Raw genomic sequence first — 110000 nt, 5'->3', positions numbered from 1 at the left:
TGTGTACCGTGGGTGTTATACACCCTGGTCCCTGTGTACCGTGGGTGCTATACACCCTGGTCCCTGTGTACCGTGGGTGTTATACACCCTGGTCCCTGTGTACCGTGGGTGTTATACACCCTGGTCCCTGTGTACCGTGGGTGCTATACACCCTGGTCCCTGTGTACCGTGGGTGCTATACACCCTGGTCCCTGTGTACCCTGGGTGCTATACACCCTGGTCCCTGTGTACCGTGGGTGCTATACACCCTGGTCCCTGTGTACCCTGGGTGCTATACACCCTGGTCCCTGTGTACCGTGGGTGCTATACACCCTGGTCCCTGTGTACCCTGGGTGCTATACACCCTGGTCCCTGTGTACCCTGGGTGCTATACACCCTGGCCGGCTCCTCTTCACTCCGCTACACATACACCAAGTTTAATCTTATTACTGCTCCCTGGTGAAGTTAGTGTGAGGGCGGGTAGTGTGTGTGTAGGCGGGAGCTGGGGGGCACTAGGGTGATTACTGACCCCTTCACCCTGCCTCACCCTACCTCTTCCTGGCCCTGAGAGAGATGCTGAGATTGAGGGGAGTGACCGGGCAGACCAGGAGCAGTATACCCCGAACCTCCTTAATGGTGGATACTAATAATTCCCTTCAGATAAAGTATTCGAATGCTTTTAGCGTCTTGGAGGGGGTTATGCCCCCCTTCCCCCCTCCTAACACCCTCCCCTGCAACCCCCCTCTTTCTCCCTCCCCCCCTCACGAGACTTTGTGAGGGGGGGGGGGCAGAAGCACCTCATATCCCTCACAATCATTTCCTTCTGGTCTCTTGCTAGCGGGCCGTCTTGTATCTTATTGTTTCGGGGTTCGACTCCTCGTTGGTCTAAGTGGTTGGGCACCGCTCCTTCACCCCGTCCTCATGTCCCTGCTCCTGGTCCTCATATCCCAGCTCCTGGTCCTCATAGCCCAGTGCCTTGTCCTCATATCCCAGTGCCTTGTCCTTATATCCCAGCTCCTTGTCCTCATATCCCAGCTCCTTGTCCTCATATCCAAGTGACTTGTCCTTTTATCCCAGCTCCTGGTCCTCATATCCCAGCTCCTGGTCCTCATATCCCAGTGCCTTGTCCTCATATCCTAGTTCCTTGTCCTCATATCCCAGTGACTTGTCCTTTTATCCCAGCTCCTGGTCCTCATATCCCAGCTCCTTGTCCTCATATCCCAGCTCCTTGTCCTCATATCCCAGCTCCTGGTCCTCATATCCCTTACAAGTGCTAAGTAGTCACACTGGCTTAAAATCAATAAAGAAAGTGTTAAGTCAAACTTAAATCTTTCTCTTCATAATTACCTCACTACCAACCAACCTATTGGCCCCCCCATCCCTCACACTATCCCTCATGCAAAGCCTATCCCTCATAGCTTTCCCTTCCTTTTGTATCTTTCATCACAGCTCCATCCCACATTACACCCTCATAACCGCCTCATCGCTCTTCACAACACCCTCATAACCCCACTCCTCACAACTCCTCACAACTCCCTGCCTCATAATCTATGAGACACACCGCTTCTTTATGAGTTCCCGATCGAGGCTCCCCACCACCCTGGGGTCATAGAGATTTCTTCACGAATCTTTTCCTCCCCTCAAAATCCTGGGATTAAAAACCAAATATGTAATCCTGGTGGAGCCAGAACGAGCCATTGCCGCCATTTTGTCCGTCGTCGCCATATTGAGCCTCGGTGCAGACCGCGGGGTCATAACAATCTGGTTGTTTGTATGGTGACCAAACCTCGTCTTTTCGGTCCGTCCTGGACCCATTTTCGCTCGGTGCCTTGGGTGTGTTAACCACCTTTCACCCGTCCTCTTTCTGGCGCCTAAAACTTTAACCACAATCACCTTGTATAATACGTTCCTCAACCTTCCTGTATTATACATGTAACAGCCACCCTGTATTTGTCACAATCACCCTGTGATCCGTGTATTATAATGTATTTCCTCATAGCTCAATTCCTTCAGCTCAAAACAAATGCCCCGTTGCTTGTCTTTGGAACTTTATAGTTTCTCCCTTGTCCATTTTTCAGGCAGGGGTTCTATGCTGGTGCTGCATATTTAAGAGGGTGTCTCACCTTCGTTGTATATAGCACCCGGAATGACTGGCCCTTGTCCAAGTCTCTGTAGGATAAACGGACGTTGGCCAGTATGCTGGCCAACGTCCGTTTTTTGACGTCCAACGTCAAACATTAAGAGGAAGGAGTCTATACCCTCTAGAAGGTCGTTTAGATATAATAGAAACAGGATGGGTCCAAGTACAGAGCCCTGTGGGACTCCACTGGTGACATCTCGCCCCTCTGATGTCTCCCTTCTCACCGTTACTCCCTGTTTCCTGTTGCTTAGATACTCCCTCATCCACTGGAGCACCTTACCTTTTACTCCTGCCTGTTGCTCCAACTTTTGTAACAGCCTTTTATGGGGTACTGTGTCTAAGGCTGTGTGTGTGTGTGTATGTACTGTGTGTGTGCGTGTGTGTGTGTGTGTGTGTGTGTGTGTGTGTGTGTGTGTGTGTGTGTGTGTGTGTGTGTGTGTGTGTGTGTGAGAGAGAGACAATGTGGACTGCACCATCACCACACAACAACCAACCACCGGAAGGCTCACTGCTCAGGAATGTAGTTAGCCACAAACACTTTTTTAATATGAATCGAATGAATGATTGTTTTATTGATGTTGTTGTGACAAATATGCTGCCAATAATCTGTTTTAATTATATTGCCAGACTGAGTTAACTATTCATTGAATTTATGCACGAGTCCATATTAATTCCTTTATTACTCATTCATACTTTTCCATTATGTGTTCATATATTTTTACATTATTTTTGCTAACATTCCATAATACACTTCAACAGCAAGTACGTGAGAGTACTGGAGCTACGAGTCGGGGCCCTGGAGCTAGATCTGCACTTCATGTACAGAGAAATACATAAAAAACTTCACAAAAGATTATATTCCGACCAGACCACACACTAGAAGTTGAAGGGACGACGACGACGTTTCGGTCCGTCCTGGACCATTCTCAAGTCGATGAAACGTCGTCGTCCCTTCAACTTCTAGTGTGTGGTCTGGTCAACATACTTCAGCCACGTTATTGTGTCTCATCGCCTGCAGATTATATTCCACTTGGAATTTATATATGATTCATTTGTCTCTCTCTCTCTCTCTCTCTCTCTCTCTCTCTCTCTCTCTCTCTCTCTCTCTCTCTCTCTCTCTCTCTCTCTCTCTCTCTCTCTCTCTCTCACCACCACCTTCCTATTCTCCCTTCTAAACGTCCCTCTGCCCCTTCGAACCCCCAGAGGCGGAGGCGGAGATCCTGGGAGCCCCAGAGAAGCACGTGAAGCTGGGTTCGACGCTGCGTCTGGTGTGTATCATGCACCACACCACCGAGGCCCTCTCCTACGTCTTCTGGTATCGGGGCGCTGAGATGATCAACTACGAGTCTGAGAATGGTGCTGGGGTCTGTATCTCTCTCTCTCTCTCTCTCTCTCTCTCTCTCTCTCTCTCTCTCTCTCTCTCTCTCTCTCTCTCTCTCTCTCTCTCTCTCTCTCTCTCTCTCACCTCACCATCATCGCCCTCATCTGCAACCTCATCTTCTTCCCCATCAGCATCTTCATCAGCATCTTCATCAGCGTCATCATCTTCACCATCATCATCTCTCTGTCAAGACATTCAGATGTTTCGTGGTATAAAAACTGTCTTGATTGTGCGTGGAGCCTGCTGGAGCCAGCTGGAGCCTGCTGGAGTCTGCTGAAGCCTGCTGGAGCCTGCTGGAGCCTGCTGGAGCCAGCTAGAGCCTGCTGGAGCCTGCTGGAGCCTTCTGGAGCCAGCTGGAGCCCGCTGGAGCCTGTTGGAGGCTGCTGGAGCCTGCTGGAGCCTGCTGGAGCCTGCTGGAGCCAGCTGGAGCCTGCTGGAGCCTGCTGGAGTCTGCTGAAGCCTGTTGGAGCCGGCTGGAGCCTGCTGGAGCCTGCTGGAGCCTGCTGGAGTCTGCTGGAGCCTGCTGGAGCCAGCTAGAGCCTGCTGGAGCCTGCTGGAGCCTTCTGGAGCCTGCTGGAGCCTGCTGGAGCCTGCTGGAGGCTGCTGGAGCCTGCTGGAGCCTGCTGGAGCCAGCTGGAGCCTGCTGGAGTCTGCTGAAGCCTGCTGGAGCCTGCTGGAGTCTGCTGGAGCCTGCTGGAGCCAGCTAGAGCCTGCTGGAGCCTGCTGGAGCCTTCTGGAGCCAGCTGGAGCCCGCTGGAGCCTGTTGGAGGCTGCTGGAGCCTGCTGGAGCCTGCTGGAGCCTGCTGGAGTCTGCTGAAGCCTGTTGGAGCCGGCAGGAGCCTGCTGGAGCCTGCTGGAGTCTGCTGGAGCCTGCTGGAGCCAGCTAGAGCCTGCTGGAGCCTGCTGGAGCCTTCTGGAGCCTGCTGGAGCCTGCTGGAGCCTGCTGGAGCCTGCTGGAGGCTGCTGGAGCCTGCTGGAGCCTGCTGGAGTCTGCTGGAGCCTGCTGGAGCCTATTGTAAACCTCTAATGACCCTTCATGATGCTAGTTTACATGTGATGGTGATTATAGGTTCGCTGGGTCTTTGTAACACACATTACAGATCTGTATGCTGCTGTAATATACATTCTCCTCTTTCAGGGAGCTGTGGGATACATATTTCTTGCCAATTGATTACAGAGACAAGTTACAGCAACCCAGAATTAGACACCCAACACACATAAGAAAGGAAATGTCGACGTTGCGGCCCGTTTTGAACCCTTCTCTAATGATTATTATAATTGAACAAATCCACAAAAAGCCTTGGTTAGGGTTCGAACCTATGCACGGGATTTTCCTAGACGCGCTCAGGGGAATATATCATATTTATTCATTTGATATATGACGTTATTAGGATTTCTGTGTGTGTTGTTATTTTTATTATTAGTATTATATAAGGTTTAAATAATATAATTTATATTATAATATCTCACAGCAAGTTCAATACCTCAATACCTCACAAATGAGGCCAGGAAAACCCCCTTTTTTCAACATTGTCATTCAACAAACACACAAAAACAGCGTGTTGCTGCTCCTCTTATACGCAAAACTTGCCACAAATCTCTCACAAACACTGGAAAAGATTTCTACATATCACTACCCTAAAAATGCTGGAACTCTGAAAAATAGGTTTTGATTAAGAACTCGCCTGTGTGTGTGTGAGTGTGTGTGAGTGTGTGTGTGTGTGTGTGTGTGTGTGTGTGTGTGTGTGTGTGTGTGTGTGTGTGTGTGTGTGTGTGTGTGTGTGTGTGTGTGTTTATTGACTGAATATACATAACTCTAAGTATTGTTTTGAGCGTCAAACACTAACTGGAAAATATTGTTTATGACTAGAAATAACGAGAGGCAATGACCACTTTGCATAGTGAGGAAGTCAAATATGTTAAGTTAGTGAATCTTGAGGAGAGTCTTAAGGAGAGTCTTGAGGAGAGTCCTGAGGAGAGGTGAGAGTCTTACTTTACCAGCACGAGAGGCCGGACGTGCCTGACGGACCATCCTGAGGATATCATACAGGAGCCTGCTGGAGCCTGCTGGAGCCAGCTGGAGCCTGCTGGAGCCTGCTGGAGTTTTTTGGAGCCTGCTGGAGCCTACTGGAGAGTTCTGGAGCCAGCTGGAGCCTGCTGGAGCCTGCTGGAGCCTGCTGAAGCCTGTTGGAGCCTGATGGAGTTTTCTGGAGTCGGCTGGGGCTTGATGGAGCCTTCTGAAGCGAGCTGGATCCAGCTGGAGCCTGCTGGAGCATTCTGGAGCCAGCTCTAGCCTGCTGGAGCCTCGCTCTCTCCACCTGCCCTGAGGACACACCTCGTGGAACCTACACTAACATCATTATCACGTATAATATTAAAGTTAACTAAATTGGTGTATTAATGTTGTTTAATTAAAAGGTTAATTGTAAAGTAACTTTTAAGTTCTGCAAAGAATGGAGTGTTTAAAAGTACGTAAAATGAAAACTGTATGGCGGTGGTAATGCGTGTATGTGTGTGTGTGTGTGTGTGTGTGTGTGTGTGTGTGTGTGTGTGTGTGTGTGTGTGTGTGTGTGTGTGTGTGTGTGTGTGTGTGTGTGTATTACAATAAAAACAAAATGTTAATTTCAAGAACAATTCTGTATCTGTTTATTTAGGGGTCTCTGAACCACAGTAGTCTACGTCCTCGCCTCACAACCAAAGGACACAGGTTTAAGATAAGAAATTCGTGCACATTTCTTTTTCATATAATACCGGTGCTCATCTAGCAGTATAATAAGTACCTGAGAGACAGGTAACCTGTGGGTGGGGGGGGGGAGGAAGAGGGGTCAGTGTAGTTGACCTCTGGAGGAACTGGGTAAGCTATAAGCGCAGTCTTCCTGTCCCTGACAACGGGAACAATCATTTGTGTTTCTTGAAAGAGTGGGAGATATTTTGTTCTCATGATTGTTATCTGGAGTTCATTTTCTCACTATCCTTGCTCATTGTCCTTTCTCACTATCCATTCCAGAGTGTGGTGGTGGAGAGTGATGACCACACCAGCGTGCTGATGGTGACGAGTGCCAGCCGTCACCATTCTGGTAACTACACGTGTGCACCATCCAACACCAAGCCTGCCTCCATCCTGGTGCATATCCTTAATGGTGAGGGCCGCTTAACACTCACTGTCCCCCCTACTGTGTCATCACTATCACCACACTACAGCCGTCACTACACTGTCTCCGTCATCACACTATCTCCGTCACCACACTACCACCATCACCACTACCACCATCACCACTATTACCATCACCACTACCACCATCACCACTACCACCATCACCACTATTACCATCACCACTACCACCATCACCACTATTACCATCACCACTACCACCATCATCACCACACTATCACCATCACCCATATCACCATCACCACACAACCACTATCACCACTACCACCATCACCACTACCACCATCATCACCACACTACCACGAAAGAGAGAGAGAGAGAGAGAGAGAGAGAGAGAGAGAGAGAGAGAGAGAGAGAGAGAGAGAGAGAGAGAGAGAGAGAGAGAGAGAGAGAGAGAGAGAGAGAGAGAGAGATAAAGAGAAAGAGAAAAAGAGAGAGAGAGAGAGAGACAGACAGAGACAGAAAGAGAGAGACTGAGAATATCTCTTCACGTAAAACTTTCCATCACAATTTTCCCCCAAATTTAACGATAATTACTCAATTAACGCTGGCCAAACCATAACCCAGTAAGATGCATGCTAATTCCCTGCTTATGGAAGCCAGTATATTTACTCCTTAATTAGAAAATTCTTAATAAAGCTCTGTAGCATTATGCTTTAAAGTATTTTGTGGTGAAGAATGCTGAGTGGTTACGTATGTGAAGCTGGGAGTATATTTGTGGTTCAGTTTATGTGGTTCTATAACATGACCTTAAGCCAGCTGGTTCTTAATACAACCATAAGCCAGCTGGTTCTATATACGACCATAAGCCAGCTGGTTCTATATAGGACCATAAGCCAGCTGGTTCTACACAACCACGAACCACCTGGCCCTCCATCTGAAGGTTCCCAAGTCAGTATCATAAAAATTTTATTTCCCCAAATTTCTACAGAATTGACACAGTCCAACATTATTGATAATTCTCTTTGTCCAAGAAAAAAAATTACCTTGGGTGAAATAAAAATACTGATGCTCATTTACAGCAACGGTCCAACTCTTTTTGAACTCGTTAACGGTTTTAACGGTTTTTTTATTTTAAAATGAAATGTAGTTGTTTTTTAAATTAAATGAGGTTTGCGTTAATTAAAGAACTCTGTCACTAAAGAGTATGGTAAATAGTTAAGCTGTTAGGGTGGTTAAACCTAATTGCATGACTGAAGGGCTAAACTATTTTTGTAAAACTGTAGTTTGATAATCCTTGTATACGTGTAATACAATATACAACATAATACTACAATAGACGTTGTAAAAGCATTATATACACATATAAAACTACAATTGAAGCCTAAATAACAATTGCAGAATAGATTCCATGATACAATAGATAAACAGTCTCAATAGATGTTGTAATACAAAAGATGTAAAAAAAAAGGCTCAATGAAATCCAGAATAATTCAATAGACTACAAAAAAATTCAGTAACACGATAGACTCAAAAATACAATATAGAATAGCATAATAGATGTTACAGTAACACAATAGACGATTTAATACATGCCGCAGAAATAGACCTTACACACACATACACACACACACACACACACACACACACACACACACACACACACACACACACACACACACACACACACACACACACACACACACACACACACACATACCCATATCTCTGACCAAAGAGCCAGAGCTCAACCCCTGCAAGCACAATTAGGTAAATACACACACACACACACACACACACACACACACACACACACACACACACACACACACACACACACACACACACACACACACACACACACACGCATACACACGCTACTGTGTATGTCCAGGATCTATGTATTACCGAGTGCTTCTCCCCAGAAGAATATCCTGCGGCCATGCAGCACGGAAAGTCCGCCTCCTGTAGGCTGGCAGCGTCGACCTCTCTGGCGGCACTGGCGGCCCTCGCTCTACTCCTCCAAGCAACCGTAGCTTCGCCTAGCTCCTGGACACTGCCTTGGAAAGTCTCGACTACTGCCGCCTTCGCTGGCTGGTGGGAAGTGTCGCCAATCATCCGGTGCCACGAGAAAGAAAAGTTGCAACGATCTCATTACCGGAAAGTTGCTTCGAGAAGAAAGTTACAGTGTGGAAGACGGGCGAGAAGGGCTGCTGGAGCTGCCCCGATGACTTCAACTGTAGCGGCAGTAGCAGTAGCGATTGCAGCCTCATCCAAATCACAAGTAACAGCAACAGCAGCACCCACAGCAGCAGCAACAGCAGGAGCAACAGCAACAGCAGCAGCAACAGCCGCAGCAACAGCACTAAGAACTGCCCTGAACGGCACACTCTCTTAGGGAAAACGGGACACATTTTGCCGCGTAATTTCTTTTCGAGAAGGGCAGACTCTAAGAAAACACACGTGTATAGAACTTACACTCCCTCGAGGAGTACCTATCCACTCTAGAGGAGTACCCATTCATATTGGCATCCCGGACCATCGACACATTTATATTTTGTAATAAAAATGAACTAACAAACAATTCATGTCCAATAACAACATCTTGCTAATCGTAAAAACATTGCGTAACGAAACAAGCGATAATGTAAGCTCTAAATTGTGATTTTGTGTGATTTTTTTTTGGTACATGTAATTGACAATGTGTGTGTGTTATATGTGAGTATTTAAATGTGACCTCGTGACCCTAAATGACCCCCCCCCCCCCCGGGACAGGAAGTATATAATTTCATGACTAGATTAACCCAGTTGAATGATATTCTCACGTCAGCTTTAGAAATGATCTTCAACTCAAGTACAGGCTCCATAACTTGGCGTCAAACTAAGGCGTTACATAACTAGTTTTTGTATCTTTTTAATAATATTGTAACTGCCAATTTGCCTGTAAATTGTAAAAAATTTTGATTCAGAAGGTCCATTGCTTAAATTTCGTTATCAGGTAGACATTTGGGGTTATCTTTAGTTATTAGCTAGTTAGACGCCGGTTGTTATCTTTAGTTATTAGATTGACACTTGTAGTTATCTTTAATTATGTGCTAGTTAGATACTTATGGCTACTTTTAGTTATTAACTAGTTAGACCCCCCTGTGGCTACCTTTAATTATCTGCTAGTTAAACACCTGTGATTACCCTTAGTTATTTGGTAGTTAGACATCTATGTTGATATTTGGTAAAGGAATCTAAGGAGCTGAAGCTTGATCCCGTAAGTATATATATGTGAGTACACACACACACACACACACACACACACACACACACACACACATAAAACATGGGAGACTTGATCACCATACATAAAATACTCAGGGAAACAGGGCCAAAAACGACAGTTTAATATAGAACAGCACGAACAAGGAGACTCAGAGGCATGTATTCATAAACGATCCATAGGGATATTAGAAAGATATTTCCTAGTATCATAGTGGACAAAAATAATCAACAAGGAATTGAGGTAATAGAGTCAGGCTCTATATAACATTTCAAATGTAATGAGATCCCAAAAGGCTCAGAAACATGTATACTATTCGAATGAGTATTGAAAGTCGGGACCCAATAGCTGAAACACGAGCATATATAATGTATATATATCAATGTATATATATCAATGTATATATATGTATATATATATGTATAATAATGTATATACATCAACATATATTTCATTATTCCATCCCTATCATAACATTACTGCCTGCTACTAAATCAAATTAATTATTTAATAAAAAAAACAAAATGCCAAATAGACTAATGAATTATTTACAAATAAATATATAAATAGATTCTAAACATATAAATTTACTGAATAAATTAAGAAGACACAAATTAAGGTAAAAATTAAGTTTCAAGATCAACAAAAGAAATATTTGGGAATAATTAAATACATGATTTCTGATTTCACTTACGACATCCACATTACGAACACGTAGAGTCCTTCACTGACAGGTGTGGAGTCAGGTGTTGTGGCCACATAGAGCCAGGTGTTGTGGCCACATAGAGCCAGGTGTTGTGGCCACATAGAGTCAGGTGTTGTGGCCACACAGAGCCAGGTGTTGTGGCCACATAGAGGCCCACAGAGCCAGGTGTTGTGGCCACATAGAGTCCCACAGAGCCAGGTGTTGTGGCCACATAGAGGCCCACAGAGCCAGGTGTTGTGGCCACATAGAGCCAGGTGTTGTGGCCACATAGAGGCCCACAGAGCCAGGTGTTGTGGCCACATAGAGCCAGGTGTTGTGGCCACATAGAGGCCCACAGAGCCAGGTGTTGTGGCCACATAGAGCCAGGTGTTGTGGCCACATAGAGCCAGGTGTTGTGGCCACATAGAGCCAGGTGTTGTGGCCACATAGAGCCAGGTGTTGTGGCCACATAGAGCCAGGTGTTGTGGCCACATAGAGGCCCACAGAGCCAGGTGTTGTGGCCACATAGAGCCAGGTGTTGTGGCCACATAGAGCCAGGTGTTGTGGCCACATAGAGGCCCACAGAGCCAGGTGTTGTGGCCACATAGAGGCCCACATAGTCATGTGTTATGGCCACATATAGAGGCCCACATAGTCATGTGTTAAGGCCACATAGGTCTAAGGGTCACGAGTCACGTTTAAAAACATTTTTACACATTTTCTCTTATACCATTTATTATGTACTGTAAATATGTATAATTCTTGTATGTATGATATACATATATACATAGTGAACCACTGTAATGACTGTGTGAAGGTGACGAGGAAGGTAGACCCATTACAGCTGTATCCTGTAACACTAAATAGAACCAATAGATCAAGGCTAGAATTCTATCAAACACTTTAAAGTCGTCATTTACGAAACCTGTAGATCTTTTCTCAATGATGGCGGCTCAAAATGCATTTATTGGACAGTTTAAGAGCTCGTTGAGGTTGTTTACAACCCTCTAACAACCGCAGGTTGTGACGTTTATTAAACTCGTTAACTGTTTAATGAATGTAGACTAGTCATCTGTGGTTGAAGAAAGATGTACGGGTTTCGTAGCGGGACGCTTGGTCCTTCAGTTCTACCTCACTCGTCCTGTCCATCACTCATCCTTCCCCCCCTCCTCCAAGACGTGTACTACTCAACTGTCTTCCTCAACTGTTCCCTAATCCACTTAGCTAACTGCCTCATCTAACTGAATCTCGAATCAATTCAGAACCAGCTCATTAATGACATGAGTAACATGAGTTTCCATGAAGCGTGATGAGGTGAGTCACCCGGAGATGAGTCACGTGGGTGATGCTGGGAGATGAATGTCGATATTTATGTACATCAATGAATAAAGGTATATTTTACTCAGCTAATGTTATTTTGAAGTCACCCCTGACGTTACAAGACGGATAGGAGGGATAGAATGAGGACGGGAGGGAATCAGGGAGGGATAGGAGGGAAGGAATGAGGAAGGAAGGGAGTGAGAAAGGGATAGAAAGGATGGAGAACGTCAGGAATGGATGGAATATGGAGATAAACACCAATAAATTCATCTACCCACCCTGGATAGAAGACAAGGTTGAGGGCGGTCCCCCCCCATCTCCCATCTCTTCCCTTGGCGCCTAAAAGGTCAGAGAGAGAGGGCGGCTCAGGGGCGGCCGCGTTCGCTTATCCGACTTGGAAATCCGTTTGCATCGCTTCTCGGCCTTTCGGATAAGATCAAAGTGCAAATCCGGATGCATATTTGTGTGTTCCATCTGGCTCTTAGTACATGCAGGCTCGGCTGCATTTCTAAACATATTGCACGGCTGAATAAATGATGTATTAGTCTATGCTCTGACTGGTGGGTTTTATATATATATATATATATATATATATATATATATATATATATATATATATATATATATATATATATATATATATATATATATATATATATATTGTACCTAATAGTCTGAACGCACTACTTGTCCTAGTATGCAAGGCCAAATTTGCCTAACAAGCCGATTTTTTGTGAAATTAAATATTTTTCCATTTTTTCTTATGTATTGATATAGCTTTGCATTATATTATATATAATTTTATTATTTTTTTAATTTGAGTTAAAACTAACGTAGAAATATTACCAACCCTAACCTAACCTACCTCAAACTAACCTAATTTAACATAACTAAGCCAGTAATTCATGTTGTTAATATTATAATATTAATTCAAATAAACCAATTTGAAAGAAATTTGTGAAATTAACGAAAATCATTCTGCCTGTTAGGCAAATCAGGCCTTGCATACTAGGCCAAGTAGTAAGTTCTGGCTATTAGGTATACAAAAATTCGCAATATTTTCGTATTTCATGAAGAGGTTGCAGGTTGACCTCGAGGAGCTGAGTGTGACCTCTGAGTGTGACCTCTGAGTGTGACCTCTGAGTGTGACCTCTGAGTGTGACCTCTGAGTGCTTCCTAAACTACCTACCTTACATCATCTCTACCTTCCTACATTACCTGACTTACCTCACTCGTAGGAGTCTCTCACTCTGAGGTAGGAGTCTCTCACTCTCAGGTAGGGAGGAACACACACACACGCACACACACACACACACACACACACACACACACACACACACACACACACACACACACACACACACACACACACACACACACGCGCGCGCGCGCGCGTGCGTGCGTGCGCTCATTCCACCCCCTCCCCCCCCCTATCCCCCACAATAACACGAGAGGTAGAGAAGGGTATCAGATCCCACAATTAGTCTTAAGGGGGTTAACCCCCCCCTCCCCCCCCCCCCCCCGCCTGTAGACCAGCGTGAAACTGAACGCTCGCCAATTAAACTTCCCGTAGATTCCTACCTTCGCCGGCTTCTTTCTTCACTCACCTCTTCCTTCACCCCGGGGCTCTTCATTCTCACTTCACACTCGGGTCAATATAACCTCTGGGTGAACCTTTGGAGGGTAATGACCTCCACGAGTTGTTGATTTAAGTGTATGATTTGCATACACGTAAGCAAAGAGACGTGGAGGAGAGAGAGAGAGAGAGAGAGAGAGAGAGAGAGAGAGAGAGAGAGAGAGAGAGAGAGAGAGAGAGAGAGAGAGAGAGAGAGAGAGAGAGAGAGAGAGAGAGGAAGGAAGGAAGAGAGATAAGAAGGTCTAAGGGCGGGAACAGACACTAAATGATTATCTTTATCTTATTCTTAACATTAGCATCTCTATCGAATCTTGTACACATACAGAGGCCTCGCGGCTGAGTGGACAGCGCTTGGGATTCGTAGTCCTGTGGACAGGGGATCGATCCCCAGCGATGGCGGAAATAACTGGGTAGTTTCTTTCACCGTGATGTCCTTGTTACCTAGCAATAAATAGGTACCTGGGAGTTAGACAGCTGTTACGGGCTGCTTCCTGTGTGTGTGTGTGTGTGTGTGTGTGGAAAAAAATATATTAGTAGTTAGGAACAGTTGATTAATTGACAGTTGAGTGGCGGGCTGAAAGAACAGAGTTCAATCCCCGCAAGCACAACTAGGTGAATACTCACATTTAAACATCACACATGTACCAATACACACACATATAAACATCAATCATTCACAACGCACACATACAGGTAAATATCAATTACCACTCAACAAATTAATGACCAAAAGCTTTTTCCCGTAGTTCATTAGACTAGTTGAAAAACAATTATATAAATGATTTTAGTATTATTAAAACTCAAAAAGCATATTATGGACACAAAATTAATCTGAACTCAGCCCACTGAAAAGTCAAGAGATGTTCTCTTTAATGTCCGAAACTTAAATAATAATTATATATTGCGAATCGTGAAAGATTACACGATTAATATTTTTGATGATTAAGCATGAATAGGAGAGGGGTTATCTTGAGGTTATCTTGAGATGATTTCGAGGCTTTTAGTGTCCCCGCGGCCCGGTCCTCGACCAGGCCTTCACCCCCAGGAAGCAGGCCGTGACAGCTGACTAACACCCAGGTACCTATTTACTGCTAGGTAACAGGGGCATAGGGTGAAAGAAACTCTGCCCATTGTTTCTCGCCGGCGCCTGGGATCGAACCCAGGACCACAGGATCACAAGTCCAGCGTGCTGTCTGCTCGGCCGACCGGTTCCCCCGGGGGGGTTAGGATGGGTAAGAAGGGGGAGGAGGGATGAGGTATTGTTCATTCCTCATACATAGTCTTCATAATTCGTATCAAAATCAGTACTGATATCTTCAAAACGTCTTTTGACCAACAATGGCACTTCCCTTTCTTCGTTATCATCTTACTCTCGTTGTTATCGTTAAAATATTGCATTAGGGATCATTTTAGTTATTTTCGCTTCTACTATTACTATTATATCTTGGGTCATATTTGCAGTCCTTTCGAAGGGTTCATTTGTTTTGTTTGATATTCCATCAGCATTAGTATACCAGGTTGTCGGGCTCTGTTGCACTGAATTCTGCCTATAAGCCGCTCACAGCCTGGGTGTTGGGTGCTACGTTGTTCAGGTATAGAATATAAACTTAGGTTAGTAAATACAGGGAAGAACTTTCTCAAGTTCTTTCTCAAGCAGTGTAGACATACATTGGGGTAAGTACTTAGACTGTGTATGTACAGTCTTGTATGTCTGACTGTACACGAAACTAAGACTCAGAGTGTGACCGGGTTGTTGTGGGTGGGTTGATGGGGGGTGGGATAGTGTGGGTGGGATGATGGGGGGTGGGATAGTGTGGGTGGGTTGATGGGGGGTGGGATAGTGTGGGTGGGTTGATGGGGGGTGGGATAGTGTGGGTGGGATGATAGGGGTGGGATAGTGTGGGTGGGATGATGGGGGTGGGATAGTGTGGGTGGGATGATAGGGGTGGGATAGTGTGGGTGGGATGATGGGGGTGGGATAGTGTGGGTGGGATGATGGGGGTGGGATAGTGTGGGTGGGATGATGGGGGGTGTGATAGTGTGGGTGGGATGATGGAGGTGGGATAGTGTGGGTGGAGGTGAACAAAGGGATGAGGTGCAGAGTTATCAGGGCGTCATCACCATAATGGCAGCCTCCGCTTCAACGCTCCTCAGTCTTATCTAACTCCACTACACGGTAATTAAGCTCTAGCTGCTGGCGGTAACAGACACGCTGAGACCAGCAGGCAGGCTGGCAGACAGGCAGGCAGGCTGGCAGGCTGGCAGGCAGGCAGGCAGGCAGGCAGGCAGGCAGGCAGGCAGGCAGGCAGGCAGGCTGGCTGGCTGGCAGGCAGGCAGGCAGGCAGGCAGGCAGGGAGGCAGGCAGGCAGGCAGGCAGGCAGGCAGGGAGGCAGGCAGGCAGGCAGGCAGGGAGGCAGGCAGGCAGGCAGGCAGGCAGGCAGGCAGGCAGGCAGGGAGGCAGGCAGGCAGGCAGGCAGGCAGGCAGGCAGGCAGGCAGGCAGGCAGGCAGGCAGGCAGGGAGGCAGGCAGGCAGGCAGGCAGGCAGGCAGGCAGGGAGGCAGGCAGGCAGGCAGGCAGGGAGGCAGGCAGGCAGGGAGGCAGGCAGGCAGGCAGGCAGGCAGGCAGGCAGGCAGGCAGGCAGGCAGGCAGGCAGGCAGGCAGGCAGGGAGGCAGGCAGGCAGGCAGGGAGGCAGGCAGGCAGGCAGGCAGGCAGGCAGGCAGGCAGGCAGGGAGGCAGGCAGGCAGGCAGGCAGGCAGGCAGGCAGGCAGGCAGGCAGGCAGGGAGGCAGGCAGGCAGGCAGGCAGGCAGGCAGGGAGGGAGGCAGGCAGGCAGGGAGGCAGGCAGGCAGGCAGGCAGGCAGGCAGGCAGGCAGGCAGGCAGGCAGGGAGGCAGGCAGGCAGGCAGGCAGGCAGGCAGGCAGGCAGGCAGGCTGGCAGGCAGGCAGGCAGGCAGGCAGGCAGGCAGGGAGGCAGGCAGGCAGGCAGGCAGGCAGGCAGGCAGGGAGGCAGGCAGGCAGGCAGGCAGGCAGGCAGGCAGGCAGGCAAGCTGGCTGGCAGGCAGGCAGGGAGGCAGGCAGGCAGGCAGGCAGGCAGGCAGGCAGGCTGGCAGGCAGGCTGGCTGGCAGGCAGGCAGGCAGGCAGGCAGGCTGGCAGGCAGGCAGGCAGGCAGGCAGGCAGGCAGGCAGGCAGGCTGGCAGGCAGGCTGGCAGGCAGGCAGGCAGGCAGACAATCAGGGAACTACGTACAGAATCTGGTGTGGTACTGGTCTTGATAATAGTCTACCCTTGCTCATTACAGGGACGTAAACAATATTGAGAACTTCATCAAGAGAGAGAGAGAGAGAGAGAGAGAGAGAGAGAGAGAGAGAGAGAGAGAGAGAGAGAGAGAGAGAGAGAGAGAGAGAGAGAGAGGATAGATGATATCATTTTGGGGGCGTTCGTAAGACCAGGACAATTCTATAAACATGAACGATAACCTTCACGAAGATGAAGAGAGAAACGAGGCTGAGTGGCCATGTTTGGGACGGTCAAAGGTATCTCTCTGGCCCGGGCTTCGAACCCCCAGGTTCGAAGCAGGGAAAATGAGGTGTGTTGGAGACCGGAGCTGAACACTATGGAGGGAGGCTACGGCACTTTGCCGAAGAGCGTCGTCGTCTTAAGCTAAATAAGCATTTTTCTCACCTGAGTTTCTATACGTTGGTAAAGGTTTAAGGTCTCAGTAGAGTACCCTGCTGCAGGTTACACTCCAACGCCTCACAAACACAACACCCTCTTTACACCTACTTTTGTCTAAATGTGATCAGGGGCCAGATTCACGAAAACACTTACGCAAGCACTTACGAACCTGTACATCTTTTCTCAATCTTTGGCGGCTTTATTTACAATTATTAAGCAGTTAATGAGCTCCGAAGCACCAGGAGGCTGTTTATAGCAATAACAACAGTTAACTGGCAAGTTTTCATTCTTGTAAACTGTTTAATAAATGTAACCAAAGCCGTCATTGATTGACGAAAGATGTACACGTTCGTAAGTGCTTGCATAACTGCTTCGTGAATCTGGCCCCTGATTCGGATAATCCTAGGACGGAAGAATATTGTGAGATTAGATTACACACGTGAAGATTTGCATTCTAAACATGCTCACTCCCTTGAGAGCTCCAAGAAGGAAGAATGTATATGCAATTTGCTATATATCAAAGACGCTTTAGATTGTGCACCTTAAATACATCCCATTATTCTCGTTATAGCTAGACTCAACAGCCCGGTTAATAGCACTAACGACCATTATCTCCCACTCGGGCTCAACCACTTGGGCTGGACGGTAGAGCGACGGTCTCGCTTCATGCAGATCGGCGTTCAATCCCCGACCGTCCAAGTGGTTGGGGCACCATTCCTTCATCCCCCGTCCCATCCCAAATCCCAACCCCTTCTCAGTGCTATGTAGTCGTAATGGCTTGGCGCTTTCCCCTGATAACTCTCTCTCTCTCCCACTCGGGCTGGGAGTAGAGCGACGCTCTCGTTTTCTATGCATCTATTTTTATGTTTTATAAAACAAATACACGACAAGTAAAGCATACAATACAAAGGCACCAAAGGCACCGAAGCACCATAAATGCAACATACAATATAACAAGTACAAAAGCCACAGCAAAATGCATAACTCAAATGAAGACATTACGGGACAAAATACAGAACAAATGGCGTATAGCAAAATACGTTAACTGAAAAAACACGAAATAACAAAGAGAAATACATGAGCACACACAATAAGGCCCCGCACAACCCAGACGGGGCGAGCCAAATAATACACAATACACCACACAGGGCGCAAAAGAAACATCAGAAACAAAAGGCACAAAATGAAAAATAAAATTGCTAAACACACACACAACCCACGGAACACCCAGCACAGTGCAAACATTCGAACACCCGTCCGGAACACGCAGGAACCAGGAACAATCGTCTGCCGCACCCCCCAACACACATGAAAGAAATTACCGGAACACGCAGGAACCAGGAACACTCGTCTGCCGCACCCCCCAAACACACATGAAAGAAATTACCGGAACACGCAGGAACCAGGAACAATCGTCAACCACACCCCCCAAACACACATGAAAGAAATTATCGGAACACGCAGGACCCGGCAAAAAAAAAACACGCACACACCAGAAAACACACACTAACGTTCAATGCTGCACAAGTCATCCACACATCCATTGAGAAAATAAACAGAGGGCGGTGACGAGGATTCGAACCTGCGTCCGAGAGCATTCCAGACGCTACCTTAATCGACTAGGCTACGACACGGCCCTATTTCAATGCACTTGTTCAGCCGAAACTTGACTATAAGAAAAATATACACAAATAGTTCATTCTTCCCCAGAGATCTCCATGATCCCCAAGAGATAATAAAGTGAATGGTTTATTAGCTTTTAAAGTTTTAATTGTGGTTTCTGGGTGCTGCGGGAGACGTGAAGCATGGCTAGGCTTGCCCCCCCAGCTCTCCCGTCCCTAGGACACAACCTAGTAACTCCCTGGTACCTAGTAACTCCCTGGTACCTAGTAACTCCCTGGTACCTAGTAACTCCCTGGTACCTAGCAACTCCCTGGTACCTAGTAACTCCCTGGTACCTAGTAACTCCCTGGTACCTAGCAACTCCCTGGTACCTAGTAACTCCCTGGTACCTAGTAACTCCCTGGTACCTAGTAACTCCCTGGTACCTAGTAACTCCCTGGTACCTAGCAACTCCCTGGTACCTAGTAACTCCCTGGTACCTAGTAACTCCCTGGTACCTAGTAACTCCCTGGTACCTAGCAACTATAATTCCAGGTACCAGACATCTCGTCTGGCCCGGGAATCGAACTTGGGTTCAATCAGTTGTGTAGCCGACTGCGCTAAAGATATAATCAGTAGTGGCATACAATTCCCTAAATTAATACAGCTTTTACATGCGAGGTCTAAACCACCTGTCTATTTGCGGATATTGTAGACAGTAGCGGACAGTAATTAAGTACTACAGCTTGTCAACACGGATATCATTAAGCTGTCAATTGCACGGCATTTGACCTAATATTAAAAATGTAACGACCGCTCGGTCAAATGTCGCTAAAACGCTGCGAAAAAAATAAAATGGACACACTTAAAAGTGAATTCAAAAAATTTATTTATGTCTTTTTATTAATATATAGGGAAGGGAATAAGGAGTTTTAAGGGGGGACTTGAGATTATTTCCGTTCTAGATTCCAATGAAGAATGTTTATTCTTACACACAGAGATCACACTAACGTGATGCATCAAATGAACAAATCCACAAGGGCCGTGATGAGGATTCGAACCTGCGTCCGGGAGCATCCCAGACACTAGTAGTAGTATGTTGTGTGTGTGTGTGTTCACCTAGTTGTGCTTACGGGGATGAGCTCTGCTCTGTCGGCCCGCCTCTCAACTGTCAATCAATCAACGACCATTTTTTTCACACACACACACACGCTGACATCAGAACTGCCTTCAGGAACCTGTGTAAGGAATCATTCAGAACCTTGTAATATCACTTATGTAAGACCATTCCTGAAGTATGCGGCCCCAGCATGGAGCCCGTACCTTGTCAAGCACAAGGCGAAGCTTGAAAAAGTTCAGAGATATGCCACTAGGCTAGTCCCAGAACTAAGAGGCATGAGTTACGAAGAAAGGTTGATTGACAGTTGAGAGGCGGGACCAAAGAGCCAAAACTCAACCCCCGCAAGCACAACTAAGTGAGTACACACAGGAAGTATCCCATAACAGCTGTCTAACTCCCAGGTACCTATTTACTTCTAGGTAAGAGAGGCATCAGAATGAAAGAAACTCTGCCCATTTGTTTCTGCCATCCCCGAAAATCGAACCCCGGTCCTCAGGATTACGAGTCCTGAGTGCTGTCCACTCAGCCACCAGGCGCCCCAGAGGTGTGTGTGCGCGCGCTTACCTGGACATACGAGGGCCCCGCCTATACAGTTCAACGCACTTTCTCTCAATCGTTTTCTCGTAATTTTCGCATTTATGACATTGCAAGACGTTGCTCTCAGTAACCTACCCCCAGCCAGAGGCATTGACCCGCCTCCCACTACTCTACACACACTAGTCATGTATCTCTCTATATATATTCACATTGTAAATCTAAGCACTAATAGCGATGGAGAAATGTGAGTAGGAATCGATCTCAATATATAGGCAAGACAACAACATCCCTTTCGAGGCGCCTAACAATAGACAGGCAGCAAGGTCTCATCAAGGAACATGTTGTTCCTTGATAAGTTGCTCCTTATGTTGTTCTACTCATCACCAGATCATCGCCAGAGATGACCTGACTGACACGACTAAAATAATCAACAGATACAGCAACAACAGAAGACTGAATCATCAGCTGGATTGGACGTATTATACATGAAGCAAACCAAGTCTTCTAACAGCCAACTACCACCAAATTACATTCTGGAAACTTCCAGAACACGACGGCACACACAACATATTACCCAAGCCATCATGCAAACAAGAGATTGTAAAATTCAAAGGACCTATTGGTCCCATTAGTGGGGTGCTTCACCTCATCCTCGGGTATAAATCCGGGAGCGACAAACTTTGTAACCCTTACGGGCTATTCATGCCCGTGCCACCTCTTGGGTGGTTTGATCTTTATCAATCAGGCAACTTTGTAACCATTCGAACTCTGCCTTTGATTATGTTATCAAGAGTTATCGAAACGCATCTCTTAGCGTCAGGTTAAACTAAATTGTAAAAATGAACTTTCGGAGACAATTTTTCAATTTTCTACTCAAGTGAAAAAAAATGCAAGGAAAATAGAGAAGATTCGCGCTTGAAACATTGATCGCACCCTCTCTGTCACACTGAATAATATATATATGTGTGAATATATATATATTGTGGGAAAATATGTAATATACAGTAAATATAGAAAATATATTTTCTGGTATATTAAATATATATCAGAAAAACTCTTCCTCGTGAAGGGTTCGAACCTGAGACAGCCAGGCGCTCCAAACCCTTAGCATGGAAGAGGGAGCAAACAGCTGTTGTGGGACTTCACATGTGTATACACCCTGGTCGACACCTACATGCGCTATATCAAGCAGCTGGTGCGACCAATCACATGAAACAGCAGAATCAATCAAGTACCGGCAACTAGAAACTCAATACACCTTTGTTCCCATAGCATCTAAGACGCTCGCCCCCCCCCTGGGGGTAGGAATACTTTGGAATTTCTCAAAGAATTGGGTTCTAGGTTCGTTGACATCACCAGAGACTCAAGAGCTGCCAGTTTCCTGTTTCAGCGCCTCAGCGTGGCGATCCAGAGGGAAAACGACCTCTAGATGTTACCACTGCTAGGCTTCGGCTCGGCTACAAGTACCTCTGGGAGTTTGCAACATTTGCTGATGCAGATTTGACTAAATGTGAACTCTGTCAGTAGAACTATTCGCATACTTTGCGTCATTATATAATGGAATGTGAGAAAATCGCGGAATTCTGAGATAACACTATTAATGGAGTCCAAGAAATGTGTAAGTACTTCATTCACATTGATATACTGCCGGGAATCTTAGCGAAGTATCCACAAATTTGCTTACTGTAGGTGCAGCCTGCACATGACTGTAAAGCTGCCGCCCAGTTGGGCGGGTGTGGAGCACATGACTGTAAAGCTGCCGCCCAGTTGGGTGGGTGTGGAGCACATGATTGTAAAGCTGCCGCCCAGTTGGGTGGGTGTGGAGCACATGACTGTAAAGCTGCCGCCCAGTTGGGTGGGTGTGGAGCACATGACTGTAAAGCTGCCGCCCAGTTGGGTGGGTGTGGAGCACATGACTGTAAAGCTGCCGCCCAGTTGGGTGGGTGTGGAGCACATGACTAAAGCTGCCGCCCAGTTGGGTGGGTGTGGAGCAAGACTAGTAACTGTGACTCACCATAGATGTAAAGTGCCTTGTATAGTGACTGTTGTGAGCCTCTTGGTGACTCACATGTGATATAAAAAAGACTATTGATACGTATATGTATTTGTGCAAATTGTGTAACTAGCCTCAAGAGATTGTCACTAGCTTAGCTAAACGAACTATATGGTTCAGTTCCTGAACCCATTACGTGCCTCTATAACCCTTTCCACCGCCGCCCACGGGAAGGGTATGGGAGGGGAGGGGTGCATAATACCGAAAATAATTAAATTGCGTCCAAGTTTCGTGTCCGGAAGCAGAGGAGCTCCAAAAGATCCATAACATAATAACGAACGAAACAAAACGAAAATCCCATTTCGTTTGTCCCCACAAAGGGTCGTAACAGTTAAAATAAATATATGACGCTCATTTGGGGATTACTTTGTGTTATTAGGCTACATTAGCTGGCCCAGAGAACGGCCTGAGTACATGAGTAAGTTGGTGGCGTGTACCTCCCTCTCTTCCTCGTCCCCAATAACCCATTACCCTCCTGTGCCCCCCCCCCATCGGTCTCCATTACCCTGCGTTTTCATGTAATGAATTTAGCTTCTTTTTCCTTGAGAGCGGGGCAGAGGCTTGCAAGTGTCATAGTTACATTGGTAGCTGCAGTTATTTAGTTTTGGGGTCAAATTGTGCACAGGGCGATTGGAAAAGGTCGTTTTTTAATATTAAACCCGAATGTGTTGCTAGGGGTAGGATATATTAGGTTGGGTTGGGTTAGGCTGCGTAAGACTAGGTCAGTGTGTAGGGAGTCAGGGCTTGTGTCCGGTTACTGGAGACGCTCCTGGTAGTGTTTCGGTCGCCTGTGTGTGGTGGGGCCAGGCCGGCCCGGGGCCCGCGATCCCTTGTCTATTTATGGAGGCGGGAAAGTTGCTGGCCGCCTGCCGTAAAATGTTATGAGTTGTAAAATCGGTAATATTGGCAGGAAACAACCAGCAGCCACTTATACACTGTTGATGCACACACACACATGTATACGCTCACATGTACACACACACGCACACGAAGACATATACACAGGTCCTCGCGGCTGAGCCGCTGGCGCTCTGTTTTCGTCGTAAAGGCCCGGGTTCTATACCTGGCCGATGCAGAAACGAACGGGAGGATTTTTTTTTTACCCCTTACCTGTTGCCTCAGTTTACCTAGCAATATAGGTACCCAGGATTTAGTCAACTGTTGTGGGTTGCATCTTGGGGAAGGTCACAGTAGTTGGACCAAGAAAGGGCCACGATACAAGCGTGAGTACAATGGGAGTTATCATGATGAGTGCAAGGGGAGTTACTCATCTTCTTCAACCGCGTCCTCACTCATAAATAGCCCTCTCATCCTCCCTCCCTCACTTCCTCCGTTCTTCCCCTTTCTCTCTCTCCCTTTTCTGCTTCCCTTCCTCTCCTCTTCTCTATCTCCTTCCATCTTTCTCTTGCTCCCACTAGCCCTGCAGCTGCATAGAAATGGAAGATACATTGAAATTTGCGGGAGTATATTTGGGAGAGTGTTGGGTATGTGGAACCCGTTTGGAAGTAGTAGTTCCTGCCCCGTGTGGGTGGTTACTGGTGGCTGACTGGTAGTTCCTGCCCCGTGTGGGTGGTTACTGGTGGCTGACTGGTAGTTCCTGCCCAGTGTGGGTGGTTACTGGTGGCTGACTGGTAGTTCCTGCCCCGTGTGGGTGGTTACTGGTGGCTGACTGGTAGTTCCTGCCCCGTGTGGGTGGTTACTGGTGGCTGACTGGTAGTTCCTGCCCCGTGTGGGTGGTTACTGGTGGCTGACTGGTAGTTCCTGCCTCGTGTGGGTGGTTACTGGTGGCTGACTGGTAGTTCCTGCCCCGTGTGGGTGGTTACTGGTGGCTGACTGGTAGTTCCTGCCCCGTGTGGGTGGTTACTGGTGGCTGACTGGTAGTTCCTGCCCCGTGTGGGTGTTTCCTGGCGGACAAGGACATACCAAACAGACTCATGGCCAAATCACCCGTCAAGTGTAGTTCAAGGCTAAACTACATTCAACCATATTGATTCTCCAACTATAGACACGGTGGTGTAGAGTCCCCCCCCCCTGCCCTCCTACGGAAGAAATGCGTTGGTGCTCGAATGTTTGTATATTTTGTTGGGAGAAGTGAGGCGCGTGTGGGTTTATGGTACTACCAACGAATTACTCTGGGTATGTGTGTGTGTGTGTGTGTGTGTGTGTGTGTGTGTGTGTGTGTGTGTGTGTGTGTGTGTGTGTGTGTGTGTGTGTGTGTGTGTGTGTGTGTGTGTGTGTCCAGCAAGCTACATTTGTTCAAGATTAAGCACAGTCTCACACACCTCTGCTACAACGCCCAACCAACCAACACTACACTCTGAAATAGTTAGGTTGCTGGCTGCACAAAAACCAAACAAGTAAACGAAGAGAAATATTAAAAAAAAGTTCATGTTTGACAGGATTAAATAAAAGAATGAAAGTAAATATTTCTCTCTGATTTGTGAAGAGTCGAACAAAAACATTCAGGATAGGAACATACTCCGAGAGGTGCTCCCTTGGGCGAATATACTCTCTGAGTATACTTTAGTATACTCTCAGTACCCTAAAGTATACTTTCTGGTTGGTCAGTAAGCGATAGGACGTGGCAGAGGCAGACTCCATACACAGTTACAAATGTAGATATGATAGACTAGGCTAGATATGATAGGCTCTCGGACGCAGATTCGAATCCTCGTCACGGCCCTTGTGGATTTGTTCATTAGATATGATAGAGCCTAATAGGCTAAGGAACCTGTATATCAGTTCATTGACAATTGAGAGGCGGGACCAAAGAGCCAAAGCTCAACCCCTCGCAAGCACAACTATAAGTGGACTACGATCTTAATAACACCCCTCTAGAGGTTGGTATATACTCTAACCACATCAAACAAATCGCATTCGAAATTGAAAAAAAAGAAACACATCCTCAACAGCGAACCGCCACTAAGATTTCTGGCCGTCGTCTCCGCAACAATTTATCCTCATTGTAAAACGCTCAGCGCTCCGTTCGCCAGGAAAGTTCACCGCTGGAGTTGACTCAAATCTCCCACGCTAACTATTTCACTTTCTCCCAAGTATTCTCAGCCTCCCGGGCTAACTACGTCACTTTTTCCTCAAGTATTCTCACCCCCCGTAACTTCAGGGCGTCTGTCATGTATTAAATGCACCATTGTAAATAGATCGCAATGTGGAATGTTTATGTTCATGTATGCGTTGAGGAGTTGGCATCTCTCCCTCTCCTCCTCTCTGTCTGTCTCTCTGTCTGTCTCTCTCTCTCTATCTCTCTCTCTCTCTCTCTCTCTCTCTCTCTCTCTCTCTCTCTCTCTCTCTCTCTCTCTCTCTCTCTCTCTCTCTCTCTCTCTCTCTCTCTCTCTCTCTCTCTCTTATTATTTTTTGACAGTTTTCAGCGGATTCTTTTGAGGAATACATTATAATTAATGTCCCAAAAAATTATATTTACAATACAATTGTAAATTTCAACAATCACTAATGATATGTTAATATTATGTGTTGAGTAATTTGTTTGTTGAATATTTATATTTGCCGAATTCCCAAATGTCTGTAGCCTATAGTTACAGTTCATGGGGGAGGGGGAGGGGGAGAGGTACATGTCGTGGGTGGGGGGGTACAGGGCGTGGGGGGGGGCAGCAACCCCCCAACCTCCCCCCCCCCACTTCTCCCTCCCTCCACGCATGTATAAAACAAATCATTATAATGGTTTCATAAATGACGGGAGTGTAGTTGGGTAGAGGCTTCGGGTGAGGTGCGGCGTTCGAGGCCATAGTGAGGGGTAACATTGGGTAAATTCCCCCCCATTCACACCCCCACACCCACACCACCACACACCCCACCCAGGAGCCCCTCCTCCACCGCCGTCCCCACCACGACCGGATATATAGCTATGAGAGACTGTCACTAATCTCTACGCTAAAAAGATTCTGCCTCACAAGGGATCACAAATATCAGTGATCACCCAGCGGGGCTCTGAGTGAGAGGGAAGGAGGGAAAGGGTGAGAGGGATTCTGGGAGAGGGTGAGGATGGTGGGGTTGGGTGGGGAAGCAGGTGGGTGGTGGGGGAGCAGGTGGATGATGGCGGAGCAGAACTGATATACAAAATTGCCTGAACCCAACCAAACCGGTTCCTCCAGCCCGCCAATTTTGCGAACCGCTACGATGTTATATAATACATCATTTTTCAGTCGTAGGGGGATTTATACGTCAAAATACGATGACGTATAACATAAATACAACGAATAATAAAATACAGTGTTACTATAAATGACTACAGAATTTCTTGACTAGAATTTCGCGAGTCCCTAGAATTTCTTGACACTTAGTCTGTCTCGTATCCTCTAACCAGAATAAGAGCATCCCACACCTGCATCATTAGAACGAGCTAGAGAGACGGGAACCCACACAGAAGCCATCATGATCACCAAAAGAAGAGCCCAATTAAACGTTTGCCAAAGAGACGTCCACAATAGCCACCAGAAAATGGTCCAAAATGGGTCCCTCTATATAACACCACGAAAGCCAGCAGAAAAGGGGGGGCCATGAGCAACGGTGATGAGAGAGAGAGAAAGGGGGCCCCCCTCACCGTAGTCCCAGGGGCCCCCCTTACCGTAGTCTCAGGGGCCCCCTCACCGTAGTCCCAGGGGCCCCCCGGGCTGTCTGGGTAGTGGGCTGAGAGATATTACAGCGGGTACCAACTTTACGAGTCTTCAGAGATAATGCACTTTATTACTTCATTCTAACTACCGCACCGTACTTCATTAGAGCGTGTTATAATGCTGAGGTCTGTTGGGGCGTCTTTTGGAGGGTCTGTTGTGGTTGTGGGGTTGTGAGTTACTGGTGGCAATATTTACTTATAACCTTTATCAGTATTCAGATTATATTCACAATATGGCACTTGTGGTGGAGGCCGTGTGTGTGTGTGTCCGGTATAAATATCCGGTTATCAGAAAATGCTGAATTTAGCGGACAGCCGGTTGAAATTACTGAGATAAATATTTGAGAAATATGGTCAATGCAACCCGGCACATGCTTAACCCGACACATGTTTAACCCGACACATGTTTAACCCGACACATGTTTCATCCAACACATATTTCATCCGTGTAAGTAATTAATAAATGGTTTTTGTTGGGACAAATATGTGAAATTAGTAACAGAGAGAGAAAGAGAGAGAGAGAGAGAGAGAGAGAGAGAGAGAGAGAGAGAGAGAGAGAGAGAGAGAGAGAGAGAGAGATTTAAGGACAGACGCTGGCAGACAGTGAGACAGGGACTGGAGGACAGACACAAAAAGAGACAGAATGACAGTTGTTGGTTAAATCAATGTTTCCTCTCATTTAGAGTTGGTTAGGCCAACTCTTTTATTTTCTTTCCTTACGGTGGAGTTGATTTCATATGCTTTTCTCTCTATTGTAGAGTTGGTTAGATGCGCTAGCTTTTCTCCCTAGTAAAGTTGGTTAGATAAACTCTCCCCGACCATTAGGGATGGTTAGACCAACTCTCCCCCACCAGTGAAACTGGTTAGATCAATTCTTCCCATCAGAGAAATTGGCTAGACCAATCTTCCCCCCAGTAAAGTTGATTAAACCAATTTCTCCCCAACCAGTGAAATTGGTTAGACCAGCTCTCCTCACTAGTGGAGTTGGCTAGACCAAGCCTCCACCAGTGCGCTCCCACACACACACACACACCATCTCATTATTACAGCAATACATAAACACAAGTCAAGACTATGCATTACAAACATTTATTTTCATAATGGTGACGAAGAGTCGGCTGGACCTGAAATATATATCAACGCTCCCTTCCCTGCTCGGACCATTTTACCACGTGACTTGTGCTCGGAACGCTGCTCGGATACACTGACTTACACGGGACACGTGCCCGGAACTCTCTGCACGTAGCGTTCGTGCCTTGACAAATTTACAAATTCTGTCAAATGCTAAATCTCGAATTGTGTATATATGACCCCTTTGTGTATCGTATAAGAAAATAGTATGTTAACTAGCCGCGATTGTTGTATATACGGAGATTGTGTATAAACCACGTATTGTTTTGTTTTTATATACTTATATTGGTATGCAAATTATGAGTCCCAAATTGTGGAACCTTCCACGTATGATATATACAACCTGTCTATCTCCCAACCAGTTTAAAGAGAAACTAAGAAATATTTACCAGTTTGAAGAGCAACTAATATATATTTACTTATGTAACATATTTCTTTTCTATTTCCTCATCCCCATAACAAGACATTTATAGTGTTTCCTGTTATTGTAAAATTTTATAAATTAAAAACGTTAGTCAATAACAGCCTACATTTTCACTATTCTCAATCTTTACCTCATCACTACAGAAAAAAAAAAATCCAGACAAAATTAATTATTCCCATCTCTTAAACAATCTATTGAGTTTACCCTCCCTCAAATTTATAAAAGAAAACGAATATTTTTTGAAAGAGAAAATGAACATATTTTTGTAAGTTTAGGGGCAACTTTTATTTTATTGAATTAGGGGGGTCCCTTTTTCCTAATGAGACTAAACATGGGTGCAACCATATTCACTTAGTATGAAATATATTCTGATTTTTAAGTCTCCGAAGGTATTCAAAAATTTTAGGAGTGTCGATATTGGAGGATATGGTACAATTAAGATGATTTTCATTGTCTTACAATGAAAAACAGGCATTTCAGGCAGGAAAGAGGTGAGGTACAATGTCTTTAATAGGATATTAATAAGGTATTAGTAAGATAAATGTGTATCAATGATCTTACTCAAATCGCCCTTTAACTGATCAATCAATCAATCAAAAATGAATCTAAAATGGATTTAGATACATTTTTGATTGATCAGCTAAAGGGCAATTTGAGTAGGATCATTTATACATTAGGCCGATCATTGAGTAGGATCATTGATGAACATATACTCTACCTAAGGCCAAAAATCGTCGTATTAGAAAATGGAAGCGGCTCGCGAAAGTGACATACTGTCCCGTTTTCTGTTTTGGGACCTCTGGTGGGTTAGAATAAGGGCCCTTTAGTGCGACAGTTTCTTGACGTTGGGAAACCTTTTAGCAGGACGGGCTGCTGTTATATATATATATATATATATCCTCCGAGGCTATGGGTCCCCCTTCTTCCAGCTAGAGGTGGTACTCCCTTCCTATTGTATATATATATATATATATATATATATATATATATATATATATATATATATATATATATATATATATATATATATATATATATATATATATATATATATTACAAAAAGATAAAAAAAATGGTTCAAAACTCTACGGAAAATATATCCCCGATTTCGGATTTCATCGAAATTGCAAAGGGGGGTATATCGGAGCCGGATATTGCTAAAAAAGAGTAGCCCGGTGGCCAACCAGCCTAAGACACATATACATGACTGGACACATGTCAGGTGTTGATACACACAATTTAGGTTGTTCTCATCTAACATTTCTCACCAGCCAGCTGGCTTCGCCACACAGGAAGCCAGCAACTAGGCTCCATCATCAACGCTTCCTCATCGCCAACTCTTCTACTTGATCTTATCAAAATATGCATATATCACTCATCTATATAATCAGACTTTATTGAATAAATGATCTGGAAAAATGTGGACGAATTTGCATACCCAAAATCAGTCATTGTGAAATATTGGTGGGTGATATTTTCACCGTATTTGGGCAGTTGTGTATAGCTGTTATTTTCACTGAAGCACGACGCGTGTTACACTGCTGAATCTGACCTATCCTGACCTGACCAATCCTGACTTGTAGTACTATAACCTGATTTATCCTTATCTGACGTACTGTAACCTGACCTATCCTCACCTGACGTACTGTAACCTGACCTGACGTATCGTAATCGGACCTATTCTGACCTGACGTATCGTAATCGGACCTATTCTGACCTGACGTATCGTAATCGGACCTATTCTGACCTGACGTATCGTAATCGGACCTATTCTGACCTGACTCACTTGCCCTATCCTAACCTGACCGATTCTAACCTGATGGGAATAGGATAGAATAGGTATAACACCTGATGTGTGTGGAGCAAGCGTTTAGTTAAGGACCCCCTTAAAATAAATGCTCACTCATATGATAATGTATCAGTATCCTGACCCATCATGACCTATCGTGACCTAAGCAAGCCATATACAGCCTAGTTTATTTTCACCCCGAAAAATAAAGAGCAGAACAACATTTAAAGACGCTATGAATAACCACACTGAACTCAGTATTGTACCGGCGTTCGAGGCCCCTCCACTGAAAGGCAACCACTGTGAAAAAAAAGGCGCCAAAGTTAAATAAGTAAAATACAATAACAAAAGTTAATTTGTAAAATTAGTCCAGTTCGTTCGTTACAGAACGAACAACGGTGTATTGTTGACAAGACCCGGGACTAGGTAGGAAGGTTTGGATGAGTGAAGACACGTTCATGTCACTTCAAAACCGGTTGGTCAGCAATATTTTCCCAGGACTGCCGGGTGGTATTTCATGGCGGAGTGAGTCTGTCTTGTGTGGCCATACCGCTTGCACGAGTGTGTCTGGGAGTGGCCGCTGTACCTGGGAGTGGCCGCTGTACCTGGGAGTGGCCGCTGTACCTGGGAGTGACCTCTGTACCTGGGAGTGGCCGCTGTCCCTGGGAGTGGCCGCTGTACCTGGGAGTGGCCTCTGTACCTGGGAGTGGCCGCTGTATCTGGGAGTGGCCGCTGTACCTGGGAGTGGCCGCTGTCCCTGGGAGTGGCCGCTGTACCTGGGAGTGGCCTCTGTACCTGGGAGTGGCCGCTGTACCTGGGAGTGACCTCTGTACCTGGGAGTGGCCGCTGTCCCTGGGAGTGGCCGCTGTACCTGGGAGTGACCTCTGTACCTGGGAGTGGCCGCTGTCCCTGGGAGTGGCCGCTGTACCTGGGAGTGGCCGCTGTCCCTGGGAGTGGCCGCTGTACCTGGGAGTGGCCTCTGTACCTGGGAGAGATGGCAAGGGCAGACAGCTCACCTGAGCAGGCTGAGCTCCGGCCTGGGAACGGATCATTGTAAACATTAAGGTACTTGTTAGTTCTGCTTGATATTTCAGCTTTACTGAGAAGAGTCAAGGACCGTGAGTGAGAGACGGAAGGAAGGACGTGCCACGGCTGAGAAAGACAGACGTCATGACAGGCAAATGTGAACAGTATGACAACATTGTCAAGAGAGACAGACCAGTGAATACATGGCGTCACGTAGGCGACAGGAGTTCAAAAACGGTATTTGTTATTCGGAATTAATTTGTAATAACTATTCGTTAGGCTAGGCTACCGCTCACGCTCGCTAGGCTTGGCCTATCCCTCCCATCCTCCGTTGGCAGCCTCGTTACCCCCAACACCTGCCAATCCTGCAGCTGACACCCACCGGCACCCGTGCCATAACTTGTCCTATCTCTCGGGGACACAGCGTGGCACTGATCCTGATAAGATAAGCAAGCCGCCCCACCCCACCTTGTGCGCGTCCTGATACAGTGGTTCAGCTGTTAGGTTTACTTGTTCTGGTCTCCATGTGGGGTTTACCACTTATTAAGACATGAGAAGTGTGGCACTTTATTGACCCAAGTTTGTTTATAGGAAGAAATCCGTGTGTGTGTGTACTCACCTATTTGTGCTTACGGGGGTTGAGTTTTGGCTCTTTGGTCCCGCCTCTCAACTGTCAATTAACTGGTATATATGTGTGTGTGTGTACTCACCTAATTGTGCTTGCGGGGGTTGAGCTTTGGCTCTTGGTCCCGCCTCTCAACTGTCAATCAACTGGTGTACAGGTTCCTGAGCCTATTGGGCTCTATCATATCTACATTTAAAACTGTGTATGGAGTCAGCCTCCACCACATCACTGCCTAATGCATTCCACCTGTTAACTACTCTGACACTGAAAAAGTTCTTTCTAACGTCGCTGTGGCTCATTTGGGTACTGTAATTACCTAAGTGTAATTACCTAAGTGTAGTTACAGGATGAGAGCTACGCTCGTGGTGTCCCGTCTTCCCAGCACTCTTTGTCATATAACTCTTTGAAACTACTGACGGTCTTGGCCTCCACCACCTTCAAAAAAAGTAGAGGCTCAAACCCACAAGGGCCGTGACGAGGATTCGAACCTACGTCCGAGATCATCCCAGACGCTGCCTTAATCGACTGAGCTACGACATTGTCAAAAAAACCACACACTGACCATGACTCTTCCTTACTTACTTACATGACTTACTGTGTGTGTGTGTGTGTGTGTGTGTGTGTGTGTGTGTGTGTGTGTGTGTGTGTGTGTGAGTGTGTATTTTGACAACAAACGGCGTTAACCTGATACTAATAATATTCTTCAGTCACCCACTTTCACTCATAAAAAACGTGCACATGAAAACAATAGTTGAACGCCCACTCGCGCGATAACACTATCTTTCATTAGTGCCTACCCCTCCCTACCAGGCCTCACCTGTTCCACCTGTCCTCTCTTGTCCTCCCCCCTCCCGTGTGCTATCCCACTGTCTCTCATCCCCTCCCCTAACCCACCCCTTTCCCCTTCCCATCTCCTAGCCCCATTCCTGTTTCTCTTCAACCCAATCCTCCTCCTTCCCACAGACTTTCCCACAATTCCTTTCCATTTCTTGCCCTCTTTCCATGCCTCTTCGCGCATACCGCATACCACCCTCCCCCCCCCCCTTTGCCTCTTATCAGCACCAGAAACATGTGATTACTTCCCCCCTCCCCCTTCCATAGTGAGTCCCCCTTCTGCCAGCCATCCTCCCCGTCCCTCCCGTACCCCCCACCCCCTCCCTCAATCGTCCGCCCTCTCCCTAATCAGCTTGACAAGTTCGCGTCTCAGTACGGGTCATGTCTAAGTGGGCCGTTACAGGTGTAGCAGCAGCCGCCCCACCACCGCCAGTAGCAGTAGTAGCGGGAACGGGAGCAGCGGGAGCAGGAGCAGCAGGAACGGGAGCAGCGGGAACGGGAGCAGCAGGAACAGGCGCAGCAGGAACCGGAGCAGCAGTGCCATATGTGCCTTTGGATCTGCGTATTTGGGATCTTTGGCACCTGCTAGTAAGTGCTGAAGGTAAGCTTTTGGGCGTCCGTCCTCGCTTCCAGCAGTGGTCTCTATCTGCCTCTCTTCCTCGGTCTTGCTAGAGAAGGTCTCGTTTCCTCGGTCTCGTTTGGGGGGACCTTACTACCTCTATTTCGCTAGGAGTAACCCCATCGAGTATATTAGTGCTTCTATCCTGCTTTCCTAGATATAGGGTGATGTATATCTGGTCTCCCTCTGGCTGTAGTGAGATCGCTGTAGTGTTGCTGTAGGAGTGTAATTGTTGTAGTTTGGTTGATGTATTGTGGTTGATGTATTGTGGTTGCTGTATTGAGGCCACTGTAATCGCTGTAACATGGTTGCTATAATGAGGGCGCTTGAGTGTGATAGCTGGTCCTTGACCTAACTACTGTTATCAATAAGATATCATTTACTATTACTGATATATATATATAGTAATGCCTTACCATTGCTTCTGTATAGTTCTTCCAGTATTGAATCAAATTGGGCATATTCCATTTGCCCGCAATAGGCCTATGCAGTAAGGTGACAACACCTGACCCTATTCAATAAGCCTGTCCTCCTAAGGTTCCCGAACGTCAAAAAACTGTCGTATTAAAGTATTATTTATCCTAACCCACCAGAGGACCCAAAACAGAAAACGGGACAGTATGTCAGTTTCCCGAGCCGTTCTCATTTTCTAGTACGACGATTTTTGGCCTTAGAGTATACGTCAAAAATGCGACGTACTATTATGAAGGACGGTTTGCTCTCTGCCAACTTCGTACATGCTTTCTACTCTCCTTAGACCTGCATAATTAACTATGCCATATGCTTATTCTAGATTAATAAGGTCATGTGCATTTTATTTATTCTCAAAGGCTCTCTGCATGGTCTCAATACCCCCTATTGTATATATATAACAAATTTAACAATATTTTACAACAATTGGAACTACGTTAGCAACCCTCCATGTTACAGCAGAAGTCTAGGGTAGAGTAAAAAAGTTTTTATTTAATATCCTTATTATGCAACCATCGAGTTCTTACAAATATTTTTGTTTAATACCAATAATTATCTGACAATGGCTCGGTGACTTTTATTGATTTAATTTGTATTTCTTGTTTACAGATCTCAGTTTTTATAATTAGTAAGTTACATACTGTATTGTGTACACTTTGTGCATAAATAATATGTACTTTTAGTACTATCTTGTTCTTCCTTTTGAGGGCTAATGGAAAATAATTATAAAGAATTAAATGATAGGTGATAAATGAGTTAGCAGACTGAACACACAACACACACACATGGCTAGCCAGAGTGAACACACCAGACTAGGCACAATACAGCTACATATGACACACGTGACTAAGGGAAAATGACACATATTCAGCACATGTCCAACGACTGACACAGAACCGGTAATCAGCGGTGATAAAGAGATAAGGACAGGCCAATCACTGAACACGGACCTTATATGACAAACTACGGAACTGCCGAGCTGTTTTCACATGTTGCTATTGAGCAACGCCTTGAGTGACGACTGAAGGCGTTGGGGGGGAGGGGGGGTCCTGACGGCTGAGTGGACAGCGCTCTGGCATTCGTAAGTCCAAAGATTCCGGGTTCGATCCCCGGCGGAAGCGGAAACAAATGCGGAGAGTTTATTTCACCCTGATGCCCCCTGTTCACCTAGCAGTAAATAGATACCTGGGAGTTAGACAGGCTGTTACGGGCTGCTTCCTGGGGCGGATGAAAAAGGAGGCCTGGTCGAGGACCGGGCCGCGGGGACGCTAAGCCCCGAAATATTATGGGTGGCGTGTAGCCGTGTGGGCGGCATCACTTGTGGCACTCTTGTCGGCACGCCCATTACAAGGGGAGAGGGGGGGGAGTTGAGAGTGACGTTAATAGGTGAAATTAGAGGGGTTGGGCACTGTTGTTGATGGAGGGGGGGGGAAGGGGAGAGAGCGGAGGGGGGGGGTAAGAGAGGGGGGGGGGAAGGGGAGAGAGCGGAGGGGGGGGGGTAAGAGAGGGGGGAGAGAGAGAGGGGAAGGGTGTTAAGAGGCGGAGAAAAGAGGTACTGAGAAGGGAAAAAGCGTGGTGCTAAAAGAGGACATAAATGCTTAGAGAATGATAAAGAGTGGTAACAGAGAGGGGAGAGAGAGGGGGGCGTCAGTGAGGGGGAAGGGGGAGAGAGGGGGAGGTTACATATGTGCCCACAACTGCCCCATATATAGTGACGTAACCCCACAACAGTCAATGAAGGTGTTGTCAAGGGGGGGGGGGAGTTCCCGTCACGTGGTGATTGGATAATGACATGAATGAAATGGACTTGATGAATGAGCTAGTTGGAACACAACAATAGTGCCCCACATGTCATGTTGGGCACGTGACATGTTGAGCACGTGACATGTGGAACACGTGACATGTGGAACACTTAACATGACTGAGTTCAGGGGACGGACGAACACATGATTACAACATGAAGAAATGAATGAAAACACGTATAAACGTACAGGGTAAGATGAAGGAAGAACTACAAGATGAAAGCAGAGAAAATCCTTCATTAAAGTTCTGCAAATTAATGCCCGACAAATGACGCCCTTACACTGGCGCTGTTTACAGTCCGTCAGTGTTGATGGTTGTTGGCGGAGAAGAGGGGGAGATGGTCAAGGGCGGTGAACCTATGGCACGCGTGCCAAATATGGCACGCAAGCCAATTTTGTTGGCATGCAGCGCCGCCCCGTCATTTGTTTAAGAGTGCTTTCAGGCATGTTGTTCTCTTTCTCCGTACAAAATGGTAAAATATTGTACCAATATATCAGACGCTTTCAGAAAGTTTTGCCCCCTGCATGGAGCAGATAGTAATTCCATAGTTACCGCTAAAAATGCGGCGGATTATTAAAAAACACAGTTTTCTATGATTCGGCCTCGATTGGTTAGGTGGGTTTGTACATTTCTGGCTAAATGAGTGGCAAATGAAGAGGCTGGATTCTGTGTGCCATTTCGGTTCACAGACCGGACTGGTAAGCTGGACCAAGTGTAACAATTTGGGCTCAGTCGTGAACACCTTCCGGTATATAGCCTCTCATTGAGCCCCTCACAGACTTCCTTGTCATTTTCTGTTGGTTCTCTTCCAACCCGTTTGTTTATCCTGGTCACTTTTGGCCCTTCCGTGGCGCCTTTCCTCTAGCATGACTCAGGATCGAGCTGCTTTTGTTTCGTGACCTTGGACGGAGCATCAGTTACATCTCTTTATCGTCCCCCCCCCCCCCCCACTCTTCTGGCGCTTATATGCCTTGCCTTCTTCCATAGCTCTGGTGTTTATTCCCTCTTTATTGTGCTCCATTACCTCCTGCTCTTTTATGTTGCCTATTTGGCATTCAAGTATGTTTATTGAGATAAGCAATAAATACATCTCAAAGGGATAGAGTAGCTTAGGCTATTTCTACCCCCCAAATTTCTATTTCCATTTCTATTTGGCATGCCTTGTTGGTATTTTGGCGACGCTTAACAACAAAGATATGTACGTTTATGCCAACATAAACACAGGCCGGTAAAGAGCACTAATATGTTTATCCACATTTTTTTGTCATTTTTATGTCAACAAACACAAGAGAGAAATGACGACTCTATCACCTTAATATTTAAGAATCCTCACCCATTGCTGGGAAGGACACGCAAATGGCGGATCTTGTTCATCTTAAGAGCTCCTGCGCAGTACTTGCAAACTGTACATGCTTTAAAACATTATACTGTGATAACAAAAATGATGTAGGTTATTGCCTGCTGGAGGCAAGCAAAATTTTCCCCGGGGAAGTTTAGTCCTTATGTTGTGAGTCCTTAGGGTCGAATGTAGCGAACGGGGGGCGAGAATGGCTGCAATTGGGAGGTCATATCGTGCATGCAAGTCTTACAGAGGGAGGGGAGGGGGGGGGGGTTAGGGAGGGCGTGGGGGGTGGTGGTTAAGGAGGAATCCCTAATGCAGATCCCATTGTAGGGATGCTGCAATGGGGATTCAGGCCGTTCTCCAACGGGACTATTCACCCTACTTCCTCTGTTCACCCAGCAGTAAATAGGTACTCAGTCAACTGTTGTGGGGGTGCATCCTGGAGGGGGGGAGTGGGGGGGGGCAATAATTCGACCTGGGGGGGGTATTTTTATTTAGTCATGTTTCAATAAGTATTTCTAGTTAAGGGCTTCGATCTTTCTCATTAGTACTCTTGAATCTTGGTTTAAGTGGAAGAGGATCTCTCCAAATGTCATCTTTGTTCTAGGTAAACTAAAAGAATAAATAGCTGTAGAATGTGTTACACTTTATTATAAATGTGCACAACGTTTCGAACCTATATGGTTCATTCTCAAGTGATGGGACTGTACGTTGTTGTTGTTGTTGTTTTTAGAATCAGCTACTGGGAACAAAAGGTTACAAGTAGCACGGGCTATGGTGAGCCCGTAGTGGACTTACCTGGCACAGGAGCTGGGCAAGTAGCACGGGCTATGGTGAGCCCGTAACTTACCTGGCACAGGAGCGGGGCTAGTAGCACGGGCTATGGTGAGCCCGTAGTGGACTTACCTGGCACAGGAGTGGGGTTATAACTGGGCTTATTTGATTTATACCGTTGAGGGAGACATATACATATAAATATAAATAGATGAAGAATGAGACGTAAAGGGGTAAAGAATAAAGCGAAAAAAGGGTACAAAGAATAATCAGGTGTAGTGTACGTTAATGTTCTTATGTTAATGTTCTTATGTAGTTCTGCCCGAAACGCTGCGCGTGCTAGTGGCTTTACAAGACTGTAATTACCATAATTGTATCCTCACATTCCTTATGTACATTCTTGTATATGCATAAATAAATAGTGAGCGTAGCATGTTGGGCAGTGTCTTCTATGTTGGGCATCTTCACGCTCTGCTCGTATTCTTACTCTCATGGTGGGTAGAGTGAATAGTTCCGTAATTTGGGTATTCATGCCAGGTTGTTCTATTTTTATACGAATGGCTTCAAGAATTTGTAATCTTCTTAATTCTTGGGTTTTATCTATTATATACAAGTGTTTGGATTCAACATTTCTCTTGTTAGGGTGATGTCATGGGCTTGTCTCATGTGATTCCTGGGGGGGGGGGGAGCACCTGATTGAAGATGACAGGTCGAACGCCTCGTCAGCTTGGTCGACGTCATACCTATGTACTTAGCTTGAAGGTTACATCCTTCATGGGGGCAGGAGTACATGTATACCACGCTTGACTACTGTAAAGAGTTCTCCGTCGGCTTCGGGCTGTTTTTAATAAGGAGGTCGGTAGTCTTCTTACCACCTAATCAAAACATAGACCTAATTACCTTATGCCCCAAAGTGATTGGAGAAGCATTCGCTGGTGGTCAGACTTAAAATACACAGTTGGAGGTGATAATACACTATAAAACGTCAGCTAAGGAAACGTCTCTTGAGGTTATCTTGAGATGATTTCGGGGCTTTAGTGTCCCCGCGGCCCGGTCCTCGACCAGGCCTCCACCCCCAGGAAGCAGCCCGTGACAGCTGACTAACACCCAGGTACCTAATTTACTGCTAGGTAACAGGGGCATAGGGTGAAAGAAACTCTGCCCATTGTTTCTCGCCGGCGCCTGGGATCGAACCCAGGACCACAGGATCACAAGTCCCGCGTGCTGTCCGCTCGGCCGACCGGCCCTCCACGTCGACGAAAACTTCAGGGCACTTGACCTTATAAAACTTGTACCATCTTTCAAAGTGGTGCTTGTTACCGTCTCCTGAGAGCCTTCCCTAGTCCTAGCATCTGGGTGTCTTTCCCCTAGTCCTGGCATCTCCTGGGTGCCTCCTCCCCCACCAGCTTGCCCCCACACAGGCTAGGCACAGCAAGCATTAGAGATTGTTGGAGAATCTGAGGGAGATAGCGGGTCTTTCTTCTCATGTTAGTGTAAGTGGACGTTATCCCCATTGGCAGCCGACATTGAACTAACCGTCCACCTGTTGTGGAGGGAGTGAGAGAAGGTGGTAGAGAGGGAGGGAGGGAGGGAGGGAGAGAAGGAGTGCCTGCCTGGAGCCCCCCAGTCATAGCCCAGCCATCATGGAGGCAGCTCCTTGCTCCAAATCGTGGTGTTGCGGGTTAGTTCTCTCCCTAAACATCATTTTACTCTACTGCGGGCTCACCATAGCCCGTGCTACTTGGAACTTTTACACCCCAATGTCCTTTCTTCGAGTGCGATTCATATGTTCAATCACATCGGTGTTCATTACTGTGTAGCTACTTGGAAGGGACGGTGCCCAGTCGCTGGGACAATCGGGAATCGAGCACCGACTCTGCAAGCTGCGAAGCCATAACTGTACCGAGACGACTAAATGAATAACCAGTTAAATGGAAAAGTGAATAAGTGCCGTTCAATGTGATTCGTACACACGTAGGAAATGTACTAAGTGGTGAACACTGAAGGAAAGTTCATCACTCTAGGTGAACAAATACTTTTTTTTCTGTGAACACTTTGTGCTGTAGGTTGAATATCGTTCACGTTGAAAAAAATATTAGAACCTGGAATTTTTAAGTGACACATTATAGGCCTACCTTGTCGGTCATCACCTGTTCCATTGTTATTGGTGAACAGTTTTTGGGCAGTGAAAAGCACGCATTAGAACACGTTCACCATTAGAACATGTTCATCATTAGAACACGTTCACCATTAGAACACGTTCACCATTAGAACACGTTCACCATTAGAACAACGTTCACCATTAGAACACGTTCAGCATTAGAACACGTTCACCATTAGAACATGTTCACCATTAGAACATGTTCACCATTAGAACATGTTCACCATTAGAACACGTTCACCATTAGAACACGTTCGCCATTAGAACATGTTCACTATTAGAACACGTTTACCATTAGAACAACGTTCACCATTAGAACACGTTCACCATTAGAACACGTTCACCATTAGAACACGTTCGCCATTAGAACACGTTCACCATTAGAACACGTTCACCATTAGAACACGTTCACCATTAACACTGTACCTACTTTATTATTGAACAGCTCATTCAAGTGTGTTGACTCTCTAGCTGAACAAATAACCTAAGAGGTGAACGTTATACATGTTGCAGTTGAACACAACACCTGTCCCGAGGGTGAACAAATAACAAACTAATCCGTGAACTTAGATTGTTCGGCAGAGCTACGGCGCTGCTCTGGGTCGGCGTTCGAGCTCTGCTTGGTCGGCGTTCGATCCCCCGATGACCCAAGTGCAACCCGTCCTCGACTCAAGTCCATTACATCCAGCGGTCAACCCCACAGACGCATTCATAAATTTTAACATGCTGTTCATTCATAACGGGAATTTTCTCAATTATAAATTAATATTATAACATATTAGCATATTGTGTATATATAGGCATAGGTTAGGTGTTTAGGTTCTGTTGGCGATTATTTGTATTTGTAGTACGTGGGTGAAGCATTTACAGCGTTGTGATTCGAACAAAATTCGTCAGTGAAGCACTTGTTCCGGATATGTTCGAACGTCAGCAGTTGTGAGTCGTGTGTAAACTGCTTTTCATTCATAAACAGGGGGTTTGGCGGGTGCATGGAATCACTTTTGGATCTTTGTTTGGAGAACGGGCTGCCCAAGTGGTAGGGTATCGTCGCTTCACTCACTCCTAGTCCGGGTCCTCGTCCTCGTATCCTCCTTCCAAGTGCGACTCGTCATACTAACTTAACCTGTTCTCCTGCTAATTGTTAACCTCAGTATTAACAATAGAACCCAAACTACAGGCTACTCTATCACTACACCACAATGAGCAGAGACAATGCCCACTCTCGAAGATCTAGGCCTATTATTTAGAGACAGGCTGAAAGAGCCGGATTTCATCGTTAAGGAAATACGAGCCAGAGAAAGAGGAGACATGATAGACATATACAAAATAATTAGGGATATAGAATGGAGAAAGAGGAAATGCTCATATATAAATACCAAGAGGCTGCCTGTCACCGACAAAATTAATTATTACTAGCCAACCCCATGTATAATTTAACAAGCAGATATGATAGAAAGGTTGGGAGTGATTACTCTAAACAACCGGCAGCTGGAAAGGCGGGGTCCAAGAGCTATAACACCCACACCTCCCCCCTCTTCCTCCCGCAGTCTCAGCCTGAGGGTGCTTCCGTGCGGACGCATGCGGTCTTAATGTGTGCGATTATGCTTCAATGCGGAACCACCACTTACGGCCCAGATGGGGGAAGAATGCGGTCGAAAATGATTGAATGTTGACGTTTGCAAGACAAATGGAGCACCTCGAACCAAGGGTCGTGAGGCGAGGTATACGTTGGATAGGTCGAGGCTTCTTCCCGAGCATAAACTACCTCAAGTGCTGACCGCAGCAAATCCACCTGAACACAGCCTATCAGAGCATATACCACCTGAACGCAGCCTATCAGAGCATATACCACCTGAACGCAGCCTATCAGAGCATATACCACCTGAACGCAGCCTATCAGAGCATATACCACCTGAACGCAGCCTATCCGAGCATATACAACCTGAACGCAGCTTATCAGAGTATATACCACCTGAACGTAGCCTATCAGAGCATATACCACCTGAACGCAGCCTATCAGAGCATATACCACCTGAACGCAGCCTATCAGAGCATATACCACCTGAACGCAGCCTATCCGAGCATATACAACCTGAACGCAGCCTATCAGAGCATATACCACCTGAACGCAGCCTATCAGAGCATATACCACTTGAACGCAGCCTATCAGAGCATATACCACTTGAACGCAGCCTATCAGAGTATATACTACCTGAACGTAGCCTATCCGAACACATACCACCTCAACGCAGCCTATCAGACCGTCTGGAACGCTTCAAAACCCACAGTGATATCACAACAAAGTTCTTGGTATCCACCAGTCAAAATAATCTCTGGGTTCCATGAAGATCTTCGTCCTCGACTCACAACCGAGGGACCCTGGTTCAATCCTCGGGCAGGACGGTATTGGTTGGGCACGTATCCTTTCACCCGATGCCTCAGTTGACCTAACAGTTAATAGATATACCCGGGAGTTAGGCCAAACTATTGTGGGTCGCATCCCGAGGGGAGGAAAGGTCAGTATAGCTGGCCTACCTCGCCAAGCCTTCAGTAAGTATACAGGCGTCCTGTCCCCGACAACAGAATTATCTTGGTATTAAATTATCCTCAAATTCTCGAATTTGGATAATTCTGTTCACATTTTTCAAGTTTAAACGTTGATAATCATATAATGAATGAGTTAATGAGTGTATAATGAATTACGTCAGCGTTTGATAGAACTTAATTAACGTCTATTACCCCCCATTTGAGCAATTAGACAAGCATGAGGGCTACTGAAATGCTTTACGATCACCCAATGGGTGAATAGAATACAACGTCAATTTGAACAACTTTATGAGTCAAAAAACACGGATAACTTACAAATCCCTGTTTATACAATCGGTTCATTATTTGATGCAAACTTTAAACAAAAGTCCGCCTTGGTGCCTTCTTTTGATGATTGCTTACGTCCTTTGAACAAAAATGTGCTAGTGCCGATGACTTGATGGCAACACAGAGAGCGGACCCTGTGTCAATCACAGACCCCATCCCCCCCCCATGCCCCTCCCCCCACTCCTCCGTCAATTGCAGTTGATTGCGGACGATACTTTACTAATAAACATCACTAACATCGGATGGTTCCCCATGTGCATGTGGCGCCCTGCGCAGGTCTGGGCTTTAGAAGAAGTCTCAAAACTAAACATTTCCTACTGCGTGTAACCTAGCCTAATGTAACCTAACCCATCACACCTTAGAGACGTGAAACTGACCACTACACCTACACCTTAAAGACGTTAGATTGACCACTACACCTACACCTTAAAGACGTTAGATTGACCACTACACCTACACCTTAAAGACGTTAGATTGACCACTACACCTACACCTTAGAAACGTGAGACTGATGACCACATTTCAGTTCAAACTCGACCAGAATAGCCTAATGCCTTCGTTCTCATGCTGCTCGTATGTACAGTACGACCTGGGTAGTAAAGCTCTTATGCTTTACGTAAACTAAACTTTATAAGGCATTATGAAGAGAGTGCCATGTGTATTAGTGTACATATGTTGTGCCGTGTATAGTCGTTATTTCCTCATTGGTGTACAGGCTGCGGTAAAGCATTGTCCGCTCAGAGACTGCCCGGAAGGGCGTTGTCATGTACGGCATTAATTATCCGTGCAGGAAAACACACACACACACGCTCACACACACACACACACACACACACACACACACACACACACACACACACACACACACACACACACACACACACACACACACACACACACACACGCTCACACACACACACACACACACACACACACACACACACACACACACACACACACACACACACACACACACACACACACACACACACACACACACAGAACTTGTCCCAGAGCTACGAGGGATGGGATATGAAGAGCGGCTGAAGGAACTGAACCTTACGACACTAGAGAAAAGAAGGGAGAGAGGAGATATGATAGGGACATATAAAATACTCAGGGGAATTGACAAAGTGGAAATAGATCAAATGTTCACACGTAATAATAACAGAACGAGGGGACATGGGTGGAAACTGGAAACTCAGATGAGTCACAGAGATGTTAGGAAGTTTTCTTTTAGCGTGAGAGTAGTAGAAAAATGGAATGCACTTGGGGAACAGGTTGTGGAAGCAAATACTATTCATACTTTTAAAACTAGGTATGATAGGGAAATGGGACAGGAGTCATTGCTGTAAACAACCGATAGCTAGAAAGGCGGGATCCAAGAGTCAATGCTCGATCCTGCAAGCACATATAGGTGAGTACATATAGGTGAGTACACACACACACACACACACACACACATATATACACACGCACACAAGTGGGGTATAATGTATGATAAATGTCAAACAGTGAAACGCGTACTGTATGTGAGTCAAAAACAAAAACACTTACGGAAAAGAGGAAAAATTGTTGGAGTAACTGTGTACACATACGACTGAGACTTTGGGTACAGGTATTATGTAAGTTATGTATATGTTATGTTGGCGTCCCACACCATCACTCATAATGTTCTTGATTGATCGTTGATTAATGTCAAGAGAAATACTGGTATAAGAACTTTTCCTGAACAAATTGCCTGGAAGTGTCACAATGTAAACATTGGTGATATTCTGGATATAGATATGTACCAAGATTGGAAACTTTTGTGGATTTGTCTGAATGTCTCCTTATAGCCTCTTTACTATTATTATGTATGTCTATGTATTTGTACTTAGTTATAAAAGTATCCGTGTTTACCTTTCGTATAATAGTGCCTGTGTAATAGGAAAAAAATGTATATATGTTAATCAATCAGAATTAAGGCTCATTTGGGCACTCAATTTCCACGTGTGTCCCCTAGTGCGTAGCTTCCCTTGAGTTAATAAGTTTTTAAGTCGCTTGTTTATGATGTGTGTGTATATACGAACACGGTGAGAAGAAGCATATGAGGCTGCCTCATCCCTTTGTGTGTATTTCTCAGTCAACTTAATTTGATTTCCAATTGCCTTGGTGACAGTCGAGAGAAAGTGAAGATGGCGTGGCGTCACCGCTCCAGGGATGAGAAGATTCTCCTCCGCGTCATCGGGTTCCTCGTCTTCGCCCTCACCTGCTTCATCGTCGCCGTCGTCGTCATGGACTTAACCTGTGAGTTGCGGGGCCTCGAGTGTGTATTTTGTGTGTGGCTGCACGATCGAGTTGGTGTAACTCTTGGATCCCGCCTTTCTAACCGTCAGTAGCCTAACGTACTCAACGCTCCCGACCAAATTTGTTCTGTTCAAATTTGTGAGAGAGAGCTCTCACATACACACACATCACCAGGAAGCAGCCCGTAGCAGCTGTTTAACTCTCAGGTACCCATTTATTGCTAAGTGAACAGGGGCATCATGTAAAAGAAACTGCCTATTTGTTTCTGCCTCGGTTGGGAATCGAACCCGGGCCCTTTGGACTAAGATTCCCTACGGTGTCCGCTCAGACCTGTGTGTGTGGGTGTGCGTACTCACTTGTTTGTGCCTGCAGGATCGAGCATTGACTCTTGGATCCCGCCTTTCTAGCCATCGGTTGTTTACAGCAATGACTCCGGTCCCCTTTCCCTATCATATCTAGTTTTAAAATTATGAATAGAGTTTGCTTCCACAACCTGCTCCTAAAGTGCATTCCATTTTTCTACTACTCTCACGCTAAAAGAAAACTTCCTAACATTTCTGTGACTCATCTGAGTTTCCAGCTTCCACCCATGCCCCCTCGTTCTGTTAATATTACTTGTGAACATTTCATATATTTCCACTTTGTCAATTCCCCCTGAACATTTTATACGTTCTTTGTACACATATTCTTTATGATTAAACATTGATTGATTGATTAATTGTGTAGTTACAGATTAAGAGCTAAGCTGATGGTGTGTGTGTGGGCAAGCTTGAGGACTCACCTATAATTGTGGGGAATCTATAATCTGTCAAGTATAATTTACAATACATTAAATTTATTTATTATTAATTGTCCTCCCTTAGTCAAGGCCAAGATACGGGACTTGGAGGATGAGATCGACGGCCTTAAGTCCACTCCGGCCCCACCTACCACCACCACCACCACCACTACGGACTTCACCACCTTCCCCGACACCACAACTGAAGACACTACCACTGCTTCTTCTACGACCACCTCAGCTCCGACCACCACACCACCGCCTCCTACCACCACCACCACCACCTCTACTGTCTCCACTGCCACCTCTACCGCAAGCACCGAATCTGAAAGCGCCCCTCTGATGGATGAACGCAACCCTCCTCATCAGTTACTGGAGGCGCTGCAGTCGTAAGGCTGAATACGGACGATTGGTGCATGGCATGAAGTGCATGGTGTCTGCTTGATAATGGTACGACACTCACTCACTCACCCTCTTCATCACTCACTCACTCCGTTCATCACATTCTGCCAACCACAACAAACAGCCTAGTCTCCCGATTCCCCTGGGAGTGTTCCTACCCCCCCCCCTTTGGCTACAGTGTACGCTCTTTCCTGTTTTCTATAGTGTCTATACTCATAAAAAAATATCCCACACGTGAGCCTAACGTCTCATAAGAATAAAGAGGACTGCAGAAGGCCTATTGGCTCATACGAGGCAGTTTCTATATAAACCCAATCAAACTCGCATATATATTTGTTAAGTCTACCCTCTGGAAACAAGTGATCCCATGTCTAATATGCCTCAGACGAATTAATTCTTCCTGTAACAACCCTTACGTTTAGGCTGTGTTCAGTCATACAGCTTAAGACCAAAACTCTAACTCTCTTCACAACTTCAGTACAGTAAACTCTGAATTGATAGTAAACAAAGCAGTGCTTTATATAAAGATCATCCTTCTAAAGCTTGATATTCAATACTCCTGTGCACCAAATTAAGCCTTATTAACCGCTTGAGTTACTTGCCCATCATGCAGCTAGGTCAGTTACTTGCCTATCATGCGGCTAGATCAGTTACTTGCCTATCATACAGCTAGATCAGTTACTTGCTTATCATGCGGCTAGATCAGTTACTTGCTTATCATGCGGCTAGATCAGTTACTTGCCTATCATGCAGCTAGCTAGATCAGTTACTTGCTTATCATACAGCTAGATCAGTTACTTGCTTATCATGCAGCTAGGTCAGTTACTTGCCTATCATGCAGCTAGAGCAGTTACTTGCTTATCATAAAGCTAGATCAGTTACTTGCCTATCATGCAGCTAGATCAGTTACTTGCCTATCATGCAGCTAGCTAGAGCAGTTACTTGCTTATCATAAAGCTAGATCAGTTACTTACTTATCATGCGGCTAGATCAGTTACTTGCCTATCATGCGGCTAGATCAGTTACTTGCCTATCATGCGGCTAGATCAGTTACTTGCTTATCATGCGGCTAGATCAGTTACTTGCTTATCATGCGGCTAGATCAGTTACTTGCTTATCATGCGGCTAGATCAGTTACTTGCCTATCATGCAGCTAGCTAGATCAGTTACTTGCTTATCATGCGGCTAGATCAGTTACTTGCCTATCATGCAGCTAGATCAGTTACTTGCCTATCATGCAGCTAGCTAGATCAGTTACTTGCCTATCATGCAGCTAGCTAGATCAGTTACTTGCCTATCATGCAGCTAGCTAGATCAGTTACTTGCTTATCATGCGGCTAGATCAGTTACTTGCCTATCATGCAGCTAGCTAGATCAGTTACTTGCTTATCATGCGGCTAGATCAGTTACTTGCCTATCATGCAGCTAGCTAGATCAGTTACTTGCTTATCATGCGGCTAGATCAGTTACTTGCCTATCATGCAGCTAGATCAGTTACTTGCCTATCATGCAGCTAGATCAGTTACTTGCCTATCATGCAGCTAGCTAGATCAGTTACTTGCTTATCATGCAGCTAGATCAGTTACTTGCTTATCATGCAGCTAGATCAGTTACTTGCCTATCATGCAGCTAGATCAGTTACTTGCCTATCATGCAGCTAGCTAGATCAGTTACTTGCTTATCATGCAGCTAGATCAGTTACTTGCTTATCATGCAGCTAGATCAGTTACTTGCCTATCATGCGGGGACGGATACGACACCCGCGCGCAGGAAGACGCATTCATATCCTACAATAGACAAACTTAGGAGGCTAGGCTAGGGTTTTTAGCAGTATATCTTTTCAATTAAGTACTTAAAAATTTATTTAACAATACTCATGGAATTATACAGGGTGAGCAACTGTTTACACCTAAAGGAGGTATAAACTCGTAAAGATACGTATTTCCGTTTATAACCCCTTTGCCTAAAGACTCCTCAAACGGGTTCGATCCCTTAGAGGTTCAATATTTTCCCATTGCTATAGTATCACGTTCTAATGATTATATTGTCATTTTTTTTAGATTACTCTTCGATTATTCCGGATATACGTCATCATCCAGAAACATGTTCAAGATGAGTGATAGTGACGGGGTGCGGAGACGCACGCACGGTCGCTTCATCATCATGGCCGACGTCCAACACGAGGAATCCAAACCCACCATTGAGGATCCCGGCAAAACAGATGACAGTCAAGAGCTCTCATCAACACTGGACATAGACACCATGGAACACACCACAGATATGATGACAACTACACCAGATGTAACTGATGACGAGGACTTAACTACAGAGTATTCTGAGGACTCCAGCACTCGGTATTACTCCAAAGACGGTTTATTAACAGAAAGAGAAGGATCGGGTGGCGGACCGACTTTCTCTCCTTGATGCTATATTAGTTTTTTTTTTAAGTGTTGTGTATACAATTAATAATAATAATATACAAGATCTGATAGAGTAACACATTCCATTGTCGTTCTGTTAGATTCATATATATATATATATATATATATATATATATATATATATATATATATATATATATATATATATATATATATATATATATATATACCCCCTTACCTTCCCTCTAGATATGAGAACCCACTCCCTTTTTATATCACATTTATAAATTATAAACTAGGACAACAGTTATATAACATAATTTTTTTTATAAATAATTCACAGTAAAATATTATATTAACAATTGTACAAATTTTAATATTTTACTTGAAATCTTATTACAGTTTCCTAGTTTTTATATTTTCGTTTGACTGTTATTTAATTTTCGTCATTAAATTATGTAATTATAATATTTCTTACTAAATGCAAATTCTAATAATTTAATACATTGTTATTCGCTGTTATGAAAATAAACATGATTCGTTCTCAAGAGTTTTATTGACCACTTCAGTAGCCGAGTCCTACTAATAAAGTAATACAGTCCGTAATAAATCAATAGCTTAATAAATCACTTTTGAATCAATAAATCAAAAATGTATTTTTGTTTTTGTGGTTTGTAAGTACAGTATATACACTGGAACAGCAAGTGTATAAATTATACACAAGAGCAGATGCATAATCTGCACACTAGGACAGGTGTATAAGCTATATACACTAGGACAGCAGTTGTATAAACTATACACCAACACAGCAATTGTATAAACTATGCACTAGGACAACAGTCATATAATCTATACACTAGGACAGATGTATACATTATACACTAGGGCAGCAGTTGTGTAAACTATACATTAGGACAGTAGTTGTATAATTTATACGCTGGGACAGATGTATACATTATAAACTAGGACAGCAGTTGTATAAACTATACACAAGGACAGCAGTTGTATAACCTATACACTAGGACAGGCGAATAAATTATGCACTAGAGCATAGTTTTGTCCCATTACCTCAGAGACACTGGATGCCTGGGGTAAAAGTGCTGCTAGTGTTTTGAAGGAGCTGGATTCTAAGCTCATTGAAACAACTAGAGACCCTAGAGAGGCCAGTTTCCTCATTCAGCGCCTTAGTGTGGCGATCCAGAGAGGAAATGCACACTGCATCCATGGTTCCTGCCTACCATCTGAGGAGCTGGAGGAAACCCTACAACATGTGATAAGTAGCCTTGTACCTTGCATGTAACCAATGTTGTAACCCTTTTTGTGTAATGCAATTTTAAATAAAATAAAATAACATAACACAAAAATATAGGATGGGGGGGGGGTGGTAGAAGACAATATGTGAGTGTACACGGGTGCCTCACAAGGTTCCCCTTGGATGCTACATATCGTCTTCTTCGAGGTCCAGGGTCCCTACAAACGCAATCAGAGATGGTACCCCTTATTACAATATATAGAGATGGCCAGGTGATGAAGATGGAAGTTGGCTCATCGTTCAAGAATTCAAAGCTGGCGGGCTTGGGGGCGGGGACTGACCACGTGACTCTCACCAGCTGATAGCGGCGACCAGCTGAGTCGCTACCAGCTGAGTGGTGACAACAGTTCTCCACACCACACACACCACACGCTCATCATGGACCTCTGGGCCCCATACCTGGCCCTTGTGGCCTGTTTGCTGCTCTCCACCACCACCCCCACCCTGGCCCAGCAGGTGAGTATATGTGTGTGTGTTGGAGCTCAACAACAGGTGGTTCAAGTTGCTATATATTTTTGGGGGGATGTAAGAAGGACTTCAGAGATGTTCGATTTAATTGGTAATGTCCCATTGGCATGTCTCGAAGTCCCACTGAATTAGAACTACTGATCCCAACTGTCTATATTGGCTGTTGAATTATATATTTTGTAGCAAGCTCTTTTCATATACTCGTAATACAACTACTGTAGTTTGGAAATGCACATTTTGCAGCAACTCCAAAAATGTGATTTCATGCTATTTTATTTATTTATAAACAAGAAGGTGCATTGGTTGTGAAAGAACATTACATTGGTGTTCTTACATTCCTGTAAAGCTACTAAGAGGCATAGCATTTCGGGCAGAAACATACGTACATATTTAAATATATAATTCTACACTGAAACATGTAAAGAGCTTGTCTACCTTTGTCTTCAACTTCTCCATGAATTTCATTCGGAAAGATATGACATTTCCATCCACTGGGTCCCCTGCACAATGAGCCTCCACATAGACAATGGATGGCTGGGAAGCTTTCAACTCTGCCATGGCATTAGGTACACTAGAGTACATGGTGAACGGCAGCCTGCTAAGGTTACCTCATCACCATTCATCAGTCAACCCAATAATATCATCCACCACCACCTTTTCTAAATAACAATGCCCCATCAACTATAATCTTAAAGTTAACAAGTAGATCAGAAACTTCTCATGTTGGTGAGTACAAACAAAATTCGGTAAAATTTCTGCAACAAAATTGTTAATTGTTTTCCGCCCACTCGCTTTTCTGGATGACGAACCACTCATCCAGACACAACGGGAGATTCGTTCAGTCTCGGTCCCAAGGTGTCTGTAAAGCATGTGTGGCCCTCTTCACAGGTTAGGGTGTATTATCTTAGGTTTTGCTGTGTTAGGCTCCAATGATTTTTCATTGGGGTAGTAAGCGAGGTAGCTTTTGAAATCCTTTGATGAATTAACTTGTGTACGATGTTTTGGTACTTGCCAGTTGGCGACTACAGGGGAAGCGAGGTCCTACATTTAGGTTCTGCCTAGCGGCCTTGTTGTAACTCTTACAGTTTAACTATTATATGATCTAATTCTTCATTGAATCTGGCCTTAAAGTTGCGAATGTAGATGGCTTCCATATCTTTTTTTGCAGTGCATTCCACTTGTTGAGCAACTGTATAAGGTAAGGGTACAGTATTTACTTACATTCCCTTTTTTTTTCCATTTTTAGCTCCCACTTAGGTCCTCTTGTCTTGCTTTGTTTCTCAACACGATGTTACTATCCTTTGCTCTCCTGAACTGAAATTTTTTATGAACACATTATCATTGGTCATTGGTTGTAGCCATTTATCGTAACTCGAACGATACGCTCGTATAGCCATGTCTTGCTGTTTTAGTTTGTGTAAATATAATTCATGATTGTTGCAGTAATTATATGTATTTCATTCTGGTAATGAATATTTAATAATAATAATAATTTATTAGTTTCAGGGTTGTGAAAGTGGTGCATATCCTCCAGATAAACAGTGAGTGTAACCACTATTCAGTTTTATAGCTTTAATGACCTACAGTAACTATTAGATTGAATGTCATATCATACAAGGTCCAATGTTCAGAAATGAGTCACAGTAACATGGCTGAAGAAATGATGACCAAACCACACAAATGAAGAATGGACAAAGATTCGGTCTGTTCCAGACCATTATCCAGTCATCACTCGACTTGATAATGGTCCAGTATGGACCGAAACATTGTCATTTCTTCATTTTCTGATGTGTGGTATGGTCATCGGGTACAATATTCTTTTCATATACCGGTAGTATTATATTATAGTGAATTCTGTCACATCATATCTTGAGGCTCTTGGTAAACCCCAATCACAGGGAACCAGTGACTGGATTATAGACCTAACAATACTGAACTATAGCTACTTACTATAGCTCAAGAACGTAAGCAGAGAAACTCACAATAACATGGCTGAAATAACCAACCAAACTTCCACATGTGGAATGGAAGTGACAGTTTTTAGGTCCATCCTGATGAGGGTTTATGGCAAACCAAAATGTCATCCCTTTCATATTATTGTATTTTACATGTGTAGGTTGGGTTATTTATTCAAGAATATATAATGTTTAATATCAATGACTTTAGTATATATGTAGTGGGTGTGGTATATGATTCTAAATATGTTAATAGTATACAGTATGTCCATATTCAATCATTCCAAATAGTAATCATGTGAAGTTTTCACAACTTTATCAGCAATCTCACTTTTAAACACATGAAAGTATTAGTAAAAGAAATTTGTAATTTTGCTCATTTTGCAAAAAGAATTAATATGGCTTTATATTCTATCCATTTAGTATCCGTGTTAAAGAATAAATGTCTTGTATATACTTAGTATATTTTCAAGATTGCATGTACGGTTCAGTATTGTATATATTATTTAAATTGCAATTCAACACTTTCTTGGCAGCTTTGAAGTGCCAGTTTACGATGTGGATCTGGACCTTTCTCCGCTCCAACGTTGGGCACCACTCATGGCAGATAAGGGTCCCCAGGTATTCAAAGCATACTTCAATAATTAATTAAATATGTATTTTAATGCAATAAGTAATGATAAATGGTGAACAGAAGATTAAAAGTAGGTGGAGAGAATATTTTTCATATTTCCCTGAGGGTAACCAGAGGGGGATATTAAAAATTCACAACATAACAATGAGTGGTATATAGTGGTACTGTATATATATATTTACTTGTGACGACCCACCGCATTCCTGTCCTTGTCGAGGCCATTAGAGAGAGAGTGGCCCCTCGGGTAAATACTGATTCTCATAAGAATGTCTGGATTTTATTGACCTTATGGTGTGATCTACAGTGATCATAGTGGAGAAACCTTTTTGTTGTCACATGGAGCAAATTTATTGCCACAAGCTACTAAATCTGATGAAAATTGTGCTGTTGCAAATTCTATTGATTGCAGTACATAATAGTAACCATCGTGTGCTAGTGGTACGTGTGTTGAGTGAAGTAGAAACGTCGAGGTAGTGATGGTTGAACTCCTTATTCAAGCTTTTCTAAAATTCAAGCTTATTTTTACCGTACCATCTCAGTTTAGAGATCTTGCTTTTAATTAATTTAATTACAGTAATTCTGTTTGTTAATACTTTTCATCAGTGCAAGTGGGCCAGTTATGGCATGGTGTATTATCTGAAGTGTGGTCAATAGACTTAGAATTAGGCATTGTGTTCTACTGTTTCTGTAACATACATTTACAAGACGATGAATTATCTTGACAATTATGCATTGTATTTAAATAATATTTCAAATTTCAGCTTGTGGCTTTGATAGATGACGTCAAGGATCTTATCAAATCAGTTGTGGGCGAGACGATATTCAAGATAATCATGAATAATCTCTCAAAGGTAAATAACTTAAATCTAAGTACTGTATTCTTTAAATTCTTTTTGTTAGGCTAAATAATTGTTTATTATTCAAGATAATCATGAATAATCTCTCAAAGGTAAATAACTTAAATCTAAGTACTGTATTCTTTAAATTCTTTTTGTTAGGCTAAATAATTGTTTATTATTCAAGATAATCATGAATAATCTCTCAAAGGTAAATAACTTAAATCTAAGTACTGTATTCTTTAAATTCTTTTTGTTAGGCTAAATAATTGTTTAATAATTCGGCAGTTTCCAATATTTCAAGTTAAGATTGCATCTTTTTTTTTTATCAAGGGTCTTTAATTTTCTGACTAAATTTTCAGTTAGTAGATGGCCAAAACTTTTTAAGTCTGGATTTATTGTTCAAGGGGCAGTGCTATATACTGAAATCATTTGGTAAATTGTGTGGGGGGGCAAATTGAGTGTATACAAAACATGTATGGTAGGCTTCTCCATATTGCCTGTCTGTTTTGTAATTAATCTTAAATTATTATAGTAAAAACTAAAATATTACACATTCCAAAAATATAACAATCGATTATTTTAAATGCAATGGTCATCTTGATAAATGGTGGAATATCAATAGAACGATCTACAGAAATAAGGTCTAAAATTGGGCTTGAAACTGCTGAATGACAATGCCTGTTTTATGGTCTCTAGGCAAGCCAAACTTTCTTGTACTGTATTCAGAATGTGACACATTCCCATATACTGTACAGTAGTTCAACAAATCAAGTAAGCACTGTAAGGTTTTTTACATATACGGGTATTGTATATGGTGGCAATATAATTTTGCTTGTAAATACAGATAATAAATAATACTTTCTTTTCTGCTTAATTAGGTGGCCACCACTCTACCATATCCTTTCTACGAGGAGTTGGTAGGCATCTCGACATTCTCAGAATTACCTTTGAGCACCATCACAATGTACAACATTTTCTATGAGGCATTCACACTGTGTACCTCTATTATTGCTCAGGATCCTAGTGGATACTTGTATCATGGTAGAAACCTCGATACTGGAGTGTTTTTGGGGTTTGTATAATTTGCTGTTGTATATATGTATGTACAGTATATATATATGTATGTTACATTCCTGTGCATGTCATACTTGTATACACCTCCATTTTGCCAGTTTTAATTTATACGTAGCACTAAATTTAATCACTAGTGCATCAGACTTGAAGCCAAATCCCTGGTGGTTATATACAAAATACTGTCTCTTGAAAGATGGTAGCTGAAGCCTGTAAGTGTGTTATGAAGATTGAGGTTTCTTATTTTGTGAAAGTCTCGAGTTCCGGAGAGATGACAAAGCTTACAGGAAGCGAGAATAAAGAGTGGAATGGTGGCAAGGATTGAGGGAGGAAACCTTTATTGATGACTGGTGTAGGGGCAATGAATGCCTGCTAATGATGCATTCAAAAGATGCTTGTGTGTGTATTCACCCTATTTGTACTCGCCTATTTGTGCTTGTGGAGGTTGAGCTTTGTCTCTTTGGTCCCACCTCTCAACTGTTGTACAGATTCCTGAGCCTACTGGGCTCTATCATATCTACATTTGAAACTGTGTATGGAGTCAGCCTCCACCACATCACTTCCTAGTGCATTCCATTTACTTACTACTCTGACACTGAAAAATTTCTGTCTAATCTCTCTGTGTGGCTTATTTGGGTACTAAGTTTCCACCTGTGTCCCCTTGTTCGTGTTCCATCCATGCTGAAGAGTTTGTCTTTGTCCACCCCTGTGTATGTGTGTGTGTAAAATGTAAATGTGAATTGTGACAATATGCTTTGTGTGATGGCATTAGTGAATGAGTGTTATCAGGAACAGTCCACACGAATGTGTTGTATTTACATGGTGCACTAGGAATCATGTTGCCCAATCTGTTACCTGATAAAATAGCTTGAATGTAACATGCTTTGATGTTTAAGAAGTTTCACAGAATGTGTGTAGAGGTTAAAAGGATCTATGGTTTTTGCAATTGGAATGAAAATGAGGGTTGAAACTGAATTGGAGAAACTATAAATGAGTCAATCTTCAATGGTGTCCTTTTACTTTCTAGATGGGATAAAAAGAACCACACCTGGAAAGTTGCCGAGAAGCTGAAACCACTAACAGTTCAGTTGAACTGGAAGAAAAATGGAACGACACTCTTCCGTTCTCTGAGCTTTGCTGGGTATGTTGGTGTGTTGACAGCTGTTAAAGAGGTGCGTACTGAACACCACTTTTTTACCACTTTTGACTAATTGGAGGCCAAAGAAAGTTCTTGCCAACAATGTTATCATGGTCATTATAATTGCTTTATTGATTGGTATTCTTTCTCATTATAGTACTACTACTATATATACTGTACAAGTGTTTTGTTTGTTCATAAATAGGACAAGTTTACATTCTCCCTGGACAAACGATTTGCTCTGAATGGAGGATTCATGGGGCTGCTGGAGTGGATTCTCTTTGATGATCATGAGCAGAGGTATGTGGTAGTTAGCAGTCTGGACTTGTGCATTCATTGCTTTGACTCCATTTCTCACTTTCATAGGTTGTGGAAGTGGGAAGAAATTTAGGGAATCACTAATCACTCTAATCCATCTGATTGTATTATTTAAATAATGTATGCTGCCTTTTTTTTTGGGGGGGGGTGACCAAAAATGTAATACAGTGTATTCACAAAATAAAAGGCATATTCTTAAATTATTTTATATTATAAGAAAGGTATTAAATATAAATATACTGTATTGTAATATAAGTATTTGTAAGTTTTATGCTTATAATATGTTATACAATAATTCTCAGCTGGGTGTCATTCTTGACACGTGAAGTCCTTGAGGTGGCTAGTAGCTACAAGGAAGCACAGACGAAGCTAATGAAGACGAGACTCATGGCTCCCGTTTACTTCATACTCGGTGGTGCACAACCAGGAGAGGTATGTGACAAAACATTTCCCATCAGGAAATATTAAATACATTCCAGTCAACAGTATGGTGAATACTATACATCATATCTTCCATTCATTCTTTAGACCAGATGATTTGAATGTTGTCTTGGAAGACAGTCTTCCAAGAAGACTGTCTTAAGTCTGCTTAAGAAGTTAAAAAGGGTCGTTAAAGTCCACGCCTTAGACATGAATTTTTCCAAGCAAGCTTGAATGTTCCTTGATTTCTGCAAGGTCAGTTTTATCGTGTTAGGGAAATTAATTTTAAAATATTCTAAATGTGTAAAGATATGCTTGTTGCATGCACAAGTAGGGAGAAATAAGTGGTAGAGAAGCCCATTCGATGCGAGAATAAGTGACGATTTGGGATTGCACAGCAAGTTGTGGGAATGTATGGATATTTAGAGATGGCTGTGTGTGTAGTGTGCAAAGAGATAACAATATTAGAGAAAGAAATGCCAAGCTAGAATTAGAGTTTATTATACATAATATTGTGACTAAGGGCTGTTTTCAAATCTCTAGAGGATGAGTAATTGTTGGCTTGCAAGGAAGATGTACAAGTCTGGATGAGTATGGGGTCAGAGTGATGTTTAAACCGATTTAATGGAAAATGGAAGTGTGAACATATACTTGTGTATACGTGTGTGCACACAATATGCTATATATATTTTTTTAAAAGTATGTTCATTATAATAATAGTAATTCATTTTGTCAGGGAACAACCAGCCAGTGTGTATATACACGTATGTGTGTTAGGCTTATATCAGGTCTCCACCCCACCCCACCCCACCCCCTGTCCCCAGATCAAATTGCTAACCTTTCCCAGGATGCGACCCCACAACAAGCAGACTAACTCCTGGGTGCCTATTGACTTGTAGGTGAACAGGGGCATTAAGTGATGGGGAAACATGCCCAGCTATTTTTGCTTCGGCCGGCATTCGAACCGAGAATTCCCAATTGTGAGTCGAGCATCAATCTGATTGTACTACCGGGACACTTGTGTACATATATTTATTTACAATCGTGTTGAATTTCCAAAAATTACTTACAGGATGTAGTTGTAGTTACAGGATGGGAGAGCTATGCTCATGGTGTCATGTCTTTACAAATTTTATCAAATAATAATTATAATAATTCACTGTCGAGGGACAGGCAGCCAGAGTGTGTTCATATGTTTGGCCTTTATTGAGGTCCTCCTCCCCCACAAGACCGAATTACTAATCCCACCCAGAATGCAACCCCACAACAAGCTGACTAACTCCTGAGTGAGTACCTACTCACTGCTAGGTGAACAGAGGCATTAGGTGAAAGGAAATGTGCCCAACCATTTCTGTCCAGCCTGGGAATCTCAGTTGTGCGTCGAGAACGAACGCGAATGTACTACCAGGACCCTTATCCAAATGCACCCATTAAACTAGCAGCTATTTTGGAACACACACCTTTCACATGAAGATTATTCCATTCTAAAAATTTATTTTCAGCTTTATTTTTTATCAGCATTTCTTGTAAATAATGTGCACTCGTTCAGTTTGGGGGGGCACAATAAAGAGTCAACCTTTTAAAACTTTCTCCACCCATGTAATATTTTTTGCTCGTTGTCCAAATATTTTCTTGTCTTCAAATTTAAGAGTGAGTTTTTGAGTGTGTGTGTTTTGATTGAAGCTTTACTTTGCTGAATCTTTATTGCTATGTATATACTGTGTTTAAAATTTCAGGGATGCATCATCACACGTGATAGAGATAATGCTGATCTCGTAACTCTTGGATCAGAGAAAACTGGATCTGGATCTTGGTTCCTTGTCCAGACAAATTACGACCACTGGAAAAACCCTCCATTTTTTGATGATCGCAGAACACCAGCAATCCAATGTATGACAGAGAATGGACAAATCAATGCATCGCTGAGTCTCATTTATAATGTCCTGTCAACAAAACCTGTTTTGAATAAGGTAGTATATACATGTATTGTTCTGCATTGTAGTATGGAGCCAGGTCAGCTGTAGATTGTTAGGTCATATAATGAGGTCAACAGTAATCAAACACAGGATTATACTTGTGATTATTACACAAAGACTGTTCGGTAATGATCAATTTTAATTTCAATTCTTTGGTCGAATAATTGTGCACTTGAACAGGTCAGTGACCAGATGAAAACTTGTGTGCACAGCTGTGAAGTAGGATGGTGGGGTTGTGTGTGGAATTGCCTCAGTAGTGTTACAGGATACGAGAGATACTCGGGATGTCCTGTCTTCCTTGTTATCTGTCGTGACATTTTAAAATTTCCAATGATTTTGGCACTTTTTTCCCCCTAGTTTGTGTATTCAATCCCTCTACCCCTCTTTTTTTGTAAAAGAATATCTAAAATTTGTAGGCACTTTTGTTTACTTGGTCTGCTCTGCATATACCATTTCTAAATAAATCAAAGTTAAATGCATAGTACAGTAGTTAAACAATTTTAATACAGGTAATGTCTTCTTTTTTTTCCAGGAGACTGTGTATACTGCCTTAATGGAGGTCAGATCAGGTGAGCTCCAGGGATGGACTCGTCAGTGCCCAGATCCTTGTTGGCCTTGGTAAAAGGCTTGGAAAGTGGAAGAAATGTTTCGGCAACTTAAGTAGCATTCCATGTTGCATAATGATGTGCAGAGATACTGGTAAGCTAGCTTCCTTCAGTAAGATACACTCGTTACAAGTTGATTTACAGTATTGCACCTTGCAAATTTTTGTTTATGCCATTTTGTACTGTATTAATGTTGTTTGAATGTACAGTACAGTAATTTTTTGTATCAATTTGGCAATGCTGTTATATAGCCGTGTTGGGCAAACACTTTCATTTGATAATTATTTGCTTTGATTATACTCTGGTGATTTACTTTTAGTAGATGGGAGGGAAGCAGGGGGGTGCAGTTAACTCTTTCCAAGAAAAATCATCTTGATTTTAAAGATATGTTGTGCAATTGCCGAGGCATCTTGCTAATTGCACAAGTTTTGATCTTTTTGATAATTTGGATTTGCCTGAAACTCTGAGGTTACATGGATGCATTGCAAATTATATTTGTTTCTTTTGAAAATTGTACTACATTAGTGTGTGTATAGGATTCCCAACCATTAAACCACTTGACTACCTAGAGGATTTATTAAATATCCTAGGTACAGGTATGCACAGCGTGTGACACACAGGAAGTGTGTCAGTCTTGTTGAGGTCCCCCTCAAGTTCAGGGCAGTTTGCTCTTGAATGATATCTAGGACTTTTCTGGCTGGTCTGTACCATGAACTGTATTTAATAACTTTCCAGCCTTAGTGCCTTTTGAATTATAAAAGATAGCTATGAATTTTTTAGTTAGTAATCTCTATTGGGGAGTCCATTGAATAAATAGTATGTGAATTCTGCAGGAATAGTGTTATTATTGTAATCAAGTTACTAATTTATTGTCGTTTTTTATAACCGAGGTCACAAGAAGCATTGTCTTACGGTCTAACACATCACAATAAATATTACTGTGCCAGTAATATGGACCTTGAAGGGTTTGCAAATGTAAATGTGCTGTAAATTTCATTGAAGTTATTTAGTTTAATTCCTAAAGTTCTATTGCTATTCAAGTATGTATTGTGTAAATGGTTGTGAAATATAATTATAGTTAAAGGTTCGTGAAGAAGTATGTTATAATCTCAAGAACATATAGTCTTGCATAAAGTGAGATTAGGGCCTACATTTTGCACTATGCTGTATGTTTATTTACTATATTTTATTAAACATTACCATTTGAGCTGTGATAACTTAGTCAAAGTAGTTTAAGTATATTCTGCAAAAAAATTTGATTTTGTATTTAAAATGTATAAATAAACATTTAATTATGTAGTGTTCTTTTTTATATAAAACAATAAATGTTGAATCCTTGTGTAATACCATAGTGCCTTTCATTGTTAAGCGATAAGTGTCTTAGACGTCAATTATATCTTGTATCTAAATGTTATTCAGGGTGCTTAACAACAGGTTAATAGGCAGCGAGTCCAAGAGGAAGTGTGATGGAAATGGAAACAATTTGATGTAAATTCTGCTACATAGAACCCCCTCCCCCCCTGGCCTGGTGCCTTCTTTTGATAAGTACTTCATGTAAATTTGAATGATTTGGACAAGATGGATACAAAGTACTAATTTTGTGTTGCATCTTAAATACAAAAGGTATTACTTCATACTAATAATGATTCATTTACCACAAAATGTTTCCAAATAGTGTCGAGTGGAACCTTGAGTGACGAGCGACTCCAGTTACAGCATTTCGAGTAACGAGCGAGTCACTTGCAGAAAATTTGTCTCGATTAACGAGCAAACCACATGGTTCTTCCTAGCGTTCTCGCCGGTTCTCGGATGTCTCCGACGACAGTATTGTTGTCGTTTCGCAAGACGAGTGTTTCACATGACGAGCTCGGTGCCGGAACGGATTAAATTCATTAATCAAGGCGCCACTGTTGGTACACATGACAAACAACAGTACATTCTTAGTCCCACAGTGGATTCACATTACACCAATCTTCCTAGCTGCCGCTAAATTCAAAGAAATACAGGAGAGGGTGGGACACATCGCAGAGGCTTCTCACAATTGTATCGGCACCACATTTGAATCTTTGTATACTTTGCTAATTCTCGGTAGAATTTTGTCACTATGTAGTGTCTTAAGAGCATCTTTGTGCTCATTTATATTTTCCCCCAGAGTCATAAAGACATTCCTATTACCATCTAAAATAATGGGATATGTCTGCTTTAAGTTAGTATTGGAATATTTTAGAGCATCGTATACAGTACTATGTTATTGGTTTAGTTTATGTACAGTATTGTATTAATAAAATGACAGTGAGAACCTAGGTGCTGATGTAGTATCAGGACTGTCATAGTTTATCAGTTGTGAATAGTCATGATGTATTTAATCTGCTATAGTATCAAGATGTATATAGTGTGATATGACTACTACTAGCCAGGGTAACAAAAGAGCAAATGGTTACATTTAGAAGAGCAAAATTTTCCCTCGGGCTAGGACTGGCTCTCTAACAAAGAGCCACATTTCTGAAGGTCGAAGGAGAAGGGTATGATGTCAGTCACTGCTGTGAATAACACATTTGACCAGAGTATGAGGTAGTCACTTTTACTGTAATAGGTTTCTCGAGTATAAATTGTCATCCACACTTCCGTGGAAATAAACATTTCATTCACCTGGGCTATATAGTTCTCGAACCGTGGATCACATGCATATGAGGTCGACACACTATCAACTGGGGAAATTAATACAAGGTGACATATTGGCCAAAATCTGTACAATTTTCCCAACATTTTAATTTGAAATACTGCACAATATAAAATTTTAACACTGCATCTTAATCTGTAATATTTGCTATCATTGTATTCTCATTAGTGAAAAGAATGTTTGGTTTCATTTCCTGAACCCATTGGTTATAGTAACCCAGTTCATTACTTTTGCTATCGATAGTGGCTATAGACCTCTTGCTGTAAATAACACCAACAAAAACTAATGCATACCAGAAATGATCCAAACTAATTCTATAATATATGCAAGTAAACTTACTAATATTCCACTAACAATGTGAATTGCTCTGTTAAAAACCACCATGATTCAGTTCTTGAATTTGAGGCATGTTAATATTGTAGACTGAAAACATACACTACCTGCCTGCAGTTGATGAGGTCACTTCTCTGGGTATGTTTCCTGTAGACTGAAAAACAAGTGGTTTAATACAAGTCTTACCATTACCTCATGGTAAGACTCAATTCACTGTAGCAACACACCACCACCATTAGCGCACATGCACACAAATAATAAGCACATACACACATGCATACAAATAAGAAGCACATACACACATGCATACAAATAAGGCAAAACGTGTGTGAATTATTATTTCTGATCTAGGAGGAATAAGACACCAACAGCATGGGGACCTATTTATTTAATTAATAGTAGAAACAAATAAATAATTTTTGCAGACCATGTTAATGAAGCAGGTATAACTTGTATAATTTACAACAGCATAAATACATGTATAACTTGACTACACTACAACAATATCTTTTATACCGAAAATATGCTAATTACTGAAAACGGCGATGGGTCATACTTTGGCCAAACCCCCCTGCAGTTTTCAAAATATCTGAAATGTCGGAAATTTGACTCCTGGGCGTGATTTTTGAGCCGAATTCTGACTCTGCACCTATTTTCATTTTCAAATTACGATCTTTTATACCGAAAATATGCTAATTACTAAAAACTGCGATGGGTCATATTTTGCCCAAACCCCCCTGCAGTTTTCAAAATATCCGAAAAGTTGACTCCTGAGCGTGATTTTTTAGCCGAATTCTGACTCTGCACCTATTTTCATTTTCAAATTACGATCTTTTATACCGAAAATATGCTAATTACTGAAAACAGCGATGGGTCATATTTTGCCCAAACCCCCCCTGCAGTTTTCAAAATATCTGAAATGTCGGATATTTTGAAAATATCTAATTTGAAAATGGAGGCATGGTGTGGTGTCTATAGTCCATTTGCAAATGATTTGTTCTGGGTTCTGGATCCTGGGTTCGTATCCTGACCAGGGAGTATTGACTAGGTGCGAATCCATTACTATTAGTCTCTGTTCCCACAGCAGTAATTAAAAAAATAATGCGAAAATCAGAAAAAAAGATACAAATTATTTGACAAAGAGTACTGGGAAGATGGGACACCACGAGCGTTGCTTTCATCTGTAACTACACCTAGGTAATTACATACAGTTAGCTAATTACTGGCTATTTCTATTCACACGGCTTAAAATTATTATATATGTGTACATCAATAAACTTATTTCAATTTCAATTTTAATTATATATGGGCATTCACTCACGAATTTTACCATTCTGTAGTAATTTAAGATATAATGGAGTGGAATAGAACATAAGGGTAAATTGTTTTCAAAGTTAGTTAAGTTCATTTATTATGCACCCCATACCCATCTTGTGGGCGGCAGTGGAAAGGCTTGCATAATGGGCTCAGGGACTGAACCCCACAATTCATTTAATTAAGCAAGTTGTTTTTAGAATGTAATTGAAGGAGTTGAATTGGGCGCAAATCCTTAACTGTAGCCTCTGTTTAACTCAACAGTAGAATGAGTACTTGGTTGTAAAAACGATTCTTCTCGGCGGGGATCGTATTCTAGGGACCTGCCCGAAACGCTACGCGTACTAGTGGCTGTACAAGAATGTAATAACTCTTGTATATATCTCAAAAAAATAAAAAAGTTAAAAAAAAACGGGGATGGCGTAGGGTGGAAGAAAACGGAGGGAAATGATGGGTTGTAAGCGCCCTAAGTGAGCGTCAACAGAGCGTCCCTGGGCAAGGATTGATTCCTCAGCTCTGCTGGCCCCTGCTGGCATGGACTCTTTACCCCCGCTCTGATGTGGGGCACCACCAGCCTCTATCTTGGTGAGCTACGCGTGTCTACGAGGTAACACTCTACTGGCTACTTAGAGCCAGATAGGTTAACACAGCGAGTGAACTGTTGTCAAATGAATGTTGTTTTTTGTGATTAGCATCTCTTTGATAGATGTACTGTATCCCGAGTCTATACAGCTCTTTAATATATTGTTTTTATGGATACCACTTTATAATGGCATATTTCCAGCAGGAATTTCACTCAGACTCTTACTGCATGATTTATTTAAATTTTCTGTGCTAAGAAATTAACAAAAATGTCAACTATTAGGTTGACTTCATTGTTGTGGAATTTGGGGCCGCGACGGCAGTGGTGCCATGTGTGCCTCTGTGTACCCTTGAAGGGCCAATCACAAATCTGTATGGCTAAGTGAATGTCATGTTAGTGGAACCTAATGCACATTTCGATGAATAAAGACACTGATGGGCAGATCATTAGGGAGCACTAGGAGTCCCTCAGGGAGGCAAGCACCAGCCCCCCCCATCCTACACAGAGACCACAGGATAGCCGAGGCATAAAATTACCTCTTCAACTCGTACCTAAATGGGCAAAAATGCAAAATGGTCTTCCAGTGCCCTCCAAAAGAGCAGAAGTCCGCCACCCACTATATCGTAAGGATGTACCAGGAACCCACCAAGACCCACCAACTCCTGGCTCCTCTCAGCCAAGCTGGTGCCAAATACTGTCTCTCTACCTGAAAAATCAACCAGAAAATGTTTAAAATCCATCGACTTCCCTGTGACCCCAGACGATAATTGAGCCAGGCATCTTAACAATCTAGACAGTTGAATAGGAATGGCTGACAGCAATATTGAGACCAAATAGGTAAAATCGTGTCGTGTGATCCGCCGGCCTCCAGGGTGGAGTAGGTGTCCAGACATCCACTTGTCAAAGTTGAACCAGAATATTGACTTCATTGTTCGATAACTTCACTGTCGTGGCACCTAAGTCAATAGTAATAATAAAATTCGATGTTCTGATTTGACAATGGGAAAATAGTTTAGAAGATAGTATACATCAATGAAGAATATGCATTCACTAGTTGGTAATTTTAACCTTATTCTCTGTTTAGTTACAACATTATCTTGGATACAAGTTATATTGTACACAAGACCATTTACTAACAAGTTTTAAAACCTATCTAACCAAACCCAAACCACCCTAGCCTTATTTAACAGAGCCTAACCAAAGCTAATATATCCTAGCCTAATAATATATATATATGGTTTTGACAGAAAAAAACAAGATTTGTTGAAATACTTGTGAATGATTCAACCACACTCCATAATGTCTTTATGTACTTATATGTATTTATATGTTTATTTTTATTTTTTATTTTTTTACCTTTTTTGGGGTGGAGAGGGGGGGAAGGGGGGTTGATTACTAATTTCATTACATTACAGTATATCATAATAAGCCAGTCATCTTAGCTCTACATTTTTCATTCTCTGACTTCCTAATTAGATATATAAATTCATGTTTTCTTCTGTAGTTATAGAATTTTTGGCACAGTCACAACCTCCTGCTATGAACTCTAAATATAATAGGGTACGTCAGTGTGGGAGAAATAGATTCAGATTTCAGATTCAGATGTTTATTCAGGTAAGGTATATACATACAAGTGATGTTACATTAATGGATTGATATATAGATAGAGCTAGTACATACAATGCCTAAAGCCACTATTACGCAATGCGTTTCGGGCAAGAAAAACATTAATATCAAGAACTTAATACTAATTGAGCATAAAGAATAAAAGATGTTGAGAACAAATACAAATAAAGATAAAAAAAAAGGGGGAACATGACTGAAATAGCAGCACAAATACAATAGGTTGACAAACAGTGTTGATTAAAAAAAAAAGAAAAAAAAAAGAAAATAAAAAGAAAATAACAGACATGGGTTGACAATAGAGGAGTGAGGTAGATTACAGGGAATTTATTAGGTAGTGTTTAGTTTTTATCTTAAACTGGTTGAGAGAGGTACAGTCTTTAACATGGTTGGGAAGGTCATTCCACATTCTGGGCCCCTTGATTTGCAGAGCATTTCTAGTTTGATTAAGACGTACTCTAGGAATATCAAAACTGTATTTATTTCTGGTGTGGTGCTCATGGGTTCTGTTACAACCTTCTATGAAGCTTTTAAGATCAGGATTGGCATTATAGTTTAGCGTTTTATATATGTATAATACACATGAGAGAATGTGCAGTGACTTAATATCTAACATATTAAGAGATTTGAGTAGGGGTACCGAGTGATGTCTGGGGCCAGAGTTGGATATTGTTCTAATAGCGGCTTTGTGTTGGGTAATTAGAGGACGTAAGTGATTTTGGGTAGTAGAACCCCAAGCACAAATACCATAGTTGAGATAAGGATAGATAAGGGAGTAATAGAGAGTCACCAGAGCAGGGCGTGGTACATAATATCTGATCTTAGAAAGAATGCCCACAGTTTTTGAAACTTTTTTTGATATATTTAGAATGTGTCCCTGGAAATTCAGCTTGTGGTCAATGAGAATGCCAAGGAATTTGCCATCTAATTTGTTACAAATTTGGGTATTGTTTATTTTGAGATTTATAAGACTAGAGGATTTATTGCCAAACAGAATATAGAAGGTTTTGTCAATGTTAAGGGTGAGTTTGTTGGCAGTTAGCCAAAGATGGACTTTATTTAGCTCAGTATTTACTGTGGCATTTAGAGCAAGAGGGTCAGGACTGGAGTAAATGAAGGTTGTGTCGTCAGCAAATAGAATTGGTTTGAGGTGTTGGGAGGCATTTGGAAGGTCATTAATGTAGATGAGAAAGAGGAGAGGGCCAAGTATGCTGCCCTGAGGAACACCAATGTTGATGGGTAGGGTGGGAGAAATTGTATTATTCACAGAAACATATTGGAGCCTGTCAGTAAGGTAGGACTCGAGGTATTGTAGGGAGTGTCCTCTGACTCCATAATGATGTAATTTAAGAAGAAGGTTATGGTGGTTGACAGTATCAAAAGCTTTACGCAGGTCCACAAATAACCCAACAGGGAGCTCCTTTTTATCAAGAGCTGTATGAATCGAGTTAAGCATACTAATAAGTGCATCGTTAGTGCTTTTTTTGGGTCTGAAGCCATATTGGCAAGGGCTAAGTATATTGAGTTTGGCTAGATATGAGTAAAGCTGCTTGTATATAAGTTTTTCAAAAATTTTTGACAAGTTTGGCAGGATTGATATAGGTCTGTAGTTGTTAACATCTACAGAAATAGAAAGTTCTAAATAAAGAAATAGAAAGTTCTTGGTGAAGGAAGCATTTAGATGACCTGCTGGTTTGTGTACTGTATACTTTATTTATTTATTTATTTATATACAAGAAGGTACATTGGGTTAGAGAGAATACATAGCATAGTATTTACAATCTTGTAAAGCCACTAGTACGCGCAGCATTTCGGGCAGGTCCTTAATCTAACAGATAATTTTAAGTAGGTAAATTCTAGCAGAATTAATAAAATGATAAGATACATTGCAAGAAAAAAGAATGAAGTATATATACAGTATAATTAATTTTGTTTTAGAATGAATGCATATGATTAAAGAGCAGTTCAGGTCCTATAGAAATTATATGTAACTTTAGAATTGTGGATCCACTGAATGTGTGCTAAATTCAACAACAAATTTATAGCTTAAATGGCCAAGGCCTGGCAACCCTATTCCAATTGCCACTTCCCAGCCCCCAACCCCTCCCCCAGTCTAGTGTTGAAATTGAAATTGAAATAAGTTTATTGAGGTAAAGTACACACAAAGGGGATGAGGTAGCTCAAGCTATTCTCACCCTGTTCAGTACATCGTGTTAATACATACATATAAACACATCACAAACAATAAACATATTACCAAGCATTCTGAGAGATAAACATCTACATTTCCTAGTCTAGTGTTGTTATCTGCACTAGACCTTTAGGCAGCACAAACTCATACAGCACAAATTTTGTGATGCACCCGAATTCTGACAGAATCATTTAATCCTAATGCAAGTTTAACTACTTATGTAGCGTGAATTGCTGTGGATGTGTGCTTAAACATGTTTTGAATTACTATATTATCTTTCATCATGATATCTTTTAAATACAGTAGGTTTTTCATGTATTTTTTTATTTTGTTTTTTACTTTGGGATTACATTTTATTGCACCATGGCTCCTCCCAAACATTTCACAATTTCAACTGTGTTCCTCAAGGTGCCCCCTGTATGTAAGGCATATTTGGTACATGATAAAATTTTGTTTTGCATCCTCTGTTCTACGTGAGCGGCCTACTGTAAAAAGTACATTTGTACTGACATGCATTTGTATGTATTTGTACAGACATTTGTACATACAGTACTAACAAGTGATGTTGATGAGAATAAATATTGCTATTGGTTTCTTCATGGGGGATTATCTTTGAACAATAGAGACATTGCAGGATGCGCAGGCACAATGATGTAAGAATGTAATCAAATTACAAAAATGCAATTCCAATAATTTTATATTTAAGAGTACTGTGTTAGTAAATGAATTCTGTACTGTACATTAGATTTTCTTAAGTAGTACTCTTAGCAGTTACATATTATTTTATTTCAAGGGAATCGTAGTAATATTATAAATATTTTATATGTAATATTGTGCTGTATCAGGAAATAGTTCTAACATAATATTTTATATTGTAAATTAGTTTGACTTCAAGTTTATCATTTCTCTCCCAAAAGTACTATTCAATTTTGCCACATTACTTTGCATAATTAAAAGCTAAATAAATAAATAAATACTTTGATATGATTAGCATTGAGATATTCCTCATGATTTTTTAAAATGTACATAACGTACTATTAATGAAGGCTTAATACTGTAAGTCCCCAAAATAGTTGGTATTATTTTTGATGATGGCAAATGTCAATACTGTAGTGATTTGAATGTGTAGGATATTTCTCCTCCTCCACACCTTTATTCCTTGCACCTTGCACCAATGGTACTCTCTCTTCCTTCACATGTCTGTGCCCCGTAAAGCTTGCAGCTCTTCAGGTGTAGGATGTACAGGTACCTTTCTAACGAGCCCGAGGCTTGGGTGGTATTCTTGCATTCTGTTATGTTTCCCTCTTACACACAGCACACAAACCCCCATTGTGTTTCTCTCCGTTGTTCTTATTCAATAACAAATCAATATTATGAGCATTTATAATACAGTAGCCCCCCCAGCCATATTCTCTGGCTTATGGGGCACAAGAATTTGCAAGTCCTTCCCTGCTTGGACCATTAGAGTGAGCTCTGCTCAGCAAAGCTTTGGTTCCATTCATTACCACCCCTCATTCTTTGACAGTGCTTTCACATTTTCTCTCCTTTTTTTACCATTCTTCATAACTTTAAAATTATTAGTTTAGAACAACACTACAGTATTTAGCTTTGGCCTTTACTTGTTCCTTCTCTCCGAAGCAAATCTGTTATCACTTCTTTCAGTGTCTTCATCTTTAATCTTTGCCCTTTCTTCTACTCCAGAGTGTATCATACCATATCAGTCCATCCTTTGCATGCTTCATCTTCCTTGAAACTTCTTTACAATGGCTGAAAATATGTTTTTATTTTGTTTCAGTTGTGTATTGTACCTTAGTTGCAGTCTGGCAATGTTTCCCTCCTGTTCAACTGTTTAACTCTTCAGCATGGGAATGTGTGTTTCTCTTCTCTTCAAATGGAAATAATAATTTACTGATCCATGTGGTAAAGTAGTTCTCATGTTCACTTCTTGAATGATCTTGAGAAAAATAATTGAGCGCTTCCACGTTATGTAGCCAACAAGGGGTAAGGGATGGGACTATCTTATAACCTAGTAAGCTTGACCTAGTATTCAGCCCTAGACCTAGTACAGTATTCAGTATTCAGCACTAGATACGGTATTTAACATTAGAGCTCTTATTCAATACTAGACAATTCAGTTGGGTGCCACTGTCCACCAAGTTCTAGTTCCTATTACGTTGTCTGCTAAAGGAGAGGGGCAAGTCGAGGAAATGAGCCGAGGAGGACATGACACTACAGGCAGAGAGACTACACATGTAGAAGGTTTACAGGAAGAGGAAGAGTGGACTGGAAGAGTAACCTAGAGGGAAAAATAATGAGGGACAATATTGGAAAATTTAGGAAATATTCATTTTGTTTAGGAAAGTCAGGCTATGAAATGGGCAGGATTAATTCGTGGTTCAACAGTACAGGAAGGCAGAGTGCAGGAACAAAAAATGGTATGGGAAAAAGTAAACAAAGCAGAACAGGGAGATAAACAAAGAGCCAACAATGAGTACAACTCTGTACATCAGAGACAGGAGAGACATGGACAAGCAGGTTAAAAGTTACATATGTGCAAAGGTGAAAGATCAGCTTGGGTTGTTGTGCAGTTATGTACAAAGGAAAACAATATTAAAAGATCGTGGAATTAAACTAAGAAGAGATAGAAATATGAAGAGCGACAAGGTAAGAGAGTACAATACAGTGGTACCTCAGCTTACGAATTTAATTCGTTCCCAGAGATGGTTCATAAGCCGAAAATTTGTAAACCGAAGCGAATGTCTCCATAAGAAATAACGGAAATTGAATTAATCCGTTCCAGACTCCCTCCAAAAAATAACTTCAAAGTAAATTTTATAACTAATCCACCCAAATCTTTAGTACTAAAGTATATACAAGTTTTTACTTACCATTGTTGATAACTTTTGTTGGCGTATGGAAGACAGTGAGGAGGAGGGGAGGAGGAGAGATGTTAATGTTTGGAAAGGGAGTCCCCTTCCATTATAACATCAGGCAGTGATGACTTCTCTGGTATGTTTTGCCTGCATACCACTAGGACATGCTTGTAGCTCACTGCTTCTTTTTCTAACTAAAAACCTGTCTAGTAACACTTGTTTTCCCTACATTGTAACACTTGTCTCAAGTGAGACATCACATTGTCATTAAAAAGGTTAACACAATGGTCTGCTACAGCTTGATTTGGGTGACACTTTTCAGCAAAACTTTGCAATTCTTCTCATACTGCAAACATTTTCTTTCAGGCACAATAGTCATTAGGTGGGAGGCACTGGTAAATTGAGGCGCGATCGCCGTGCCACCACGCGCTAGGTCAGCCCATACTCGTATGAACACACTTGTTTCCCGAGGCAAAGTTTGTAACCCGATTCAAATTTTCCGAAGAAATTAGGCTCGTAACCCAAACAGTTCGTAAATAGGGGCATTCGTAAGCCGAGGTGTCACTGTAATTCAAAAGGGATTCTAGACCCTTAGAACAACCAGAGTGAAAACTGGGGTATAGGCACCAGCAGATACTATAGACAAACATAATACTGTACTTTTCTTCTAGCCTTTTAGTCGTGTTATTTCCATTCCAGTAATTTGTAAACAATTCAATTTACTTTAAATATTGTCTACTATCTCTAGATCAAAAAATCATTACAATGTTTGGCTGTTTTTCTTATTTTTGCACTCTGTTTTGATATGCTGATCTGTTGCCATTTTCCCAAGATGAGATGTGGTCTTTGGTACCCTGTTTTTCAGCTAGCTCTATATTGGACTCCTGTATACCTGCTTTCTATCTCTCTGGCCTTCCTTGCATTTATTGTATATTTTGCCCATGTTCTGCATTTTATTTTCCCACTTTCTTTTCTTCTTTAACATTTCTGAATACACTTGTCCCTTCTTCAGAGAGGTCAGTCAATAAGTATCCAAGAAAGCCACCCCACTAAAGCTCTCTAGATCTGGCTCATGATTGGGCCTTGCCCATGTGCAGAGCCTGTTTATAAACAAAATAATTCTGCTTGACAATATGGCTAAATATATGCAGCATTCCCTGTGGTGTTGGACTTAAAATGGGTGTACTGTATTATACTATTTGCAGCCTTTTAAGTGTGCACGTGTGTGTCTGCGCGCGTGCGTGCATGTGTGCGTGTGTGTGCGTGCATGTGTGCGTGTGTATGTACCTCTTACAGCCAATTAGAATGAAGCTAAAGCATCAATTGCCTTTCAATGAACAGTAAATGGGACTGTCAATTTTTCAGTTAGTGTTCCCTTCTTTGACTTTAAAAATGTGCACCACACACAATAGCTTATCATGCTTGTATTGTTTAATTTTGTTCACAGTTATAATGGTGTCAACCCGAGGAGTGAGGGTGAAGTTTAGCGAGGGAGAAAGAGTCCTTTGCTACGAGCCAGATCCTACCAAGGCTAAGGTACTCTATGACTCGAAAGTCCTGGAAGTAGTGTTCACCAAAGATGGTAAAGGGCGAAAGCACATTGAATACTTAATCCATTTTCAGGTATGCACCTTCATGGTATTGGACTTAAGTTTGTGATTTTTTTTTCCTTTTAATCTTATATTTGCATTTTCAGAGGACTTGGAAATAACTAATAAAGTATAGCAGCTATCTTCATATAAGTTTTTTTAAATAAACCAGATTTTTTAGTGTGACCTTAGTTTGTGTTTGTCTGCCTTATTGACTCGGTGTATGAAACTGTCATTTTAGGGGTGGAATGCATCTTGGGATCGTTGTGTTTCGGAAGACTTTGTGTTGAAAGACACAGATGAAAACAGGGATTTACAGCGACAGCTTGCTGACAAAGCCCAGATAAAGTTGTAAGTCTTAAACATCTACTGTCCTCTGAAGAAAATACTATATTCTACAGGGAAGGTTTAAATGAAAACAGCAAAAGTAATTAATTCAAAATTGTTGCCATTGGGAAGTTACTTTGCTTTATTTGACACCTGTGAGTGATTATCTGTCATAGGCAGTCATTAATCTCTTGACTGGTTAATTCCAACAAGAATTACATTGTATTCCCTCAAGTAAATTAAAAAAATTATGTAACAAGTTTCTTCTTTAAGAGTTAAGTATTTGGGAAAATGTTTGTTTTAATTCTGCATACCGCATATATCTAGAATAAACAGATTTCATATTAAATTCTAATATTAATTTCAAGGCCTGAAAGTTTTTGTAAATACCCTTAAATTAATTTTTTCCTTTTAATGAGAAAATTCAACGTGAGTACAGTAGGAATAAATGAAGAAAACTACCGAAAGTGTTCAACTCGTGTTTTCGATAGCCATTATTCTTGGGCATAATGACAACGTTACAAGCACCAAAAATTCTTTTACTTGATAACTTTTATATGCCAGTTGTTTGTAATTTTAGAGATGTACTCTACAAGCAGAAATCGGTTTACATTAAACAAATCCACAAGGGCAGTGACGAGGATTCGAACCTATGTCTGTGAGCATCCCAGACGCTGCCTATTTGTTCATTGATGCATCACGTTATTGTGATTTCTGTGTGTAATGCAGTTTACATTAGTCAGTGTGATCCTGTGCCTCTTCCCCCCCCCCCAAAAAAAAAAGTCAATATATTTTATTCTCGATCTAAGTGTTAAATTATTATCAACGCCACTTTTATGGGGCGGGGAGGAATCATCGAAATATGAGAGCACGTAATAAAATAATATAAAGACATCCCATCAGTTATGTGCGTCTTCCACACTACATACTTCATCATGCAGTACTCTTTTTGTTTTTGTTTTGTTTAGTAACTTGTTTTTCACTTTCACACGTGCATTACTTCGTACGTATACATGTAACAAAAATGTACATGTACATATACAGTAAAAAAACATATTTGATGTAATTATCACTTAGGTAATTACATAACTATTTTTTTTACATTTACTGTATTAACAGTCTACAAACTGTATACAGTATGTTCAATACTTCCCAGAAACCCTTTATGTTAACTAAAATTTTAAATTTTGAGGCTTTGTATAGACAAATGAAGCATAAAATGAAATGAATAATGGCATATAAGGTATACCTACACTTTACGGTGTTTATTACATACGTGGGGGAAATATTAGGGGAATGAATGGTTAATACACTTAATATGGCTCCAATCATGTTCTTGATGATTTTTGTAGACTGACTCAATGTTTCAAGAGATAGTTGGGGGCCTTGGGAAAGTTATTGAGCATGTTTAGAACCACATTCCATACAGTAGTTTGTTTCCATTTTGGGTTGGAAAGGTTTCGTTAACTCGGCCAATTGCTTCCATTTTGGGTTGGAAAGGTTTGGTTAACTCGGCCAATTGCTTCCATTTTGGGTTGGAAAGGTTTCGTTAACTCGGCCAATTGCTTCCATTTTGGGTTGGAAAGGTTTCGTTAACTCGGCCAATTGCTTCCATTTTGGGTTGGAAAGGTTTCGTTAACTCGGCCAATTGCTTCCATTTTGGGTTGGAAAGGTTTCGTTAACTCGGCCAATTGCTTCCATTTTGGGGTGGAAAGGTTTCGTTAACTCGGGTATTAGCCCTGTTATCTTTCGAAAATGAGTTTTTAGGCTAAGGACATGAGGAAATAATATAGATATGATTAATTTTTTTCCAGACATGTTAATTTAGTAGCTGTCTATTATAGGTTGAAATTAAAATTTTGATAAATAAAATTAGCCCATAGGAGATGGGAAATACATCTTGGTGGTATCTCCGGTTGCAACAAATCCCTCCCTGCAAAGAATTGGGTTTGGCCCTCATATACAGTAGTTTGTTTAATCGGGGTTGTACTGTATTTCTATCGAGTCTTTCACTAATCTGCCTGTTTCGCTTTTGCAATCTCGTGCTCATTTATTTTGGGCAATTTTTAATTGGGGATGAGCCATGGGTGTGTTACTCACAGCTTGAAGATAAAAAAAAAGTCAGCAAAGAGTGGCAGCATTTCTGCTCACCAAGGCCTAAGAAATTCAGACCAACACCATCTACAGGAGAGGTTATATTTACTGTATTTTATGACAGGGGCATTTCTGTTAGATAATTTTATTTAGAAAGTTACATCTGTCAACAGTTCTTTGTACTGTGATATACTAAAGTGCCATTTGAAGCTTGCAGTTTGGACCAAACTTTGAAGTTTAATCAGAAAATATTTGTTTACAACTAAACATGTCCCGTTTTTTCAGTGCCCTTGTTGATGTCGACACCGCTTAAGACTTGCAATTTGAAGTGCTTCCACATTCCTCTTATTTTAGTGATTTGGCACCAAGTGACTATCATCTTTTTTGCACCATTCAAGGAAGCGTTATGTGGAAAACAGGTTTTCTCTGATGGTGAAGTCCATAGAGATGCACGAGTGGCTCGACAAGCAAGCAAAGAATTTCTTTTGGATGGAGTCTAGATGTTTGTTTCACAATGGAAGAAGTGCATTATAGGAACTGGAGATTATGTTGATAAACAAAGTGGATCCTTAACCTCAGTTTCAGTCAGTAATTTGATTTAACTTGTGCTGTTTTCATTTGAACCACCTTTGTACCTTGGTAAAAAAACAAAAATACAAGAAGATGAATGAATTATTTTTAAACACAGATATGAATTGTTAGAATCATATAATTAATATGTTAGATAGGAACTGAAATCCATAAAACTGTAATTCAGTTAAATCTTATACTATATAATGCAAAATAATACTCTTAACCATATTTCAGGTCTATGAAATCAAACAGGGTGCTAACTGGAGGTCCACTATAGTAAGTGTCATCTCTCTCTGTTTAGTAACCGACTCTCACTGGGTCAATAAGTATATTATTTTGACCTTTTATTTATGTTAGACTCCTTAAGTAATCACTTTCTCTATTGACCTATAAGCCTCTTTTTATTGATTCTAAATAAATTTTTCTGATCTCATAACAGTGAGAGGATTAGTATTTTATACAGTACAGTAGTGTGTTACTCAATATTATTTTAACTTTGAATTAGGTTTACCGTTGTGGCATGGCTCCTCAAGATTGTCTTGAGAGGATAGAGCTCTGTAGCCTACAAAACTACGTAATTCATCCCCCAGAGGATGGAATGATCTTAGTCTGCCTCGGGTTATGAAGGGAGGGGTCTTCCTCGTTTAGTTCTTGTGTAGAATTATTATGGAAGTTTTCCTCTTCAGTAAAGTCCTTCATGACAATGTATGACAATGTAATGTCAAAAGATGTAATAGGCATGCCAAGTATAAAAGGGTATGAGGCAAGGCACAAAGAGCTAGATCTTACTCTCCCATAATTGCTGATAGGTAAGCAGCAAGAGATGCCATTAATGGTATTTGTATGGTTTAATGGAACTAGTTTTCATACTAGTTTGTGAGAACCATATTAGTGGAAGCCCCTTAAATACACAAACTTTTATGGGGCGTTATGCTAAGTTTTCAGAGAATCCTGCTTGTAACCTTTTGTTATATACAGTATATATATTTTTAAATAAAATTCTCAATGAAGTACAGAACCCCATTCTAGCTTATGTAGCAGCCATGAACTGTTACACTTTCTTCTGTTTGATCAACCTTAATGGCTTTATTCCATTAATGTAGATCAACCTTAATAATTGAAATATATACAGGATCTTTTTGCATAATTATTGCATTATCTTTTAATGTTTTGCTTGCACTGAGAAACCAGAATGTGTTGAACAAAAATTAGGATTCCCTCCAAGAGTGAAAACATTGATGGGATGAAATGTATACAAGTGAGGGGCGCCTCCTCTTTGCCTACCTCCCAGGCTAGTGCTTTACATGAGTGCCCATTTTTTACCTTGGCGCTGTTACATTACACAGAACTAACGATCTAACATTGTGAAAGCTGTAAGCATTTAAGTTTTTTTGTAGGAAGTACCACTTATCGTTAAATAGTAATGTAATTTTTGTAAGGCTTCTCTGCCCCCTCCCTCCTCCCCAGGGTCATTTGTGAGTCACGGTTTCATTTGTTAATTCTTTTTATATTACCATTTTAAAGCCTGGATTATTAGCTACATTTTGAGCTAATAATTTTACTTAAATTTTTTAGTCACAAGAAAAGCTTGCAAGACTGTAATGATAAGTTGCCAACTAGTATATTATTTTGTTTATTATTGTTATGAAAATAACTTTAATAATTTAAACGTATTATTCTGGATTTATGAGTCTGCATTTTTGGCAGGAAAATTCAATCTCAAAGCACCATTTTTTGTGTTATTTGAGTTTTTATAATTTTAAAGCTAATTCAGAGTTGCCATTGTGTATAAGTTTTGAAGGGTGAATATCAAATAAATATAAATCTGAAAACATCATTCTGCAGCAAACTGCAGTGGACCAAACTCTCACAAGTCGAGCCTGGCCTTGGGCCGGGCTTGGGAAGTAGAAGAACTCCCAGAACCCCATCAACCAGGTATCAACCAGGTATTCTCAAGTAATGCTGATTCAGGTCCCTGAAATCTTAGTTTATGTAGAAAAATCTTTTACCTGGAGTATACCTGGAATATTTTTGAAGTTTTACTCCTCATGCCTGGGGTCTGGGGCCTGGCGAGAGGCCAGGCTTGAGTTGTGATAACTTGGTCCAATAGACTGTTGCTTGGAGCGGCCCACAGACCCACGTATCCACTACAACCCGGTTGGCCCGGCACTTCTTGCAGAAATGTATCTAATTTTTGTCTTAGTCCACTTTTGTTCCAGTAATGTTTTTCATGCTTGATGGGTGGGGTATTGAATAGCTTCTGATGTTAATTGCTCTAAGATTGTGCTTATGGCAACTTTACTCTTCACTGCGTCTATTCTGCAATTCTTACCATATAATTCGCTTCAATATGTTGTTATTTTACCACATAAATTTGGGACCTAGTCTTCCAGTATCTTCCATTACCTTTTCTAATTTATGATATTACTTTGTGTATAATTTCTGAGGTATAAAGATGAATAATTATTGTTTTCTTGGCAGCAAAGAAAGGAAAAGAAAACGGCGACTGTCAGAGACAATACGAGAAACGATTGAAAAAGAGCGGCAAGAGAGGGAGCAGCAAGAGGAGTCAGAAACAAGTTCACAGGTATGACCAGCATGCTTTGCATATGGAGTCATTTGCATAATAAATTTGTAATGGATTGGGGATGATATTGAGTTTTGCCAAAATTTATGGATTAACTGTGTGACGTGTGAGAAGAGGATATAGGTTGGTATGAAACTAGTTTGATTCAATTGTGTTGTCAGTGTGAGAGGAGAGCTCTTCAGAAATAGGTACTTCATATGATATTGTAGAAACAAATGCAGTGCTTACTCGCTTACTGCGTAAGTAGTTTTACCCTTCTTGGGAAGATATGTTAAAAGAGAATTTGGCGCACAATATTGTTGTTATTTTGTTCATGATTCCATAAAGTAGATTTGGAAAGGTGACAGTAATTAAACTTATGGGATTAGTATCTCATATTCCTAACACTGTACCGCTGTTTTCTTCAACGTGATATGGCTCTACTGGCCAACGACTAGTATTAATGAAAATAATTATCTGATATCGTCTGACATAGTTATGAAGAGTAACTTATATTTTCAGTTAGAAATTTCAAGGTTTGTGAGAGAGGAGCACTACAGTACATCCTCATTCATGATTTAAGATGCCATAACATGGTGATAGTGACATGCAGCTTTATAGACTAATACTTGGTGTTGTCTCAGCAATACTAATACTGTTTTCAGCATTTTCAAATTATTTAGTAAGGTAAAAATGTCATAACATATATAGTTATGAAGTGTCATTTTAACATTGTTTCGCTTTTAGTAATTACAGCTTGCCACTTAAAGAAATTCACGAGCAGCCATCCACTGATAAATATATTGGTGTATTCCTGATCAACCAGACTGGGACTACTGGCACTGAGGACGAAGAAGTTGGCTCAGCCATATCCGAGGTGGATAGCACGACAGGTGGGGAGGAGGAGGAGGAGGAGGAGGGGGAAGGGGAGGAGGAGGGGGAGGGTGAGGAAGAGGAAGAAGAAGAAGAAGATGTCACTAGTGATGACGAGACCATTGAACGACATTTCCCCATTGTTTTGCCGGATAACCTGAAAGCAGTCCTAGAGAGGGATTATCATTTAATCAATGATAGAGACAAGGTATAGTATGATAATTAATGTATTTTTAACCAATGATTTATTTGAATGCACCTGCACATGGGTAGATAGAGTACTTGCATTATTAGTACTTACTCTATACTTAGAATATTTGATTGAGTATATTAATTCTAATTCTATTTCCATACAAGCTGCTAGACCTTCCGACCAATAAAACAACCTTAAGCCTGTTAGAGAATTATGTGAAATTTTTTGGTGTGCGTTACTTGGCTCGGACAAAAGAAAAAAGGAGGAATGAAATTAAAGAGAAAGACAAATGCTTTCTTACGTAAGTAAATCAAATGTTATTCCTGTTAATACTGCATCTTTAATGTCTTCTTATAAATAAGTGAAAATAAGGAATGCTGTAATTATTGGTTTGCAGCGGTGTTTGGTTCATAATAAATTTATTGAAATTTCAACAGATTGGACTTGTGTAAGGAGGTTATGGATGGTATTCGGATTTGTTTTGACTTTCACATAGAAACGCTACTTTTATACGCAAAGGAACGTAGACAAGCTGAACGTCTCAGAAATGCACAACCTCTTTATAGTAAAGGGTAAGTTTTGAGTGTGTGTGTGTGTGTTCCTCTTGTTAACAAAATTTATTAATCTTTGAAGTGTTTACGAATTAAAGCATTGAACTGTGCACTGAATCGTTCCATAATTAATGCTATGATACTTACTTTTAACAGGTTTCTATTAGATACCTTTCATTTTGAGGAACATTTATTTTGAGTATGTTCGAAGAGTTTCTGGCTTCCTTGTGGTTTCATTCTATGCACTGGTGGAGGGAATTTTCAGTTCTGATGTTTGGAGATCAGTGAATGTCTGGAGGCAGGCAACTGTACCCAATATGCCAAGGCTAGGTGGAAGCAGTTTATATGGAAGAAGTTAATGCATTTGTTAGTACTGTACAGTATATGCAAATTTCTGAGTATTATTATTCACCTTGTATAATGAAGTTATCACCTAGTTGTGCTTGCAGGGGTTGAGCTGCACGGCTCTTTGGTCCTGCCTCTCGACTGACAATCTACTTGTGTACAGGTTCCTGAGCTTCTTGAGCTCTATCATATCTACATGTAAAACTGTGTACAGAGTCTGCCTCCACCCACATCATTTCCTAGTGTATTCCATTTGTTAACGACACTTGACACTGAAAAAGTTCTTTCTAATGTGTGTGGGGCTCATCTGGGTACTCTGTTACCCAGATGAGCTAACTTGTCTATTTTGATGAGCCAAGTTGTAAGTTATCTATTTTGTATAACATTGTTTAATGTATTAATGAAAGCTAATACTAATTAGTTGTTTAATTACACATGCTGCCATTCTGAATAACAGCTTTGTATATATCATAATTTTGTTTTCTCCAACAGAGAAATGGACGGATTTGAGCCAATGTCAATTGACGAAAGAGAAAATTTTGAAAACATGCTAGTACACAAGGATGAATTTGATACAGAAGATACAAAGTCTAAAGTGGAGAATATTCAAAAGGATGAGGAGAGAAATAAAAGTAAGTGAGTGGTTTACTCTTGCATATCTGGATAGGCATCTTTGCTTGATTGAATCCAAATTGGCTGATTCTTACACTTTTGTAGCATAGTAGTAGTTGGATTTATTCTTGTTTGTTATTCTGTATCCTCCAGGAGGAGGATACCATGTTATGTTGTTGTATTTAGTTGTTTTTTCTAGGAGGGGTATTTCGGTAGCTGGACGAGCTAATCGCTGGTCCAGCTATGCCATAGTGCACTGGCTTATATAAGAGACCCACACCGACCATGAGACGGCAGGTATCTGCCTCTCTCTACATATCAGTTGACCCTTGTATAAGACTAGTAATAGTCCTCGAAAATTAGGTATACGATCATGCTATATACGTATATTGAATAACATTTGGGAAAAAATAGAGTTACAGTCTCAGAAACAACAGTGTTGTACATTATAGGAATTCCTTAATTTAGTTAAAATAGTATACTTGTGTTTGAGTGTTTTTTTGTTTTTTGTTTTTTTTCATGGGTGAAAGTTGGTGTTGGGGTGCGAGAGAAGTAGTGTGTGTGTGTGGGAAATGGAGAGAGAGTATGTGAAAATGTGTGTGTAATTATCTAAGTGTAATTACAGGATGAGAGCTATGCTTGTGGTGTCCCATCTTCAGCATTATTTGTCATATGAAGCTTTGAAATTACTGACAGTTTTGACCTTCTCCACCTTGTCACCTGTCTCAACTGTCTGACACTCTGCAAAAGTGAAGCTTCTAATGTTATTTTTGGTGACTTTGTTTCCTTAGTTTGAATCTGTCTCTTGTTCTTGAAGTTGTAATTATAACAATTCTTCTTTGTAATTTTTGTCAATTCCTGTTAACACTTTATATGTAGTGATTATATCCTTCTATCTTCAAGCTTTGGCATATTTAATGCATCTAATCTCTCTTCGTAACTCTTGTTTTCGAGTTCCGGAAGCCATTTTATAGCATGCCTTCACACCTTTTCCAGTTTACTGATGTGCTTCTTGAGATATGGGCACCATACAACCACTGCATATTTTAATTTTGGTTTTGCAAAACTTGTGAACAGTTTCTTTAGAATTTCATCATCCATGTATTCAAAAGTGATTCGGATATTGATAAGCATAGCACATGCCCCTTGCACAATGTCCTTTGTGTGTTCCTCTGATGAGTCTACTATCCAGAGCCACCCTTAGATCTTTCTTTGTCATAGTTCTTTAATTCCTTTCCACATAATTTGTAGATTGTGTGCGGACTATTTTCTCCTAGTCCACCTAGTTCTCCACATTCCATAATATGACATTTATTCACATTAAATTCCATTATTTGTTATGTGGTGCTTCATACACCTATTTTGTCTAGGTCATCTTGAAGGGCATGACAATCATCTGTCTCATATTTCCTTGTAGCTTAGCATCATCAGAAAACATGTTTATATAAGTCTGTATTCCTTCTGGTATATCATTTATGTAGACGATGAAGATTACTGGTGCAAGAACTGAATCCTGTGGTACTCATGTTAGATACATATGACTCCAATTACTGCCCTAAAATTTCTGGCAGTTAGAAAATTTTTCATCTGTTTCTTCATCCAGCATATTAGTTTTTAGAAACTGGAACATGCTGGAGGAGGTGTGACAGTCTTCCTTTCACACCTCCAGCACATATCCAGTTACCAAAACAACTATTTGTGTAGGACTCTCTCAAAAGCCTCTTTTTAAGTCCAGTTAAACATAATCAACCTAACCATCTCTTTCCTGCAGAATCTCCATGGCTCCATTAAAAACTTTAGTAGATTTGTTACACAGGATCTTCCTGTTCAAAAACCATACTGTCTGTCCACTATTATAATCATGTCTCTCCAGGAATTCTATACTTTTTTCTATTGTTTTGACTATCACGCTAGTCAATTATAGGGATCTATAAATTTGAGGGTCTTCTCTGTTACCATTTGTGTATAGGTTATTGTTTAATTACTCAAACAAGGAATCACCGTCAGAAAACTACACGACTACCCCAATTTCTGGAACTACAGAAATACCAATTGCTGAAACAACAGAAATTCCTATTCCTGAAGTTACAAAAATCCCAGTGAATAGGAACACGACTATACCGTTGTCTCCAACTACAGAACAAGAAGGGTGGGGATTCATGAAATTTTTCAAAAGATTTATGGCATATTTCAAACGTTTGTTTTATTTCACAAACTCAAACTCAAGAAAGAATGAATAAAGATTATTCATTTCACAAAGAATGAATAATCATCATTCAACAGTACCAATATTTCTCAAACAGCAGAACTCCCATGATAGACTCTAATAACGTATTATATTAGTCTACTTGTATTAAGTTAAAATTAAAAAAATATAAAGTTCCAGAAACATCATTATAAACCAAAAAACCTAACATTTCGTTATGGAACGTGAAGAACAACATACATCAGGAGTAAACACAAAGTTTGCAATTAGTGTATTTCCTCTTGCATAATATAATTATGTTTACTTATAAGTTAGTATAAATGGAATCAAGTCAGAGTGGGAAAATGTTGTAAGTGGAGTGCCTCAAGGCTCTGTCCTGGGACCTCTGTTGTTTATAATATATATAAATGATTTAGATTCAGGTTTGAGTAGCAACATTTGCAAATTTGCCGATGATACGAAAATCGGTAGGGAAATTAATTCGGAGGAGGACTCACTATCACTTCAAGTTGATCTAGATAGGGTTTTGAAATGGTCAAAGGATTGGCAGATGCAGTTTAATGCTGATAAATGTAAAGTTCTGAGGTTAGGTAATGATGATAGAGTTACAAGATACGAGCTAGATGGTGTTGTGATTGCGAAGTCGGATTGCGAAAGGGATCTGGGAGTTATGATTAGTAAGAATTTAAAACAAAAGGATCAATGCATAAATGTTCGTAATAAGGCAAATCGGACACTTGGATTTATTAATCGCAGCATTAGTAACAAGACACCTGGTGTGGTTCTCAAGCTATATCTTGCTCTAGTTAGGCCCCATTTAGATTATGCAGTTCAGTTTTGGTCGCCATATTATAGAATGGATATAAATTCACTTGAACGTGTCCAGCGTAGGATGACTAAGTTAATTCCCCAAATTAGAAATCTTTCATATGAAGAAAGATTAACAAAGCTTAAGTTGCATTCACTGGAAAGGCGAAGAGTTAGGGGTGACATGATAGAGGTTTACAAGTGGATGAATGGACATAACCGGGGGGATATTGGTAGGGTATTAAAAGTATCAACACAGGACAGAACACGAAACAATGGGTATAAATTGGATAAGTTTAGATTTAGGAAAGACTTGGGTAAATACTGGTTCAGTAACAGGGTTGTTGATTTGTGGAACCAATTGCCGCTTAACATTGTGGAGGTGGGGTCCCTCGATTGTTTCAAGCACGGGTTGGACAAGTATATGAGTGGGATTGGGTGGTTATAGAATAGGAGCTGCCTCGTATGGGCCAATAGGCCTTCTGCAGTTACCTTTGTTCTTATGTTCTTATGTTCTTATATTAGAACCATGTTTGAGCTTTCCCATGTCTGCTAAGATTCCCGTGCACAAAGATATCTTGAATATCATTTGTCATATGATGTACTTGAATGTACACCTAAAGTGGAATGCTCACTTTAGGTGTACATTCTCTCAGAATCTAAGGTAAAACTCCACTTGGCTTGACTGCTTTCTTTCTTCCTAGCTCCTTAAGTAGTTTTTCCACTCTGTATCAAGACACTTTTATGTACTCTATGGTGTTCTCTTTAATTGGCATTGGCTGGTTCTCTTAAAACCTCATTTTGCACAGGCACACTTTGGAATTGTTGATTTTGTATTTTGCACATTTCTTTTTCTCTGTGAATCTCTCCTCCATTTATATCCGTGTTATAAAAATAATTCATGCAATTTAAATATTGGGTCACAAAATGAAAATTGTGTAAAAAATGTATTATATAACCATGTTATATAAAGTTCCATTGTACTTGATTAGAACAAAATATGCATGTACAATGAGGATTTAAAGCCCCAACATATGCCCAACACTAGATGTACTTCCCATACATCATTGTCCTGCTGAAAAGGAGGCAAAGCCTGGTGGCCCCAACCAGAACTGTGGAGAGCCATTACAGCTTAATCCCTACTGTTTGCATACTTCCTGCAGGCATTCAAGCATGGAATAAAGCAATTTTGCCAACCTTTCAATCAGAACAATCATTATTAGTTCTAAATGTTATGAACCAAATCCAAATAGTACGAATTTTGCTGTGTAGTGTATAGTTTATCTAATTATCACAGACTTATATATACAGTATTAAAAATTCTTGGTTCCACAACTTTGTGAACTCCTGTAGATCATTCACTTAGAAATCAGATATCTCTACATTATTTAGCTCTCTTTAAATATTTTCAGCCACCTGGTGATTTTCCATTATTATTTATTACTAGCTGTACCCGGCCACACGTTGCTGCGGCTCAGCAACGCATGGCCACAGCAACCTTTCCCTGTCTCCCAGTCCTCCCCACCGTTTCCCCCCTCCGCCAACCATTCCCCACTCCACCGTCTCCTCGTCCTCCCCACCATCTCTCACTCCCCCGTCCCATAATCCATGCTACCATTTCCCCCCCTCCCCTGTTCCCTTGTCCTCCCCGCCATTCTCCATTCCCCTGTCCCCTCATCCCCACCATCCCCAACTCCCCCATCCGCTTGTCCTCCCCACCATTACCCCTTTTCCTGTCCCCTAGTCCTCCCCCACCATCCCTCACTCCCGTTCCTTCGTCCTCCCCACCATCCCTCACTCTCATCCCTTCGTCCTTCCCACCATCCCTCACTCTCGTCCCTTCGTCCTTCCCACCATTCCCCATTCTCTCGTCCGATGCATTCCCAAATGATCTGATGTTCCCATCAGAAAATTGGGAACATCAAAATGATCTGATGTTCCTATCACTGAAAAATAAGAACAGTTAAAAAAAATGAAATAACAAATTAACAAATTAAAAAAATTATCTATACTTACGAAATGAACGGTATGGTAAACTACACAGCTCAATTCCAACACAATGTCACACAAAATAATTACATGCGCCTGTTCGAATGCAACATCAAAATTTCAAGACAATCGGTAAAAAGGTTTCGAAGATTTCCATCACATGAAAAACAATTTAAAAAAAAAAAAGCATGTTTTTTCCCGTCACAAACATGACATATATATAGTATGTATATAAAAACTCGCTCGGATGCCAATGGAATGTGTGAAAATTTCAAAACAATCGGTGAAGAACTTTCAGAGATTAGCGATTTTGAACAAACGGACATTTCCATTAATATTTATACTGTATAGATACTTACATTTTCAGCTGCCGAGACAACAGGTCGTCGCCTACTACGATCAAAGAGGCCTCTTTCAGGGGACTCAAACAGCACCGTGGAACGTGAAAAGAGTGGAACAAACAACATGACATGGTGGGTCTCTTATCTTTCTCTTCTTGGTTTTTTTATTTGTATTTTTTTAAGAATTCCCCTCCATGTGAGCGGTTATAGAAAAAATAGTTGCCAGGTAGCGCTCTATATTTGATCTTCAAACTAGTTCTATCCATCTTTGTCAACATGAATTTTATCCTTTACATAATCCTCCACTGGCTGTTCCCATGTAGTAGACTGCCTGTCGCTCAAACTCTGAGTACATCACACGTATTGTTTGCACTTTTTACCATGAGTCATTCTTGACAGATGTCTGACGAGATGCCTAACGAGAATCGTGCAACCCTAAGTAACCTGTCATTTGTAAGTTTGCTTGTTTGTCAAAGTTTGACCTAACCTGTCAAAGCCGATGCTCATTTGTCCGACGAAATGTTAATATTACTGTACAGTACTGTGATTTTAACCCATAAACAGCTTGGCTAATTAGAAGTCGTATATCCGAGTACGCACGAAAAAAAATAGTACACATATTAATGTAGTACACATATTCGTTAAAAAAAATTGCATTTGAAGGTTCATTCACAGGCAGTAATCGCAGGTGGCGATTGGAACCGTTTATGAGGTAATTTCACTAAACAACTGTATTTTGATGGTATAGTTGTGTCAAAATTGTGATACATTATGGGTGAATGCAGGTATCTCTTCCCATTTTCTTTTTTTTCCTTTCACTTGTATGTGCTTGTTAAGGCAGTCCTCATCCCTTTCTGTAATGTGAATAAGTTCTTCTGAGTGTTGCAACTGCTGCTTTTGTATAGTCAAACAAGCCTGTGGAATTCTTTTGCAAATGTTTCAAGTGTTCATGTAACATTTGTAAATGCTTAAGGCACTTAAAATGTAAGAAGGGTCTGCATAAAGGCAACATCATAAAAGAGGGGGAGTTCTTGCAGAAAAAAGGCATAAAAGATACAGATGACAATGTATTTCCTACATTTGTGTACTCACGTAGTTGTATTTGCAGGGGGGGTTGAGCTTTGGCTCTTTGCTCCTGCCTCTCAACTGTCAATCAACTGTTATACAGATTCTGGAGCCTATTGGGCTGTATCAAATCTACATTTGAGTGTGTGACAGCCTGTGACAATACCTGTTTTCTGCATGGTTGGAAATCATCTTGTCGGCGTTATAAATACAGAGTAACATTAAATTAATTATGGCAGTAATTGTGAACAAATTTTCTCTTTAAATTCTCCCTGTGGGGAGCTTTGTCATCCGAGATATTGTGCTTTACTAATTTGCCTCTTAATAGATGTGGCAATTATTTTTCTCTAATTTGGCACCAAATTTTCAACATAGAACACAGATGAGCAGCAGGATAGATGCAAGGGCTCTTCACAGGCTAATCCCATTAGTGATATCATTTTTGCTGTTACTTCTTGACAAATTTAAATGGCTTTTTAAAATTTTGATCCAGACATGTAGCTTTTGAAACATTTTAGCTCTTTATATCCCTATGTACTCTACAGCTGATTTTTTATAATAATTAGATACACACATTTTGCTTGGTCCTGCAAACATAAACATATTTAAAATTTATAATACTGTAATGCAAGTTTTTACAATCTTTGAAGATTGTATTAAAAGTCATTCTTCTCCATTAGTGAATCTGGACGTAGCACTCCTACAACTATTACTTCGGGTGCCAGCACGGCAGGCGTGAGTGGAGGTGCGGGAACAGACATCAGCACATCACTTTACCGAGCTATCCCACCACAGCTCCAAGACTGGACTTTGTTGCCAGAAACGAACCGTGATCCACCTCCACCATCAATTCTCTATGGCCACATACATCTTCTTAGGCTTTTTGGTATGTAAATCATGTATAGGAGTAGTTTCATAACCAATGGGGGTTCATATGAAATGTGCATCATGCTATTTTAATAGATGAATTAGTAGTAAAGTTAGACCACTCCTTTTAATGATAACCATGTAAGAACAGTTGGTTATGGGTAGAGCCAGAAGGGCTTTCACTGTTTTTGTTCTTAATTGCACATGAAAACCTGCAAAGTCCAACATCAATATATTCTTATTTTTCTTTCGACAGTGAAGCTTCCTGAAATCTTGTTTCGAATGAATCTCCCGGAAGCCAAGAAGAAGATTATCATCAAACACCTTGATTTATTTATTGAGTAAGTGCATCTAATAGTGCTAATAACAAATAATACTAATAACTTAGTATTCCTTACTAAGGCAGCACTCAAAATCCAGCATGATTCGTGAAATATTTTTTAATTCTTAGAGTACCGTACTTGGAGTATATGGATCTGGCTTAGTTTGTTCCCTTATGATTGTAGAAATATTTGTCACAAAATCACTGGTACCACTACCTGAATGCAGTGCCAGACTTTATCCATCAAAGACTTTATTCATAAATGAATCCTCTCCATGGCACAGCAAATTCATACACTAAGAGCTTTTTAAAGCTTCTCAAAGCTTTATTTTTTGTTACATTAATAAGTTAAACTTTAGAATACTATTATTACAAGGAATTAGATTTTAAGGGTTATAGTAGATTATTAAAACTAACCATATTAAATCAAATGGTATAGATTGTTTTACATTAATGAACTGGAATGTGTACGAATAAGGTCCTTACTGCATGGTGCTGAAGTACTGTACTACAGGATGTCGAAGACTTTCCCAGATAATACATCATATTGGTGACATTACAGTAGTATAGATTTAATATGTACACACAAGACAATTTTAGCTGAAAAGCATCTAGAAGAGTAATTTTTGTATATATGATTATGTAAATCTTAGAGTAATAAGTAATGTTATATTCATTCATGTGTTCTTCTTGCAGGTATATCAGTAATCATAGTGATGATTTCTTCTTGGAGTCGCAGTATATTAACAACCCCGACGTGTAATCTAGCTGTAAATTCTTTGTTTTGCACGTGGCTGCAAATTCCATTTGTGATGTGCCATATTTCACTTTTTGGCTGTGATAGATTGAAAGATGTTCTTTAGGGGGTAAACTGTAGTAAGGTTATTAATGACCTGTACACTTTTCACCAATTTCAAAGTGCATTTCAGTAAATCTGTAGCATGCTATCTGTTATGATTAGCTGTATTTATAGATCGGTTTAAATCTACAAAAGTAGCCTACTAAACTGATTTGTGTTCACAAACTTCTGTACAATTTAGTGTAAGTGTTACAACTCATTTCCCTGTATTTTTAGCATATTTTGTATACTGTATTATATGTGGCTGTGTAGAGTCTTATTGTCATGCATTGAATGTTATTTGCTAGGAAAGTGTGTTAGTATTTCAGACAAAATGTATAGTACCTCACCTTGTCATATTTTGGTAGTCAGAAAATGTTTGCTATCCAAGAAGAAATTGTAAGTTTATCAATAAATATTTTCAAATAATAAGTGATTGTATCACTCCTTTAATTATTGTTGTAAACAGTTACTTTACATTTTTCAGACCCAAGTTTATATCACCTATGACAAGTGAATAAAATGTTGTTACCTGTGATATTTTGGATCACATTTTGTATAAAATTATATATATAATAATGTCTATGTATATATGTAATTTGTGTAATATACATGTAGGATATGACATGACATTACCTTGGATTAGAAAACTCTTTGGCTTATTGAAGGTTCCCCCAGCCAAGGATGAGGCTGTCGGCGGTCACCCATCCTGTGGCCTTCAGTAGATATGCACAGCACTTCGTTTTCATTTCTTAAGGTAACATCCATTTATTGTAAAGTTAACAAAGAAAGATCGGTAAGGCCATTTTCAGGTTTAGTATTTTCATGATAATAAGGACATAACAATGTATTTTGAATTTATTATAAAAATACATCAAGGGCATACAAACGGAAAAGTAGGAGCTGGTCTCCTGACGGTGGTGTAGACATCCTCACGCGCTTGCATCGCGGTCTTCTCCTCTGCTGCACTTGTTACCCCGTCTGGCACCTCCTTCTGTGCCGGGCTGCTGGAGGGACCTGTGTAAAAGTAACATGTTTCTTGTCATATTGTGATGATGATCGTTTCCCAAATTCGTAGCACTTATAGACTGTATACTTATGAACAATTTGCAACAAACCTAATTGGCATTATTGTACTGCATCAAAACCTTTATTCTTGTGATTTTTAGAAAGGTTGGAAAAATCTACTTTATGATACTTTACTACAGCAAGTTTCAAGGTATACTTAATTCAAATATACTATTAATATTAATTGTGAGGAAAGAGGATATGCTAACAAAACATGAAAACAATATACTCCTCTGCGGAGGAAGTATTATGCATTTAACAGAAACGAAAGATGTAATTTTTCCCAGGAGAGAGAATACTCACGCTTCCTGAGGCAGATGCAGACGGTGGCGACGGTGAGGAGGAGAGCCATGGCGGAGACTGCAGCAGGGACCACGGGGCACTCCCCCACACACTCCCACCTGCGCCCACACCTCCCACTCCTGCAGGGTGCCCAAGATTTGTGAACACTAGACAGGAAATGACCTTAATTTAAAATTTTCCCGTACCATACATATGCCATTATAGGTACCATACATTTGCTATTATAAGTACCACACATATGGCATTATAAGTACCATATATTTCCTATTATAAGTACCACACCTATACAATAATAAGCACGATACATATGCCATATAAGTACCATACATATGCCATTATAAGGGCCATACACATGCCATTACAAGTATCATACATGTCTTTATAAGAACCATACGTATGTCTTTACAAGTACCGTACTTATGACTTTATAAGTACCATACATATGCCATTATAGGTACCATACATTTGCTATTATAAGTACCACACATATGGCATTATAAGTACCATATATTTCCTATTATAAGTACCACACGTATACCATAATAAGCACGATACATATGCCATATAAGTACCATACATATGCAGTTATAAGTACCATACATATGCTGTTATAAGTACCATACATATGCTGTTGTAAGTACCATACATATGCCCATATAAGTACCATTCAAAATACTCTCTAAGTAAAGGAATATTATAGAAATTACTTAATTTTCATTACCCATTTTTAATTCAGCTCTTTATTATTATTATTACATGTTTTTCAACAAATTTTTCTTAATAGTATGTTGAGAAAACACGATGAAATTTTTGATATTTGAGACGGCCGTATCTCGGTAAATATGTGTGTAAAGGCCTTCATATTGAAAATTAGCAAAGAAAGCCTTTACAGAAAGAAATATAAATTGCTGTGGTAAACACAATGGTACCATTTTCAAAGCGATTCTATGGCTAGTTTTGATTTTGAGTTTTGAGAAAAATGACGATTTCGCCAGGGCTGCGATTCTTTCCTGGCAAAAGGCTGTGTGGCAGAAAATGTAAGCTGGTCGCTAAAGTGACGAACTGTCCCGTTTTCTGATTTGGGTCCTGTGGTAGGTTAGGCGATTACACCTTAAATTGACCTTTTCTTGACGTTAGGAACCTTAGGAGGACGGGCTGAGTTAAGTACTATACATATGACCATATAAGTACCATTCTCATGCCCATATAAGTACCATTCTCATGCCCATATAAGTACCATACACGTAACAATATATGTACCATACACATGACCATAAAATGGCCATATAAGTACTATACATAGGCTCGTGTAAGTACCATTGATATGCCCATATAAGTATCATACATATGCCCTTCTAAGTACCATAGATATGTCGTTGTAAGTATCATATATGTGTCTTTGTAAATACCATACATATGCCTTTATAAGTACCATACATATGCCAATATAAGTATCATACATGTCTTTATAAGTTCAGTACTTTTCATGGCTTTATGAGTACTATACATATGGCTTTATAAGGACCATCTTATGTCTTTATAAGTACCATACGATGTCATTATAAGTACCATACATATGCCATTATAAGGGCCATACACATGCCATTACAAGTATCATACATGTCTTTATAAGAACCATACGTATGTCTTTACAAGTACCGTACTTATGACTTTATAAGTACCATACATATGCCATTATAGGTACCATACATTTGCTATTATAAGTACCACACATATGGCATTATAAGTACCATATATTTCCTATTATAAGTACCACACGTATACCATAATAAGCACGATACATATGCCATATAAGTACCATACATATGCAGTTATAAGTACCATACATATGCTGTTATAAGTACCATACATATGCTGTTGTAAGTACCATACATATGCCCATATAAGTACCATTCAAAATACTCTCTAAGTAAAGGAATATTATAGAAATTACTTAATTTTCATTACCCATTTTTAATTCAGCTCTTTATTATTATTATTACATGTTTTTCAACAAATTTTTCTTAATAGTATGTTGAGAAAACACGATGAAATTTTTGATATTTGAGACGGCCGTATCTCGGTAAATATGTGTGTAAAGGCCTTCATATTGAAAATTAGCAAAGAAAGCCTTTACAGAAAGAAATATAAATTGCTGTGGTAAACACAATGGTACCATTTTCAAAGCGATTCTATGGCTAGTTTTGATTTTGAGTTTTGAGAAAAATGACGATTTCGCCCGGGCTGCGATTCTTTCCTGGCAAAAGGCTGTGTGGCAGCAAATGTAAGCTGGTCGCTAAAGTGACGAACTGTCCCGTTTTCTGATTTGGGTCCTGTGGTAGGTTAGGCGATTACACCTTAAATTGACCTTTTCTTGACGTTAGGAACCTTAGGAGGACGGGCTGAGTTAAGTACTATACATATGACCATATAAGTACCATTCTCATGCCCATATAAGTACCATTCTCATGCCCATATAAGTACCATACACGTAACAATATATGTACCATACACAAGACCATAAAATGGCCATATAAGTATTATACATAGGCTCGTGTAAGTACCATTGATATGCCCACATAAGTATCATACATATGCCCTTCTAAGTACCATAGATATGTCGTTGTAAGTATCATATATGTGTCTTTGTAAATACCATACATATGCCTTTATAAGTACCATAGATATGCCAATATAAGTATCATACATGTCTTTATAAGTTCAGTACTTTTCATGGCTTTATGAGTACTATACATATGGCTTTATAAGGACCATCTTATGTCTTTATAAGTACCATATGATGTCATTATAAGTACCATACATATGCCATTATAAGGGCCATACACATGCCATTACAAGTATCATACATGTCTTTATAAGAACCATACGTATGTCTTTACAAGTACCGTACTTATGACTTTATAAGTACCATACATATGCCATTATAGGTACCATACATTTGCTATTATAAGTACCACACATATGGCATTATAAGTACCATATATTTCCTATTATAAGTACCACACGTATACCATAATAAGCACGATACATATGCCATATAAGTACCATACATATGCAGTTATAAGTACCATACATATGCTGTTATAAGTACCATACATATGCTGTTGTAAGTACCATACATATGCCCATTTAAGTACCATTCAAAATACTCTCTAAGTAAAGGAATATTATAGAAATTACTTAATTTTCATTACCCATTTTTAATTCAGCTCTTTATTATTATTATTACATGTTTTTCAACAAATTTTTCTTAATAGTATGTTGAGAAAACACGATGAAATTTTTGATATTTGAGACGGCCGTATCTCGGTAAATATGTGTGTAAAGGCCTTCATATTGAAAATTAGCAAAGAAAGCCTTTACAGAAAGAAATATAAATTGCTGTGGTAAACACAATGGTACCATTTTCAAAGCGATTCTATGGCTAGTTTTGATTTTGAGTTTTGAGAAAAATGACGATTTCGCCCGGGCTGCGATTCTTTCCTGGCAAAAGGCTGTGTGGCAGAAAATGTAAGCTGGTCGCTAAAGTGACGAACTGTCCCGTTTTCTGATTTGGGTCCTGTGGTAGGTTAGGCGATTACACCTTAAATTGACCTTTTCTTGACGTTAGGAACTTTAGGAGGACGGGCTGAGTTAAGTACTATACATATGACCATATAAGTACCATTCTCATGCCCATATAAGTACCATTCTCATGCCCATATAAGTACCATACACGTAACAATATATGTACCATACACATGACCATAAAATGGCCATATAAGTATTATACATAGGCTCGTGTAAGTACCATTGATATGCCCATATAAGTATCATACATATGCCCTTCTAAGTACCATAGATATGTCGTTGTAAGTATCATATATGTGTCTTTGTAAATACCATACATATGCCTTTATAAGTACCATACATATGCCAATATAAGTATCATACATGTCTTTATAAGTTCAGTACTTTTCATGGCTTTATGAGTACTATACATATGGCTTTATAAGGACCATCTTATGTCTTTATAAGTACCATATGATGTCATTATAAGTACCATACATATGCCATTATAAGGGCCATACACATGCCATTACAAGTATCATACATGTCTTTATAAGAACCATACGTATGTCTTTACAAGTACCGTACTTATGACTTTATAAGTACCATACATATGCCATTATAGGTACCATACATTTGCTATTATAAGTACCACACATATGGCATTATAAGTACCATATATTTCCTATTATAAGTACCACACGTATACCATAATAAGCACGATACATATGCCATATAAGTACCATACATATGCAGTTATAAGTACCATACATATGCTGTTATAAGTACCATACATATGCTGTTGTAAGTACCATACATATGCCCATATAAGTACCATTCAAAATACTCTCTAAGTAAAGGAATATTATAGAAATTACTTAATTTTCATTACCCATTTTTAATTCAGCTCTTTATTATTATTATTACATGTTTTTCAACAAATTTTTCTTAATAGTATGTTGAGAAAACACGATGAAATTTTTGATATTTGAGACGGCCGTATCTCGGTAAATATGTGTGTAAAGGCCTTCATATTGAAAATTAGCAAAGAAAGCCTTTACAGAAAGAAATATAAATTGCTGTGGTAAACACAATGGTACCATTTTCAAAGCGATTCTATGGCTAGTTTTGATTTTGAGTTTTGAGAAAAATGACGATTTCGCCAGGGCTGCGATTCTTTCCTGGCAAAAGGCTGTGTGGCAGAAAATGTAAGCTGGTCGCTAAAGTGACGAACTGTCCCGTTTTCTGATTTGGGTCCTGTGGTAGGTTAGGCGATTACACCTTAAATTGACCTTTTCTTGACGTTAGGAACCTTAGGAGGACGGGCTGAGTTAAGTACTATACATATGACCATATAAGTACCATTCTCATGCCCATATAAGTACCATTCTCATGCCCATATAAGTACCATACACGTAACAATATATGTACCATACACATGACCATAAAATGGCCATATAAGTACTATACATAGGCTCGTGTAAGTACCATTGATATGCCCATATAAGTATCATACATATGCCCTTCTAAGTACCATAGATATGTCGTTGTAAGAATCATATATGTGTCTTTGTAAATACCATACATATGCCTTTATAAGTACCATACATATGCCAATATAAGTATCATACATGTCTTTATAAGTTCAGTACTTTTCATGGCTTTATGAGTACTATACATATGGCTTTATAAGGACCATCTTATGTCTTTATAAGTACCATACGATGTCATTATAAGTACCATACATATGTCATTATAAGGGCCATACACATGCCATTACAAGTATCATACATGTCTTTATAAGAACCATACGTATGTCTTTACAAGTACCGTACTTATGACTTTATAAGTACCATACATATGCCATTATAGGTACCATACATTTGCTATTATAAGTACCACACATATGGCATTATAAGTACCATATATTTCCTATTATAAGTACCACACGTATACCATAATAAGCACGATACATATGCCATATAAGTACCATACATATGCAGTTATAAGTACCATACATATGCTGTTATAAGTACCATACATATGCTGTTGTAAGTACCATACATATGCCCATATAAGTACCATTCAAAATACTCTCTAAGTAAAGGAATATTATAGAAATTACTTAATTTTCATTACCCATTTTTAATTCAGCTCTTTATTATTATTATTACATGTTTTTCAACAAATTTTTCTTAATAGTATGTTGAGAAAACACGATGAAATTTTTGATATTTGAGACGGCCGTATCTCGGTAAATATGTGTGTAAAGGCCTTCATATTGAAAATTAGCAAAGAAAGCCTTTACAGAAAGAAAAATAAATTGCTGTGGTAAACACAATGGTACCATTTTCAAAGCGATTCTATGGCTAGTTTTGATTTTGAGTTTTGAGAAAAATGACGATTTCGCCCGGGCTGCGATTCTTTCCTGGCAAAAGGCTGTGTGGCAGAAAATGTAAGCTGGTCGCTAAAGTGACGAACTGTCCCGTTTTCTGATTTGGGTCCTGTGGTAGGTTAGGCGATTACACCTTAAATTGACCTTTTCTTGACGTTAGGAACCTTAGGAGGACGGGCTGAGTTAAGTACTATACATATGACCATATAAGTACCATTCTCATGCCCATATAAGTACCATTCTCATGCCCATATAAGTACCATACACGTAACAATATATGTACCATACACATGACCATAAAATGGCCATATAAGTATTATACATAGGCTCGTGTAAGTACCATTGATATGCCCACATAAGTATCATACATATGCCCTTCTAAGTACCATAGATATGTCGTTGTAAGTATCATATATGTGTCTTTGTAAATACCATACATATGCCTTTATAAGTACCATACATATGCCAATATAAGTATCATACATGTCTTTATAAGTTCAGTACTTTTCATGGCTTTATGAGTACTATACATATGGCTTTATAAGGACCATCTTATGTCTTTATAAGTACCATATGATGTCATTATAAGTACCATACATATGCCATTATAAGGGCCATACACATGCCATTACAAGTATCATACATGTCTTTATAAGAACCATACGTATGTCTTTACAAGTACCGTACTTATGACTTTATAAGTACCATACATATGCCATTATAGGTACCATACATTTGCTATTATAAGTACCACACATATGGCATTATAAGTACCATATATTTCCTATTATAAGTACCACACGTATACCATAATAAGCACGATACATATGCCATATAAGTACCATACATATGCAGTTATAAGTACCATACATATGCTGTTATAAGTACCATACATATGCTGTTGTAAGTACCATACATATGCCCATATAAGTACCATTCAAAATACTCTCTAAGTAAAGGAATATTATAGAAATTACTTAATTTTCATTACCCATTTTTAATTCAGCTCTTTATTATTATTATTACATGTTTTTCAACAAATTTTTCTTAATAGTATGTTGAGAAAACACGATGAAATTTTTGATATTTGAGACGGCCGTATCTCGGTAAATATGTGTGTAAAGGCCTTCATATTGAAAATTAGCAAAGAAAGCCTTTACAGAAAGAAATATAAATTGCTGTGGTAAACACAATGGTACCATTTTCAAAGCGATTCTATGGCTAGTTTTGATTTTGAGTTTTGAGAAAAATGACGATTTCGCCCGGGCTGCGATTCTTTCCTGGCAAAAGGCTGTGTGGCAGAAAATGTAAGCTGGTCGCTAAAGTGACGTACTGTCCCGTTTTCTGATTTGGGTCCTGTGGTAGGTTAGGCGATAACACCTTAAATTGACCTTTTCTTGACGTTAGGAACCTTAGGAGGACGGGCTGAGTTAAGTACTATACATATGACCATATAAGTACCATTCTCATGCCCATATAAGTACCATACACGTAACAATATATGTACCATACACATGACCATAAAATGGCCATATAAGTATTATACATAGGCTCGTGTAAGTACCATTGATATGCCCACATAAGTATCATACATATGCCCTTCTAAGTACCATAGATATGTCGTTGTAAGTATCATATATGTGTCTTTGTAAATACCATACATATGCCTTTATAAGTACCATACATATGCCAATATAAGTATCATACATGTCTTTATAAGTTCAGTACTTTTCATGGCTTTATGAGTACTATACATATGGCTTTATAAGGACCATCTTATGTCTTTATAAGTACCATATGATGTCATTATAAGTACCATACATATGCCATTATAAGGGCCATACACATGCCATTACAAGTATCATACATGTCTTTATAAGAACCATACGTATGTCTTTACAAGTACCGTACTTATGACTTTATAAGTACCATACATATGCCATTATAGGTACCATACATTTGCTATTATAAGTACCACACATATGGCATTATAAGTACCATATATTTCCTATTATAAGTACCACACGTATACCATAATAAGCACGATACATATGCCATATAAGTACCATACATATGCAGTTATAAGTACCATACATATGCTGTTATAAGTACCATACATATGCTGTTGTAAGTACCATACATATGCCCATATAAGTACCATTCAAAATACTCTCTAAGTAAAGGAATATTATAGAAATTACTTAATTTTCATTACCCATTTTTAATTCAGCTCTTTATTATTATTATTACATGTTTTTCAACAAATTTTTCTTAATAGTATGTTGAGAAAACACGATGAAATTTTTGATATTTGAGACGGCCGTATCTCGGTAAATATGTGTGTAAAGGCCTTCATATTGAAAATTAGCAAAGAAAGCCTTTACAGAAAGAAATATAAATTGCTGTGGTAAACACAATGGTACCATTTTCAAAGCGATTCTATGGCTAGTTTTGATTTTGAGTTTTGAGAAAAATGACGATTTCGCCCGGGCTGCGATTCTTTCCTGGCAAAAGGCTGTGTGGCAGAAAATGTAAGCTGGTCGCTAAAGTGACGTACTGTCCCGTTTTCTGATTTGGGTCCTGTGGTAGGTTAGGCGATAACACCTTAAATTGACCTTTTCTTGACGTTAGGAACCTTAGGAGGACGGGCTGAGTTAAGTACTATACATATGACCATATAAGTACCATTCTCATGCCCATATAAGTACCATACACGTAACAATATATGTACCATACACATGACCATAAAATGGCCATATAAGTATTATACATAGGCTCGTGTAAGTACCATTGATATGCCCACATAAGTATCATACATATGCCCTTCTAAGTACCATAGATATGTCGTTGTAAGTATCATATATGTGTCTTTGTAAATACCATACATATGCCTTTATAAGTACCATACATATGCCAATATAAGTATCATACATGTCTTTATAAGTTCAGTACTTTTCATGGCTTTATGAGTACTATACATATGGCTTTATAAGGACCATCTTATGTCTTTATAAGTACCATATGATGTCATTATAAGTACCATACATATGCCATTATAAGGGCCATACACATGCCATTACAAGTATCATACATGTCTTTATAAGAACCATACGTATGTCTTTACAAGTACCGTACTTATGACTTTATAAGTACCATACATATGCCATTATAGGTACCATACATTTGCTATTATAAGTACCACACATATGGCATTATAAGTACCATATATTTCCTATTATAAGTACCACACGTATACCATAATAAGCACGATACATATGCCATATAAGTACCATACATATGCAGTTATAAGTACCATACATATGCTGTTATAAGTACCATACATATGCTGTTGTAAGTACCATACATATGCCCATATAAGTACCATTCAAAATACTCTCTAAGTAAAGGAATATTATAGAAATTACTTAATTTTCATTACCCATTTTTAATTCAGCTCTTTATTATTATTATTACATGTTTTTCAACAAATTTTTCTTAATAGTATGTTGAGAAAACACGATGAAATTTTTGATATTTGAGACGGCCGTATCTCGGTAAATATGTGTGTAAAGGCCTTCATATTGAAAATTAGCAAAGAAAGCCTTTACAGAAAGAAATATAAATTGCTGTGGTAAACACAATGGTACCATTTTCAAAGCGATTCTATGGCTAGTTTTGATTTTGAGTTTTGAGAAAAATGACGATTTCGCCCGGGCTGCGATTCTTTCCTGGCAAAAGGCTGTGTGGCAGAAAATGTAAGCTGGTCGCTAAAGTGACGTACTGTCCCGTTTTCTGATTTGGGTCCTGTGGTAGGTTAGGCGATAACACCTTAAATTGACCTTTTCTTGACGTTAGGAACCTTAGGAGGACGGGCTGAGTTAAGTACTATACATATGACCATATAAGTACCATTCTCATGCCCATATAAGTACCATACACGTAACAATATATGTACCATACACATGACCATAAAATGGCCATATAAGTATTATACATAGGCTCGTGTAAGTACCATTGATATGCCCACATAAGTATCATACATATGCCCTTCTAAGTACCATAGATATGTCGTTGTAAGTATCATATATGTGTCTTTGTAAATACCATACATATGCCTTTATAAGTACCATACATATGCCAATATAAGTATCATACATGTCTTTATAAGTTCAGTACTTTTCATGGCTTTATGAGTACTATACATATGGCTTTATAAGGACCATCTTATGTCTTTATAAGTACCATATGATGTCATTATAAGTACCATACATATGCCATTATAAAGGCCATACACATGCCATTACAAGTATCATACATGTCTTTATAAGAACCATACGTATGTCTTTACAAGTACCGTACTTATGACTTTATAAGTACCATACATATGCCATTATAGGTACCATACATTTGCTATTATAAGTACCACACATATGGCATTATAAGTACCATATATTTCCTATTATAAGTACCACACGTATACCATAATAAGCACGATACATATGCCATATAAGTACCATACATATGCAGTTATAAGTACCATACATATGCTGTTATAAGTACCATACATATGCTGTTGTAAGTACCATACATATGCCCATATAAGTACCATTCAAAATACTCTCTAAGTAAAGGAATATTATAGAAATTACTTAATTTTCATTAGCCATTTTTAATTCAGCTCTTTATTATTATTATTACATGTTTTTCAACAAATTTTTCTTAATAGTATGTTGAGAAAACACGATGAAATTTTTGATATTTGAGACGGCCGTATCTCGGTAAATATGTGTGTAAAGGCCTTCATATTGAAAATTAGCAAAGAAAGCCTTTACAGAAAGAATTATAAATTGCTGTGGTAAACACAATGGTACCATTTTCAAAGCGATTCTATGGCTAGTTTTGATTTTGAGTTTTGAGAAAAATGACGATTTCGCCCGGGCTGCGATTCTTTCCTGGCAAAAGGCTGTGTGGCAGAAAATGTAAGCTGGTCGCTAAAGTGACGAACTGTCCCGTTTTCTGATTTGGGTCCTGTGGTAGGTTAGGCGATTACACCTTAAATTGACCTTTTCTTGACGTTAGGAACCTTAGGAGGACGGGCTGAGTTAAGTACTATACATATGACCATATAAGTACCATTCTCATGCCCATATAAGTACCATTCTCATGCCCATATAAGTACCATACACGTAACAATATATGTACCATACACATGACCATAAAATGGCCATATAAGTATTATACATAGGCTCGTGTAAGTACCATTGATATGCCCACATAAGTATCATACATATGCCCTTCTAAGTACCATAGATATGTCGTTGTAAGTATCATATATGTGTCTTTGTAAATACCATACATATGCCTTTATAAGTACCATACATATGCCAATATAAGTATCATACATGTCTTTATAAGTTCAGTACTTTTCATGGCTTTATGAGTACTATACATATGGCTTTATAAGGACCATCTTATGTCTTTATAAGTACCATATGATGTCATTATAAGTACCATACATATGCCATTATAAGGGCCATACACATGCCATTACAAGTATCATACATGTCTTTATAAGAACCATACGTATGTCTTTACAAGTACCGTACTTATGACTTTATAAGTACCATACATATGCCATTATAGGTACCATACATTTGCTATTATAAGTACCACACATATGGCATTATAAGTACCATATATTTCCTATTATAAGTACCACACGTATACCATAATAAGCACGATACATATGCCATATAAGTACCATACATATGCAGTTATAAGTACCATACATATGCTGTTATAAGTACCATACATATGCTGTTGTAAGTACCATACATATGCCCATATAAGTACCATTCAAAATACTCTCTAAGTAAAGGAATATTATAGAAATTACTTAATTTTCATTACCCATTTTTAATTCAGCTCTTTATTATTATTATTACATGTTTTTCAACAAATTTTTCTTAATAGTATGTTGAGAAAACACGATGAAATTTTTGATATTTGAGACGGCCGTATCTCGGTAAATATGTGTGTAAAGGCCTTCATATTGAAAATTAGCAAAGAAAGCCTTTACAGAAAGAAATATAAATTGCTGTGGTAAACACAATGGTACCATTTTCAAAGCGATTCTATGGCTAGTTTTGATTTTGAGTTTTGAGAAAAATGACGATTTCGCCCGGGCTGCGATTCTTTCCTGGCAAAAGGCTGTGTGGCAGAAAATGTAAGCTGGTCGCTAAAGTGACGAACTGTCCCGTTTTCTGATTTGGGTCCTGTGGTAGGTTAGGCGATTACACCTTAAATTGACCTTTTCTTGACGTTAGGAACCTTAGGAGGACGGGCTGAGTTAAGTACTATACATATGACCATATAAGTACCATTCTCATGCCCATATAAGTACCATTCTCATGCCCATATAAGTACCATACACGTAACAATATATGTACCATACACATGACCATAAAATGGCCATATAAGTATTATACATAGGCTCGTGTAAGTACCATTGATATGCCCACATAAGTATCATACATATGCCCTTCTAAGTACCATAGATATGTCGTTGTAAGTATCATATATGTGTCTTTGTAAATACCATACATATGCCTTTATAAGTACCATACATATGCCAATATAAGTATCATACATGTCTTTATAAGTTCAGTACTTTTCATGGCTTTATGAGTACTATACATATGGCTTTATAAGGACCATCTTATGTCTTTATAAGTACCATATGATGCCATTATAAGTACCATACATATGCCATTATAAGGGCCATACACATGCCATTACAAGTATCATACATGTCTTTATAAGAACCATACGTATGCCTTTACAAGTACCGTACTTATGACTTTATAAGTACCATACATATGCCATTATAGGTACCATACATTTGCTATTATAAGTACCACACATATGGCATTATAAGTACCATATATTTCCTATTATAAGTACCACACGTATACCATAATAAGCACGATACATATGCCATATAAGTACCATACATATGCAGTTATAAGTACCATACATATGCTGTTATAAGTACCATACATATGCTGTTGTAAGTACCATACATATGCCCATATAAGTACCATTCAAAATACTCTCTAAGTAAAGGAATATTATAGAAATTACTTAATTTTCATTACCCATTTTTAATTCAGCTCTTTATTATTATTATTACATGTTTTTCAACAAATTTTTCTTAATAGTATGTTGAGAAAACACGATGAAATTTTTGATATTTGAGACGGCCGTATCTCGGTAAATATGTGTGTAAAGGCCTTCATATTGAAAATTAGCAAAGAAAGCCTTTACAGAAAGAAATATAAATTGCTGTGGTAAACACAATGGTACCATTTTCAAAGCGATTCTATGGCTAGTTTTGATTTTGAGTTTTGAGAAAAATGACGATTTCGCCCGGGCTGCGATTCTTTCCTGGCAAAAGGCTGTGTGGCAGAAAATGTAAGCTGGTCGCTAAAGTGACGTACTGTCCCGTTTTCTGATTTGGGTCCTGTGGTAGGTTAGGCGATAACACCTTAAATTGACCTTTTCTTGACGTTAGGAACCTTAGGAGGACGGGCTGAGTTAAGTACTATACATATGACCATATAAGTACCATTCTCATGCCCATATAAGTACCATACACGTAACAATATATGTACCATACACATGACCATAAAATGGCCATATAAGTATTATACATAGGCTCGTGTAAGTACCATTGATATGCCCACATAAGTATCATACATATGCCCTTCTAAGTACCATAGATATGTCGTTGTAAGTATCATATATGTGTCTTTGTAAATACCATACATATGCCTTTATAAGTACCATACATATGCCAATATAAGTATCATACATGTCTTTATAAGTTCAGTACTTTTCATGGCTTTATGAGTACTATACATATGGCTTTATAAGGACCATCTTATGTCTTTATAAGTACCATATGATGTCATTATAAGTACCATACATATGCCATTATAAAGGCCATACACATGCCATTACAAGTATCATACATGTCTTTATAAGAACCATACGTATGTCTTTACAAGTACCGTACTTATGACTTTATAAGTACCATACATATGCCATTATAGGTACCATACATTTGCTATTATAAGTACCACACATATGGCATTATAAGTACCATATATTTCCTATTATAAGTACCACACGTATACCATAATAAGCACGATACATATGCCATATAAGTACCATACATATGCAGTTATAAGTACCATACATATGCTGTTATAAGTACCATACATATGCTGTTGTAAGTACCATACATATGCCCATATAAGTACCATTCAAAATACTCTCTAAGTAAAGGAATATTATAGAAATTACTTAATTTTCATTACCCATTTTTAATTCAGCTCTTTATTATTATTATTACATGTTTTTCAACAAATTTTTCTTAATAGTATGTTGAGAAAACACGATGAAATTTTTGATATTTGAGACGGCCGTATCTCGGTAAATATGTGTGTAAAGGCCTTCATATTGAAAATTAGCAAAGAAAGCCTTTACAGAAAGAAATATAAATTGCTGTGGTAAACACAATGGTACCATTTTCAAAGCGATTCTATGGCTAGTTTTGATTTTGAGTTTTGAGAAAAATGACGATTTCGCCCGGGCTGCGATTCTTTCCTGGCAAAAGGCTGTGTGGCAGAAAATGTAAGCTGGTCGCTAAAGTGACGAACTGTCCCGTTTTCTGATTTGGGTCCTGTGGTAGGTTAGGCGATTACACCTTAAATTGACCTTTTCTTGACGTTAGGAACCTTAGGAGGACGGGCTGAGTTAAGTACTATACATATGACCATATAAGTACCATTCTCATGCCCATATAAGTACCATTCTCATGCCCATATAAGTACCATACACGTAACAATATATGTACCATACACATGACCATAAAATGGCCATATAAGTATTATACATAGGCTCGTGTAAGTACCATTGATATGCCCACATAAGTATCATACATATGCCCTTCTAAGTACCATAGATATGTCGTTGTAAGTATCATATATGTGTCTTTGTAAATACCATACATATGCCTTTATAAGTACCATACATATGCCAATATAAGTATCATACATGTCTTTATAAGTTCAGTACTTTTCATGGCTTTATGAGTACTATACATATGGCTTTATAAGGACCATCTTATGTCTTTATAAGTACCATATGATGTCATTATAAGTACCATACATATGCCATTATAAGGGCCATACACATGCCATTACAAGTATCATACATGTCTTTATAAGAACCATACGTATGTCTTTACAAGTACCGTACTTATGACTTTATAAGTACCATACATATGCCATTATAGGTACCATACATTTGCTATTATAAGTACCACACATATGGCATTATAAGTACCATATATTTCCTATTATAAGTACCACACGTATACCATAATAAGCACGATACATATGCCATATAAGTACCATACATATGCAGTTATAAGTACCATACATATGCTGTTATAAGTACCATACATATGCTGTTGTAAGTACCATACATATGCCCATATAAGTACCATTCAAAATACTCTCTAAGTAAAGGAATATTATAGAAATTACTTAATTTTCATTACCCATTTTTAATTCAGCTCTTTATTATTATTATTACATGTTTTTCAACAAATTTTTCTTAATAGTATGTTGAGAAAACACGATGAAATTTTTGATATTTGAGACGGCCGTATCTCGGTAAATATGTGTGTAAAGGCCTTCATATTGAAAATTAGCAAAGAAAGCCTTTACAGAAAGAAATATAAATTGCTGTGGTAAACACAATGGTACCATTTTCAAAGCGATTCTATGGCTAGTTTTGATTTTGAGTTTTGAGAAAAATGACGATTTCGCCCGGGCTGCGATTCTTTCCTGGCAAAAGGCTGTGTGGCAGAAAATGTAAGCTGGTCGCTAAAGTGACGAACTGTCCCGTTTTCTGATTTGGGTCCTGTGGTAGGTTAGGCGATTACACCTTAAATTGACCTTTTCTTGACGTTAGGAACCTTAGGAGGACGGGCTGAGTTAAGTACTATACATATGACCATATAAGTACCATTCTCATGCCCATATAAGTACCATTCTCATGCCCATATAAGTACCATACACGTAACAATATATGTACCATACACATGACCATAAAATGGCCATATAAGTATTATACATAGGCTCGTGTAAGTACCATTGATATGCCCACATAAGTATCATACATATGCCCTTCTAAGTACCATAGATATGTCGTTGTAAGTATCATATATGTGTCTTTGTAAATACCATACATATGCCTTTATAAGTACCATACATATGCCAATATAAGTATCATACATGTCTTTATAAGTTCAGTACTTTTCATGGCTTTATGAGTACTATACATATGGCTTTATAAGGACCATCTTATGTCTTTATAAGTACCATATGATGCCATTATAAGTACCATACATATGCCATTATAAGGGCCATACACATGCCATTACAAGTATCATACATGTCTTTATAAGAACCATACGTATGCCTTTACAAGTACCGTACTTATGACTTTATAAGTACCATACATATGCCATTATAGGTACCATACATTTGCTATTATAAGTACCACACATATGGCATTATAAGTACCATATATTTCCTATTATAAGTACCACACGTATACCATAATAAGCACGATACATATGCCATATAAGTACCATACATATGCAGTTATAAGTACCATACATATGCTGTTATAAGTACCATACATATGCTGTTGTAAGTACCATACATATGCCCATATAAGTACCATTCAAAATACTCTCTAAGTAAAGGAATATTATAGAAATTACTTAATTTTCATTACCCATTTTTAATTCAGCTCTTTATTATTATTATTACATGTTTTTCAACAAATTTTTCTTAATAGTATGTTGAGAAAACACGATGAAATTTTTGATATTTGAGACGGCCGTATCTCGGTAAATATGTGTGTAAAGGCCTTCATATTGAAAATTAGCAAAGAAAGCCTTTACAGAAAGAAAAATAAATTGCTGTGGTAAACACAATGGTACCATTTTCAAAGCGATTCTATGGCTAGTTTTGATTTTGAGTTTTGAGAAAAATGACGATTTCGCCCGGGCTGCGATTCTTTCCTGGCAAAAGGCTGTGTGGCAGAAAATGTAAGCTGGTCGCTAAAGTGACGAACTGTCCCGTTTTCTGATTTGGGTCCTGTGGTAGGTTAGGCGATTACACCTTAAATTGACCTTTTCTTGACGTTAGGAACCTTAGGAGGACGGGCTGAGTTAAGTACTATACATATGACCATATAAGTACCATTCTCATGCCCATATAAGTACCATTCTCATGCCCATATAAGTACCATACACGTAACAATATATGTACCATACACATGACCATAAAATGGCCATATAAGTATTATACATAGGCTCGTGTAAGTACCATTGATATGCCCACATAAGTATCATACATATGCCCTTCTAAGTACCATAGATATGTCGTTGTAAGTATCATATATGTGTCTTTGTAAATACCATACATATGCCTTTATAAGTACCATACATATGCCAATATAAGTATCATACATGTCTTTATAAGTTCAGTACTTTTCATGGCTTTATGAGTACTATACATATGGCTTTATAAGGACCATCTTATGTCTTTATAAGTACCATATGATGTCATTATAAGTACCATACATATGCCATTATAAGGGCCATACACATGCCATTACAAGTATCATACATGTCTTTATAAGAACCATACGTATGTCTTTACAAGTACCGTACTTATGACTTTATAAGTACCATACATATGCCATTATAGGTACCATACATTTGCTATTATAAGTACCACACATATGGCATTATAAGTACCATATATTTCCTATTATAAGTACCACACGTATACCATAATAAGCACGATACATATGCCATATAAGTACCATACATATGCAGTTATAAGTACCATACATATGCTGTTATAAGTACCATACATATGCTGTTGTAAGTACCATACATATGCCCATATAAGTACCATTCAAAATACTCTCTAAGTAAAGGAATATTATAGAAATTACTTAATTTTCATTACCCATTTTTAATTCAGCTCTTTATTATTATTATTACATGTTTTTCAACAAATTTTTCTTAATAGTATGTTGAGAAAACACGATGAAATTTTTGATATTTGAGACGGCCGTATCTCGGTAAATATGTGTGTAAAGGCCTTCATATTGAAAATTAGCAAAGAAAGCCTTTACAGAAAGAAATATAAATTGCTGTGGTAAACACAATGGTACCATTTTCAAAGCGATTCTATGGCTAGTTTTGATTTTGAGTTTTGAGAAAAATGACGATTTCGCCCGGGCTGCGATTCTTTCCTGGCAAAAGGCTGTGTGGCAGAAAATGTAAGCTGGTCGCTAAAGTGACGTACTGTCCCGTTTTCTGATTTGGGTCCTGTGGTAGGTTAGGCGATAACACCTTAAATTGACCTTTTCTTGACGTTAGGAACCTTAGGAGGACGGGCTGAGTTAAGTACTATACATATGACCATATAAGTACCATTCTCATGCCCATATAAGTACCATACACGTAACAATATATGTACCATACACATGACCATAAAATGGCCATATAAGTATTATACATAGGCTCGTGTAAGTACCATTGATATGCCCACATAAGTATCATACATATGCCCTTCTAAGTACCATAGATATGTCGTTGTAAGTATCATATATGTGTCTTTGTAAATACCATACATATGCCTTTATAAGTACCATACATATGCCAATATAAGTATCATACATGTCTTTATAAGTTCAGTACTTTTCATGGCTTTATGAGTACTATACATATGGCTTTATAAGGACCATCTTATGTCTTTATAAGTACCATATGATGTCATTATAAGTACCATACATATGCCATTATAAGGGCCATACACATGCCATTACAAGTATCATACATGTCTTTATAAGAACCATACGTATGTCTTTACAAGTACCGTACTTATGACTTTATAAGTACCATACATATGCCATTATAGGTACCATACATTTGCTATTATAAGTACCACACATATGGCATTATAAGTACCATATATTTCCTATTATAAGTACCACACGTATACCATAATAAGCACGATACATATGCCATATAAGTACCATACATATGCAGTTATAAGTACCATACATATGCTGTTATAAGTACCATACATATGCTGTTGTAAGTACCATACATATGCCCATATAAGTACCATTCA

At 40.2% G+C, this 110000-nt stretch overlaps 4 protein-coding genes across 13 annotated transcripts in view; all 4 read left to right on the top strand.

Annotated features, from left to right (window-relative positions):
* Nucleotides 1-11971, top strand: part of LOC123744869 (uncharacterized) — a 61476-nt gene extending 49505 nt beyond the window's left edge. Inside the window, exons 6-8 of one of the 2 annotated variants that reach the window (XM_069311714.1) lie at nt 3323-3483; nt 6508-6640; nt 8541-11971. In XM_069311714.1, coding sequence (XP_069167815.1) covers nt 3323-3483; nt 6508-6640; nt 8541-9010 — 764 coding nt within the window. In that variant the 3' untranslated portion in view covers nt 9011-11971. Of the gene's footprint in view, nt 1-3322; nt 3484-6507; nt 6641-8537 lie in introns of both variants that reach the window. The other variant, XM_069311713.1, reaches the window with a different exon arrangement.
* Nucleotides 11972-33352: 21381 nt separating this feature from the next.
* LOC123744870 (integumentary mucin A.1) lies at nt 33353-49421 on the top strand. 3 transcript variants are annotated; one of them, XM_069311710.1, is made up of 4 exons: nt 33353-33572; nt 45190-45317; nt 46181-46484; nt 48558-49421. In XM_069311710.1, the coding sequence occupies exons 1-4, from the start codon at nt 33529-33531 to the stop codon at nt 48919-48921; spliced, it is 840 nt and encodes a 279-aa protein (XP_069167811.1). In that variant the 5' UTR covers nt 33353-33528; the 3' UTR covers nt 48922-49421. The 3 variants fall into 3 exon arrangements, with proteins under 3 accessions (XP_069167811.1, XP_069167813.1, XP_069167812.1); XM_069311712.1 differs by having other exon boundaries at nt 33354-33585; XM_069311711.1 differs by lacking the exon at nt 33353-33572 and adding an exon at nt 39554-39674.
* A 1068-nt stretch (nt 49422-50489) lies between these two features.
* Nucleotides 50490-60911, top strand: LOC123744871 (acid ceramidase). 2 transcript variants are annotated; one of them, XM_045725070.2, is made up of 10 exons: nt 50490-50646; nt 52159-52199; nt 53150-53234; nt 54009-54098; nt 54965-55158; nt 56185-56329; nt 56501-56595; nt 56916-57045; nt 58770-59003; nt 59542-60911. In XM_045725070.2, the coding sequence occupies exons 1-10, from the start codon at nt 50569-50571 to the stop codon at nt 59629-59631; spliced, it is 1182 nt and encodes a 393-aa protein (XP_045581026.1). In that variant the 5' UTR covers nt 50490-50568; the 3' UTR covers nt 59632-60911. The 2 variants fall into 2 exon arrangements, with proteins under 2 accessions (XP_045581026.1, XP_069167810.1); XM_069311709.1 differs by having other exon boundaries at nt 50518-50646; nt 52165-52199.
* A 3465-nt stretch (nt 60912-64376) lies between these two features.
* msl-3 (male-specific lethal 3) lies at nt 64377-89801 on the top strand. 6 transcript variants are annotated; one of them, XM_069311708.1, is made up of 14 exons: nt 64418-64548; nt 70134-70258; nt 72659-72834; nt 73042-73151; nt 76029-76070; nt 78276-78381; nt 79187-79441; nt 79591-79727; nt 79864-79998; nt 80815-80954; nt 86304-86409; nt 88023-88228; nt 88466-88550; nt 89228-89801. In XM_069311708.1, exons 3-14 carry the CDS (start codon nt 72664-72666, stop codon nt 89292-89294), a joined length of 1560 nt encoding a protein of 519 aa, XP_069167809.1. In that variant the 5' UTR covers nt 64418-64548; nt 70134-70258; nt 72659-72663; the 3' UTR covers nt 89295-89801. The 6 variants fall into 6 exon arrangements, with proteins under 6 accessions (XP_045581028.1, XP_045581029.1, XP_069167809.1 ...); XM_045725076.2 differs by lacking the exon at nt 70134-70258 and adding an exon at nt 69554-69583 and having other exon boundaries at nt 64425-64548; XM_045725071.2 differs by lacking the exon at nt 70134-70258 and adding an exon at nt 69554-69583 and having other exon boundaries at nt 64426-64526.
* Nucleotides 89802-110000: the final 20199 nt, after the last annotated feature.

This window comes from Procambarus clarkii, chromosome 70 (assembly GCF_040958095.1).
Source record: "Procambarus clarkii isolate CNS0578487 chromosome 70, FALCON_Pclarkii_2.0, whole genome shotgun sequence".
Lineage (NCBI taxonomy): Eukaryota > Metazoa > Arthropoda > Malacostraca > Decapoda > Cambaridae > Procambarus > Procambarus clarkii.
The sequence above is the reverse complement of the archived record's forward strand: the minus strand, read 5'-3'. Positions and strand labels throughout refer to the sequence as shown.

Excerpts from the sequence above, each read along its gene's own strand:
- msl-3 (XM_045725071.2), top strand. The coding sequence starts at position 64,499 with ATGTGGGGCACCACCAGCCTCTATCTTG. Across the intron at positions 64,527-69,553 it reads CACCACCAGCCTCTATCTTG|CTTGCAGCTCTTCAGGTGTA; the intron begins GTGAGCTACGCG and ends TGCCCCGTAAAG. Across the intron at positions 79,999-80,814 it reads CAACCTCTTTATAGTAAAGG|AGAAATGGACGGATTTGAGC; the intron begins GTAAGTTTTGAG and ends TTTCTCCAACAG.
- LOC123744871 (XM_045725070.2), top strand. The coding sequence starts at position 50,569 with ATGGACCTCTGGGCCCCATACCTGGCCCTTGTGGCCTGTTTGCTGCTC. Across the intron at positions 50,647-52,158 it reads CCCCCACCCTGGCCCAGCAG|TTTCAGGGTTGTGAAAGTGG; the intron begins GTGAGTATATGT and ends ATAATTTATTAG. Across the intron at positions 52,200-53,149 it reads GCATATCCTCCAGATAAACA|CTTTGAAGTGCCAGTTTACG; the intron begins GTGAGTGTAACC and ends CTTTCTTGGCAG.
- LOC123744870 (XM_069311710.1), top strand. The coding sequence starts at position 33,529 with ATGTGCCTTTGGATCTGCGTATTTGGGATCTTTGGCACCTGCTA. Across the intron at positions 33,573-45,189 it reads GGGATCTTTGGCACCTGCTA|TCGAGAGAAAGTGAAGATGG; the intron begins GTAAGTGCTGAA and ends CCTTGGTGACAG. Across the intron at positions 45,318-46,180 it reads CGTCGTCATGGACTTAACCT|TCAAGGCCAAGATACGGGAC; the intron begins GTGAGTTGCGGG and ends GTCCTCCCTTAG.